A 144179-nucleotide genomic window follows, 5' to 3' on the forward strand; every position below is an offset into this window, starting at 1 on the left:
CTTTTGTTGCAATGGACCATTCACGCGTCCCACCGTTGATTGATTGACTTTCGTTCGGACCCGCAGAATTAACCCTAAAACCGCACTGTGGGGTCACCTGCGACCGCGACGAGGGGCTAATTGGAATTCTAGGACGCTTTCAAGCCTTCGGCGGTCACGTCTCTCTTTACCTTTTTGAGGTTTCGTCGGCATTTTACACACTAATTTAATCACACGTATAAAAATAATTATTTCCTTTGACTAATGACAAGCTGCGGCTTACTTGGCTAGGCTTCTAACTCGTTAACTAAGGATTTGCGGTACGAATCTACGTTTTATAGTTTGTCTACTGAACATATCGCTTTAATTAAATTGATAATTTAATCAGAAGATAATACTAATCATCGTATCACATTTTGGTTCAGTTAGTCTAATTATTCGATTCATCAAAATTAATTCAAATCCCAATTGTACGTCAAATCTATTTATAGTATACCAATTAAAGTACGAATTTAATGTGGAAATTATATATTTAAAACTTCCAAAAGTTGCATATTTATTTAAATATTATATTTTACGTTTCGAGTTAAAGCTTTCTGTTGAAATTTGGATAGGCATTTTGCAGCCAAATTTTAGCATTTTTAAATCGATAATCCACCCTCATCCCGTCTCCGACTCCCCTTTCATTCACCTTTGCCAAAAATGGTCGTAATTGTATGAAAAAGAAAACCGGGGGAGGGAGGGAGAGGTAGTGGGTGGAGAATTCGAAGGTGTCGGATCGGAAAATTCGAGCGTGCTCGGGAAAAACTTTTCGTCGAATGTTTTCAATAAATTATCTTTTGTGTCCCCCGGCGTCATTACGGCCGTTTCGGATTAAACGTGAGACTTTTAAGCAAATTGCTTTCGTCCTCGCGCCCGTTTGATACATAATTAATCCGCGACCCGGAACTTGGATGGCCCTGCACAATTACCGGAGAGACAACACCGGCGTCTGAGGGCCGCCACTCGCTACTCAAGAGGATAGGGAGAGTTAAAAGGGAGTGGGTCAGAATGGAAATGGATAGGAATAAAAAAAACAATAGGAAACCTTTGGAGAACGAGAGGGACAAGCAAAACTTGTAAAACTTGAGAACACACACAAGTGCTATCATCGGCGCATACTGAAAATGTACTTCACACTTTCTTGTCATCATTAAAAAAGGAAGCAAGCTTCGATCAAATCTGCGAGAGATTTATAAAAACCTTATACACACATTCCAAATAATTACATACACATTATATGTATCATTTAAACCTCACATTTTAGAATTCAGTCTTACAATTGGGATTTTCCCATATCTAAATTTTGAACAGTTTTTATATAGACATACAATATGCTAAATGAATTGATACTTAGTAACAAACTTCGAGTAGATTTATTGCTCAAAAACACTACGAAAAATCTATCTCAATCTGCCATCTACATTTTATGCCAAAACGCTTCCCGAAATTCTCATTTCTTGTTTCGGATTTCAACATCATTACACTTCATATTAAACACCAAAACCAACCTTTACATATGTACATAAATTGTCATATTTATATTATTTTTTTATTTTTATTTATGCCAGGATGGCCTAACAGGTAGCCCCAATGCGCCTTCTTGGCCAGAAACATTATACATTTGATACAAATATTTTTAGTACTATACAAAGTAAATATGTACATATGTACATACATATCAAGGAACACTCATAGAAACATCTATGGTCAAATTTGTAAATTTGCAACATTTTTAAAAAATTCAGCGAAATAAATACATATCAATTAACATCCACAGAGACATCTATGTATGATCAAATTTGTAAATTTGCAGCATTTTATACAATTCAGCAAAATTCTAGATTGCTGAAAACTCGAGATTTTGCGATAAAATGAGAAAGGTTGCCAATTTTTTTGAACCGTTACAATGAAAATGAGACAAATTACCAAACTCTGATAGGAAACAATCGACCTGAAGTCAAAATTTCATAGTCCGGCCAGCAGAAACCAATGGGATTTGAATCCATGACCACTTTATATAAAAAGCATTATATACTAACCACTAGTCTACAATCAGCATTGTATTTTATAATATACATTCTCCAATGGGCGACTCTCTTTCGGTCATCAAAAAGCTCACGTTGGAGAGCTTACTATGTCAATATGGCGGTGAAGGCTCATGGAGACTCGACTAACCTGAAGGACAATGTTACGTATAAATTAAGTGGGTTCATCCTAGTTCAGAAATCTCGTCGAAGATCGGCCAGCTGGTCTGAGCTGGCGGAAGAGGTGGTGTAATTTACGATCACGAGATACACTCTCGTCGAATATAGACTGTGGCGAGTGCTATTCTTTGCTGGAGACCACCTGCGAGGGTATTTACTCCAACAGCGTTACGTAAGGAAGATATATTCAGGCTACCACTGGATCTCAATGACTACTCTCGATTTCGAGACCTACATAGATCTCGAAACATCCGGGGAATATTTACTCAAAATTGAGGTTGACTGGCATATTCAAATACAAATCTTTATCTTTAAAAATATATTTATATAAATATAGGCTTTCAAAGCATTTAGGACTTCACGGTGTATATGTGAAGAAATAAAATGTCTTTAAATCCTTAACACTAAATATTTCATTCGAAGTACGCAACCCTTTTCCCTCTCATTTAACTGATACTTAATGGTGAAATGCGCATACTATTATTGATCAAACAGGGAAAGGGTCAAGGTACATATATCCTTAATAAAACCTCAGTATAATAAGACTCTGTAGCTCTAAAATATTCATGGATTAAGAGTGGAATCTGGTATGCATGTACGACTACGTGTGTGTGTGTGTGTGTGTGTGTGTGTGTGTGAATGAAAATAAACTATTAAATAAAAGATTGAAATCACTTAACTTCGACAAATTTCCACGAACCAATTAATAAAACAAACACGAAGTAAAATCGCTGATATCATCGACAATCTGTCCAAAAAACAAGGATGAGAGAGAGAGAGGGTGGGAAGGTTTGCTCAGCGTTGCTCGTATCGAACTTTCTCTGACTTTCGCCAACTTTCTTAACTATCGAATTAAAACTTTGTTGACGGGGAGGGTTTCGACTCGCAAGACACTGATGTACGGTGGTACAAAGAGATCCCGGGTGTGGGATAGATAAGGTGGGGCCAGATTCGGTAAATAAAGGCAATTTGTCGATAAATCGTTTAAATCTCGCCCTTAGCAATTCAGCCTCCGCTTTCGACACGTGTTTCCCGACGGTAAATTGAATCAAAACTTCCCTACGCTTTTACTGGGTCATCTCGTATCTCGACGCTAAACACTCCCAGTTATAATGGGAGCTCAAATAGCAGGTGATAAGTGACAGTGGGAGTAGGTAAATGTGGAGCAATCACTTTTTCGCTGATTATTCCGACTTCTCCTGAAAAAGAGGACTTCAGCACGGATCCAGTTGACATTTTGCTTAGTGCTGCGCAAAAATTTTCAAAATCATCCCTCGGGAGAGTGCCTCAATTATAATTTAGCAACGCGTAGGCGAAAATTTGTCTCGTTATTCCTAATTGCTTTCATATACCTTGACGCCATTCGATGTGTTCTCCATTTTCCTGAATTCAATTTATCAACATTCGCAGAAAACACTCATATTTATAACAATACTTTTTTTAATTTTTTGTCGTTTACTATAACCTTTAACTTTTTTAATTAAAAAAGAGCATTCTCTCCTCAAAATTGTATTAAGAGAATCATTTTAAGTATCTTGAACTATGATAGTATCATTTTAATTTTGCATTCTATGACCTATTGCTAAGAAATCGTGTACTAAATGTGCAGACACACGAAGCGGTATTACATAGAGTGATAAATAGTTTTGCACATGCAAAAGAAAAGCTAGCACGCTGAATCTATGCCATCACGATCCTTAGGATAACTCTTCCCCTGGAGTGTTTTTGGTGATATTTTATCCTTGTATTGACTTAGGTTTGACAATGATCGAAACAATAAGATCGTACCTATCATAGCTAGGCGTGTCGTGTCGTACTTTTGAGTGTATTCTTACCATGATTGTATAATGCAAATATGTATTTCTTTCAAAATGATTATACAAAGATACATTTTTAAAAATGTTAAATACGCATTGTCTCCAAAATCATGAATGCAACAAAAGTTATTGTGATTTTACAAACGCCCATCTTCACGCCCATTCGTACATTTTATCCTCAGGGGAATTTCTTTGCGTCTGTAATTAAAAAAGTTGATCCCTAAGGCTACACTACGAACCGCAGATTTTTAACAAAAAAAAAGCGAAAGATTTTCATGGGGGTGTCTAGCATTTTTTTCCATTGGGGTAGAGAACAGCCCCCTACGCGCACAGGTTTAAGTTTCAGTAACGAACAGACAAAGCCTGCTGGCACAAGATCTCTCCGCAAAATACGGATTAGAATTACCGGCTCTTTGGTATCGACCTCTCGCCCTTATTTAACGGATGCTGAGGGGATGGGATAAAAATGCTTTCGCATCACATATCACCACCCCGGCATCCCTCGACTGGGACCCTTAAGCCGTTCCCATACGTAACCTCCGGTAATTTTAGTGTCGCCGAAGATAAAATCACCTACCCACACGTAAAAAGTAGTCCAAGCCTATCTTCACAGCCATCTTATTCCATAGTTTAAATTGTGTGGGTGTTTTGAAATGGGTTGCGAAAACAAAAGAGACTAGCGTTAAAAAAGGCGATTTATGGGAATATTTTTCAATACGTCCACCACCACCTTTCATTTGGGTGGGAAGGGGTGGAATTTGCACCCCATTGGCGGTTTATGTATTTATGGTGCGTTTAGGTAGGGGTGGGCGTGATAAGAAAACAAAGAATGCGGGAAAATAATGGTAACGTGATTTATGTCGGATAACAGACTGGTTGTGTTGCTTTTCGTGTTGTTAACAGATTCTTTTACATACAAAATGTGGCGCGATAGTATAGTTCGTTGGAGGAAAACCAAGCGAAAATAATCTACAAAAGACACCCGGCGTATTATTCCGGGTACTGGCTCCTTTTAAGATGCATATTTTAAAGTACGATAAATATATAAATGTAAATGTAAAATTTGTACCATTTTTTTTTGTATTATTTTCATCATCATCATCATCTACAGCTAATCACTATCCATTGCTGGATGAAAGCCTTTCTAACACGTCTCTCTAATTCATCTCTGTTTTGCGCAACTCTCATCCATCTCACCCCACATATTTTCCTTATTTCATCTATCCATCTTCCTAGTGGCTTTCCTTTCATCCTTTTACATATCGGGTACTATTCTAGCACTTCTTGGTCCATCTTTGCTCGATTCTTCAAGCTACGTGTCCCACCCATTGCCATTTCAATCTATTCACTCTCTTCACTACTTATATTCACCACCTTTGTCATATTTCTCATCCACGTATTCCGTTTCTTATCTCTCTCCGTTCTATACTTCTTTGTGTAGCATTTTGGCATTCAATTTTCAAGTTCATCAATACGCTAACACTGGCAACGCACATTGATTAAAGATCTTCTTCTTCAGGCAATGGACTATAATATTTAATCGACAATTACTTAGCCTTCACTCGAGCTTAACGTAAAGTTTGAATGAATAATTTAATATGATAATTAATATTAAATGAATTAATAATTATTTTCCGATCGATAATAAGATGACTCATTTTGGTTATTCATATCTTATTTGCATGTAGCGAGGAGTTAAATTTTATCCAAATGTAATATATTTATATGCTTAAAAGTCATTAACTCATACTTCAACTATAAATTGAAATGTCAAATATGCAAAAGTTTCCATTTAAGAAAAATAAATTTATGTATATGATTGTCTTGACAACAAAACTAACGAATTCATATACATATACATACATACATATGCATACTAAAAAATCGATTTCTTCACATAATGGATATTTAAAAATAATACAACGTATAAATATATCATTATTTAAATCATTATGTATTTATAAATATACTCGTATATTTTATAAACATGTAGAGAAGACGTATCTTGGTTCGGTTATATCTGAATTTTTTAGCTACATAATATACATATATTTAATTTTATTCAAAAGTTTGTTTCGTCGAATATAAATTATGTATGTATTATAAAGTTCATAATTGAATTCAGAACGTGATGTATGTAGAAATGTTTAAAGTGCATACAAATTAACTTCAAATATATATTCATACACACTAATATGCAAATAATTAATTATTTTATTAGAAATTTCAGGGATAGTTAAAATTATATCAATTTAATTGTAAATGAACCGTCTATAAAGGTATTATATAATTCAAAAACTTTCGTACTTTCATTGCCGATCGCAGATTAATCACGCAATTCGTTACATTTAAAATATTTTGTTTTGTGCTCATTATAATTGAAGAAATTTATGTTGACGAGACATCAAATATGATATTAAACTAAAGTAGTATTAAAAATTTCCATAACATCCAGCCGAATAAGTCACCCCATCCCAGTGCGGCATTTGTCGTAGCGAAGATTTGCAGTTATGCGACAAAAAGTTGTGGGTTTACCCCTAGCAGGTTTACAAGACTCATATTTTACCCGTCAGTTTGGCCGACGTCGATTTTCCGACTGGGAAATTAATTACGAATAATAATAATCCGTTCTACAACATTTGCAAGAGTGTTCTGGTCGTAATTCTTATTCCATTTGTGTTATTTACTAGACGTTTTGATAAAGTCATTACTTCGAATTGGCACCATGCAGACAAAATATGACCGGGTATGACATAGGGGCACAAAGAAAGGGTATCGTTTTTACCTAAGGCTATGCACAGGGGGGGGTCGGTTGGTGTACGAGCTTTGCGAAAATTTCCAGCGACAACAAACATGTGGCGCGTAATGAATAAAAGGCCCGCAAGAGAGGGGTAGTGGGATGGGTAGACGGCTTGGAGCAAACAAAGGAAATGAGCGAAAAGGTTGACACGGTTTTTCAAAAATCTGCTTTTATTTTATGTAACACGTCGTCGGTGCAGACCCTTCGTTTATTTGCCGAACGCTATAGAAACGGGAAAAGCTTTGAAACTTTATTAGGGTTTTCTCCCGAGTTAAAAGAAAATCCCGGGTATCACATAAATCCGCAAGATGGTGCTGGGGTGAGAAAAACAGCGTCCTCTACTACCCTCTCTCGCACACACATACTCTTTGTTCTTTTATTCGATAAAGATATTCTATCCTTGGTGGAAATTGTCTAGATCGAACTTGTACGGCGCTGATGACAAATCAATTGCATTATCTGATCTCTTTTTATATTTCATGGCGTGTTTGTTTTTTCGCTCGTTCTACTCCCGTACATCAAATGTGTATATCGGAGATCATATCGAGGTAGTCTGGACCCGTAGTTTTTATAAAAGAAGATCCCTGTTAAGCGACCACACTTTATGCTACTTTAAATGCATTAAATTTACATACAATTTAAACTTCTTCTGTGAAAAATAACGCCCTTACACTAACAAAATCCAATGTATTAATTTGCAAATACTTTTTATCAAATTATATACAGTTTTTAGTCAATTTTGAAAAAACATCACTCTAATATATGTTCACATTTGGCATTTGACAAATGTTTTCATTTCGATCGTTATTAAATTAATATTTAGATATTGTTTGCAAATGAAGATGTGAATGTACAGCAACCAGTGACATAGCTCAATGCTGATATTCTATCCGATATTCTGTCCGAAGACACTTAGGTAAAATGTACATGCCGTCTCTTTCATCTCATCTCGACCAATAGCATTTCGTACATACAATTTTTTATTGTCTATACGAAATGACATAAGTCGAGAGGCAGTGAAAGGGATAGCATGCACAATTTACGTTTTCCAACAGCGGACCAACTATAGTGTATAATGCTATCAACTGAGAGGTCATGGATTCAAGCCCTGATCCGATGTTGCTGACCAGACTTTGGAGTTATGTTATGTAGATATATCCAGGTCGATCTTTTTCAATCAGAGTTTGCCAATTTATCTGATTTCATTATCGGAACGGCTCTTGCCAAATTGGCTACCTACCCTCATTTGTCACCATTATTTGAATTTAATTTTAAATTTATAATAATATTGTAAATTTATATATAGTGCGTATGTACAAAGTTGACCATATGAGTCGCCTTGGAACAATCCTATAATTATACCAAGGTAAAAATAAATATAAGATGTACCTCTTCAATTTACATATGTTTACCTATTAATATATATCATTGTAAACAAACTGGAATTAATTTAGCTTCATGTAAGATGTAGCGTAGCAACTGTGTCTACGAGCGGGCGCGTTGTGATTTTGAACCTAGCTTAAGTGCCCACTGGTGGGCGCACGACGATGAAGTCATTAGAAAATAACTAACAATTGTTCTAGTTTTTACCCCGCTATCCTTTCTTTCGATATAATTAAAAATAAAATTTATAAAATTCCAAGCAAAAATTTAGCTTTCACTCGTATAAGTTGATGATTTTTGCGAAACTATGTATGTATGTATGTACCATATGTATGTTCATATCAAACAGTTAATCTGAAGTTTATATATATTTTTATTTATAGTATTTATATATTTTTTTGAAATATGTCTGTCTGGTTTGAGTAATAATGTACTGCAAAATATATCAAAATTAAAGTGAAACGATCTTCCTTTGTGATCTTCGTTCTTCAGATTCAAATCCAGGCCACGAACGTCACAATATAAAGTTTAAAATTATGTATACTTTTTTTTTTTAATTTCCTTAAAAGCGAGCCTCACTCTCCAGAGCGAGGAGGCCGTTTCAGTACGAAGAAAAAAATCCGATACGATAAACGCAATGGGAACGGGAGAGTGGGTGGTTTATACAGGGGGAATGGAAAGTCGGAACCGAAGGAAGTTTCCGATATATAAGCTCGCAGAAAATGTATGTATTTATGCGATATTAAACGTGAATTATACTAGGGGTGCCCTGGAGCCGAAATAAAAATCGCCGAAAATAAATCCGCTTATTGAGGAGTATTCCGGCTCCGGACATTATTTTATATTTTGCCTCGTAAATATAGCCGACGGGGAAAAATATTGAAAAATTCCCCGACCGATCGCCGGAATGCGTATCGGGGCGACTTTAGACTCGCATTCATAATATAAAATGGATATTAGATAAAATGGCGAGAAATTTAAATGCATTCAGATGCACCCATCCAACCCTGCTTTCGACCCTACCCTACATACATTCGTATATACATACATATGTATGTATACATACATACGCTATTATAAAACGATCAATCAACATTGGACTCGTACAAGTTTAATTTGATCTGAATGTATGAAGGTAATGTATAAGGTGAAAATACAGTTTTTTTAGATAGCTTTACTCATGCAAATAATACTAGCAGGCCTAATCTTTACCGTCACGATTCTTCGCAAACCTCACCCCAAGGAGTATTTTCGGTGATATTTTATCTTTGTATTGACATAATTTTGACAGTGATCGGTAACGGTGATGTTTCACTTCGCTAATTATTCACTCAAAATTCCTAGATTCTTCCGATCGGTTTGAAACTTTTCCATTTTACGCGGTTTGGTCACCGATAGAAATTTAAATCGCTTAAATCGCTTTAAATATATGAAAGGTCAAAAATAATCGTAATAAAGACATGTAAAGCTGAAAAAAATTTGAATACGTTTGATGGCGAGTAGCCTTATATGTTTGACTTTCCGCCACCCACTCGTTTTGTCAGATTTTAATTGTTTAAACGCCTATAACCATATCTTATAAAATTTGCATTATAGGCTCTCATTATCTTTCATATGTATTTTTACTTCACTAATAGATTTTTTACTTTCATATAAGAGCGAAGACTAATCAATCATTACTAAGTTTGACCCACTAAATTCAAATATGACAATGATTTTTGTTGGTTTGCTCTCGTTTTAGAGATATGAGCGTTTAAAAATATGGGTGATTTTTAAGTGTTTAATTATTCAACAAATCACGTTTTTTACTTACCTGAGTGGGAGACTACTATAAATATTTACTAAGTTTGACCCACCGATTTCGAATATGAAAAATAATTTTCTTTTCTAATTGGTACGTTTCGATAAAACAAAAAATATTGACATGAAAACCAATTCAAAGGAGTTAAAGTGAAATATTACCGAAATTAGCTCATAATATTACGGAAAAAAAATATGTAAAAAAAACTTTTAAAATTCACTAGATAATTTATTATAAGTATGTATTTCAAAGTAATAAAATCACAATCAATAGAAAAAACATTTGAATATTGATTCCAATACTCGGCACAGCACAGCAATACTAGATTTTGAATTAAAGGCCGCAAAAGCCAAAAATCTCTAAAAATTACCCATTTTTTTAAACGCTCATATCTCTTAAACGAGAGAAAGACAACAAAAATCATTATCACATTAGAATTTAGTGGGTCAAACTTAGTTTAGATTGATAAGTCTTCGCTCCGATATATTTTTACATTATTTTTTTTGTTGCTCATTGTATTTAATCCATTAAGTTTTGTCTTTTTAGGAATGCAAAAAAATGTAGCAAACCTTATGTTTAAAATAGTTATCAACTATAAGTTTTCTTCGAAAAAGAGGTATTATTAATTATCGAGGATATTCATTTGCTATGTTTTTTTAAAACGATTAAATGAATAATGTTTTCTTCCATGACTATTTAAATACATATTATATATTACTAGTGGTTTTACTTGGCTTCGCTTGGTATTTGTAATATAAACCATTTGATTTTTTATTAAATTTAACGTCACAAATTCTACGAACCAAAACTTACATACATATATACATATGTACATACAAAGTCTCTTTCAAAATTATATATTAGATATAAAGTACCAGCTTTCAAAAAAAAAGTATCTTTTCTTGTACGGATTAAAGTTGACATTTGCGTACAAACAAAATAAAATTTGATTTGACCGTAGTTTCATGTTGCCTTAAAAGCTGTAACTTGATACTTTTATTTTGAGTCGAATCTAAAAATTCAAATATTCAACGTTGGCGTCTAGACATATGACCCTCACGTGTCACATTTAAGCCAACTTTTGCCTTATATTTCCAGTGTAAAACTTTTGAAAACGGTCGAATACCATTTAAAGGATGGTTCAATGTGGCTATATCGATGTGGATATTTTTCCTTCGTAAAAGCTAAAGGAAAGTGAAAAGGGGGGCTGACTTCGAACATCCCTTCGTGTAAGGGAATATTAAATGTGTTTGCAAGAGACGACGAGACAAACAAAATGCATAATAAGTTCAAACTTGCATTATCTTCGATCGCGATTTATTACTTGTAAATATTTTATGATTTATATTTATTGCTCTTGCATAATGCCGATCCAATATATATAATATCTACATATACGCCTAGGTGTATATGTATGTACATATATAAGTCCATATATTTTGCACGTTTCAGATTATATTATATTATATATTTGAAATTCACACTATAAAATAATATTTCGGCGTAATATACTTTATAATTTCGAACATTTCCATCCCCTCTCGCCGTTTAAGCATCGCTCAATAAGCATTGTATCGAAATCTATTATTTTGCTCCCTTTGAGAGTATCGTATCTTGTTTTCGCTACATTGCACAATTACACTTTTCACTTTGTTCTTCATCTCCCCCTCATTTCTTATCGTGAAAACCTGTCCTCCCCCGTCCCCCGGTTCTCTTTATTTTATGTATTTATTAAATGTCGCTCTTTTGCTTGCAAAGTTTGAGAGCAATTAAAAATTTTCTGACGACAAGCTTTAACGTGTCAATTAAAATATCTTAAACACCACTCTAGTCGAGGGAAATATACATATACCCAATTATAGTGAAACCTGTAAACTGTATCTGTTGTGCGCTTGGGTATTAGAACGGACTGCAATGTGTTCGTATAAAAAGTAAAGGGAGATTGCGAACCCATTGCAAAGACGGGATAATAAGGGTCGGAAGGGGAGAAGGTGGGGTCGGACTGTCTTGGAGACGCAAAAAGTAGCTGAAAATAAAAAAGAAATAGCTGAAGAAGCTAAAAGAGAACTTTATTTCAATGGTGAATCGAAAATAATATTGTAGCTCCATATAAAAGTCGATAATAATACCGCTCTACTACTTTACAATACTTTGACATATTTCAAACAATTATTTTTTCGGTTTCAGATTGTCTTCATCTCCAGCTGTACCGGGATTCAAAGGACCGTTACAAGAAAGGTCAAACCAAAGCTTCCCTGTCCCTTCAGCACTTTCTCGGATTTGAATCTGGCTTCACATTGGACAAGGAGTCAAACACGATAGCCATCATCTGCCAAGACGTGATAGTCGTCTTGGCTTTCGACACTAGAGAACGGCTCATCCAATGGCAGGTGAAGATATCGAACAATCTAGGAGAAGGACAACAGTTCCTAGTATTGATCTCATCGGCTCCTGCCAAAACCAAAGCGTCCACCGGTCCTGCGAAATTGCACATACAAGATCACAAATTCTGCTTAACTGCTGGAGTGCCCCCAAGGCTCATTGGAATCTGGGAAATCGTCTCATTGAGGTACTCATCACCCTCAATATTCTTTGATGATAATATCTAGAATAGTGGTGAAAATGGTGTGTCGTTTTCTTTTAGGAGATACGGTGTTGTGGAAGGACGTTTCTGTTTCGAGGGTGGGTCAAGATGTGGCAAGGGAGAAGGACTACACGTACTCATCACCGACCAAGGGGAGGAAATCACACACACGTTCACACTAGCATCTCAGGGAAAACTCTCGACGAAAAAGCGACCCTTGCTCAGGAAAATGTCCAGTGAGTATTGAATAAATCTGATTTACTTACAATTCTATCACATTAGAAACGACAGGATTTATCAAATGTATTTAAAATAAGCAAAAGAATTAACCAGCAGCATAGATCAATGGTTAGCGTGTAATGCTTTCAATTTTGTGGTCACGGGTTCAATCCATAACTGTCCTGCTGACCAAACCTTGGATATGTGACTCCAAGGTCGACCGTTTCCTATCAGAGTTTGTCAATTTATCAGATTTCATTAAAACGATTCCAAAAAATTGGCAACCCTGTCCTATTTCTCGCGAAATTCAAGTTTACAACATCTCGTAATCGGTTATGTACATAAAACAAATGCAAAAAAAAAATTCTTTAAATTGTTTATCGATGTTTTTATGTTGATCAGGAAAGCGCATTTGGGTTTCCCTGTTAGGCCTTCCTGGTAAACATATGTATGTAAAATAAAATTTTATTTTATTTTATTTATTACATCAATTAATCATGCACACTCGCCTAACAGATTGCTCCAAAGCGACGAGTGTGCTAAACAGATTAAGACTCAAAAAATTATATATTTATATATATATATATATATATATATATATATATATATATATATATATATATATATATATATATATATATATATATATATATTTAATACATAATTATTACATAAATCGAAACCATACATGACATCAATGGTCAGACATTGCAAACATCGTATACAATACGATCAATAACATTTTCATGTTACAATACGAATTTATATATATGCACAATAAACATCCACAGAGACATCTATGTAGAGAAACCAGGCGAAACCAGAGATATAACACAATAAATCAAGATTTCGTGAAAGAAATGGGGAGGGAAAGCCAATTTTGCAGGAATCGTTTCAATGAAAATCAGAAAAATTGGCAAACTCTAATAAGAAACGGCCGATCTGGTTACAAACCAAAGTCTGGTCAGCAGTAACCAGTGTGACTCGAACCAGTGTGATCTCAACCACACTGACATGCTAACCACTAGTCCATGCTGCTGGTTAAAATAAAAATAAAATAAATGTTTAAAAAATCATTCATACAGTGTCCTTTTTCTTAAAATGCTAATTATACATCATTAAATCCTCAGATGCGGACAGTCCCAAGAAGCAGATGACATTCAGACCCGAGACACGCCTATCCGACCTGACTTCAATGGACGGTGGGCAAATTTCAGATATGAACCGAAGTGCATACGGAGATGAAAACTGCTGTATGCACAACAGCGACGATGTGCCATGTGGTACCATATCCCCTTACTGGCCCTCTGTGGAGTCGCAAATATGTCACCACGGCGATATAGACAGCAATTATGGTTGCGGGGACACGGCGTCGGTCAGCGAGATGCAGGACGCGGTGCACCATGATGCATGGCCAGGAGGAGGAGGAGGAGTCGTCACCCTCGAACGCTGCATGAGCTGCATCAGCAAACTCGGTGCAATGTCAAGATCCTCCACCGTGACGGCTGCCATGACACCCTGCGCCGGATCCCACTTCCATCCAGCGTGGACGATGGAAAGTGTCAAGGAAAAGTCCACGGATAGAAACTCCCTCTCTTCTAGGAACAGCTCCGGTGGTAGTACCGAGTACTCCATCCCACGCTTCATCAATGTCAACTCCTCCTCGAACCAGGACAAACTTCCAACCCCTTCTTCGCCGCCCTTGAAGAAATTAGACGCGCCGCAGCCTCTGCCGCCTAGTTGCAATTGTCCCAACTGTCCTCCGGCTAGACCTCCTAAATTATTGCCCCTTGGAAACTCCAATGTTAATTCCCAGTGCTCCAACAAGGTCAAGAAACCGCCGATGCCTCTCCCCATAGAACCTGTCATTTGCGCGTGTCAGCATAAGCAAGCAGCTGAACAACTACAAAACCCAGGATCAAAAGTTGGTCCATATGAAAACTATGATGTCCCTAAACTGCACTTCCAAGAGGTAAGCTAATCGCTCACAATGTTGTGAGCATTTTGCAATAACTTAATAACTAACTTTTTGTATATTAATTTCAATAAGAAAATGATAAAATATGAACATTTCCAAAATGTTCTATTAAATATAAAAGAATCAAGTTGCTGGAACAAATATTTATAAAATTTTATATGATCAATGATTTTTTTATATATGTAGAGCAGTGATGTGCAGTTGTTCTTGTGCAATATTGCTGGACAACCGTCTCGTTCTCCGACGAAAGGTTCTCTTAGACTGTATTCGTTGAGGGGATGGTGGCCATGTTGAGGGCTTTAAGGGTCAAATTCTTTGACCTTTAAAGCGGGCTTTACTATTATCAATGATTAGAATGATGATTTTCTTCTAATATGATTATTTATTGGGTGCAAGTATATGTATTACCGTCTAGTCATGATAGTCAGCACAGCAGTGCAAGGGAAAGACTATTCTATTCATACTATAAAGCAGCAGACGTTGACACTTGTTTTGGCCGGGTTCAAACCAAAATCGGCTTACATATACATTACAAAGCACGACTAAACTGCGCAATATTTCTTGCGTCGTATCGGCGAGTCAATGTTGTCACAATATGAAATTTCTGAAAATATTCGTATACGTGTACACTCGTTAACGTTTACACCACGTACATATTACGGAAAATATAAACGTGTCCTTATAGAATTTACCAAAGAATACTTTTCGTACCGCTGTTTACGTGCAACTGCTGGTACGTAACATACATTTATCAAAAGCTGCTATTTTGTTTTTATAAAATCGTTTTCTAGTCTGTTAGTCATATTTTGATATTTTAAAAATTTATAATTGAAAAATACAATTTACGTTTCATTTAATAAAATACAATATACTAATTACAAACTGCAACCATTTCAGGAAAAGAAAGCCGGTAACAAAAACGAGCAATCTGGATTAGGAGATTACTACGATACTCCAAAGAAGATCAAGGAGTGTTTAGCACTGGAAAACATATTCCAATTGACCAAAAGCGTCCAGCCTGGTGTGATGACTTTGCAAAAACCCTGTGGATGCATCCTAAAACTAGGCAGAAGAGCCCCAGAACCCACGGTGGTCGACTGTGACGACGTGCGACCTCCAGACTGCCCTTGTCAACGAGTGACCAATTGGGCAAATAACCTCATATCCTTGCCCTACTGTCGTAAAGTCAACGCTGACGATAACACGATGAGAGCTAACAGCGAATTCAAACAGCAACCCAACAAAGAAGACTTGGCTCTGTACGCAACGGTGGACGTGACCAAGAAAACCAACAGACGAAATAACACGAGTGGTTCAACATGCGTTTGCGACGTGAAAATGAACGACAGCGAATCAGACACGTCTTCATCCAACTACGTCAACATTGATCCATCTGCATTGCTACCAGAAGACGGCAGCACAAGCAGTGATCCGATGCCAGTGAATAATTATGCCAACTTGGACTTTGCCCACTCTTTAGAATATTACGAAAACGCCAAGGACATGCTAAAGAGAGCAGGAATTACCCAAGACGAGTTGGAAGCCTTACGAAATAGCCTTAACTCAATGTCGCAAGCGTTGGCCAAACCCTTCTGCAACAAATGCGGCCATCACCAAGAAAACGCCCACAAACCAGACGCCGGAAGTAAAAACGATGATTACCTCCTGATGAAACCGGCAAAAGTTCAAAATGATTGTTCAACGAAATGTCATAAGAATGTATCTGGGTATACTCCCATGTCTCCAGCAGCTAATGTGGCGTTGACAGCTCTTAAAACGAGAGTTAATAGACTAATGGTAGAAAAGTCTGCTAGTAATCCCACTCTATACGGTCCTCCTGTAGATAGAAGTAGGAAGAGATCTGAATCCGAAATGCGGATTCCAGGATCTGCTATGATAATGATGCTCAATTCACCCAACAGTCCGTATACGAGGAAGCAGATCATGGATTCGACGGACAGTATAGAATTGCTCAAGAACAGAAAGAGATCGAGCTCTGCGGACTCGTCAAGATATTTAGAAGACTTGAAAGAGTTCGACAGCGTCAGCAGTAGAACGACTTCATCCTCGCTAGAAACGTTAAGGAATATATCGATTGACAACAGAAGATCCTCATCGCCTTGCATACATCAAGAAGTAGAACAGTACGAAGATAAAAAGTGTTGCGTTAAGATCCAATACGAGGTGAAATCAATGGACTTGGATGGTGACGTTACTCCAAACGGTATTCCAATTCTGAGGAAGAAAGGCAAGGAAATGGCCCACATTAGACGCTCGTCGAGTGTACCGTGCAAATCTGGACCTAATCGTGACTCGTCCAGTTCGAACGATTCTGGAGTTTCTACATGCTCTCTGAAACATCACGGTGCTGATTTTGCAGAATTCGAACTGCCATTGACCACTTCAATGTCGAGCAGAAGGCACAACCACGCCTTAGCTCAACGACAAGCTAAAGGATCACATCCCGATTGTTTGCACTCATCACTACCAAGGAAATCGAAATCATCTGACCCGTTAAGAGACTTGACATTCCAATTTCAGAAAATCATCATACCGGCTAAATCCTCTTCAGCAGAAGCTGAAGTTCCAGTATGTCCTCCTAAAGTTGTCAAAGGTAAACCAAAATACATATGTACATACATAGATTCTTCAAAATACTATCAATAAACATACGTGTATCTTGATATTTATATAATTCTAGGTGTAATAGATTCACACAGTTCAAGTAGTGGAGCATCAGACATGTCGGACTATATAGAAACACTGTCAATGTCATCTCACAGTTCCTCCGATACTCCGGAAACACTTAGGTAACTATTTCGTTTGTTATGAACAAGCTTTTTTATCAATTTGTAAACTAATGCACACGTTATAATTTATTTTTAGGATAAATAGGCAAGCGACGAATACATTGAGACCACGTTCTGGAAAGGAATATCATAGTATAGACCAAACGATGCTGACTGCGCATCCGACAGATGCACGCATAACTGGATGGATATAAATTGTGTGATATTAAGACATTGCTCAGGCGTTACATACACTTTGGCAATATTGATGAAAAATTGTATAGTATCTATATTCAAAAATAACGATGACGTTCTTATAATTAAATACGTACATATGTGTTCGTGCTTATTATATTACATTAAATTTTTTTAGAATCATTTGATGCATTGATTTATATGATATTGTTTTCAATCAATTTTTTTGTACATAAATTGTAACGTGTTGTGATTTTCGTAAGTCGAATGTTTGAAGTTAGGTTTTCGCCGAATATTTTTAGTCTCAACTTTAATGAGCTCTAGACTTTTTTCATACCGTTCAAATTTAATATGTATTAAATTTTCTAGTCAAAACAGCCATTCAATCGTGACGCTGTTTTAACGATGCAATATACAATACCAAAGACTTTTATTTTATATCTATAAGCTAATTATATTAATAAGCTTTATTGAAAAATAATACTTCTTATTTATAATATGTATTACATATATTAAATCAATCTATTGGAATTGATTTTATAAACTTTTACCGTATTAATAGACATATTATTTATTTATATATTCCACACAAAAGTTATTCCTTTTACAATGAGACTGAATCTATAACTAAACAAACTTTTAATTTCCCATTGAAATCTTGTTTGGTTTTACTGCAATTATAGCAAAAAATAATAACAGGGATAACGTAATATTTACGACAATGTCCGTTTCATTCATACTTTGGTTGCTCTATTGACGTTATTGTAAATTTACATAATTATTGTAAGAATGCAAAGTTTATAAATATACAAGCAATGTATTATAACTGACCGATTACTATTGGATATGTAATAAGCCATTTTGAATCCTATACATGTTGTAACTTAGGACTACTGTGCCGTAATTTAAGACTAACGAATCTAGACCGAGTTGCAATGGGGTATTTCTAGTCTGTAAGATTGTGCGACAGAGTAAATAAATTTGTATAAAGAGATGTTGTATTAATTAAATGTACATTACATATAAAAATATAAAAGAAATATCTAGAATACTTTTTTACATAAAAAAAATTATACGATTAACATCGACATATTTGTCATTGAGATTTTTCTAATTGAACTCGTAAAAATCAATTGTGCAAATCTTGATATATTTTTGCAAAGCGGTTGAGAAATAATTGAAAATTTATATGATTGTTATTTATCGCACTTAAACCGTGTCATGCATTAAGTAACAATTTTAAAAATATAAATTTGTGCATTTACAATCAATTATTTCTTGACCATCACACAATGAACCAGTGCCAGTCCAAGAATTTTTATAGCAGGGCAGTATGTAGTAACGATGGTTCTTTTTAAAACATAAACTTTTTGAAAAACCTACTTATACAATGTATTATACATAAAATGAAAGCACAAGATTAAAATAACTTCAACGAAAAAGTCAAATTTGTTGTAATACCAGTTCATTTTCAAAATAAACTTCCTACTATGTAGAGAAAGTATAATAGTATTTTTAGCTCTGGGTATATTAAAATCTAGGGCCGGCACTGAAATGTACTCATCAAGCAATAATGGATTTAAAACACATTTTCATAAACTTTTTACTACCAAAATCGTAAAAATTCCTTTATAAAATTGCATATAAAATCATATTTATCCACATTATACGTATACATTTCCTTCAAGGATAAACAAATAATTGTTATGAACTACTAATTTATATGATGAAAAATATTCCTATGTAACAAATAATCAAAACTGAAATTTACATTAAAAAAAAAAACTATTTTCCATGCTAAATACACATTCGGCTTTAAAACCCTAATAAAAAAAACATGTAAATAAACATAAGTTATTACAAATATCTTCATAACCTCAAACTGTATAAACTATCATAACTTCAAATCTGTATACTCAACATATCCAAGATGTAAACTATTAAATGCGACATAAAATCCATTTCCAAGTATTTATTATTGTTTATACATTTTATATGCATATTAGACACTTTGTCTAGAACATTCCCTTTCCGTATTTTCATACACTTTTTTCTGAAAAGTTTTTTATGGAAAATTATCTGTGTATATAAAAAAATGTATGTTGAAACGACTGATTTTCCTTTTAATTGTATTTTATAGTCAGAATTCCAAATGTGATCCATAGACATTCCTCAGCAAATACATTGATTTCAAACTGATATTGAATAATACATTCGTAATATATTTTTATACTGTCTATTAAATGAGAAAAAATTCGATCATCCTAGCAATCTAAATTAGTCCCATTTTTTATTACGAGTCATACTTTTATATTAGTGCATCGGATTTTACCACTCATTCATTCTATGTAAATATTCAAAACAGCTGAAGAGATATGTAAACGATTTCATTGTAAAACGTCAAATGTAACCGCACAGTAGTAACTTATACATACATATTATATATATAATATATATATATATATATATATTTGGTATTTATTATGATGATAGAGTATGATAGTATCCTTGTAACTTATTCTAATAAATTTCTTTGAAATCACTGCCTACTTATTTAGTTGAATAACCTAAAAAAAAACCAATGATCGACATACTTACAATATACATACATAGAAATAAAAAGCAATATATTTATAAAATAAATTTATTTGTCATATATAAATGTTTTACAAGTAATTAATATATAAAGGTGATGACTGGCTGTAATTTTAATATTAAAAAAAAATCATTAACAAATCGCTGATAATAATTAAAGTACTTTGGCAAATTATAACACTATTTAAAAAAAAAAAGCTAAAATTTTTCACATATTCCATACGAAATTTCGTTGCTTGCAAACGAAAGTTTTCAAAGATTGCACTAAATATTATAAAAATAATTTAATATAAAAAAAATACAAACACAAGAGAACAACTTTCAATAAAATGTAATAATATAATATTATGAATAAATTTTAATATCCACATAAAATTAAATAGTTTTTGTGTCACCCGAGAGATTAGCTAAATGATTAAATTTATAAAAAAAATCATAGGGGACACTCGAATAAATCAATACTCCAATTAGTAAATATAAGAACTCAATCAAAAAATACTGGGAATTTAAGAGAAGCAATAAAAATAAGATATGCATAAAATGTGCTGTTTTTTAATACTAAAACAAATGAGTTAACATAGTAAGTAATTATAATAGACCTACGCATTATATTCATTTGAACAAACGCAACAAAATGCAAATCAATATGCTAACAATCTTAAATCCGAACCAAATGTTATATAATGCTATTTTATATACATTTTTTTGGAATGCCAAAACTGAGAAGAACAAAAAACAAAACTCGTTAATATCTGCACTTTTATTAGCACCGCTATCAAATCAACGTTACAAAATACAGCAGACAAATCTACTCGTAATATTACAACATATGTATGTATGTATATGAATGAATACAATCATCACATTCACCGGAGGTATATCTGAGAATTACTAGCGGTCTGTATCATAATTTTAAGCGACGGAAGAAACGAGGCGACTGTCGAAAAGTCGGGACCGCTGGCCAACGATGTCAACGTAGATAACGAGTTTACATAATCGCCGGTCTGGACCATTTGCACGACACCGTGAAGCGTGTTTATGGCATTGCCCGATAACTGTAAACAATTTCAAAAATTAATTTCAACATTCATAGATCACGACTCATATATACATATAAAATCACTCACCCTATTCTCTCTCAATAGATCATAAAGCGTTTCTAGCTTTCTTTGAACATCGTCCAATTTGCGTTTCACTTGCTGCATAACAGAAATTTACAATTGCAATTACTCAATTCGGCAGTTTCGGTTAAAATAGTATCATTCAAATAATAATAAAAAAATATTTACAGGATTATTAGTAGACTGTGCACACTGGGCACGCAATGCATCAAACACGGTCTGCATGTGTATATGTTGTTCCGGAATGGGAGCTTTTTGTACAGGTGCCGGGATCGGTTTTACCACGTTCTCAACAGGAGGTGCCTAAAATTTACCATAGCAACGATAAATACAATCGAAATATATTCAAAATGTTACAAATATTACCTGTTGTTGTTGGTTGTTCATCATATTTTGCATCGGTGGTTGACTAGGTGGCATGCCGCCGTATCCTTGCTGTCCTCCATATCCTTGTTGAGGAGCAGGCTCTCCTTGGAATGGCGTTTGGTATGTAGGAGGACCTGTAAGTGGAACGTGCTGTGGTGCTACTCCGTACAATGGATGCGTTATGGGAGCAACGGGTACATAGTCTTGCTTAGGCTGAAAACAACACGAACATACATACAATCACATATACTCTAGAACGAAATCAGAACAAACAAACTCCATGAAACAAACATGGTTTAAAATAAAAGTCATGCTGTCGACATAAAAAGGAAATTAATATTGCATGAAAATACTATTACAGTGTAGTTTTAGAACCCAGTATCCACAGACGGAACACGTGTCAAATTCATTCATTAAAAACTTAAATTTTTCAATAACTACATATGTATATATTTACACAAATGAGATTCCTTGTGTGTAATTCAATGGTATTCGGAAAATTTTTCGAAAGCAATTCACCGAATGCTATTCTACTATGAACGTTTTCTTCGAAACGCAATTGTTCGAAAGACATATTTTCGAATCGCTGTTCTAATGCATATTGTTAGCCAAGTTTTTAAGCAGGTGGTAATATGGTGTAACAACGTAACTTAGAGATTGGGTAATTGGTGCTCTTCGACCACTAGTTAACTAGCGCTGATCACCTGATCTCGCATTCACGCCAAAAACGCCTCGACATACATATGTACAAGCTACATATATACAACAGCCAATAAGGTCTCGCGACCCATCAACCAATGATATCTCTGTTGAGAGTACACGCTGGGTATAAATGTGCTTCATTCAGAGCTGGCAGGCCGAAGGATCAAAAAAAATTTGCTACCTCTATTTGCTTCGTCTTTCACTCCGATCTCAGAAACCCCTCTACACGTCCACGATACAACAACGTTATTTTCGACGCGATATCAAGAGATTTTAAAACTTATTATCTTATAAAGGGATTTCCCGCTCATTGATGAATTAACTAAATTCAGTAAATTGAACAAATTATTTAACTTTTGCAACTATGTTGTATATTATAGCAACTATTCACACACATTTTTCAAAGACTATGAAACGTGATCAATTTTTGACTCAGTCGTGGTTCCCGCTCAGTCAAATTTTCGCATGATCACATATATTGATACTTCGTATATACGTATGTACATATGTACATTGATTGGTAGATAAATTATAAATGGAAAACCGCAAAACTTATTATTTTACACAAAAATTATACATACAAAAGTGCCATCTATCCATCAACGTAATAATTTACATTCGAAAAATGTGCTATTCTCGATTACTCGTATTCGACCAATTGATTTCGAATAATTTGACCGCATAGAATCACTCCGAATCAAAGATCGGCGTTAGATGGATGCTTTTCGCATAAAAAAAGGTTCACTATTGACAATTTCTAGAAAAAAATCATGCTTTTTTGCTTTCATGCTACACTAATAGAGCGGTCTATTTTTATTTGAAAATCATCCATCTAACGCCTATCTTTTCTCCCAATGTATGACATGAATGTTGACAAGTGTTGCTCTGTGTGGGCCCCGAGTTCAATAACAGAATGAAAACTAGTGAGTTCAGATACTAGATATAATAAAACAATTTAACATCAAACAAACACTTAAGAATTTAATGTATATAATACATAGTTTTAATTTCAAGTGTATCATGCAACGATATTTTTTTCATTAAAAAAAAATCATAAAACAACAAATAAGCATAAATTTTAATACACAGACGTACATATCTCTAAGCAGTATAGAGAAATGAAAACTTGGGAAGTTATGTATGGGTAAAACCTAAACAGCAAACGGGTATTATACCTCATCTTTTGTACGATCGTGAGCGTGAGCGATCATTTGTTTCCATTTACGAGTACCCGCATGCTCGGCAAACATCTCTTTCTAACACCGTACAACATTGATAAATACAAAGCGTGACTTATAGTAGCAATAAATAATAGGGCAGTAATAAATAAAATAATAGTATAAATCCTAGGCGACATAATAATTACAGAAAATCTATCCTAACTTACATAGCCGTGATAAAAATCCATTAGCGGCTTAAAACATATAGTTTTTCATATTATAATCAACAAGAATACACAATAAATACTTTATATAAGAAACATTTACCTGATTTTTCGAAGACGACAACGGCGGAGGATCGTTCCAACCGGACGGTGCCTGATTGATGGCAGCGTGTATGGCGTCAATCCCCGTCTCCGTTTCGCCATAGTACGGTGAATTATTCACACCGTTGGAGAGCATATCTGGAGGATTCATACTAGACGGATACGAATTGTTAGCTATTGGATTTAGCATCGACGGTGGATTGGAAGCGGCAGGCACTGACGGCATGGGAACATTTGGAGCCTGGTTGAAATTGCGAGCTGTATTGAAGGCAGTTTGAACCGGAGCAAATGCCGGTTGAGGAGGATTGTATGCAGGTTGAACAGGCGCAGCACCAGGCTGCATGAATCCCTGCCGTCCCCCGAATCCAGGTTGAGTATCAATTGGTCCCTGTTGATACCCACCAGGTCCCGATTGAACTGATGGATCGCGAAGGTATTTATTCCTACCGATCAATCCGCCTATGGACGAAAGAAATACATGTCATATTTTCCACGAGCCACTATCGTGTAATAAAAAATGAGAATTATACTGTGAGAGGAAGCACTAGACGGCCGGGGAGGTTGAGACATCGGAGGTTGCGACGGTGGAGGCTGAGACGGCGCAGGTTGAGTGAAACCATACGATTGAATAGGAGGAATCTGTTCAATTCCTGAAATTCAAACAAACCATTATATTATGTTGATAAACGCAAATGCTACTATTATAAGACTTATGTATATGTAGATATACTACCTGAATTGTAGAGTGTATTCTGATTCACAGCATTTGCTGTATAAGTGGGAGGTTGAGAAACTGCGCCCCAACTGTCCTGCTGTTGGGTAGCACTTTTATAACTGGACGTCCTGACTCTGCTTCCTGGAGTGTAATGATTCTGAGCTGCAGATCGTTGGGGTTGAACGTTGCTAGCTGAATACGGTTGAGCATAACCCAAAGCACATTGAAGTCGAAACACCAAGTCTTGATCTTGGAGACCTGACAAGCAAGTGAGAGCACCTTCTAGGAAACCTTGACTGGCAAGTTTCATTGCATAGCTCGATAGCAAATTTGACAAGTATCCAGTGGTCTAAATGTGCAAAATTATTACATAAAAAATACATAACAAATACAATATTCAAATTAATAAATGTAAATTACTTCGATAGGACGTCCCCGCTGCAAGGCAGCCAATCTGGAGACCAACACTAATTCGGCGACTCGTGTGAGAGTCTTGGCGTCGATTTTTTGAATGTCGATTTCTTTCTGCCAACGAGCTACCAACTTTTCTACGCTTGCACTGCACAAATAGCAAATAATTGCTTCGCGGATCAATAACGGATCATTTTCCATTTCTAACTTATCACCGAGCGTTTCTGCAACCAATCAATCGCCAAATTTACAACACGATTCATTTAATATTTCGATTAATTTAGAAGAAATCTATAATTACCACAAACAGAATACAACTGATCGGGCGAGCAGTGAGTCAAAGCAGCTGCTAAAGCTGCTTTCCAACCAGACGGAGAAACTCCCGTTGCAAATTCGGTCCAATTTCCACCGAGCAGAGCCGAAGATAGACTTGTAATTGCGCCGGTATTGTTTGTTAGATAACGCCATTGAGTTCGTTGAAGAAGATCAGCACCTCCTACAGCAAAAAGTAACATGAAAACAATCCAAAAAACAAAACACATACCACGTATTTCGATCCCTACCTGTACTGGCGATAACCAAAGCATCAGATGTTCTGCCAGCATCCATACACAGTTCTACGGCTATTTCCGTATTGCCACTCAACAACGCCTGACAAATGAGACCGTCGGGATCTAAAACAAATTCAACATTGTAGCAAAATTGATGCATCAATTGATTATTCACTAAACGAATGAATTCATTTTTACCATCCCCCATCGGAATATTGAACGTTTTTTTAGCCAATTTAGCGGGAAGTTCGCTGTCAATCTTATTGGCCTGGGCTATACTATCGAACGCTGCTGTCGCATCTACCCCCTAAAAAATGAAATGCATTTTAAATACAATTATTCGATTCCCGTTAACTTCCACCTCCGATTCAAACAACTACATACACAAAAGCGATGACACAATGAACGGAACATATACAGTCAGTAATAAAAGTGGTGTAAAGTCGTGCAGGAAACTGTGAAGTCTTACCGATATGTCTGTGCTAGTGTCTGTGGAAGGTTCTGCGTCAGTCTCGGACGATTCACTCTAAAAATTCAACCACACCACCATAGGAAACGATCGTAATTATAAAAAACGTATAAAGGATATTAGTAGTAGCGGAATGGATGACAAATGAATAGCATATTCAAAAACAAACATGTAATAAGTCAAAATTATTAGCATTAATAACACTGAGCAACATAAAAATTACTGAATCGGAGACTCGCCAATCTTAACTGTTTGGTTTGGCCAACTGAATTCGAACATGACAATGATTTTTGTTGGTTTCCTCACATTTGAGATATGTATAAGCGTTTAAAAAAAATTGCAAAAATTTTTTACTAGGCTTTTCTATGTTTCACTTCGCAAACAATTGAGCTAAAATTCCTACAGTCTTCCAATCGTTTTGAAACTTTGCCATTTTGCGCGGTTAGGTCAACGATGGAAATTTAAATCGATGGTGAAAAATAATCGTAATAAACACTTCTAAATTTTCGAAATTTTTGAAGACGGTCACATTTATTTACAGTAAAAAATGTATTAATAAAATTGTATTAATAAAATGTATTAATAAAATTGTGTATTTTTGACTTTTAAAATTCACTTGATAATTAATTATACGTATTTTAAAGCAATAAAAAATCATAATCAATATAAAAAACATCGGACAATAGACTCCAATACTCACTTTTGGCAGAGCAATACTAGTTTTAGAGTCAAGGACTGCAAAAGCAAAAATCTGTAAAAATTGCGCATTTTTTAAAAGCTTATATTATATCTCGTAAACGAAAAGAAGCCAACAAAAATCATTGTCATGTTCGAATTTAATGGATCAAACTTAGTAAATATTGATTCGCCTCTACTCCGGTAAGTGAAAAATGTGATTTCTGTTGCCCAGTGTAATCGATTATACGTACATATGAATACAACTGAATGCAGGGTAGATAAATTCACAATTTAAAACCTTTTAAGCACCAAAAACACTGCCCAAGTTATATTTTTTAACGATTACTCAACATAAAACATTTTATATACAGAAACAAATATGATACAATGTATAAACATTAACAAAACAAATTGAAACTAACCCTACTGAGGCCTGATAAACGATCTGTAATTTGTTCTACATTCGCATCGATATTATTAAGTTGATTTTTGCTCGTCAATTTTGCAAAGTGTGCATTCAACTTATTGTTCATATCATCCATTCTAAATCCTGGAAGTAATAAAAAAACAAATAAGCTTCAAACAATCATAATATGATTTAAAAAGGTTAAAACCCTATTCACCTAAAAGATTGAGCATTTCAGCTCTAGGATTCTGCTCGAAGCTTGCCTTCAAGAAATGCCAAACGTATCTATCGTGCTGATCGTCTGACTGATCGCCTTTACGATTGCAATATTCTGTGAGAATGGAAGCTGCACCTTCAGCACCGCCTGCTGCAATAACCTCTTGCAATGAACGAGCCTCTGTGACCAATTCTGGTTCAGTGATAACCTAATACATAACAGTAAAAATATGAAATATAAATTCATTCAACTCACATAAAAAATCGACGATATTTTACCTGACTAATAAAAACTTCTCTCTGAGGTGCTACACCATTTTGACCGGCAGCTGCAGATGCAAAATTTCCAAAAGTGACCAATTTACCTCCGAACTAGGTACAAATAAAAATCATTATATTTTTAATTGTAATAATACATATGTAAAAACATTATAAACATACTCCGAATGAAGCTCTGACAGGTCTCTTCGACCATTGAGGAGGTCTGGGTAAAATCTGAGGTGATGAATGTATCTCAGTTGTAGAAGGCACAGGTGCTTGATGCAAATTTTCCATTCCCGGGAATGAATCCATTATTTTATTACTAGTAGCTACCTGTAGAAACGATTAATTCGTTACATTTTGTCAATGTCATATGAAATATTTTATTAATTAAAATATAATATGTACTGGAGGTAGATGTGCTCCACCGTTTATCGAATATATTCCAACACGTCCATCGTTGCTACACGCTGCAACGAGATTAGGATTTTTAGGGCACCATTGAACGTCATAAATCCATTGACCCGTAGAGCAAAGTTCAGATAGGACTTCTCCGCCGCCAATGTTGTTATTAGGATTCCAACATAGAACTTTGCCATCTTTAGAAGCAGACAAAAGCAAATCTGGGTCTTGCTGACACCAAGACAAAGCTAAAACGCCTTTTTGATGTCTTTCCAATGACAATAAGGGAGATGTAGCCAATCTGAAATATTGAATAGTTTTATTAAATAAAAAATCGATTTGAAATTTTGAAATCAAATGAAAGTTTGATTGCGAGACCTTAAATCCCACAGTTGTACAACTGGATTTAAATCATCTTCCGATGCTAAGCACAGTTGAGTTGCAACAGTTGGATGCCAGACAGCTGCCTTCCATTTCGTTCTTGCTTGACCATCACTAAAATTATATTTTTAGTCATAATAAATACTTTTTGAACATAAATATGTACATAAGTAAATAAATACAAACCATAATTTGATAATTGGTTCATTTTTTCTAAGATCCCACACAATACATCTGGTAGAAAATGATGATGCTAAAATATGTTGGACCTGAAATATGAAGAACATATTTTAAAAATTAAATTATTTCTGAGTCTTTTTTATTCGAAAATATAATAGATTTACCTGTCTATTCCAAGCTAACGATTGAACATGTTCATTCGGTTGAGATTTATTACCCGGAGCCATGGGAGTGCTTGTATTATTCAAATCCCAAATGTATATTTCACTATCAGCCGCACCGGATGAAAACAGATTATTTTGGAAAGGATTTAAATCGAGTGCAGAAACAGATCCTACAAAGCAAAATAAAATAATTAAATTTCAATAATAGTATGCGTATAAACTTTAAAACGTTTCATTAGATTATTCGTATGAACCAGTATGTTTTGTATTGGAAGCAATCAACGCCTCTTTTTTCTTAAGTATATTATCCACGTTGTAAAACTTCAGCAAACCACCGTCACATCCTCCAACCAATATACCACCGGAAGACCAAACCAATTTCTGAAATCTGAACAAAACGATGAAATGTATTACAAATTTAAGTACTTGTTTAATAGTGAGGCTCGCGCTTCACGTACAAAAATCAATTATTAAGCTTTGCTGCGACTTCACCTTTAATACTGATTGATACAACTTACTTATGTTCACTGGCAACGGAAGCCTTCTGTTCCATCTCATACCCAGGATCACCCAAATTCAAAGAATAGAACTCTAGCGAAGCGCTAGAGCTGAACGATGAATCGACATGTTGAGCTGCCGAACCCGTCGCCAGCATAACAGGATGACAGTTCTGCGGTGACCACACCACATTTGCGGTGGTCTCCAACTCTTTAAACTTCATTTTGACCCACTGAAAAATAAATAAATAAAAATATTTCAACTCTCAAAATTTCTTTAAAAAATCAAATATGTATATTAATTACAATTTACATTTCAAAAGTTAATATTTGTTTGCCAACTATGTATGTATGTATATTCAAATACATAAAACAAAGTTCGACGTGATTTTGTCACGCTATAATATGTAGTGCATATCTAAGAGTTGAGCTAATCAAAAATTAATGAATTAATGAATGTGATAGTTTTACAAAATGAGACTTGAGTCACATATTGCGGTCTCTTTCTTTGCCGACTCAAAGATGGGTGGTGTAAATAGGACGATACGACATGCATATATGTTTAGTCGATCGAGTAGATATCTCAGAGTAAACTTACCAGTGACGACAACTATGTTTGGAAAAGAGTAAGCGGACACTCCAAGGAAGATATCCTCGGGGTGGTGATGACGTGGAATATGAATGGGACGAATGACGTAGAAGAGGCTGTAATTGAGTGGCAAAATCGACAACAGAGGCGACGGCCGCCGGCCAGAATGACAGCTCGACGTGGCCGCCGACGCGAGCTCGCGAACACAACACGTAACCATTCGGCATATTCACACACTGCATCACCACAGCGTTCGTGAATCTACCAAAAATTAATATCCATCATTTAATCTAATTCTTATTAAATATTCATAAGATATTATAGAAAATATACCGATACTTAAATCGTTGACCATGTGGAATTTGCGGCATATTTGGATTTTTAAATTAGTGATATTTTTTAGTGCTCAGGGAAATTAGCAAGCGTAGGCAAATAAGGACGATATATTTTGAGGGGCGGTGAACTAAAGCAAGAAAAATTACCACTTACACAAAAACCATGTGAAATGTATAAAAGGTTAATAAAAATGATTGCAATTGTAAATTGAAATTATACATAATTTGTCATTAATTCATTAATTATACAATTATTGTAAATTGAAATTATACATAATTTATCATTAATTCATTAATTATACAATTTTAAATTGAAATTATACATAATTTGTCATTATTTCAGTAATTATACAATTGTAAATTGAAATTATACATAATTTGTCATTATTTCAGTAATTATACAATTGTAAATTGAAATTATATTTTATTATACATCATTTGCAGTGGCGTGCGCTGAAATTCTCTCTATTTTTATCGTACAGTCTTACTTAATGTGCACGAACGGGATACAAGAGGAACAGTCTGTTCCTCTTGTATCCTGCTCGTGCACATTAAGTAAGGCTGTACGACAAAAAGAGAGAGAATTTCAGCGCACGTCACTGATCATTTGTCATTCGAGAACGAATCGGCAATCTTTAAATAATCTACGTAAGTGCATCCTAAGATTACTTTCGTTAAATCATTTGATATAAAATATCTGTTTATAATATATTTTTTTTGTTAAGGTGGCATTCTGAACTTTGTTTAATGCTGTATTTATAAGAAGCCAATTGTTAAAACATTCTACCAGTGGCGACTCGTGAGAATTCATAGAAGGGGGGCTGCAGAGATTAATCGGGATGTAATAGCTCGTTGACCATACCGGTGATCAAATGCAGACAAAAATAGCATGCATATGTACTATACTGGGAGGTCTGCAGCCCTACAGCCCTTATGGATGGCAAGAATAGCATGCATTTGTACTATATTGGGAGGGCTGTAGCCCCGAAGCCCATAGCCAGCCAGCAGCATAGCTCGGACGTTAAGCTTCTGCTTACCGTCAAGAAGGTGCCGGGTTCTATCCCTGAATGAAAATGAATTTTTCAGAGTATGCTGTTGGTCAGACCTGGATTTGTGACTCCAGGTTGATCGTTTCCTATCAGAGTTTGCCAATTTTCTCTGATTTCATTGTTGAAACGGTTCCCGGAAAAAAAATTGGCTAAAAATCCTTCCTACCTACTATGTCACCACTATTTGAAATTTGATGGATGTACAATAAAAATTTATGTACAATTCATAGATGTCTCGTTAATTTGCGAGTTTTTTCAGTGTCTCGCAATTCAACGACTTATAATAAAAAAAAATGCTGCATTTGTATTTGTAATTGGACAGGAAGGCGCATTGGGATTTACCTGTAAGGCCTTCCTGGTATATATGTAAAATAAAAATAATAATAATAATATGGACGAGCCGCCACTGCATTCTACTAAGCCAAGTCAATATTTGGCCTTGTGGCAGTGGCGTGCCGTGAAAATCGCTCTGTTTTTGCCGCAAAAGCTTTACTTACGTGTGCGACAAAAACAAAGAGATTTCCATGGTACGTCACTGCTTTTTGGAAAGAAACATTCCAAGGGAATACACGATAATAACGACATTTACATATGTATACAGTCTAAGAAAGATTCTGATGGTGCTAATTTTTTTTACTTATTACTACTTACATTAACGTACTACTTTAATCCAAGTAGTTTTCAACTACTGTTGCATAGCAAACAACTAAAATATTTTCCAAAAAGCAAAGTCACTCGCGGTATTATTGTAATTAGTAAAACGGTGAAGTTTTGTGTTTGGACCAAATTTTGCACAACATTGACTGTCAAATGTGTGCTGTCAGTTTTGCCGTATTTGTTTGTTATATTTTGAAATTAGGTTCGTAAATGTTATTTTTACTAATTTGACAATGGTGGAAGACACTTCTTACATCAACAATAAACCCAAGGTATTTATTTATCAAAATAATCTTTAAAATATAAGATTCGTAGTTTTAATGCTCAATTATTTTTCTTATTTATTTCTTATAGAGTAAGGCAACCAGACCGAGGGACATTCATTTATGGTCTGTACCAGATGTAATGAAATGGTTTCGAAGACATTGTACCGACTACTATGCTTACTCTGAACTATTTTCCAAAGTGTGTATTTCATTTTTGTTTAAATTCATTAACGTTATATACATTCATATTACAGTTTATTTTATATTTATAGCATGATATCACTGGCAGAGCGCTCGTCAGAATGAATGACAATACTCTAATGCGACTGGGCATAACTAATGCCGACCACAGAAACGCCATATGGCGAGAAATATTAAAGTTAAAATTAAAAACAGACATTATGGAAATTAGAGACTTGGAAAGACGGAATAATTTCAGTGCCTACGATTTGCAAACGGTTCCTGTGTAATACGATACCTATTCGAAAATTCGATAATATGTATATGGTGACTACAGAAATCTCCTCGTCTCGAGCATTTTGTGTAACGATCATTCTATGTATAACCAAGAGTGGCTGTTGCACAAAATGTATTCGATTTTCTAATGAGATTAACAACACTTGCCAAGTCGAGTACTTGCCAGATAACGGGAGATTCTGTTTATAAATTATGTAGTTTTATACGCATGCTGTACTGATAGTATCTTACAGTTGACTTTGTAATAAAAATATTTTACAATTAGTGTTTTTTTTTTTTTAATACTGAAGTATTTTATTTTTTACACACAATATTTTTTACCATTGAAGTCTATTTTGAAAAAACAACGATGACATTAACGAAACGCGCAAAGAAAACAATAAAATTCCACATTCACAATATGAAAATAAAGTTATTCTCGGCGTTTTCAAGGCAACATTGTGCCAAAATTTATACAAAAATTTTAACTATAAAATATTACATGACTATAAATATTCAATGAAGCGCCTCGTAATAGGCTATTTTAATAATACAAAACTAAAAATTCGTAAGATTATATTATATATTAAAGATTAGATTATATATTAAAAATCTTTCGAAAAACAGGTCACATTAATATAAACATGCAAAATTTTATTTTAATCCAATCTATTATTTTTTGTTTTCTTATCGATGTCCGTATGTTTATTTTCATTAATTTACTTTGGGAGGAAATCCAACAAGTGACAGCATTGACTGTGAGATGAAAATACCATTAACACTCCACTGCCTACAATTTATACCAATAAGTAAACACACATGAATATTTCCCACACATATTTAACACTTACATTATATACAACTTTTTAACAATATAAACAATATTAAAAATAGTAATTTTAGTAATAAATTGAGATTTTACACAAACTAATCCTAACTTTGACCAGATTTATAATCAACGTGTTAACGTTATCTTCATCTCATCTTTATAATCATCGTTATCGTTACCTGTTATCGTTAAACTTCATTGTCAATATTATTCGTTTGTACATATTGTGCCCAATACAGTTGCTTGAAATAAAATAAATATATAAAATAGTTAAATGTTGAAATTAAACTGGCTTTCGGGTCAATTTGGACAGGCCCGGACATTCTCGGGTTGCTATAGCTATGGTCCAACGAAATAATTGACTCTGGGAGACGCCACATTCAGATTAAATCAACCTCTTGGATATAACCTGTCAAATAATGCAGTCTCTAAAATAATGTCTATACGTGCACCATTACACTGAACTAAAATTCATTTTGCATTCCCACCTGACAAGTTGGATATAGTTTTTTTTTTACATTATAATAATAATTAAGTGTCTTCTTTATACAAAGTTTATAATACAATGTGTCGTAGTTTAAAGTGACTTTAAAATAGTGTAGTTTGATTTAATGAAACCGTTATTGAATTTCAAATGTGTTAATGAATGAGAGTTCTGTTATCTAGTACGCTGTTTGCGTTCATTTAAATTAAATTAATCAAATATGAAATTTGAAATATGATCATTTGAAATTTCGCCAATGGCAATTCCGTTTTGGCCACAAGCCACTATTATTTACACAGAGATTGAATCTGCAATTAATATAAATGAGATTATTTTCATATAATTTCGTCGTATTTTATTTTAATATAAAAAAAATACTTCTTTACTAAATGGGATTTCAAATACAAAAACACATTGAACAAACGGTTATCTTTCATTTTTATGACCTGATTTATCCCTATATACAATCCACATGAGATAAAGTTCAATTTCCCAAGTCAAATAAAAAATACCATGGAACTGTGCAATGTGTTTTGCAGCACATGCACGTTCCCAACTACAGTTAATAGCTTTCTTTGACAAACGTTTAACGGATTGCGCGTGCAAATTCTAAAGGAAAACTGCATGTCGTCTCATCGACAGAAATAACGCAACAGAAAATTAATATTTAGGCCATGGAAACGCAGTTGCATCACGCGGTTGAACGTTTAAACGGTGCAACTTTTGGGACAAAATTTTCAATATATATTTCGACGGAGCCGTTTCGGAAACGTAAACTGCAAATAGTGTGTGCAATTTTCAACATGCATCCTATGCAGTTGTGTTCGATCCGCGAAAGCGGACGTACTGAATTTTTATTTGGTTTCTTTTTTTTATAATATAGCTAAAGTTCAATAAATAAAATATCAGTGAATTTTTCTTTGTTACCTAAAAAAATATAGATATATCAAAAGCAATTAAATTAAATTAAAAGGATGCATAGATCACAAAATGGAAAGGTAAAATATAATATAAAATAAAATTGTTTATTGAAACCGCAGACATAACGTAATAAATTCGTATGCTTGTTGTTCTTATAACACATAAAATCCTATATAACCCCTATTTTATGTCAGTAGCTGTTCGGCTTTATGTACACCGGTTAATATATTGAATGGATAAAAGATTTAACATTTATGTATTGGTAATAAAATACATAACGAACTTCATAATAATACATCTAATGTGAAATTCGACGAGTCTCGATAAATAATAAAAATTACGATCAAGCTCTGAAAATTTTCATAACACACAACTATTAATCTAATGTGATTGTTCCGTTTTCATAATATAATTTAATAACTAATATAATATCATAACATATTGATCGTTCTTATAGCATATAAAAATCTTGCAATTGCACGTAAAGATTTGCACGTTTTGATCAATTCGGTTGTACGATGTTTCATAGTTAATCAAATCCAAGTTACTATTTGATTTAAAATATCTGGTCTTCTTATTGGCAAAGTAACCATAACATAACGAAAAAAATACATTGAGCCTTAAACTAATGTAACAAATTGAAATTGAAGTTGAAACCAACCCTTTGGACTTAAAATGAAGAACTATTTAGTCAATAATTGATTTGCAAAGTGTATTTATACAATAAATAAGTATGATTTTCAGCAATCAAAATATAATTCAATCAATTTAAAATTTGAAAATTATAGATATTTGAAATTTTGTTCAATAGAAATACAGGCATTCAAAGTTAAATTTTTTCTTCCTTTCGTTTGTGAGACTCAATACTTTATGGTATTTTCTATAAGTAATGTGACATTATCTATTCGTGGAAGTGACTGAGAAAATCGTCCATGCTAATTTTCCCTTGTATTCGGCAGCACGTGCAGGAAAAATCTGCGCCAGGAAAATCTTTTACGCCGAATGTCAATTTTTCCGACATTGGAAAATGTCTACACGTGCGGCGTCGTTTTGGCTATTAATACACGATTTTTTTTAAAATGCGACGATTAAAAATAAGAAAGAGAATAACAGGCAAACTGATCCGTTCGAATAATGAGCTTGTGAAACGAGCGGCGTGCGGTGAAATAGATAAATAAATCTCTAAAGCGAATTTGCCGCTCCATCGACCAGAAAACGTCGTAAAATTGAAACGATCGCATAATTTTGGCATTTATTAGTCTTTGGTAACAAACAATCATTGAGTCTATTATTTACACAATCACTATATTCGAATTTATAACCGGCGAAAGTGAAGAGCTTCGTACACACTTAGCAATTCCTATAGTTCATCGTCCGCCAGTTACATAAATCTTATTAGATCAATCGATAATGCATTACATGAGTGTTGCGTTATTGAATTCCCATCTCTGGTATTACACAATGGACACAAAGGGTCGATCGTCGCATATTCTGTATTACGATCGTATGCCAAAATCAAGAAATAAATTCGACCATGCTAAATAAACAATATATAAGAAGAGAGGGATAGGGCTCATCTTGAGATTTATTTGCAACGTGTATTTAATTTCAGTAGTAAATTGTGCAAGTTGCACGCGCTGCGTATTTGGCAGGCGATAGGCGCCCAATAGTTTAGCAATTTAACAATGTTTGGTAGACTGGGTCCAGCTCGTTGACCTCCATAGTCAGGATTGATTCATGACCAACCATTAGCTCTACACACTACAATAACTTAGTCCGTATAACACCAATCACACTCCCAATAATAACTGGGAAGCTATTTATAAAACTTAAGTCAAAGAAAAAATTACAGTTCAAATTCCAAGGAGTTATTTTGACATTCAGCAACATAAAAATATTGGTAGGTAGCACCAAATCAATATGCCTTTTGTCACTCTACATGTCCTTGTGAACTTGAAAATCCCACTGTAGAAGCATATTCCTAATATATTTCGGTTGCATGTATGTATGTACATACATACAACCGAGATTGCTTTTCGTTGTAGGTACAATCATATAACCATTTATATGTGACAATTAGAAAAATATTCAATTATAAAAAAACTAGTGTTGTACTCGTTTGCTACTGGGCTTCTTATCATTGATTTTAGAACCCATTATGGCCCAGAGATTCTCGATAGGGTTCAAGTCTGGACTGCTACATGGCCATTCCAATTACAAAATGACCTTCTTTGCAATAAATTCTTTCACCTAAAATTTACAGAATAAAATTTGCTTGATATTCTTAATTTTAGTTATTGATTATGATATGAGGCAGTGGAAAAAAAAACAATTTACGGATTTGGCACGATGGCACTATTATAGTATAGAGTCAAGATCTGCGAGCTCGAAATATAAAGAAAGGATAAGGAACCACCCCAACACTCTGGCCAGGGAGTTATAAGATAACAAGCCAATAAAAATACTCAATAGAGGTGATCTCTTGGACCTCTAACAGAGGGTGAATTGCCAATGGGCATTTCATCCACAAGCTAGGGAATAAGGAAGAAGAAATGCGCAGAATGTCCCGAGGAGGACAGATAGCTGAATGTAAATTGAAAAAAAATAAAAAAAATTGGAAAATTAAACTACACCTCGGTTAGAAATTAGCATAGAAATAATTTTATTCCTTCTGATTTTATTCTGAAAACACTATATAAATTAGAATTCCGACATTTTAAATTTATTTAAACAAATAAATATTTGAATGAAATCTGATCTCGTTTGTTTTTCATTATGTAATTTAATTTGTTTTCAAACATTATTTAAATTATTCAAACACTAAATACATTCAGATTACCAAATAATAAATTTAAACCGAAATAATACTACCTGATTAAAGAGGATGTATTAGTTCAGCCTAAAATCAATTAATTCGATGATAATAATTAATATTGATGGATTTAAAAAGAGTCATTCCTCATTTATAATGCATATCATCATTATTTCAAAATATAAATATGTATGTATGTATGTATGTGAGTCAAACTTTAAAAGCTCTCGATACAAAACGTGTAATTCGAATCGTGTGAAACTTAAATTCCAATTAAATTCTGACTAATGACATCTCTTTTTTCAGATGGACAGTATTTTTAAAACCGCAAATAAAAAAATAAACAAAAGCCGTTTCTTCGAGTTTATTTTTGAGAATCTTTTAAAATGCGCTGTTAGCATTTGTACTCATATTACAAATGGATACAAATGGAATATTTAAAAATATACTTTTTACAACACAACATGTAATAGAAATAAGCTCACATAACAAAACCTACGTACAAAGTTTCCGTGAAACTATACAGTCGACTAAGAAACAAATTATTCGTATTTATAAACGAATTGTATTTTCTCAAGATTTTCACGCCATTTTCACAGCCAAGTCGCCTCGCCGCCTTGCAAACAAATGACTTTAACTCGCATCGTTGAGATATTTGGCATCATTGTTTCGTCATTCTAGATTGTTCGATCTGGAATTTGCGACGACAGGATCTTGACAAATTCGTTGAAATATTATTTTTGAAAAAAGCGTGCGTCGATTTTAGGCTATTCGATTTCGCGCGCCAAAGAAACGTCAAACATTTGCACACGGCCGTAATACAAACAATGTCGACCATCAGAATTATTCAAACGTTTGTTTATTCATAAAAATCGTTAGAAAAAGTCGACTGCCTTAGTATTTTCATACACATTTCTAAAATAATCTTCACCGTAATATTATATAGCATTTTAGCGATCGTTATTCGCACGATAATATTCCAGTGTTGACGCATTGTTCAACGCCGTGCTAACAAAGACGTCAGTTTTAACGAACGTGCAATTTATAGAGGACGTTACCGTTCCGCTTTTAACAATGGCTATTTGAAGATGCTTAAAATATTTCATATTCTAATTTATCGCTCTAATATAAGCAACGATATTGTACCTGTTTTATTATATGGAAGTATGTACTTAATTGTGGATCGTTTATAACATAAACTTTTTTCGCCCGTAAGGTAAAATATGTTGTAGCTATTTCAAAAATTGATCGATTTTAAAATGATGTAATAAGTTCAATTTATTGTTTTTAAAACATAAAATTCATAAATATTTATGCATTAAACACTCGCTAAAACTCATTGATCATATGTATTTATGAACAGGTTGGCCACGAGAAGAACTGTATTTTTTTAAAAAGCAAAACAGTATTAATTTTTCAAAAAAAAAATTTAAGTAATGTAACATGTTTGTATGCTATTTTTTGTCAGATATGTGACGTCCGTCTTACCTGATGCAGTTTTAAATCCAGACCATCTTCTGTTCGCACCGTTCGTGGAGCGCCCGTGGTTCGAAATTTTTCAACTCATTTCATAATGGACTACTGTTCCATTGCTACTGAATACAACAGTGCCGTGCCGTGAAAATATCCCTGTTTTTGTTACACAGCCTTACTTGCGTAGGCGCGAGCAGGATACAAGGAGACTGGGTACCGTAATACCGAGTTCCCTTGTATCTTGCTCGCGCACATGTTAGTAAGACTGTGCGACAAAAACAGGGAGATTTTCATTGCACGGCACTGCAATTAAATATGGCGATCCATTAGGAGTTCAATGGCCATACCGCCACCACTCCACAACTCTCCCTTCCAGGAGTACCAACCCACCAAAAATGTATGTAAGAGAATGTCAGAAGCTTACAGCGTTATCTGTTTAATGTAAACCGCATCTATTGGTATGCACTTTCATAAATGTTGATTAAATTATCTATGTACGTAGTAACAATAGATGAAGTTTTGTGATCATGCGAAAATTCGAACTCGAGATTTTTTTTATTGCATGGTTCTATTTAACTTTTTAAAATCTAATAAATAATTTCGAAAGAGACTTTGTATGTAAGTATTTGGTTCGTAGAATCCATGACGTTATCAAAAAAATCAAAATTTCTATAACGACGATATCGACGATTCAGTTTTCGATTTCGATTCCTTTTTCAGTTCCAGATTTGGATTCCTTCAGTTCCGGATCCGGATTCCTATTTCAGTTCTGGATCCAAATTCCCTTTTTTAGTTCCGGATCCCGATTCCTTTTTCGGTCCGGATCCTATTTCCTTTTTCAGTTCCGGTTCCGGATTCCTGTTTCAGTTCCGGGTCCCAATACTTGTTTCAGTTCCGGATTCAGATTCCTGTTTCAGTTCCAATTCCGATTTCAGTTCTGATTCCCTTATACATATATAAAAAAAAACTACCCTTCGTTTCTGATTGGTCGTCGTTAATTTATTTTATAGATTCAAATAAATTTAAATAAAAAAACAAATAAATGTTTACTACCATATTAGATTATGTTTAAACCATGTTTAAGCGGTTTATATTAGAAATACCGAGCGAAGATCAATAAAAATAAAACAGTGTAATTTTTCTATAGCTATTATTGTTTTTCCTGAAAGTCCGTTATAACCATTATAAATCAGAATAAACATTTGTATATTTTATTTATACTTGAACTTTTAGTATGAAATTAATCTTTCAATGTTTATAAAATTAATAACTCAATGTTTGTTTTTTGCTCTCCTTTGAATTCATTCAAAGTTATCTTTTGGCACAGATTGAACCGCCTAGAAATTGTCAATTACGTAAATCTTTCTGTTCACATCTTTCTAATACATATGTCGACGTTGCTTCTCAATAGACTATAATAATTTACTTATTATATTAAGCAATTGCTTAGTAAAATTATCATATTCGTTATCAGTGAGCAAACATGTATAAGAGAAATTAAAATGTATGTATGTATGTCATCGCAGAATAATTTTCATAAATTGTAAGAACAATAGGCTCCGTATCACTTCACTGGTAATTACATTACCGATAATAATCGCTATAATTTTCGCATTCTTCAGACTCGCGATACAATCAAATGAAGGCGTTAGAATCTCGACATGGTTAAAGTAGACAATCTGCTCAAATTGTCGCAGACAATTGCGATCTTGACAATAGTGCGTGAGCGATGCTCGCCTACGTCTCTAATCAGCGATCATTAGGCACACCGTACGTCGGATTTTCCACGCTTTTCCGCCACGAAAGCAACGATTCTAAATATCTGACTCGCTATGTGGCACATGGGCTCTCTGGGCCAGGGCCAGCTATAAGAAAGGTTTGACATAGCTACAGCAGTCGCGCGGACATTATTTCGCCATGGTTGTTCAGCTGCTTGACACCAGGCAATTAGTAGCCGGTATTTATTGCCACGTTGCTTTTATTGTCTCCGTTTATCTCTCGGGTGTATCTCCTACTAGCATAACAAAAACAGTATTTAGTGAGACGATCGAAACACCCTCTAAATGTGTGTAGATTAACGCTATTGCGAAAATTGGGCTATTCGTGCCCACAAGCTATTTATATGATACAATTGCGTAAACAAATTATCATTTAAAATTATCGGAATGCTACAATTTATACTTGTATAGACAACATACTAAATTTCAAGTGTTGCTTTATTACTTTTGATGTACTAGTTTGCTCTCAAATGAATCGAAATCCTTTATTAAGGACATTCCAGTTGCAGGACTGACAATTTTTGGTCAAAAATCGACTTTCGGTAATACCGGTAGCACCGAAATATGATTATTTTAATTTTATGTTAGTTGAATTGTTTTGAATTTAGGAGAAAACATTGTTGAGGCTATTTTGTATGGATTAGTTGAGAAATCTGTCAACATCCTTTTTGACCTGCTATTCAAATAATCCGCTAAGTGTATGATAAATTTAAAATTATACTTTATCATTGAAAAATGCATTTATACCTGAGACTGCTTCCAAATACATATATACATTTGTACATATATTGAGTTATAACTTATTTAAATAACAATGAGAAGCCTAATCGCCTTCCGATTTTTTCGGAAACCTATTTTTTTCACTTTTTTGAAAACATGTACATATGTATGTATGTATATTATATTTAAAAACTTAAACCATCCCTTGCACACAAAAATTCTTCAAAGTATCCCTTGCATACAAAAATTTATTTACTTTATTTTGGACATTCGCTGATCAGCTCGCTGGACTCATTTATAAATTTATTTAATTAATTGAATAAAATAATAAACTAATTTGATTTCACTAGTTGTTTAAATTAATCGATTCTGGTATTAACAATAGTTCGAAAATTTTTCGATAGAGGCAGATGTTGGTATATTTGGAATCCGTGAAACTGAAAAATTCTTCTTATGCCTTCGTAAAGTAATCTAATAATATTTGAAAGAAATTATCGAATTAACTGATGTAAAATAAAAAGACATTTTGTAGAGATTTCACTATTTCTTGCAAAGAAGATCAATCAGAGAAAAATCAAAAATAGTTGTGCCAATTTTTGTGCAGAACTCTATCATCAACCACATCAGATAAAATCAGTCAATTCTAATAAATCTGAAAAAGCATCAAAACCTTGCCAGAAATGATAGCAATAAAAGCAACATTCTAAAAATCAAATTCTGTACACGTATCAATCCCATTATCTCTACTTATGATCTGAGCTATTCCATTAACAAAATTAATCCGTATCATATACAAACATATGTGTTTGCATGTTACAGTCCAAGTGTATAAACATACATCTCGTTCGTTCATTAACATACAAGTTAGCTCATACACGAACCAATCTGGCCATTTATACTGTACACAAATGAACAAAATAACTAATTCGTTCATGCACAAGCGAATTAGTTCTTTTACGCATAAGCTTAAGTACTCTCAATCTTTTGCTTCATCTTTCATTATCTTCTATATATGTGTACCCAAAATTGAATTGTTTAAAATCGGAGAATTGAGAGCTATAGCAACATCGAAATGTGGTTTACATAGGATTTCTTATTTCAAATACTTTTGGTTTTGATAGATAAAAATTTCATGCTATACCTGATGGGAATCCATTAAACTGCTATCAATTAAACTTAAACCAATAGCTCATGTATGAACAAACTAGTATGTTTATGAACCTTAGTGAACACTTGGACTGTACCATGTAAACATACATACATACAAACCAAGGGCGTGCCGTCATTTGACTAGAGGTACTAGTCTAGTCCCCTAAAATCTCTACATAAAATTAAAAAACATCAACAATTAAATTAAAATAAATTCAAATCGTTGTCCATATTGATATTGTTGACTCGGATTAGTAAGTTCAGAAACTGGAATCGGCCCTACTTGAAGTAGTCATGGTAGTGGATTTTTTTATGATATGGTCTGCCGCGTAGTTTGCTTGCACGGACTTGCCGTCTCAATTATATTCCCTTCGCAGTACTGCTAAAAGATCCGGCTCACGAAACGATTCCCTCAGAACAAATCAACGCGGAGTGTCCAGAAACAAGTAACGAGGCCTTGGAATGTTGCATTCTTGATAGTTTGTTCGACAAATTATTCAGAAGATTAAGTTTTGAGGACAAACAATATGTTATTTAGAAACGTAGGCTACTTGGGATATTTCAGTAAGCACAAAAAATGAAAAATTATACTCATCAATTCAATATAGATTGTTATAATTCAAAAATTAAATAATATATTTTTTTGTCCATACCTAGTTCACTGCTTTAAAAGTCACGGCACGCAACTGATACAAACACATATGTACATATATGTAAATGCATAATACAAAATGCAAATAGTAATGGCAAAGAGAGGACAAAACAGTAATCAAATCTCGCCAACAATTTTGATAATCTATAAAAACTGAATTGAATTATGAACTTCAACCAAGATTTGTACCTCACACCGTTCATTACTACCCGAACGACTACCAACTACGTAAGCTAAGCTTTGTGGCTTTGTTTGTTTACTCATGCCAAAAAACACTGTTTACTCAAGACTAATTAGAGTGTAGTACATAGGTGCTTTAAAATACCAATGATTAATGGCTAGCGGGCCATATGGCGATCAATCTTTTTACGAAAAGAATATGATGCCACACGCATCGATCGACCGTACATATAATCTAATTATAATCCACATAGACACACATTGCGGACAAACCCCAGTTCTGACAAAATTCAATTAACAGTGCCAATAATCCATTGTATACAAAAACGCGAAATTAAAATCCAATTTTGCCACTGGTTCAACGTCTGCAACAATCGACCTATTTATCCAGTGTTAATATGGTGCGCCAATGCCGAAAAATAAAACACTCCTATCCTATATGTAGATAAAACAGTTTAATTATATAGACTTCAGCGATATTGAAATAATACAGTGCTGTCTATTTTAATATAGTCACACAATGTGCGATAGATTGGCACTGAATTTATCATATGCGCAACTTACCAGTATGTATACACCATGGTCAAAAATAATGCTCCCACTATTTTCAATGAAATAATCACAATTTTCGTCATTTATGATATGATCGTTGATATCAGTTTCAAATTGTCATAATAAACAATCGCGGTTGCTCTTGGTCACTCATGGTCACTCAACTCGGGCAACCAGAAGGGATAAAATATAAATGGAAAAGGGGGTATAACTACAAAAGTTCTAAAAAAATAATAGTGTCTTTTATATAATTTCTTCTACAAAATAAATTATTACTAAAATACTTCTCAATATGGAGACTTCTAGGCCCGGTCATTGGCAATTCCGAAGATTTTCATTATTATGGGTATTACATATGTACATATAATTATTTATTGCTTTTTATTATAATTACTAATGGTGTATCCGATAACATATCATCGCATGGGTTTTGGAATATTAAGTTATTAAATAAAATAAATGTGCCGTCGGTCATGTGTTCGATCCCCACGCGGTCGATTTTTTTCAAATGCATTTTAAATATACTTAATTACTTATAAACAATATAAAACACCGATAGAAAATCTAATTAATTAAATATTTTTTTAATAGATGGCGGTAAATTCTCAGCCTAGAAGAAATATTAGTAGCGATCAGTATATATATAGAAGTTTTTTCCTTTTGTTATTATATCTTCGTATACGTTTTGGCAGTGGTTTAGCTGTGACGTATGTACATACATATGTATGTCGAATCGAAACGACTATTATAGTACGGCGAGCGTTATCTCAGACAGACACACAGACAGAATAGCGATATTATATATATGATGTATTTGTGCATAAATGGAAAAAACCTTCATATTATTTATACAGATTATTCTTATACTGCACATTAGTTAATGGGATACAATTTTCGAAAAAGTGGTATGAATTTTTGTACTCACTGTATACAAATACAATATACGTTCAGGGTTCAGTTTAGGTGCCGGCCCAAAGTGCGTCTAAAATTGATCTTATTTCTCGGAATCGTGGCGTGTGATGTCTCATTGGTATGAGCTTTTCCAGAGGTATTAAATTGAGCATTTTCTCTATGAGCTTTTATGTCAGTTTGAGCATACATGTCAGGTGGTCGAGGCCACCATGTCGAATGCGGCCATGTGCACTTGGCGTTTGAGCGTCGCCGGCGACGTACGCGGGAAAAGTCCCTCTGGAACCCTCCCGAGAGTTGAATCCTTCAGAGGAGGATGTTAAGAAGGGCCATCTTAAAAGTTGCTGGCTTTTTGCAGAAGAGGCGCAGCTGCAAGAGCTCGCAGAGACACCACCAGCAGCCGGCAAAATCTCACGATAAGGAGAACGACGTCGTTGATGTACTTCAGAATAGAGAAGACACGTGTAAAAACTTTGAGAAGCCGGTGAAAAGTAATGGAGGCAATGAGGAATATCCGTATGAAATTAAGGATTCGGAAGTCATGGGAAGGTGAGGCTTTAATTCTTTATTTATTTTGCTTAATCGAATATATTTCCATTGCTTTTTACTAATACTTTTTAGTATCCTCATCGTCATTTCGTTATGCAGCTATTAAAAATCAATAATATTACGTTTTTTCTGATGTTTTCCATTGTCAATGATTGCGAATATCATGAATTAACTAAATCCATATACATAATATGTATTCGTAGAAATTTATGATTTTATTTCCGAATGATGTTTTTATTGATATTTAGTAGTAGAACTTTAGCTTTTAAGCGACGACGATCAAATTTACGTATATGTTATTGTATGTAAATATATACGTAGAAGCTATTTATTAGAAATATGTAGCTGTCTATTAAAATAATACTATGAAAGTAAACAGAAGCTTTATATGACGGGCGCGTAGAGCTGTATTACTGCTTTCTCGCCAGTCAATTATTAAACTTCAATTTCAATATTCTCATACATGAAATTTAATGCGATTAAAATTTTCTATTTTTATTCGGGCTTCTCATTAATGAAAACAAAACAGATAGGTAAATTGTGGTGAAATTTTTAGTAAGCGTTTCTTTATTAAGTTGAACTATTATATTAAACATGCATTTTTAGATATTTTTATTTTTTCAATAGACTTTTATCACTTAAATGTTAATACTTTTTATATTTTTCCATTGAAAATCTCTATTTTTTAAATAATATTCTCAATTCAGAATTTAATATATGTAATATGTGATTATGCGTTTATATTTCATACGATGATAGATAACTATTTCATACCGTATTCACAATACATATTACCTACATACATACATACATATTTGGAATTGTCTACTAAATTAATTATTAACATCTAGTTACCTAAAGCTCTTTACAAATAAATTTGAATGAATGGGCTTTTATACTTCTTCTTTTGTATTTATTCTTGTTATATTTTTTCTTCTTTTAATATTATTTCCTTTAGTTTTAGATTCTGTTTTAATTTTATTGTATTTTATATATTTTTTGTTATTTTTATTGATATACTCATTATGTCCATCGGCTATGCCACCCCTCTCAAGTATTAAATAAAAAAAATATCTAATTATTATACATATGTATATAACTTATTTTAATTTAATATAACTTTATTTTAATTTATGAAATCGCATTTACATACAATGGAATGAGCACAGGCGACAGTCGAGCGTTTTGGGGTTTGACGCTAGCGACAATACTCTTGAGCGTACGATACGCCAAATACTCACCCCTCACCTTTAAAACATGCATTTAGATATTTGACGTACTCATTAAAAATTATAAGTATGCTAAATAGCTAATAACTTTTTTTATTATACTCTCAAGTTGTAAATGTATATAGGTGCGATATTTCGTAGTTTTCCCGGGGGTGCTGCAGCATCGTAGCTTCTATACACAAGCCGCCACTGTGTATAAGTGTACATTTACAGCAGATCATCGCAACTCGAGTGCCGCGACCCCTTTTAGTACCGCAGGCACCACTTTGATCTAACGTGTGCGAGCGAGATCGGGTGCGAGGGAGAAAACCGATGTTAGTTAACGTTTTGTCACATATGTATGTAGAGACTAGCTAGCTACTGCCGATAAAGTTCATATGTATGTACGTAGCTGACAAATTCTACGAGTCGTAAACAATGTGTACCGCGAATATCAAGAATTTAGTTTGTGTATCAATTCCTTTCCAAAACCACCGGTTGAAATATCAACGGGCACAATCTTAAAAAGTTGTCATAAAGTTCCCATAATTTTCCGACCACTAATTTGGTCTCATATTTTTTTGTTTCAAAATGTTTTGGTAATAATTCAATCAATTCGTGTAAAACCTCGCACAAATTCCAGTGCCCAAAATATTATAATATTTTGAAAAATCAAAATTAGCATTTGAATCATATGTAGTTGCCATTTTTCACTATAGCAGTAAATCACATTTACGATGATGGGCGTTCACTCGCAATGCCTTTCTGCATTTCCGATAAATGTAAAGTGCGATATCGCTAGTAGTGCTCTCTTTCATATCTACAGAGTGGTATAAAAACATAAATTTTATTTTATTGCAACGAAAATATTTTACAATTTCACATGCACATAATTATTGACGGTCATAACTTAAAAATAGAATGAGAAGCGTTAAACATCGATAATTACTTGGAACTTTGATGATTCGAATTTTGCGTAAAAATTCGTTGCAGAAGATCTGAGAAAATCGCTGTTTGTTTTTATAATCATATTTGAGTGGTTTGTTGAGTTTTTCGCCGTTTATTTGTTCTCGAATGTACAGAATCAGTATTTTGACACATGTGCACATGTACGTCAGTGGTTTGGCGCTTTCGTATATGTATATTATTTTACTTTTGAAAATCTGACGATAAAAAAAACACAATCAATGGGACCACCACACCCGTGTATTCTGTTGAAGCGTTGATGTATATTTATATATACATAGTGAGAGGAGTGCCAAAATTTTCATTCAGATGCAGACTGATGGGCTCGGCACTATTTGATGACCCTCAAAATTTAAGAGTGGGCGAAAGCAGTGTCATTTGCTCGAAATGATGAATGACTTTGACCATGACAAGATCAATGGGCATAGATTTGGCCAACTGTATTATAAAATTTTCAACAATTCTTCAATTAATACTAATGCTCTTAACATTTCAGATACTTGGTGGCTTCTAGAAATTTGGAGCCTGGGGATGTTATCATCATGGCTGAGCCGATAGTCGTCGGTCCGTACACTGGTTGTGATCTCATATGCTTAGGATGCTACCATCCCATAGTTGGCAATCCGTTCAAGTGAGTAAACAACAGTTATTTACTCGCTTTAATGTTTGCAGCTGTTTATTTATTTCCATTGAACGTTTTTCACAGATGTAAAGATTGCTCTTGGCCTTTGTGTGGCGATGAATGCATCGGGTTTCACCAACCTTTGGGACATTCAATTGAAGAGTGCTCCATTTTGAAGAAACATACTAAATTAGATTATACTGATTTAAACGAAGTCAAAGACCTCTATCAAACTATAGTTCCAATCAGGTAGTACGATTTAGACTTTATTACAACTTTAATTCGGAAATGAACTAATCACTGTAATTTTTTATTCATTTCAGATGTCTTTTACTAAAAACTAATGATCCTAAAAAGTGGAAGATGCTACACGAAATGGTGGCACATAATAGCATACGAAAGAAGAGGGTTGAACTGTGGAAGAGCAATCAATTGATGGTTGTAGACAAAATTAGGAAAATGTGGGGTATGACCCAATATGAAGAAGACGAAATTCATACCATATGTGGAATACTTGAGGTATGATGGATAAGAAATATAATATTTGGTTGTACAATACATATATTATATAGTAATAGTTTTATTTATTTATAAAGGTAAAAACCCATTTAAGCAAATTACATAATAAAAAAGTATAATGAAATCCTACAATATAAAATTAACAATAAAGAAAAATCAGAAAAGGTTAAGGAAATACAATATTCTGAATGGATCCTATGAACCGACCAAAAGTAACATTAAATATGTCAATGTCCGTCTGATCAGCTATGTAAATGGTTAAAAACCCCTATGACTGTGCATATAGGAGTATGTAAAAGAATGTTATTTTTAACTATAATTGGCGAAAACAGAACACGTTTGCGAATTCTAAAATAATTTTCTGGTGCATAGAACGTGAATTCGCTAAGAGTTGGTGGATTATAAATATTTTCCCGAAGAACAAGGAACATGTGTCGTAATAATTAAATACGACGACGAGATTCATGACTGACTAAGCCCGTCTTTCCCAAAATAAATTTGCTTGGATATAACCAAGGGTAGTATCCATACATTTTATAATGGAGAAACCGACAGAATTTTTTGTGAACTTTTTCTAATAAATTAATATACAACTTTTTGTTAGGTGATCAAATTATGCAGTTTAACTCCAAAATAGACCTGAGAAAAGAATTATAGAGGCAAATCATAGAATTGGAATTAGACAACAAATAAGATTTTCTGATTACAAATGCTAATGATTGGATAGATTTATTGACAACATTTAAAATATGGTTTTTAAATTTCAAATTGCTGTCAAAAAGTACACCAAGATCACGAATCATATACGATCGATTCAGAACAATCACGTCCATTGAATATTGGAAACTTGAGAAGTTTCGCGATCTAGTGAAAGTGATTGCTTTACATTTGCTTAAGGAAAATGACATACGATTGTTTACCCGGCTTCGCACGGCATTTGTAATAAAAACCGCTTAAACATGGCTAATCTAATAGTAAACATTCAATTTTTTTTTATTAAATGTATTTGAACCGAAAAAAAGTAATATTTAACGACAGTCAATCAGAAATGAATTACACACTCACAAAAAACGAATGGTTTTTTTTATAAATAATCCTGATCCGCAACTGAAAAAGGAATACGGATCCGGGACTGAAAAAAAATCGGGATCCGGAACTGAAACTGGAATCCGGATCTGGAGCTAAAAAATGAATCCGGATATTGAACTAAAATAGGGACCCGGAACTGGAACTGAAAAAGGAATCCGGAACTGGAACTGAAACAGGAATCCGGATCCGGAACTGAAAAAGGAATCCGGAACTGGAAATGAATAAGAATTCCGAACCGGAACTGAAAAAGTAATCCGGAAACGGAATCGAAATCGATATCTATATCGTCGTCATAAAAAATAATTTTGTTCGATAGCATTACGAATTCTACCACCCAAACTTTACATATATACTCACATTCAAAATCTCTTTCGAAATTATATATATATTAGTTAAACAGTGCTAGGGTATTTCAGATTAAATTTACATGTAATTTCAGGTGAATGCATTTGAAGTGGGTCAATTGGGTGCTAGTATTCGAGCTTTATATCCAAGAGCTTATCTCCTAGCTCACGACTGTACTCCAAATACAACACATACAGACGATTCACGCAGACGCATCACAATCAGAGCTGCTACTAAAATCATAAAAGGAGACGCCATCACACTCAGTTATGCGTACACTTTGCAGGTACATACATACATACATAGGATAGTTGTTTAGATTTACAATACCCAGTTTTTACGCTCACGTTCGAGCTTTTACCGTCGTGTTTGATTTGTAGAGTACCCATAAACGGAGGGAGCATTTAGTCGAGAGCAAGTTCTTCGAGTGCTGTTGCACTAGGTGTAAAGATCCAACGGAACTAGGCACCTTTGCTTGCGCCCTCAAGTGCCCCAAGTGTGGAATGGCGGCAAACCGGGACGTAGTACTACAGGCAATGCTCAATGGTGACTGTCCGAAGAAAATGGAAGTAAAAAGCAAACCTGGAGTTGTTTTACCCACTGATCCTTTGGATCCGAATGCACCATGGCGATGCGACACTTGCCCTTCGTACACCATCAGTGCTGCATCCGTCAAAACTGTAGTCCAAAGGTACAATTAATTTCAAAAATCTTTTACATATATATTACAAATACTTTCATTTAATTAATTCCATTCAGATTAAGCGACGAGCATGACAAGATAGATGTGAACGACGTCGAAGGATTTGAAGCGTTTCTCCATATGTACCGCAATATGCTTCATCCTAACCATTTCCTATGTTTGTCGGCCAAGTACGCCCTCAGTCAACTTTACGGTAAAGTGGACTCTCATCTCATACACAAGATGTCGCTGAGTCAACTTCAGAGGAAACGAGACATCTGTCGAGATATTCTTAAAGTGTTCGACGCTTTGGAGCCGGGCTATTCGAGACTCAGAGGTACGTCACCCAACTACTTAAATACTCAAGACATCTGTGTCTCATTAAATGGTTTAAATTCATCAAATTGTGCTATAGGTATTACTTTATACGAACTTCATGCGCCTTTGATGATCTTGACCACCAGGGATTATGAAAAGAACGAGCTTAGCAAGAACGAATTGCGCATCAGATTAAAAGAGGTATTTCAGCTCAATGCATGCTCAAGTTATTCAATGTGGATAAGTTGATTGAGGTATTTGAATTTTCAGGTAGTAAAATGTTTGGAAGAATCTGTAAAAATCCTTAACTATGAACCCAAAGAATCTTCAGAAGGAATTATGGCCACTGCAGCCATAGACGCACTCCTAAGAATCAAAGACTGGGAAAAGATTATTGGAAAGATTTAATTAAATTGTATTGAAGATATGATACATGATCTCAAAATTCATACGATCGAAGAAAGTAATGCTTTTTATGCATAATAAATGTACACAGTATTTTCAATATTAAAAGTGTTAATTCAGAGGAACTCTCACTGTACTATAATATAGGGACCTGATGAATATTGCTTAAATGTATTTATTAAATAAATTATCTATATTGTTCTTCTTTTTTAATACGATAACATGTAATACAAAAGTATACATATACAAAATCCAATATACTAAACAAGTTTCTAAATTTTTAAATTGGATTATGATTAACAGTATAATAATTAACCATCATATTTTCTCTACAAATGAATATATATATATATATATATATATATATATATATATATATATATATATATATATATATACATATATGGATACACATGTTTGTTCAAGTTTATATATACATACATACATATTATATTTAACAAATATACATTTCACACAATAAGATGTATAAAAGGTACACAACGTATGTTCTGCAAATAGATTGACCACAGATGAGCCGACCAGCCGAACAGTCTACGGGTATCGACAACCTTTTTACAATATATTGACACATCTTCTGATTTTGAAGCGCTATATATTGTATATAAATTATCTTCATAATACGCCTTACGTCTATAATAATAGTTCTTGATCTAGTGATCATTCTCTATTTTACATTTTTTTTGTGAGTACATACAATGTATCTCAGTGATTAGCATATAATGATATCAACCGAGAGGTCATAGGTTCAATTCCTGGCCCGGTGTTGCTGGCCAGATCTTGGATATATATTCAACTCCATGTCGATCGTTTCTTGCCAGATTTTGTCAATTTATCTGATTCCATTATTGAAACGTTTCCAAACAAATTGGCAACCTATCCTCAATTGTCACCATCATTTGAATATATTTTAAAATGTATAATAATAATGATATAAATTTATATATAGTACATATGTACAAATTTCGACATAGATGTCACCTTGGGACAAAACCTGTAATGGCACCATGGTAAATATAAATTTAAAGTATAGAAATAAATTAAAATAAAATATAGATTTATCTTGTTTGAATCTTAATGTACAGCATAACAGGAATAAAGGTCACAAACTTATTTACAATTCTAAAAATTCTCTAAAGTCGACGATCTAAAGCAGATTGTGTGTAGGCATCTGTGTTTATAACTGAAGGGTATGTTGTAATCCACCGAAACTCTTCACTAGTGTATTAGTATGGTTATTAGTGATTATGTCATAAAATCTACTGGTTAATTTGTTAATCATGTCTACGACTGTCGGAATTTTATTTCTGGCCTGTATTTTTCTATTTTTAGAGATTTGTTTTGGATTATTTGGAGATTGGAATGGTTGGTATTGGAGGAATTATTCCATGCGGGTGAATATTGGTGATATGAGCACGCGATATAATTTTACTTTATTTTATATTAATAATGAACTATTAATTTAAATACTAGCTATATCGTGGATATATCCATGTATCGCCTTAATTTGAACTACAAACAAAAATTTCCATAAAATCGGCTTCAATTTAATCCATAGACGTTCTTTTCATACGCCATACCTCTCACACATACATATACATATAATTCGTAATTATATTATACATACATATGTACATTATAAGGGGATAAAAAAGGTATTAACATTCAATATAGCTCCAAAATTTGAATGGGTGTTAATTATACGCACAATTATATCAGTGAATTTGGCTCAGCAGAACAGAAAAATATATATTATTACATTTCTCTGATTGTGTCATTACAGTTCACTCTATCACACTACAATATTGTGAACTATTTTGACACTTCTAGTAAGGATGTAAAGTAATTATACTTGATTTCATATTATACTAGTTTTTTTACCCGGCTTCGCTCGGTATTTGTAATATAAACCGCTTAAACATTTTATCAAATTTATTTGAATAGTTTTATTTTATTTAAATTTATTTGAATATTCATTTGTTTTTCTACGAACCAACAATAGGTACAAAGCCTTTTTCGAAATTATATATTTGATCAACGTATTCGAAAGTATTTATATTGTTCCTATAAAATACTTATAATAACTATATAATATGAGCCGTTATGTTTTAAAGCAGCGCGAGTCCACTTTTTTTCATTTCGATATATTTAATGTTTTGCGTTTTACAATATTTAAACATAATGTTAGCGTGTAATAAATTTATTTTGCTTTCCAGAGATTCTGGACCTATCAAATTTAAATTAATAATAATAATTAAATCAAACTGAAATAGTGTTTTTGAAGCTGAATAAAGACTGACGGCACATTCATTTATATTGTTTTTTTTCAAAATTGGACAATTTTCAAATTTAAAGGGTCATATAATGAAAGCTGAAATCTGATGCCATTTATCCTTATATGTATTACTATGCAAATATTAAAATATCATAAATAAAGTTGATGAGAAATTTCAAAAATGTTTACAATTCCCTACTCGTATAATATATCCGTTCTCTATGCAAATTTTAATGAAATAAATTCAATGTTTAAATATTACATAATAACATAAAAGTGCAATGTGTAAATTTTCATTTATTGCATTACTGTTAATTTATCTACACTACAAATACTGTAGATGTACTGTATTTATTGTAGCTGATTTAATATACAGTATAAACACATCATTGGAATGTAAGACACAATTTTTCATTTACATATGAATTTATAAAAGCAAATACATTGATTGTGACATGTGCTTTCTGTAATATACGTTTACATTGCTGATATATTACATCCAGAAATAAATTTTCAATTCAAACGACCAGCACATTCAAGCTAGGAAACGGTAGTACATGCCAGAAGTTCAAACGACCCATCGAAAAATAAACCGATTTATTTTAGTCAGTTCTAGAAATGTGTAGTTCTACCACAGATCAGTATCGGACTGAACACGTTGCCGGTAATTTCGAGAACAGATCATTGTTTCGCAGTAATCGCATATAAATTGTATAAAAGACGATACAGTTTTGAGATTTCGGTGGTGATAAATTCAATGCCCACGTGGAACAACGCCACGGCTCAGATTATATTTTTATTTTAAATAAAACGGTTCTTTGTGATTATTTAAAATGGACGGAAAGTGCATCGTGTGCGAAAAGAACACATCGTCGAAATGTTCCAGGTGTTACAGCGTGTATTATTGTTCAAAAGATCATCAGAAAGAGCATTGGAAAACGCATAAACACCACTGCAAACCAGTACAAGTAATGATGCATTTCTATACATTTACATACATATATATCAGGCAAGACACACTGACTGAAATTTATCACATTTAACGACGTAGAAATGGGTTACAAACTCACTTGATGACTTTCACTATAGAAAATATATTCAATTGTTAAAAAATTTTGTGTGCTTCGTATGACATACTTTAGTATAACGCATGACAGTTTATTTATTGTCACAGCGAAAATTTTCTCACGGAGATTTTTAAATACTTTTTTATACCGTTTCATATCAGGTAAAAGAAGACAAGACACTCGGCCGCCATTTAGTCGCCACGAAAGACATCAAAGAAGGTGAAATCATATTCACGGAAAAACCCCTCATCATTGGTCCAGCTCAGGTTAGCACTTCCATATATCGCTTTCACTTTTGCCTAAAATACCAGAAATCGATTGTAAAATCAAATTTCGCGGATTTACATATTTGACGCATAGTTATGGCATGTTGTGCAATTATTTGTTCACAGGTAACAGCTCCAGTATGTTTGGGATGTTACAAAGTCCTAACGGAAAAAATATCTCGTCCTTGCTCCAATTGCGGTTGGCCTGTTTGTGATGAAAATTGTGAGAAATCACCGAATCACAAGGCGGAATGTGACATGACAGTAGCTCGAGGTCAAAAGGTAATATTTTGAACGGTGATATGTGAAAAAAACTCAATTATTCTGTATATAGTTTAAATTCATATGTACCTACGTATATTATAAGAAAAATCATATTGATTCCAGGTCAATATCCAGACTTTCGGTTGCGCTCATCCAAATTATCAGAGCATCATCATAGTGCGTTGCCTACACTTGAAGAAATCTAATTCGACGATTTGGAATATCTTGATACAGCTAGAGTCGCATTACGAACAACGAAAAGATACTGAAAAGTGGAAGAGTGACTATTTGCAGGTAGCCCAATTTGTCAGAAAGTTCTACAAATTGGAAGACCAGTTCACCGAAGAGGAAATCATGAAAGTGTGCGGAATCGTACAGGTGAAATCGAACTGTTTTGCTTATGTGTGATTTCCATTCCCACAACAAGCACGTTTTGAATAATGTAAGAACTGGTGTGACTTTCAGGTTAATGGTCACGAGGTACCTTTCTCAGATCCACCGTTCGTAGCTGTCTATAATACGACCTCTATGCTTGAGCACAATTGCATGGCCAACAGTAGCAAAAGTTTCACCAGTAATGGCGAAGTAAGTATACAAATTAACATATTATTTAAATCAATAGTTAGTCAGCTGTTCTGTTGTATATTTTTCATACTTTTTATTATTTACATATACATATGACTTAAACTAGCATCGGTTATTGATTTAGTAATCAGTTAATCATCGGAAATTTATGTTACTAAAATGTCCATAAACTAGTCAAGTTTTAGACATCTAAAAGTTTTAACAAGTTAAGACAATCCCCTAGGAATTGCTATTAATCTAATGGTTTTAGTATTACCATTTATCACATAACTACAAATTCATAAAGAAAGCAGTAAATTCTACAATATTGTATTCATAATGTTGTAGAATTTAATAGGATAATTAAATTCAAATTTTTAGTGTGGTCTTTCCATTATAGGTCCTAATTGCAGCTGCTATGGATTTAAAAGCCGGTCAAAACGTGTCAATTTGTTACACAGACCCAACTTGGGGTACCATAAACCGTCGACATCACTTGCAAGAAACTAAATTCTTCAATTGCTACTGTGACAGATGTAAAGACGTAACTGAATTCGGAACTATGTTCAGCGCACTCAAATGCCAAAAACAGTTAAGACAAATCTATTTTTTACCATTTTAAATGTTAAGAATTGAATGATCTTAATATACCAATCTAATTATTTTTTTACAGAGATTGTACTGGATATTTACTGCCGAAAACTTTTCTATTTGAAGAAGACAAAAATACAAATGTTGATGGACAAGAAAAGTCGTATGATTGGTACTGTAATCAATGTGATAAAATAATGAGTGAAAAATCAGCTCATAAACTTATAGAACATATCGGAACTGATTTAGATGCAATGGAAAAGGGAGATATTGAATCTTGCAAAAAGTATTTGGGGTTTAATAATTTAACCTTAATTAAGTATGAATTTTAGATAATTTAATTAATTGTACGTGTTTTGTTTTATTTAAGATTTTTGGATCATTATGGAAAATATTTACACCCCTCTCACTACTACATGATAGATGTCTCGTTGGCTTTGGCTCATCTGATTGGCCAAGAAACTGATATTGGATTAGCGGGAGTTTCGGAAGAAAATCTTACTTTAAAGGCAAACATATGTAGAAAGATTGCTGAATTCCTAGAAAAACTTGTCCCAGGTAAATAAATAATGCAAACTACATATATGTACAATGTGGTATCGTATCAACATTTTCATGAATGTATTTGGTTTCAATGAAGCCGAAATAAGAGGAAGAGGAATGATTCTATTCGAATTACACGCAACCATTGCTGAAACTGGAAGGAGACGCGCTGAAAAAACAGGAGAAGGTCCTGCAATGCTCATAGACTATCTTTTAGTGAGTTTAATACACACATTCTGTAAATTAATTTTTATTATACATAATTATTATTAATATCAATTGTTCTCCATATTGATAGGATTCGAAAAAAATATTGGAAAAGTCACTTAAGCTACTTCAACATGAACCCAAAGAAATGCCCGAAGGAAAAATCGCTGTTCAAGGAGCCAAAAATTTGGAAGAAATGAAAAAGCTCTTGCAAAATCTATACATAGCAATTGACAGTCCTATGTGATCTATTAAAATATTTTTGTCACATAAAAACATGATTGTATGACACATCTTCTAATTAATTATAAGAAAAAAACAAATAAATAGAAACGTGAATTAGTTTTGGAGAGTGTCTCTTTAGCACTAATTGCTACAGTATGAAAAATCAGTGCGTCAAATCAATTGAACAGTGACAGTGAATCACTGTTTAAATAAAACTGGAACCAATATCAGAAGGTATCCAGAACCACATACTTGGTCAACACTCGAATCCTTAGTTAAAATTTCGCAGAAAAGTGCCATTCATTCACTGTATATACAACTGTATTTTCTTTCCTTCAAATAAGTACATATGTATGTATGTACATACTTTGTACTTCTGGAAACTTCAATAGGGAACTTTGGTAGTATGAATGTAAACCATTTTTTCGGGGAACAGTCAACAATCTCTATAGGTAGACCCACGATTGTTATCCAAACCACAAAAAGAAGGTTTAGCACGTCTGCCCATGGAAAGCATTAGTGGAGCAGAGTGAAAGTAAACAGTCGGGATTGTGGAATTAGTGAACAGTCCACCTGCCCACGTTATGTAAATGCCACAATGAGACCGCGACCGATGGCACACATACGAGACGCCCGATAGTCTGCCCTAGACCATCTAGGGACCTCTAGGCAGACAATTGAAAAACGAAAAACGCTTCGACTAGTGAAAATTTCACATCCATTAGACGGGCAACGAACTCACTACATACCTCGCGCAAGATCTGTTAATTATACAATCGAGTACAAAGATAAGCACGAGTAATATAATACTAATAATGAGAATGGGAATGGTTGATTTGATCTCGTCTCATAATATTTTACGATGTGACAGTGCAGAATCGAACATGAAAATACGTTTATTGTGCCGCATCATATTTGCAAAGCATCTGATTGTACATATTATACAATCATTATTCATCAAAGTACAGCAATCCCATTTCATTACGAATATCATACATATCAAGTACTTCTAAAACTGTTGTTTCTCTTTTGATAATTTATTATATGGTATATTTCTTACTGTACCATTTTTAATTCTAAATATGAATGCATATGTATGTACATATGGGCGAATGAACGCCGTTTTTAAATCAAAAATGACACTTTTTCGATGTATTTTGCCAGTGATGACGTATGAATGTGAAAATTGGACATTGAATTCCAAGATGTTATGGTCCGTACGCACCAAACCAACGACGATTTTGGGCCAACTTTTAAAACCAGTAGCGTACAAAATATCGAAATAAAAATTAAATAAAAAAATTGAAATTAAATATCAAAATTAAGATAACGAGCGAGATTGAGCTAAAATTAGATCATCGTTAATGTTTTGAATTACAACAATGTTTTGAATTACGACGATACGCATTACAACCAGAGAAATATTATAATTACGAGCGAAAAAAACCTTGTTATTGTTTCTTATAAGTCGTCACGATACACTACTGTGTTTCGCCGTCGATGAAATATTTAACAAAAAAAATGTCGGTGATTTGTCAAAGGGTTTTTTTTTCTTTCGTCGAAATAAAATTAATAATCACACATTATCCGATAAATTTTACCTCTGAGATGGATTTAATTATTTGATTTATTTCGACGAGTGAAACAATTGAAGACATTATCCGATAAAATTTACCTCTGAAATGATTTAATTAATTGATTTATTTCGACGAGAGAAACAATTGAAGACTAAAAAAATTTCGTTTGATAAACCGACAACGTGTCGGGTTGGGACCATCGCTCGGTCACCCATACTAACACATGATATATTCTCAGTAACTGCGCATTACGGGGAAGTAAAAATAATAATTCTTTGATTTTTTTTTCGATCTTAGTGCGTATCTACGTAAGTCAAAACATCTTCGACAAACAAAAGTCGAGGATTACCTGTATGTGATTGTTGATGATCTAATTTTAGGTCAATCTCGAAAATTTATTTAAATTGGGCATGTTCTGTTTTAACTTTCAATATTTTATTTTAAATTTAATATATTGATTATAATTTTATTTTGATATTTGAATTTAATTTTAATATAATAATAATATTTTTAATTTTGATATTTGATTTCAATTTTTAAATTTAATTTTTATTTCGATATTTTGTACGCTACTGGTTTTATCCTGCTGGTTAAAACGTTGGACCAAAATCGTCGTTGGTTTGGTCCGTACGCAGCATTACACAAAGTCCGATGCACTCAAAGAAGTATGGAACGCTGTATGCTTGGCATAACGAGGAAAGATAGAAAGCGGAATACGTGGTTGAGAATAATGACAAGGGTAGTGGTCAGTGGCGGCTAGTCAATATGACATGCAGGGCTGCAGCCCTCTCTTGTGCCAAAATACCATATTCATGCTATTTTGATGCCCATTTGGGCTGCGAGACTGTAGTACTCCCAGTGTAGTTATGTACATATGCGTGCTATTTTTACTTGCATTTGGTCACCGGTATAGTCAACGAGCAACATACTACAAATTGATCTCTACAGCCCCTCACTGTGAATTCCTACGTGCCGCCACTGGTAGTGGATATAGTGGATAAAGTGAAGATATTGAATGGGCAGGTTACGTAGCTAAAATAATGTATAATGGAATTGCTAGAGTTGCACCCGAGGGAATGTAAAAAGGTCGCAAGAAAGATGGGTTGAAGAAATTAGAAAAATTTATGGGTGAGATGGATGATAGTTGCGCAAGGCAGAAACGAATGGAAGCGTAAAAGAGAGGCTTTCATCCAACAGTGGACGGTGAATGACTGTAAATTATGATAATGATAAAATTTCTTGTTTGTATTCTCATAAGACTTTTTAACTCTTCTCCATGTATGTACAAACACATTAATATATGTTTGAACGTGAAGAAGAATATAATTTTATTTAAAATCTCCTATAGACTGCTTAATATCTAACGAACGATCTTTTCTACACTTTAACCAAGAGGTAAGCAACATATGCCACTAAGTGGCACTCGAGAAGTTTTCAGGTGTCACACTAAATTTAAATTTAACCCATTGTGTAAATCACATAAATCGTTTGAACCAAGATAATTCTGAAGTTTGCATCGTTTGTCAAACTATATTACATGAAAAGAGCTTGCTTGGAAAACAGAGATTAAAATTTTTGTAGCATACACTTTAAAGATACGTATGTATGTATTTTAATATTTTAGCTAAGTTTTCGATCACCACTCAGATCAATATGTGTTTTGATTACAATCAAATTATAGCACTCCAACTAACATAGTATATGTACATATATACCTATATATGTGGTTGTAGCATTGATACAAAAGTTTGATGTTGCAAAAAAGTCCATTTCAGTAAAAAAAAAAGAAAAAGCAAACCGATCGAAAGATCGGTGATAAAAAGTCCACGCGTCCAAAAAATGATTTACATTTCAAAACAATACATCCCGGAATAGAGCAGTTGAATTTAATCTGTGCAGATAAATCATAACGATCGAGAGTTGGCACAGCGTAGTCGATTGACCGATCGATCGATCGGTCGCGACAATCCGTCTGTGAATAAACCGGTAATTAAATAGACTAGTCTAGAACGAGATTGTCCACCGGTCTAGTTTACGAGCCAACCAGCTACCCAAGATATCCTCGTCCAAACTGGACGAGTAGGTGGAAGACACCGCGTCTCCTATCATAATCATAATTGCATATAATCACAGTAATCGCGCACCCTACGACCGCCTACCAATTATGACGGACAAATAAAGCCTCTAATAATCTTAATTTACGCACACCTGGCCACATTCAAGAGGCGTATGTCAATGTAAGTATAGTATACATTGTATATGGCAGTGTGAAGAAAAAGTTGCAGACTCCTCACATGGTAACGAAACGAGAATAAAGTGCACGTTTGACTCTTCATTGAGCGTATATCTTTGATGATAAGTAATGTGTCGAAAACCTTTTTTTTCAGTCGGACTAATTATATGTATTTTACAATGTCATTTTTTAACTTTACATACATTTGAAGTGAGTAAAGTGACATTAAATAGTAAGCGCGATCGTTTAAATGTAACGCTTGTTTTCCACATTAGCGCTATTAAATAATTGCATATACATGTACATATTATGGTTTTTTAATGGAAAATTATTTCGGTAATTAAAAGCGTTTATCTGAATGCTGTTCGTTTATTTTATTTCATAATTTTAGCAATGTAAATATACCTACGTAAATACTTGTAATTAAAAATTCATGCTAATAATGAAATATGTACAACCAAAATTAATCTAAAAAAGTATACTAGAAATATCTTTATTGCATCTCATTTTAAAATCGTTAAATGATCTATATCTTCTGTCATAAGATTTGATGTTTTAGTGGGCAAATGTAGGTAGACATTAAAATTTAATAAAATATATTTATTTATTTCTAATTAAAAACATCGATAAGATAAGTCTATCTAGATATTTAAGGATTATATAATACCTATCAAGAAATCGACATTTAATTTGACCTTCAGTACTAACATGAGTACAATATAGACTACCAGTAGTACCAAAATATGATATTCTCAATTTTATGTTAGTTGAATTGTTTTGAACTTAGAAGAAAACGCTGTATCGGCTAGTGTGTATGGATTTGTCGAAGAATGGATAAACATCCTTTTTGACCTGGTATTGTAGAAGGAAACTATTTTTTTAAATTAATAACCTAATTAATTAAAGTTATTGATTAAAATAATTAATTAAAGAAAATTAGTTAATTGATATTTTATTAGTAATTAATGAAATTGTATTATAGTACAAATTTCTTAAATAAATCGATACTAGTAAATACCAGTACTACCGGTTGCGAATATTTTTTCGGTAGTACAAATAGTGACAAATGTTGATATTTAATCCGTAGTTCTGGTCTACATATAAGCTCTTCATACAGTTTTCAATTTGATTATCCGATTAAATTTTCACATACATATTTCAAACAGATGAAGCGAATACTTATACTCAATATTAATTAATTCCAAATCATAAATTCTCCAAGATAAAATTAGAGGTTTTTTAAAATCATTAGCATAATTTGATTTAAAAACACCATGTATAAAATGAATCACTGGATTTACATATTGAGTAGGTGCATCCCAAAATGAATATTCACAAATAATGCAATTACAAACAAATTTAAAAAGTCATCGAAAAGTTCGGCCCTTTTAAAAATTGTCTATACGTAAAATGGTATATTTTGATTTTTTAATATTTAATAACACGATACGTTATGATTGTATGTAAATAAACAGCAATTAGATCGACCGGCGCGCGCTCTTCGGCCGGAATAAGTTAATTCTTCGAAGCGGTATTTTCTTATAAAGTGATCGATAAAATTTCGATTAAATTAATAATTGAAGGTAAAAGCTGTGGCGGTCAATTAATTGAGCGTTGGGTCCGCGAATCACCGGTTGTTAAGGGATGAGTTAGCAGATAACGGTATGTCTTGTGCGCGGAAGAGTCGCTCAAACAAAAGTAAACGTATGGTTGTCTCGCTCGCACAAACGCGGATATGCATTGCGAGGAAGCGAGACAGCGGTACTGGGCCGCGACCACTCGACTGACCTACTGAATGCACACACTTTTTCTTACGGTAACCGCGGGACCCAATTTCTTCGCCTAGTCACACATACGTCTACCATATTAACGTGGAACATGCATTTATATATATTTCGATTTCATTAAATTTGTCTGTGGTCACATTCAGTTGATTGCATCTACTACATTTCAGTTGATTACAATCTACATATGTATGTGCTACATTTCTACTACAATCAGAATCGTAATCCTATTTTAATTTTCCGCCACCGAAAAATTCATATAAGAATAGTTTTTCTTCCAGTAAGGATTCTAATTGGAATTTTCGTTTTCCTTTGAAAAAAGAAGCCGTTGAAACAATGAAATGTACAATTTAAATGATTTAGCCAGCAGCATAGCTCGGACGTTAAGCTTCTGCTTACCGTCAAGAAGGTGCCGGGTTCTATCCCTGAATGAAAATGAATTTTTCAGAGTATGCTGTTGGTCAGACCTGGATTTGTGACTCCAGGTTGATCGTTTCCTATCAGAGTTTGCCAATTTTCTCTGATTTCATTGTTGAAACGGTTCCCGGAAAAAAAAAATTGGCTAAAAATCCTTCCTACCTACTATGTCACCACTATTTGAAAAATTTGATTGATGTACAATAAAAATTTATGTACAATTCATAGATGTCTCGTTAATTTGCGAGTTTTTTCAGTGTCTCGCAATTCAACGACTTATAATAAAAATGCTGTATTTGTATTTGTAATTGGCCAGGAAGGCGCATTGGGATTTACCTGTAAGGCCTTCCTGGTATATATGTAAAATAAAAAATAAATAAATAAATAAAATATGGTATTCATAATGTACTTATCTATGTATAAGAAAGAAAGAAGTATAATATTATTGGGTATGTTAATATTTAGTAACTATCATTATCAGTCATTCACCATACACAGTTGGATAAAAGTATCTCCAAAACGCTTCCATCCGTCCAGCGAACACAATACTCTTTTTTTTATATTCCATCCACTCATCTTAGGGTCAGGCCGCACCATGCGATTTGCGAGCGACTTGGTTGAGGGCGACCAGACCAATGCATGCAGGTAGATGGGACATGCTACACCCGTCAACTTGTTTGTCGCACACATTTTCATACATTTTTTCGTGTCGCGCAACTAGTCGGCCGACAAAGCCCGCCCTTAGTATTTAGCATATGCTACTAGCAACTGGAAGGTCCCGGGTTTAAGACCTGGTTAGATTTTGATTGAAAATAATTAAAAATTATATGATTTGAAGTATTTCTGCGGTGCTGATGGTTAGAATTTGATATTTATAATCGTTTCCCATGATAGTTTGCCAATTAATCTGATTTAAATGTTGAAATGGTTCCTCACAAATTTCTATCTACCTTCTATTTGTCACCACGTATACATATGTGTATGTAAGTGTCGATTTTGAAGCAACTTGTTATGGCACTTTGGTTAAAATGAAGCAAATAAAAATAAATAAATCTCATTTATGACCTTGTTGCGCCCATTTACATTATATTTAATGCCATTTGAGCACTTATCTTGTCTATTCTTCTTATAAATTAAATATAATATACATATGTACATTAAAAAAAAAAATTACTTAACTAGTACAAAATAATATGATATGTTTAACTATCAAACGAAAGTTAGTATGAAATAGAACTACGATTAAATGTATTATGTTCTACAAAAAAAAAAAATGTAACTACGTATAGTTTTCTTTATATTTCTATTTGTTTACTGGTATAATTTGCTAACCGGTTGCTACGGTCATTATCACAAACCTTTTATCCTTTCAAAAATCAACTTATTTACGCGCACACGTAAGTGACAAAAAGAGAGATTCCACGGCACGCCACTGCTATGTATGTATGTCAACTACCCCTCAAACTTTTCACCCCCGTATTCATTTTCTTGTCTCTTCAGTTTCTTTTCACCCATGTATTCAGACTGTGTGTATCGTTTTCGCATCATCATTGGCAAAACACATTGATCGAATACTTTATTTTTTTCAAAGTACTTATACGCTTAAATACGTTCCTAATTTTATACGTCTCTTTATTTATTCTAAAAATTAGTAATAATAAATGGTAAATTAGCCCCATTTGCATAGGTTGTACACATATATAAATATTTTAGAGGATATTGTTTTCACTTTTTTTAATCATGACATGCCGAATTACACTGGTCGCACTATAGTGAAAGAAAGAAAGAGGGGTGTCGAGGTGCAACCGGTGCGATTGACGGAGAACCGCCCGCTCCCACCTGCTGTCGCCTGTCGTCTGTCGACAGACAGACACGCTTTCATACAGACACGAACCGCCGTACAAACACGTCGTTCTTCGTATACTTTCATAATTATAATAATAATAATAATAATAAATAAGTAAACGTTACTTTTTGCGCGCACTATATATTTTCACGCCGGTTTCGCGCTTCACCGCTCGTTGAAGTCGCCTGGATCGAATTTTCCCGGCAAGATTCGCCCGCTTTTCCGCAGTGCAATAAGAACCCACTCAAGTGAAGTGAAAATCAGTACGTTTTCCACGAGTGCAAAGTTCAATACTGTGGATGGAAGTTGATGAAGAGTTTTCTCGTTTGAATCGCAAGGATGGAAAAAAATCGTAGCGGTGCAAGTCTAGCTTTGAGCTTCGTATCAACGACAATACTATTGTGTACTGTAAGTTTCTCATATTGAATATTTAACATCGCTATACTGTTTACGTTTATTGTAATCAAAATGTGTCAATATAATGTACGAATTGGCACTTGATAAAAAGTATATTATGCTATAGAATAATTATGATGTGCATTATTTATAATATTTATTAACATAAATTCAATATGAATTTGTTTATAAGGATAGTTCAAAGTACATACATATGAATATACAATGTATAAATTTGTAAATTAAATGTGGTGCCAAATCAAAGTACATACATATGTACATATGAATGTTAAAATTGTATATTATAACATCTTGCATATGTACCTATATTTACATAAACTTAATGAAGTAAAAAATCGAATTTAATATCAGAACGTTCATTTTTTTTCTATTCAAATAATTTGAATATTTTCCATGTGAAATAATACGCATTTGTATTATATTTCTATATAATACATAATACGTATGAATACTTTTAAAATTTTGCATGCCATAAATAAATAAATGTACAAGTATTGTGTTATAACAATCAATATTTTTAAGAATTATTGAATAATCAAACATTTTTCTACAATCATTATACAAGACTTAAATATTTGTATGGATGTATATAAGATCCATTTATATTATATATTGGAACGCGTATGATTATATCTCACTTAATTCTTATTTATTAAGAGATTTGAAGATTATATACGTTCGAATAGCCTGGAAAAACGGTATATCAAAGCAACGTATTGTTGTATGGATTTAAAAACTGACTAGATTTGAGACTGTTTGATTTAAAGCACTATTGTAAACCATTTGAAACTATAAATAAACTCCATGGAAAAAACATACATACATAATATAGCTGATATCGCACCCGATGCTGTATGCATCGAAAGCGATCTGAGCAACAATGGAAAACGGTAAAATTCCGAATGAAAAAAACGGTATTATTTCGGCAAAATGAGCTTTTATTTCGTTCAGTTCGATGTGAATTTCTTCTTGTTCATCTACATTGTATTTTCGTATCGAATCAACCCACTTTTCCGTATGCGGAGTATAACAAATACAAACGAATACCATTATGTACATATGAGTATGTACAACCAAAGATCCAAACACATAAATTATGATCACACGGTAGCTAAGTAGCCTTTTCATTATCCCTGGAAAATAATTATTATACATAGAAAAATTTTCACATACTCCCATAAAACACAATGAAAGCCTACCTGAGTCATATTTATTGAGTAGCACTAAACAATGTTTGATCCGATCTCTACTTTATTACTCGATTTTCTTTTAATTAACTATAAATATTATTGTATATACTTACTGTATTTTTATTTCAAAATCAATAGAAATAACTGCATACTATGCACATATTTTTAATCCGTAACTAGATTTTTCCAGCTTTTCAAAATAAACATTAAAGAAAAAAGTTGAATTAGTAAATGCTGAATTTTATTACATATGTATTACATTACCGTCACCGTATAATTATTAATATTTGATATAAGACTTTCATTTTTATTCAAAACAGACGCATTAAATTACCTCGCGTAATACATAAATAAGCCTAAATATTGTTTTTTGAAATCGCTGAAATTGACATTATGATTCAATAAAATATAGAATCATCGTTTGATTCAATATGAAGCATATGCGCTAAATAAAATTGATTTGAACACACTTTAATCAATCCAATATAACAGAAAGTTGAAAATTAACACGATTGTTTTAAATATACATATTTAATTGCACATTTTTTAATCGATTGGTAAGATATTTTATGCATTCACAATGGCCGTCGATTAACACGAAAATCAAACGATTTAACGGCCGAATATTAACCCGGTGAAACGTTTAGAAAAGGGGCTAAGATCGTAAAATAAATAAAGTAAAATCTCTCCTTATTTATTTTATAGCATACATACGTACATACATAAGTATTTATGACATATCTGAGAGCATTAATACGAATTTACACGGTCGTAATTGGTAACGAGTTACGCGCCCATCGCGAGTGTATAACATAACTGCGGCCGGTTATTTATCATATTTACCTTTTTTTTTACGATCGATAATTGGCGGTCAGCTTGACCGAAAACGATACCACATCTTGAGGTGGTATCGCAACGACACCAATTTCACCATTTCTCCGGTGGTCGCGCGGAGGCGTGCTGCCGTGGCCTAAAAAAAAATATTGTCTCGCGAAATTCACCTCTAGACCAGTCCGAGGGCCTCGACACTGGTCTGGCTGGTCCCAGACAACTCCAACAGGCCCTCGACCACTTCGTATGCAGGTCAACCGTAAATGAGCCAGCCGAAATAATTAAGGTTTGGTTAAAGCTTGGCTAGGGGTAGCTGTAATCTATATATGTATATAAAAATGAATGTCTGTGTGTGTATGTGTGTCTCGAATAGGCCACTGAAGCGATTACGATGGAACTTTCAGGATTTGTTGTATGCATGTCCGGGAAGATTACTGTGAAAAAAAAACGGGAACAGAAACGGGAAAAACGGGAATGAGTGTCTTTCGCTATAATTTCAAATGTTTTCGCGTCGCGACTAGAATGTTCGCTGCCTGCGTTGTTCCGAAAAATGGGAACGGGAACGGGAACGAGAACGGGAAAGGGAACGGGAACGAGAACGGGAACGGGAACGGGAACGAGAACGGGAACGGGAATTGCATGCGTTATTGTGGCATTGCAACGCTCGCTAGTTTTATTACTAAAAGTTGCAGGAGTCAAAATTTCTATATTGCCAAAATGGAAGTAACACTTTCTGTTTTCTTAACGTGCTATGTTGAGCTATTTACGATCCATTTTCATAAGCTTGGCTGTGAATAAAAGTAAAGTGCTACTAAAAGATCCAAGACTAGGCAAACCAAATTATTTTTAAATCGTAAGAAGTTTTGCTTAAAGCCTCATATATGACATCCATATTTTCTTTGAACCACAACTCATATATTAATATAAGACGTTCAGAAAGGTTATGGTATTCCTGGTAAAATATGTATAGGTATATACAGAAAATGAGTCTCAAATTAACATGCGGTCATATTAACATTATTAGACTTACTATCTAATAATGTTAATAACTAACATTATTAGACTATCTTACCCGTATCGTAATTTAGAAAAAAAAAATTGTTTATAATTTACAGAAATTCTGAGTATATAACCGATAAAAAATCAAGACGAAGAAAAATTGACATTTTCCGCAATAGGAAAAATATAAATTTTTATTTGTTTTTGAAACTTAATTTAGTATATGTACATTTTATACATTTTTTTTTTATATTTACTGTTGCGTAGGGGTGGGGTGGAGGATCCAAGTAAAAGGCCAACAGTCGTTTCACAGCATTTATTGATGATTAAGGAGATACACGCAGTGTCACGGCTAAGTCCAGAATGACATGATATCACCTACGTACCGCCTTATAAAGGGTAGATCTCTCAGGACGCCTAATCTGTTTACCTGTTGTATAGTCACGTATTCGGATATGTGTTTCCACGACATTGGGTCTCGTAACTCAATCCGTGGCGTACGTAACATTACCATAGTGCCATTACAGATTTCCCCAAGGGACCAGTAGAGGTGACAAATAGAGGTTGGGTGGCTAATTTGGTGAGGAACCGTGTAAACAATGAAATCAGATAAATTGGCAAACTCTGATAGGAAATTATCGAGTCACATACATATATCCAGCAGGATATCTTGGTGGTTGCGTTAACGCTAACCACCGAGAGGTTCCCGGGTTCAAGCCTTGGGTTGACCTCGATTGAAGAGAATTTTTTCGGAGTATTTCTGCGGTGCGGCTGGTCAGAATTGGATATTTGTGACTCGAAGTCGATTGTTCCCTATAAAAGTTTGCCAATACATCTGATTTGATTATTGAAAAGGTTCTTCATCAAATTGGCAAATTTCACCTACTATTTGTCACCACATTTGAATATGATTTCAAATTTAAAATTTGCAATATATAATTTATATACATATACATATGTGTATATGTGCAAAATTAATACCATAATAGTCGCTTAGGGATAAAACCCGTAATGGCATCATGGTAAAATATAAGTTTTATATATAAAAAATAAATTTATATACAAGATCTGATCAGCAACACTGGGCCAGAGCTTGAACCCGTATTTTAGATATTTATAAGAAAATTCATAAGCTCTGAAGTTTTAAATCCAGACAACTTGTGAATGTCATTCAAAGTTTACATATGTAAAGGGGACGAGGAAACGAAATAAAATTATAAAATCGACTTGAAATAATACAAACAACTCTTTTTAACAAAATTAGTGATGATAATATGCAATCACAGTAGCGGTAGAATGCATTATTGAATTATTAATGACTATTTTAATTATACAAAAATTGTTAAAATTTATTTAAAGCTTGAGTATCTTAAAATATTTGTATAGGAATGTCAAGAAATCTTTATCGGATATGTTTCGAGTGTATAGATATACAGATCTATCAAGAGATAAATTTACAAACGTATTTCTTCAATTTAAACATATGCGCGTTAAGCAACTAACGCTTTTCCAACAAGCGCACATAATTCAAAATCTGTTACATCTCACCGTTAGAGTGATATTAAATTTCGCATTTTCGCTGTCACATGTCGCCATATTTCAATCAATGCAAGAGCTCAGAGAAAAGCCAATTTGGAGGCGGATATTCTTATGAAGAAGATTTCGTGTGTAACAAACCAGATTAGACCACCACTAGACTAATTACGCAATATCACCTGTCGTGTTTGGAAAGAAAGAAAGTGTTTGACCACTTTCTAACGATCAAGGGCAACGCTTTAGGGTCGTCCGGGTTCACTAGAACTGAACGAAAATCACCATAGTCCAAATGATATTTAAAAAAAATGTACCTGTCTTCGACACAGCTCGTCCAAGTACAATGTCATTATTGTTCGAAATAGAAAGTGTCATATTTTGGCAGTCATTCGAAAGTGACATTGCAAATAAGCCGATAAACAACTTGAGAAACTATTCCGAAACCATAATAACTAATAACTACTTATAAATTAAACTATAATTTCAAATCCAATCTATTGCTATAGTCTAGAAATTTCCACATACACACATACACACACATATATATATATATATATATATATATATATATATATATATATATATATATATATATATATATATATATATATATATATCCAGCAGCGTGGTCTAGTGGTGAATGTTGAATTATTTCGTACTTGATGTTACGAGCTCGATTCCCGCTAAATCTCGCTGTTGGCCAGACCTTAGTTTGTCGAAGTCGATCGTTTCTTATCGGAATTTTCCAATTTTTCTGATTTTCATTGAAACGATTCCTGTAAAATTGGCGTTTCCTTCCCAATTTTCTGTTGCCAACCTTTAGTTATTGTTATATCTTAGGTTTCGCCATATTGCTCACCATAAATGTCTCTGTGGTTGTTTATCGAATATAAAATTCGTATTGTTACATGAAAGTTATTCATCGTTATTTATCGTATTAATACGATGTTTGTAATATCGGACCATAGATGTCAGATATTGTTTAGATTTACATGTATCTATGTAATAATTAGGACCAGGAAGGCGCATTTGGGGTTTACCTGTTAAGCCTTCCTGGTATATTTGTATGTATATATGTATGTATATGTATATGAAATAGTATACATTGAAGTATCAAGTAAACTGAACTTGATAAATGCGACTAAATTTGTATAGGTCAAATTCTATAATTTGACACAACTTGATTGAAAGTAAAACATTTAGATTGGGCTTCTATTCATTCAAATACGGTTCGATTCGATACGAGTGCACTCAAACCGAATCCGTTAATTAGATTACTCAGACGTTACTCGTAACGTAGCAACATCCGAGTAACGTCCGTGTACACTCGTATCATATCAACCTAGTATAAAATATTTTTCTTAATTCTGATATTGAGCTCCAATGAGCTCGGAAACTCAGTGAACGCTATCCTATGTATGTACATTGAGCGACCACAAAGCTCTTGATACAACAAGCTCACCGAATTAACTGATAGGTTTTAGAAGCAATAAAAACTGCGTTGTAATATTTTAGGTTCACACAATGAAAAACAATCTATCGTCGTCCATCTCCGGTTGGATAATGGCCGCTGATGATACGTTCGTTCGGACTTCTTCAAAGCGGGCCCCGAGTGTTTAATGAAGGGAGCACAATGGGGCACACCATAAAAAGAAAGAGAACACACCTGACATTGTGTGTACACTTTACGGCCTGTCCCACATTCGGTCAGGTGTCCGTAGGTCCATTAGTCTCATGTCGATGGACCTTTGACTGTGCGATGCACACCTTTGTGTGTTCAGGGTGGGGCTAACGAGTACTGTAGTGGCCCATGAAAATTAAACTTTCAATACATTAAAGTCTTCGAAGATTGTTTATTCTTTAACCATTTACATAAATTTAATAATAATGACTGCCTCGTTCGACTAAAAAGCATATTATGATACTTATTTGATTTTAGACCTTAGCTTTCATGACATGTAACACACATTACATTTAATTTTGAACATTGGGTGTTGGCATATTAAGTTATTAAATGAAAAAAAATTAAAAGAAATGTGTGGGTTCTGTTTTCGATCCGCACGCAGTCAAATTTTTTTAATATATGTAATTTAACAGTTATATTTAATTGTTTAATATGAAAAAAAATGGTAAAAACTACCTACCTATGTACCTACATATTAACAATATAAAACATTTATTTAATTATTTAATTTATAATTAAATAAATTTTCAATAGACGGCGGTAAATGTTCAGAGACTTAGCGCCGTTTCTGTGTCTAGAGGAAACATTCGTAGCAAACAGTATATACATATAAACAGTATAAACTTCTATATATTCATATATATATATATATAGGAGTTTTTTCTTTTGTTATTTATATTCGTACGTTTTGTTGGCAGTGATTTAGCTGTGACGTACATATATATGTCGAATCGAAACGACTATTATAGTACGGCGAGCGTTATCTCAGATACACAGACAGACAGACAGACACACATAATAGTGATATTATATATATGCTTGGTTGAAACTTATAACCTAAAATAAAATTTCCCTTGTAGTAATACACAGTGGGATTTATCGACATATAAATCATTCGTAAGATCTCTTACTAGGATATATTATATTTATTTACCATAGGTACATATAAGCAACACGTCTTAAACAAAATACTCTTGTTTTAAATATAATTTTGACAAAAGATCAAAATCCCCCGAATGATTTTATTTTGACGTGAACAAAACCTCGTTGAGAGATACATAAGTTGCTAGTCTATGAAATACCACTACACCAGAAAAATTGGTAAAGATCTGCTGATTTGTATACGAGTATGTGCGTGTTACATGTGTATATTGATTCATTGAATGTTCCACTTCTACTGGTTGGAATATGTAGAGTAATAATATTATTATAAATTAATATATGTACACATACATATAACGATATCAAAACCTATTTTACATATATAAAATCACACTATTCTGAACGGATTTCGATCCTTTCATTTTACCCTATAGACCGAGCTATAAAGTGAAATTTGTAGTAACATTTCAATACTATATGTATGTATGTATGTATGTATGTCGAATAACTTTGAAGAAAAAAATATTGTCGAGTGTCAAATTTTTGTGGAAATGTATATAATACAAATTGATTGTACTTTAAATGTGTGTAAAGCACTCCGATGCGGTGCAAACGATCGAAAAGCGCCAGGCAGACTGAACCACAGATTAACGACACGTGTACCTCATGCGTGCGCACTGCTCGCACTTACACTAAGTGAAATCTACCCGAAGTCCCGACATACCTACCCTGTATACGTTCTGTGCTTCTGATACTTTAGATCCGAATTTTTCCTTATTAAATTATTAAAAACCCGCCAGAAAGATCCAACTCAATTTTAATAATTGCATCTGTGCACATCGAAAGGTTACTCGTCATCTGATGTGCAATTTTTCATTCGTGAAGTCGAGAATTGCGTTTAAAGCAGCCATCCAGTTAATCTGTGGTTCAATCTGGCGCTTTTCGATCGTTTGCACCAAACCCAAAGCACTCATACAGTACAAACGAAAGAACTTATGCAAATAAATATAAAAGATAGTTTGCTTTCATCACGACCGGTTATCCTAAAACTGCAACTTCACTTTCAATGAACATATTGATCCAAACATTAAATTTTGTATACATACAAAATCTAGACGAATTTCACCACCCTCGCTCATTAATGCGTCGCTTCTTTACTTCTAGTAGGCGTAGGTGACGTCACGCTCTCTAAAATATCGCAAGTGAAAGTAGTGGCACTGCAATCCTTTCCGAAAAGACATTTGACCTACTTCCAACTGTAAAAAATCCAATAAAAGACTTAGATTTGTTTAAAACCTCGATTATACGAATACGAATTAAAAAAAAATTCATTGCCTGTTTTTATATTACTCTGATGTAGCAGGAGAATCTTGAGGGGGCGATTTTAGAAATTAGAAAAATAGGCGAGCTGAACGTGAAATGACAGGCAAATGCGCCATGACCTTGTATGCATGAATGTCACGTAGTGAAAGTTGTGACGTGCGTGATGTCATGGCTCTGTGTGGCCGAAAAGATATGGCTGGACAGTGACCAATTATGGCCATTCAACCGTCAAATTTTCTATTAGTAGCATACTGCACAGCCAGCTCAATAGTACCAACTTGATGATTCTAGTCAGAACGAAGAAAAATTACAGTGTTTCAGCTGACTTATTATTATTGTGGCTATGTATTTTTACCACGATTTATCGATAACACTCAACTAATCGATGAATTTTAATGTAACGGAAAAGTCATTGTCAAATTTTCATAGTCATTGTTACATTTTAATTCTTATACTGTATCCGTTTGTATACATTTATTAACAGAAAATCTAAAAACACGTAATTCACTAGTGTTTTGCCCATTGACATTTAACGAATGGTTTTGGAAAGACAGATATATATATATATAATTCATTATTACCAAAAAGCCGTATCTATCTCTTAATAATAAAACTAATTTTATCATTTCAGATAGTCTCATTGTTCGCACAGAGAGCTTCCTGTTTCAACTATGACTACTCATCTGCGTGTACGCGACCCTATAGATCAGGAAGATCTAGCTCTCGAGTAGCACCATGTGATCTCAGCAAGCAATCTTACTGCAACTTGCCAGGATCTACTTACCCTTGGCATGCAGTCAGGCGCTTCGTCCACGAGAACCAAGGTCTCATGAGGAGGATGTATGGTGACCAGAGACACATATCTGTCCTAAAAGCCGAAATTGAAAACAACGACTTGGATTCTGAAACATATCAAGTCCCACTAAGAGATAGTACGTATGCCAGATACTCCAAAGATTGGGAAGTCCTGAATACAAAGTTCGTCTATTCAAAGAAACCGAATGGTCGTTCCAACGAACAGTATACTGTACCACATTTCCGACCTGTTCAAACGACACCGACTACCACAACGACGACGAGCAAAACCGAAGATGCTTCTAGTAAAACTGATCAGAAAGCAGAAGTTCAAAAGCCTTCCAAGAAAGAAGCTGAAGATATTAAGATGGCAGCTTATAAGACATCCTATTTCGAAGACGAGCTGAACGTGCAGGAACTCAGTAAAACGAATTTAGAAATGAACAAGATAGAACCAGAGATAGTCACGTTGGAAGCTGCCATAAAGCAAAGCATCGAAGCAAATAGTGCTTACCCTGCTTACGGATTGGTCAATAAAAGTGTAACCACTCGCCCTATTACCTCAAATATAACCATTGAAACCTCGTCAACAGCAGATTCCACGACTTCTGAATACGTGACCCAAGATGAAACGACGAGCACTCCCGATTTCGGAGAACAATCAACGGACACTGACGACGAAGATGGTGGATGGAAACCAGTCATGATGGATAAAATGTCTACATTACCATCGACAATGTTATTCTCGCAAAGCGTCAAAGAAGAACAGAACAAGAATGACAGGATAGACTTAAACACAGAAGAGAACTACAAAGCACAAGAACAAAGTTCTGTCAGCAGCAATACTGCTGCCACGACACATCTAGAAGGACAATTATTTCAAGATGTTGTGCAAGAAGAAGCAAAACCCATTGTCAAACTCAGAGGAGTGTAAGTATACGAATTTTAAACTATTCACATCCCTAAACTAAATATGTATATATCTAAAAATGTATATACATCAAAATTGCTCAGGTTGCATTAGAATTGGTTTAAATGAGGGGGTATCAGTTTAAATAAATCAACTCGTAAATACTGTTTTATTCAGAGATCAGGGTGTGACTGAAGCTACGCATGGTAGAAGCTAAATTTCTTTGCATTCGATTTAATTATGGTTTTAAGAGATTGCTACCATGTTTCGTTTTTATTTACCATTATTTTAAGAATCAATTTAGGAATGATGGAAAATTCGCTTTTTGCTTTAAACCTTATGCCTTTAACATAGTACCTAGTGGCGTAACTACTATGACGCTGGGTATGCGGTACATGCAAGCCCTTAGGCTCGGGAGGATCTTCAAATATTAATACATATTTATGTATATTAAAAATAAATAAAAAATACAGGTAAACCAATTCGCTCCAATTGAAAACAGATAGAAGTATGTATAAAAAAATTCTACTTGTTCTGCGAACTTAAAATATTAGCATGAATAAGTTCATAAAATGTCTTTAAAATATGTAATTGCAGAATTTTCAAATTTACATATAGGCAATTTAGAATTTGTAAGTTTATTTATGTCATTAAAAACATATGGGGGGGCCCTTTGGTAAATTTTTCATGCGGGACAAATTTTTCTAGTTACGCCACTGACAGTACCTTTGATAGTGAATCTCTGATGAATTAAAAAAAAGTATTTATAACTTATACAAAATAAAATTAACATTTTAGGAATGCTTGTCCGGTCAAAGAGGAAGTCGTAGCACCATTCTGGGCTAACAACACAAGAGGAGAAGTTCTGGCCCTGTTGAATCTTTATCCATTTGAACAATACGTCCATTGGGAAAAGTGCACACATGAACACAAGCAAATGTTCTGCCGAGAAGGATGCAGGTATGACAAATAAAACGTTTAATTAAAAATATATTCTGATCAATTTATTTATACTAAAAATTCATTCATGATAAATAACGATTTCAGATGCGAACAACAGTACCGACTGCATCGTCTGCTCGCCTACGATCCGAACAACGAATGCCGAGGCATATTCTCCGATTGGTTTCGGTTTCCGTCTTGCTGTGTCTGCAAATGCTACGACATGCCCCTCGAATTCAGAGTGACTTCGCGGAGTCCCAGAACCATAGAACCAGACATAGATGAAGCCATCAAAAAGGAAATGTATCAACAGGCCACATCTGACTGGTACACGATAAATTTAGACGATTGAAATCGATAAATTACATGAAATGTATATAGAGGACAATACAAAAAAACTATTACACTTAAAAATTCAACAACGTCATTGTTGCCATTTATTTATTACAAGGCTTTTTTTATTCATTAATAATGAAGTTGACATAAAGTGTATGTTGTAAATATTTTGTATAAATGTAATTTCAATATAATATAATATAAATATATAATCATTTTAAATTAGGCGACAATACTGTATGTATAAAGGCTAGTGATTGTAAATAGTAACACAACATATTTAATTACACTTTCGTGTCCGATCTGTATAAAGTAGTCGACTTTTAAGTATTTATTAATTATGTAAGTATAATTTATATGTTGTAACCAAAATAAAATGTTTTTTTTACTGTTATAAATCTCTCATTTTTGACTCATATTCTCCGATATAAACATTCAGTTCCTTTGATGGACCTTGTCAAATATTTACAATACTTTACACGGCGAAAGCGAACTCTGCGGCACACGTAGCTGTTTCCATTGACATCACACACAAGTGTAATACATATCAGCTTAAATATGGTTACCACCCAGATGATATTGGTCGTCTTGTGAAGGCATCTTAACCAATGAAAGAAAGTCGTACCACAAGTGTTCCCTCTCTTGTCAAAGTGTAATATTCTACAAATACATAATATCCGATAAGAGTACACCAATCGACACACGAACACTGTACGCCTATGATTCTCTCTCTGGAAAACGTATATTCTTTTGAAAGTGAGTGTCATTCGATAAACGTACATTATTCGGTAAATGTACAAAATCTGGCAGACGCCACTCCGTCGGTGAGAGCATAATATCTGGCACGTACATCTTATCTGGTCCCTAAAATCAGAAGTTCAATCAGAATCGTAAAAATTTGCAATCATCGACGGTAATTGGATTTGCTTCTACATATAGATAATGAAAAATTACTTTTTTTATTAAATAATTTTTATTTTTCTTTTAATATAAGTGTGCATAGTTGATTTTAATGCTTCATAATGAATACATAACTATTACATTTCATAAATATACTATACAAAAATTATGCATCAATATTTGGAAATAATAATAAAATAATTTTATAATAAAAAAACGTACATAGATCACGGAACAAGATTAAAAAAATCAGCGTAGCACAATATGTTTGTAAAAATATAAATTAATTTGAAACGTGAAGCAGCAGTTAATTTGTCATTAAATAGTCACACATCAAGAGACGATTATTGTCACAAACATATTCAGATTAGAGTATAGTATAGTACATATAATATAGTAAATCGTGCGTTGATTTTATTTCGAGAGAATTTTGTCTAAAATTTTACAATAGTAGCTTTACACTTTATATCTATATATGTATATATATATATTTATTCAATACTGCTATAATACAAATATAAAAATACAAACAATTTTATGATCACTATATATATATATATATATATATATATATATATATATATATATATATATATATATATATATATATATATATATATATATATATATATATATATATATATATATATGTATATATATAGAATAATTTAATGACTTTTGAACGGTCAAATGTAAGATCTACTCAGCATATATCAGAATACTGATATGTATGTCGAAAATACACGAAAAATTTCAATCGTATTGCCATTTAAAACATGATCGATAGCCTAATTGACATTAAAAAATTACTTTGGTCAACGACACCTCCTACCTCACAACTAAAAACAATTAAGAGGATTACATTTTTTTAAATATAAACTTAGCATTAAGGAGGATAAACTTTTATCAAAACATCATGAACACATATGCAATATGATACAACCACCGTATTGTGTAAGAAAATTGGGCATTACAACTAACTACAAGACAATCAGAATCCTAAGTCCATAAACACTTAGAATGTGACAAGAGTTGAAATTTGCTAAATATGTATACCTGAAACATTTATTTATTAATATAAAATTGAACTATCAATCTAAACGTGTACATGCGTAAAAACACTACGTATACTTACTACACACAGATCGAATATACCACCAATATTTATATAATGAAATGTAATTTAAAAGATATATCATAATTGGGATTTTACAATGGCGAAAAAAAAAACAATACAATGGAAGGATCAATTTTATAAGTCAAACGTCGAGAAAATACTACGTATTGAACAGGACTTGGCACATTATGTTGTGAATTAATCGGTTTAATGGTCAATGGAGTTGGGCCATTATAAAATGTATATTTCATTTAGCTAAATACGATATTCCAGACGATAAGTCTAAATAAATTTAAAATGCGATACAATGTTATATTGTTATAGTGAATCATGAATAAAGCTCACAATTTGAGAATACTTGCTTTCAGAAATCGATTAATTTCACAGCGTCAACCTTGTTAACATTATATATGTATTTTATATAAGTTAGAAAAAAATATATATTGTACAAGTACAATGTCATAAAATATATCATTTTCATTACATATGTTTATATATTTTATATATGTATATAATAGAAAGTAATTAAATTATAACATAATAAGATCATATAGGCAACAGCATAAAATTAATTAAAATAATAAAAACTTAACATGGTTTGTTTTAAATTGCAAAACACAAAATATTATTTATAAAGATTTCCACAAGCCCTTTATGAGACCGATGGAAGGAGATCTTCTATGCCGAAGCTTCTCTTTATCTTCACAAGAGGCACGAAAACCAGTCAAAAACTTCTCCTTGAAGTTAAATCTAGACGACGTTGGTCCAAGCAAAAATTGTTTCAGATCGTTGGTAAAACTTTTTCCCGTGTAGTTCGTGGGACTCTTCAGTGGCTCTTTGTCGTCTAAAAACGAAACTGATTTGACCGAGTGGACGGATCCCCTTCTGACTGTAACAGATCTGCTTCTCGATTCGTATGACGATTGAGTGGGAGTTAGACTGCTGCTTCTGCACACGCACCTGGAATAACTTCCTTTATTAGTGTCAGAAGCTGCACATAAAGAACAACAAGCCTGACAGTGGGCTCGGTTTCCGTAGTTTCTAGGAAGAGTTTTGGTTTTACGTTTCGAATCTTTTGGTCTTTCATATTCCTTGGAACCGACGTCGACAAGTTTTTCGTATATAGCATAATCATCCTTATCCATGTCGTAATTTCTCGTTTCAGTCTTTTGGTTTGATTTCTTTGCTTTGTGTCTGTAGTTGATGTTTATTTGTGCCAATTTGCTAAGTTGCTTTAAAAATTCGTAATCGATCTCGAAATATTTACCATCCGGTTCTGAATAATAGCCTTGACTTTTATTTGCGTCTGATATGTACGTTTGTTTCTCAGATTTTTTTCTAGAGCGTTTACGAATTTTTCTTTCGCCAGGGTCAGAATAATACATTATATCCGGATCAGAATAGTGCGTTTGCGGAGAAAGTAGGGGAGAAACGTTATATTCACAATTACGACAAAAGGTTACAGATTTTGGACGATGGTGAAGAGGAGATTGGGGATGGGGAGTAGGTGGTAAAGGTCAAGTTTGTTGGGACGGAACCCATAAAGTTTTTCCTTGTTCTTCATCCACTGCCGCCTTTATTTGCGTGCATATATATGCTATATTTACACCAGCTGGAGCTATTTCAGCTGAAAACAAAAAAAAAAGGTATTAACAAACTATAATAGTAACATAGAGAAACAAGACGAATTTTCATATTACCTGAAATATATTGTTTATATTCAGTTTCCAACTTAAGAGCATGTTCATACATTTCTTTAGCTGCTTTAGCAGAGACTTTCTCCATAGGATACCGAGTATCCCTAAATTCTTTGATTTGTTTCGTTGACTTAAATTTAATAAACAACACAATTGGATGAATTTGTTGTTTATGTAATTTTTCAATTGATGCTACGCTTATATCCAATACGCAATGAATTCCCTAAAAATAATCAAACATTAATTCAAAAAGCTATTAAAACAACATAGATAATTAACAACGGAAAAAATATTTACCTTATCGGAAATGTCTTTTATAGACTGAATCGATATACATTCGAAATAGTGTCCACGCTTTCTCGGTTCCAAGTATTTGCCTTGCGAGAGAGCACGTTCTATCGACGTAACCTGAATTAATTCAGGAGTTGCGCGAGAAAATTCTTGTGTGAAATCTGTGACCATTTTCTCAAGCACACACTCGCATAACGGACCCAAAACTACGACAGGCCTATGAGAAGGATCTGCAATATTCGAATTTTTTATTTTATTATAAATATAATATTACGTAAACACAAACAAACACCGATTTATCAAAAATATGTCTCACAATTTAAACGTTCTACTCTTTGATATGAACAGAGAGGCAATTCTTCGTTGAGCGTTCCTGAATCACTCCACCACCCTAAATTAGTATTCGAAAACGAAGCTAGTTCTTTAGGATCTCTCTGTTTTTTCCTTCTAAAAAATGATCGCCTAGCAGCAGTAGAACCACGTCGAGCTTGACTACTATCGCCCCCTTCCAAAGATCCGACAGAACGTCTCAGTAATTCTTTGACTCTACAATTGTAAATTATACAAATTAAAATCAACACCAAACAAAAATGAAATACATTTATAAATTTCGAGTACTCACTTGAATTTGCTAGGTATCGTTCCCCATTGTTGTTTAACACCTTTGTGATCCAAATTCCACGCTCTCCACAGCCCAGGAGCACCGTTAAACAAAGTATTATCGACGAATATTACTTCGTCCTTACGAAACCATAGCGAATGAGTGTCTACTGTTGTATCACCTCCACAAGACGCCAGATCGGCGTTTCTATCAAAACCAGTCCTTATATAAAAAGCATCTCCCGGTTTATCCTTTATTTCATGATACCGTTGCAAATCGTGCTTTGCCAATACACTAACCTATAACGATAAAGAAGAAATATTAATAGAAAACAATGCAACAGAATAAAATATATTAAATTAATGTCACGCTCTTACTTTATCTGCGGGACTAGCTAGCTCTAAAGCAGCTTGTTCAGCAGTTGCACGACGAAGATCAGTATTATTATATTCAAGAATTTGATCACCAGTTCTCAGGCCTGCATGATAAGCCGGTGAATCAATTTGAACGCTGTGTACAAAAATTCCAACAGCATTACCTCCAACTAAGCTGATCCCCAAGTCTGAACTTTTCCTCATTTCAATCAATAGAAAGCGAGGTTCCGACAAGTCTTTACTATTTTGAGTTTGACGATTACTACTCATGTCAGAAGAGGGGGCTTCCAATCTCAACGATTGTTGAGGACCGGGAGAATTCCGCGGTGTAGGTGAGCCAGAAACGGACACTTCGTCACCAGAGCCTTCTTCTGGTGATGAACTACCGGAATTTTCAAATTCGTTATATTTGTCTGGACTAAACTGAACTAACATGGTAATCGAGTTACCACATTGTCTTAAAACATTGGCGGCTAATTTATAAGTTGCGGACCTCATATTTATTCCACAAACTTCCAAAAGCTGATCTCCGACTTGAAGGCCGACTTGGCTAGCGAGCGAATGCTCATTAACGGTCGACACGAAAACTCCCCCACTATTTGGTGGACATGAAATTTGAATACCTAAAGGCTGTTGACTTTTGTCAATGTGGACTCTCCTCAGCTCACCAGGTAATGGTTTATTCGCCCAACCTACTCCGTAATAGTCTGGCATTGAATTTCGAGTGTTATTGTGAGGTAATTGTATTGTATGAGTACCTCTCCCAGGACTTAAAATTTCAACATGAAATGTCGGCATAGGTGAACCTCTTTCAGAACTACGTTCAATAGAGCCCGTGCTCACTTTTCCAACAGAATTCTTCGATGTTACACTCGGGTTTGAGGGTATCCGAAATCTTGGGTTTTCCTTCTTTCTAGGAAATGTCCCACCTTCATAACCATGATGATGATAGTGATCACTGCCAGCTCCTCTTCCACTTCTTATATTTGGTTGTATATCAGATGCATTGTGTGAGTGTGCTCCAAAGCCGCTGCATTCGTAGCTAACTCCAATGCTTTCGCCCGATTGGCTTTGGGTTATGGGTAAGGTTGGACTTCCCGGATGTGGGTAGCGAACTGGTGGCAGATGATGTGGATGCGGATTAACAAACGGAGGTACTATTCCAGCTCTGTACAACTGAGATTGTAAACGCGAATGTGAAGGTAATGTGCTAGTAATACCGATATTTAATCCACTGGTCAAACTTTCAGGTCCTAGGCTCTCACTATCTGATGAATACTTACTTACAGGTTTAGACTTTTTTCCTGTATAATAATCTATGGTGTCTTTTCCTGGGTGAATTTTTAATGGAAAGTCCAAAGAATTAGGATTTTTAGATAGAGATGGTAATGGTGGAACAAACTCTAAGGAGCTAGGACCTTTGTTAGAACCACCAATGAAATCCAGAGAATTAGGACTTTTGCTATCTCGCATTACAGATTGACAATCTAAAGAGTCGTCTGATGGATTTAAATTTCTACTTAATCTATTTGGTGTATTATCATGCTCAAAGTCGCTCATGTGTTTCTCTTTGAATTTTTCATAGCTCATCTGCACACTTATACTAGGAGGTGAAAAAGGGTCATGTACTGACAACGGGACAGTCTTGGGAAAGTGGGGTGTAGGATTAGCCGGAGATTCAATAGACTTATACACAGAATGTCTCGACGGAGTCGTAACATTGGTCAATGGAAGGTGACTAATTGGTATTGGATTAGAATTTCTATTCCACTGTGGCTCAGATTGTAAAAGTTTTGTTGGTGGACTGATCAAAATAGACAGTGGTGGTCTTTCCTTTTTGGATCGCGGTTGAACTATTGTGCCTGTTAGGTTTTGTTGAAATATCATATTGGATTTCACTTTAGGCCATGTACCCCTATTCTTTGAAGAATCGTAATTCTCCTGTAACGCATTGTCCTTGTTTCTACGCTTTGATCTTCTCAGCACTCCTCCACTTGAAGATTCTTTAGAGTCTAAAAACACAAAGGATTTTACAAAATAATCAAATTATTGTGTTTTTATTGTTCAATGAAACTTTACATACTTGATTTTCTATATCCATCTATGACTGAATCCAGCTCAGCGATAGCATCACTTTCAGGTACAGTACTTTGCTGTAAAATAAAAATAAAAGATTAATGACGTTTCAGATAAATCTGATAAAAATTATCACGTATATAAAAAATACACACTCTATTTTGCTTATCTTTTGATTTATTTCGACCAGTTACAGCTTCTATTTTTCCAACAATCATATTCCAAGTTCCTGAAAAATATAATTTATTGTAGTCAACGAGTTTTATTTAGTGACCGCAGTTAGCAACAGCTTTTGAACAAACCTTTTTCATGATTTCCTGAAGTGGAATGACTCTTCTCATGGGATTTTGGCTGATTATTGGTAGAAACTTTGTAGACATATCTCCGATCCATATCACCAATGTTTTCAAAACCATGCGTCTTTTGATCACTTGTCTGCATTAGATATCTACACCAAGGTTCCTCAGTCTGAGAGCAACTATTTACCATTTTGTTAGTGTGGGTAAAATATGGATTTTTATACAAAGTTTCTTTGATTGGAGATAATCTATGAAATATAATATCAATTTATTAATTAACTATACGAATCAAAACATTTGGGGAACTTTTAACTACATATATGTATATAGTATACCTATTTGATATATCACTATTGGTAGAACCACTATGTGAAATATGTTTCAAAGTGGTGATTGTTAACATATCGTAATGTCGATCATTTAAAATCATCATTGCTTCCACTGCACTTATTAAACCATCCATAGGTTTACTATTAATCTACAAATTCAAAAAATATTAAAATATTTTTCAAGGTCAGCAAAAAACTTATAAAAAAAATTAAAATTCTTACATTAAGTACCCTATCTCCTATTGCTAAATTTCCTTCTTTGGCTGCTAGACTTCCTGGTGCAATTTTGCTTATATATATACCTTGTTCAAGTAAAAGACCATGTTCGGCGTGTCCTGACTTATTGAGTTGCGTTGTATGTAAGCAACGTGAACGAATCCGACGTCGTCTAACTAACAACCTTACCCGGCCACCACTAGAACGAAGAGCGTCAATGAGATGTGCCGTGTTCCCGACTGATGTCACTCCTGGACCATCAACAATACAATCGGCAAGTCTAAAACACGTTAAAAATATATAAGCAACTATTAAATCACTTCAAAAGAATTACTTCAAATAAAACCAACATACTTTAATTTTCCATCAGCGACTGATCCTTTTTGTATAGACGCCACATATATTCCAACATCGTTAGGATAATGAGGATCTTCCCTTCCGCCAACCAGTTCAAACCCGATGTCGCCATCCGACGGTATGCCATTTAGATCAACTTCTAAAATTTCCGACTCCCATTCCTGAAAAAAATCCAAAATACTACAATTTTAATACTGCTTCATTCACTACCTGGAACTATAATTCTACTAAATGAATATAATACCTGAAGATCAGCATCTATAGCTGAGTCACGAGAATGATTATGCGTAATAGCCGAATGATGTACTCTGCAATTATTCGTGTCTTTTTCCAATTCAGTTTCTAATTTCTCTTTAAGTTCTTTTAATTCTTTTGATGCTTCATTCCGTTGCTTTTTAATATCGTCCGAATCTCGAAGAGCTTCAGCTAAATCACTAACAGCTCGATCTCGTTCCTGGACAATTCATGTAAATGGTTAAAAATTGTATTTTAATTCATTATTTGTATTTAAGAACACATTATTGAAAAATAAGTAAAACTAACTTTACGCAATCGGTCACACAGTGTACGAATGCTCTCTCTTTCCGATACGATTTTATCTCTTTCTGAGAAAGCCCAATCTCGTCTTCTCTTTGATACCTACGAAATAAAGGAATAGACCATTTTTATACAAATATCACTGTCGAGAATATTCAAAACGCATGAAAAGTAATCTGCCCCGATCTTTAAAATAAATAAATTCGCACCTCTGCCTCTTGGTGAGCTTCGTTCAATTCACCTTGAAGCTTATCAAGACTTTTTCTTAATCTATCAATCTCTTGATTAGCTGTTTCAAGATTATCTACTCTCTCTTTGTGTCTAGGATTCAACACCATCCCAACCAATCCTAAAAGTAGACATTCACATAATTATATTCAGGAAACTATGCATACAAATATAATTTATTTCGACATTTGCACGACTAAAAAATAAACATACCCTGGAATTTGTCAATAGATGTATCAGCACTAAGTTGACTTCCATTCGAATCATCTTTACCAGTATTTGAGTTACCATGTGCATGGTGGTGATAAACAGAATTATCCAACCTAGAAACAATAGAATAAGAACAATTAAGAACAAAGTTTTACAAAAAAATTCTAAAACTGCCAATTCAATCACCTTCGCATTAAACATTTATCCCACAAATTTTTATTTTCCATGTGCCACATTTCGCAGAATATATAATATCAGAATAGAAGTATAAAGCTACATTAATATTCTTTACTATATTGCTTCACGATTAGCACAAATACGAATGAACTAAGAAAAAGTGACACCTATAATAATATTTAAAACTGACTCACGTCTATGATAAGATAAGCAAAAAAGATAAATAGAATTACCAAGACAATATGATCTCGAATAAAAATATACCAGATCAAAACACTGATTACATGAACGAATATGATTATTTAGATTGACACATTAACAATATATACGAGCGTAATTATATATGTACCTTGTTTTTGATGTGTTTGGTTGATTTTGAGCAGCGTTCCTACTGAGATCTGAGCACTTTCGCAAAGCCTGATCTCGATCGAGAAGAGCTGAAGCGATTTCTCGACGCAAAGACTCCGCTTGCAAAGCTATTGCGTGTCGCTCTCGTTGAGCATTAGCCAATTCAGCTTCGGCAGCCTGTGCACGCTTTTCAGCACACTGAAGATCTTCAGACAACTTCTCCATTTCTTTATGTACCGTATCCCTAATGAGAAATAAAAGGAATATCAACAAAATGTCAACTTCACAATACAAAGGGTGTCTTTCCACTGGGCAATTTACAATCAAATGTATGTAGGTAAGTAAATAATACAACTAAATTAATAACAATCATTTAAATATATCATAATTAATAATAATAATACATAAAAACCAAACCTTTCACTCATTATTAATGTTATTTCCTGCATAGCAGCATTCCTTTCTTCGGTTAGTCTTTTCATATCTTTGGTAGCTTTGACTCGCACGCCCATTGCCTGATTCATTTCCCTCACAGCTTCTTCATGTTGAGAGCTTACTTTTCCTAAAGCATCTCGATAATCATTTCGTTCTCGTAGTGCCAAATCCCACTGTCTAATAGCGGCAGTGCATTGTTGTTTAAGACCATTGCGTTCACGAATCTATAAAGAAATACAATATATAAATATAAAATACATAAACCAAAAAAGCTCAATCGAAAAACGTGCACTCACAGCTGAATTTCTCTCTTGGGTGAGTTCATGATTTTGAGATTTAAATCTAGCATTCTCCTCTTGGCACACTTGGAGTTGATCTGCAGTAGCATTATGTGTTGATATGATTTCATCATATCTATAAAAAAAATCACACGTTGATTAATATTTCAATTAAATAATAAATACAAAAGAATAAAAAAAATGACAAATCTAACCTTTTCCTGAGACACTCGTATTCTTCTTTGAGAACATCATATTTTCGGAGAGTGTGCATAAGCGCTGTATCACCTGATTCCGTAGAATTATTAGTGACTACAATGCTAGAATCGTTTTCTCGTTGAAGTCGTTGAACTTCACGTTCTAACCTATATCAGATCAATAAAAAGACATAAGTATTACATAAAATTAAATATTTATCTTACAACAAATTATCACGTCAAATTGTACCTTTGCTTGTCATTTAATAACTCTCCGTACTTTCCGCGAATAGTATTTGCTTCTTGGGCTGAAACCTCTAATTGACTCATAGCTGCTCTATGTTGATTCCTGAAGTAATCAAGCTCCTGAAAATACATAGATAAATTAAATCATGTTAAATTATTGAATTAAATTACGAGTGTGCAGTCTAAAATTTAGCAGCAAAGAAAAATTTATCCATATAGGTATATAAAATAGAATTATATATTATAAATCTGAATAAAAAGAAAGTGCCGCATCTGTTTGACACAAAGTCATTAAAATCATATTGATTGCAGCGACCTGACAGTTTTTGAAAAACGGCAAAGTCACACACACACACACACACAACATTCCAAAAACAATTAAATCTACTGCATATATGGATAAAGCAAAACTGCTCAAAAATAAAAATTCAAATGAATTATATTATGTATGTAGCAAGCAAAATAAAACTGAAATCAACTACTGCATACAAACCTTCATAGCATGATCGCATCTACGGCTGGTTTCAGAGTGCTGGGAACGTACTGTATTAAGTTCGTGGATCGCTTTATCGTATTGCTGTTTGAATGTTTCATTACTCTGTTTCGATATGACGTACTGCGATGGAGGCAAAGAATCATAAGATGGATTCATCCCTTCGTAAGTCGGCTGTTTCACGACTTGATAACTCGTCTGTTTGTCATATCCAGAATTTTGCGCTAAACTCTCAAAATCAATCGAAAGCGGTATAGTCGGCAACGTGACTGTGACTTGTTCCGAAGTCGGAATAAAACTGCGCGAAATATTTCCTAAAAAATTAACACAATATAATGATGCTTTACAATACAAAAAACGAATCCAATTTCTATCAATAATTCACCACAACGATTATAACATAAGGAAATACTCATCAAGGTTAAAAACAACACTCGGTGGGAAACAATTTGTATGATTTTTTTTCAGAATATTTCAGTATCGATCGAAACAAAGTCCACGATGAGTGTAAATGTAGTGCCAAATTTTTTTTTTTCGATATACCCATAAAACGGCCGTAGAACGCTGCACAACACTGCACACCGTGAGTATTACAGTATTACACAAACGGAAATAAAACTACAGAAGCGTGAAAAAACGTCTAGAGCTCATCAGATAAATGTACCGAGTGCTCACTTTCTCTTGCAATCACCTTGGTTCGCACAAGTGGAGCAAACACAGCCAAGTTACACCAGAACGTATAAAACACACGGACAAGTATATAATAATTGCCTTTGTTACGGCGAAAACAAAAAAACCAATGAATTAATTAATTAATGTCATGCAACGTTTGCCAAAGCGTGCAGTTTACAAAGTCGATATGTGTGTATATCCAAACACACAAATAAACGTTTCGTACAAAATCATGTCTACACATGGTGAAGGGAGTGTTTGAGCAGGTGTGGACGTTGCCAAGCGGAGACGGATATCAATGACCAACGAAAAACTAATAGACTCCTATGAAGAATATTCGTCGGAAGACATTCTGAATATTCAAATGAATATTCACCGATGTTTCGATTCATTTATACATTATATTACAATCGTAAAAGATCGGTAACCATTTTAAAAAATGATTATATGTACTAGAATTTTTTATATAGATCGATCTGGTGATGTCATCTAATTTCCGGAGCAAAAGATTTTTCAACAAAGAAAAATTTCCATAAAATTAATTATAAAAAATGATTCAATTATTTTCCAATAATCCGAGTACTATGAATGGAAGTATACAAAGTACCATAGTACTGAAATACTCTACTGTATATGCAGATATACATACATATACATAGCCAGAAGTGTATTGCTCGGTGGTTGCGTTAATGCAGACCACCGAGAGGTCCCGAGTTCAAGCACCGACTTGACCTGGATTAAAAAGAATTTATTCTGAGTATTTCTGCAGTGCTGCTGGTCAGACTTGGATTTTTGTGACTCCAAATCGATCGTTTCTTATCAGAGTTTGTCAATATGTCTGATTTCCTTGTTGAAACAGTTCCGCATCAAATTGGCAACCAGCCCACAGTAGGTATTTGAATATAATTTCAAATTTATATATGTACAATCATAGGTGTCGCTACGGCGCGACCTGTAAAGGCAATACTAGACTAAGATTGAAGTTATTTTTAAATTGCTGACTATTATTACTAAAGGATGGAGCCTCATTGGGGCAATCTCAACATACAGTAAACAGTATTCAAAGCAAGAGAGCAAAGTTTTTTCTACGAAGATAACAATATGAAAACCTTTAATTGTAACATCCAGATATCTCCGGCAAGCTGAGTGTTTACCGATGTTGTTTAATGAGGTCCTCAAAAAATTCAATTTATCTACATATGTTTATTAGGGCTGTATAGTATTTTATTTATTTATTCATTTTTAAATTATTTTTACCGTATATTATATACATATATAAATTTATAATACTATAAATTTGAAACGAAATTAAAATAATAGTGACAAATAATGGTAGGTGGCCAATTTCGACCGCTTCAACTATGAAGTCAGATGAATTGGAAAATTCTGATAGGAAACGATCGACCTAGAAGTCAGATATATCCAAGGTCTGACCAGCAACACTGGATCAGGGATCGAACCCTTCAGTTGTTAGCATTCTACAATAACCATCGAGCTTTGTTGCTGGTTGGCTATAGCACAAGTTGCTTCAGAGGTAATAGACAAACGAGTAAAGATTCGAAATCCAGAACTCTTATTCGGAGTCAAAAACACAGCACTATTTAACCTTTTTAATGAAGATATTTAACAACAAATTTTTGAACACAAGGTTTTCGGAAATTTTCAGTAATCCACTGGATGAGGACATTGATTGACTCTTCAGAAAGGATTTAAAGTCAACCTAAAGGAATAATCAAATTTATCGCTAATGAAACTATACCTGAAACAGTTACTCTACTGTAAGCTAAGCTTCACTAGCAACAATGTAAGCTTCAAAATGCCATGCTTTGTCGAAAAAATAAATAGAAATTGCACACACCCTATTATTGAAATGGTGGATGTTTACTCACCGCTGCCTTCTCTGCTGTCCAACGAGGATGCGTCAGAAGCCATCGTCAATCACCTGAAATTACACGCAAACAAATAACATTTGTATAATACGGCTGAAATTAAATGCACTCGCGAGTGTTTGCACACACGGCATTGTGAAAAATTAATACGCACATCGCGGCAAAAAGAAAACGATTGCTGAAAAAGAACCTTCGTGTATTTTAACTGCTTCTTTATTGCGATTTTATTAACCGTCGACACGATGGAGCAAAAAAATAATAATCAATATTTATTATTTTTTTTAAATATGATAAATATCAGAATATTTAACTTAACAGTTTCATTATATTGATTGATATGTTGATTTTTATTTTAACCCTTACAAACATACATTTATAAATGTAAGTTTCAACTGCTTTTTTGTTTAATCTGTAAGATTAATGATTTGAAATACATATGTATATATTTCTAAAAAATTTAACAAACTTGATATTTGAATTCAATGCTAATAAAGGGATGTAACATTAGACATTAAAGTTAAACTTAAAAGATTTAAAATTAGATTATAAAAATAATCTCATGAAATTGTACAGTTTTTACAGAAATTAACACAAAATAATCAATATTATAAAATAATTATATGCCTCCAAACTGATAAAAGTTAAATTAATATGATCAATAGATTTATAACTCGGCTGATTCAAACTAAGCAAGACGTTACATTATAAAAAAAATGTTTCTCAGCTTTCAAATGGTTTCAATGAAAGTTCTACATGAATATAGATACGTATTCTAAATGAGATTCTCATTTGAAACAGTCTAAAGAGAAATTCAAATCAAATCAACTAAAGATAAATGATTACAAAATATCCTCGTTCTGAACATTTGCTCGTAAACGAATTACAAAATTAAATCAAAATGGGTACATATTATGTAAAATTTCCACACAGCATATGTAAATAATTAAATGTGAATGCACATCTAGATCATATAATACAACTTGGTGGATAACAGTGTCAATCGATCACGAACATGGAATAATTAAAATTGAGAGAAACGACAAGTGAAAAATGTAGTACGAACCGAAGCCTGGGAAGTGCCCCCATGAGCAATTTGGTCGATTCGGAGCCTAAGACGTCGATATGAACGCGTGAAAGTGAGACATTAAGCAACACCGCTTGCAATTAATTGCAAAAGTGTTTTATTCAAAGTGAAGGGGGGAATGAAAGGATTCCAGGTTATGGCGGTTTTCGGAGAGTTTAGGGGTGTTTTGGGGTGCGGGTGAGTGGCGAGTGGCGAGTGGCGACCAGCTGAAGGTGCGATGCGGCAGTGCTAACCTGGCGATGCAGTGGGTGTGATGCGTCGCTGCGGTGGCAGTGGTGGGGGCGAAGCGCGGGGGCGCAGCCCGACTGGCGGGGGGGGAGCGCCGGCGCCGGCGCGGGCGGGGTGTGGGTGAGGCGCGGGGTGCGGTTTGCGGTGTGCGGGTGTCCGGGCAGCGGCCCACACCCGCGACACTGCTCCTCTCCGCTCCTCTCCGCTCCACTCCACTCCACTCCACTCCACCTGACACACTCTCTCGACTCTGTCTCTCCTCTCTCCCAAACACCTAAACGCCTCGGATCACGGCCAGATCGCGTCGCCGCTAATCGCCGACTTTTCCTCGCAACAACGCCCAAATTCACTTTGCACAAATCTTCATCCGACCTATTTTCCTCGCATGTCGTATTTTATCAGTTGCCTCTTCCATTTTTGATGCTCAGTTGCAACATAAATACAGATTTTAAATAAATAGCACGATGTTGAATGCGTTTATATGGAATTTTAATTTTTCCACTAGAAAAAAGTACAAATACTGACAAACTTAATAAGCTCCAAAAACTCAATATCGACTACTGTTAGTAAGCGTGCAAAAGTGAAAAAAAATGTTTTAAATCCATCGATTTTTAATTATTTTTGTATTTATATGAAAATACAAAAAACCAAGTGTGTTTCCAAAAACCAACATTAAGGTACTCTTTAAGGTCTGTTCATACCTATCCAGCACGACCCGAATCCTGCAAGTGCATGAATGCGTAAATGCGCATGCGCGAATGGAGTATGAATACGTCCATATAATGTATCAAAGAATACTATCCGCACTTGCAGGACACCCGCAGGATACGGGTCGTGCTGGATAGGTATGAACAGACCTTTAATGTTTACTATACAAAAACTCACAAATGAAGGTCTGTTCATACCTATCCAGCACGACCCGTATCCTGCAAGTGCGGATAGTATTCTTTGGTACATTATATGAACGTATTCATACTCCATTCGCGCATGCGCATTTATGCATTCATGCGCGTCTATATAGAATGTACTAAAGAATACTGTCCGTACTTGCAGGATTCGGGTCGATGCCTGATCCGTATTTTGAAGATTCAAGCACCGTTAATTATTTTGTATGCATTGTTTAATTGTGTCTATATTAGACATAATGGTTTCAAATGTATGCAAGTTTTGAACGAGAAAAAAGCTACTTCTAATTGTTCTAATTTTCAACAGTCCTGAAATAATTGGGATTATTGAGAATTGTAACTAATATAAACGTCCAAAGGTAAACTACAGATAAACAAGTTACAACAGTAATTACATAAATAAATAGATAATGTCCTCAGGCCCATAATGACATTTCAAAATTTTACAATGCAAAAATCATTTCAATAGATTCTTGATCATAATTAGTTATTATAGTAATCAAATCTGTACACATTTTTATTTTTAATATATTTATTTTATTTAAATTTATCGGAATTATCATTCAAAATACATAATTGCAGCATTTATTTACAAATTAAGCTTCAATTTCTCCCAAGTATAGTTGTTTATCGCTAGATGCTGAGAGTATTATTGGTTCTGTAGGATGGAAGTCAACATCATTAACACTTCCTTTATGACCGGGTAATTTGTATACAATTCTTCTGGAAGTTGTGTCCCATATGTAAACGTACCTATCAGAAGAACCGGCAGACACCTAAAATAAAGAAAAAAATATTTTACATGTTCCAAAGAAAGATATATCAAAAATGAAAAATAAAAAACGTTACTTTTGAACCATCAGCTGACCACGCACATCTTAACAAATTTTTTTCAAAATTATGTTGATGTCCACTGAAAATCTTGACGCAACGCTCAACTGGGGCAAACGGTCTAATATCCCATATTCTTAAAGTATTATCCATTGAGTTTGATAAAACATATGATCCATCAGGGGAAAGAGATAAGCCTAAAATTCATAGAAACAAAGTTGTCACGTTTTCCTGAATATTTACACTCAGAATGAATAGATTAATTGACATTACCTGTTACAGTATCTGAATGCCCTCTCAATTTATAAATAATTTCATTCTTTCTTAGGTCCCAAACTTTAATGTCATTATCGATTCCTCCTGTGATTACTTGTTCAGATGTATCATTGAAAGTAACTGCAGTAACTTGGTAGTTGCTGTTCATTGTTGACACTACATTTCTTTTGCGTGTGTCCCAGATTTTAACAGTAGAATCATCAGAACCAGATACGAGCATTTGTGGACCACGTCTATTTCCTAAAAAAATATATGATATATATATATAGATGTGTATATATGTATGATATATATATAGATTTAAAAAATTAAAATGCAAACTTACCGTGGATTGAATTAACATATGCTGAATGACCTCTGAGTTTTTTTATCCTTTGGCTAGTTGGAACATCCCACAGTGCAAGTGTCATATCAGTTGAGCACGTAAATATATTTGAACCGTCACGAGAAAAGTGTAATTCCATAATCGCTCCTGTATGCCCAGTCATTACACTGACATTTTCACACTCACCAGTAACAGCCCACATAACTGTGATTTAAAAATTGTATACATTTACAAATGTATTATTATGCAAATATTTTATTTAAATATTAAACACATACAAATTTGTCTGTCGAATCCAGAAGAAGCTAAATATTGCCCATCGGGATGAAATTCAGTGGAAAACACTTCTCCCTGATGACCTTCTAGCAACATAATAGGAGAAAAGAGTGAAGACGTTCTGGGTATCTAAGAAAATAAGCGTGAAATGTTATCATTTACGTTTCATGTTTTATATTAAACTGTATGCCTAAGGGATAAAAAAAACTTATTAATATAAAACTCACCGTCGTGGTAACAACAGCTTTTTCTCGACTGCTAACACCGACAATATCAGTGCGAGACCTTTTGGCGGCCACCACCGCCATTTCGTCAGCACGTCGCTTATCAATCGCAGGCATTTTAAAAATCTAAAATCAAATAAATTCATTTAAAAGGAATCAAATAGGCGTGCAAAAACAATTGCTTTCTATCGTATAGTTAGTACGTACGAGAACGATGAAAAATGATTATAGGTTAGATTTTTCCACACCGCAATTACTCTCAATTTATTGATAAATTGAATAATACTGATAAATGTGAAGGGATATAAATACGTAATATACTCACTAGAAGAATTCCTTCGTGGTCAAATTAAGTCAAATAAACATAAGTCAAGCAGACGCCGATCTGACATATACAAGCCTAATAAATTTGGTCTAAACAACGACAAACAAACATTATTTTAAATGTCACAAATGAAAAACTCGAAAATGCAATTTAATGAGGTATGCAAGGGAAATATTAGTCATTTTAACGAGATATATTTGTTGGCCACTATTAAAATAAAACATTATATTATGTAACTAGCTGAACCCGGCATGCGTTGCAACGCCACAATAACGCATGCAATTCCCGTTCCCTATCCCGTTCCCGTTCTCGTTCCCGTTCCCGTTCCCACTTGTCGGAAAATGCAGGCAGCGAACACGATGGTCGCGACGCGAAAAAATTTTTAATTATAGCATTGCAATGACACCCATTCCCGTTTTTCCCGTTTCCATTCTCGTTTTTTCCCTTTTTTTTCACAGTAATCTTCCCGGACATGCATACAACAAATCCTGAAAGCTCCATCGTAATCGGTTCAGTGGTTTAGGAGCCTATTCGAGACACACACAGACATTCATTTTTATATATATAGATTGACGGCAAATGTATATATCGCTATTGGTTAATAGTAACATACATATATACATACATACGTAGGTATAAAACACAAAAAGTAGCTTTTCCAATTTCTCTTACATTTAATGTTTAATTTGTGGGTCTCGGGGGAACAGGGTAGTTCCTCCCCCACGAGTTAGGGCCGAATGGTCGAATGACAGCTCCACTGCCGTAACCATGGCGACCGGTGTTGCCACCCTCTTCTATGGGGTCGCCACATCACTCCCTCCCCAGCGACATTGCGTAGCCGTCGCGACAACTACGGGATGTAGCTGTCCAGATGGGCTGGCCACCGGACTCTCCTGCCAGTCCGTGTGGTTGCTTGTCGGCCAGTTTCTTGCTGTGGTTCTGCATTTTCTTGGGGGGCTCTCTCTGCTCTCTCTGGGGGCTCTCCGCTGCTTTCCATGTATGCCGGCTTTATGCGGTCTACCGATACGGTGACATTGGAATCCTTAATTCTCAGTGTGAAGAACTTCGGTCCCCTCTTCAACACCCTGTATGGACCATCGTATGGAGGCTGTAACGGACCCTTGGCAGCATCGTGTCTCAGGAACACCTGATCACTGGTGTGCAGGTCTTTGAAGATAAAGGTTGATCTTGTTCCATGGCGCCGCGGTGGACTGGGTCTCAACCTCGCCATTTGGGACCGCAATCTCTCTGCTAGTTCCGCTGTGTTGGGTCCTCCGTTTCGTTGTGGAGCCAGAAACTCTCCCGGTAGCCGTAGCGGTTGACCATATACCAGTTCTGCTGACGTGGCATTAAGGTCTTCCTTCCATGCCGATCGGATTCCCAGTAACACTGTCGGTAGGGCTTCCGTCCACCCTTCGTCTTGGTGGCACATGATCGCGGCTTTAAGCTGCCTGTGGAACCTCTCTACCATCCCATTTGCTGCAGGGTGGTATGCGGTTGTCCTTATGTGTGTCGATCCCGTCAACCTATTCAGTTCCTTGAATAGAGTGCTCTCGAATTGTCGTCCTTGATCGGTAGTTATTCGTAGGGGGCATCCGAATCTTGCAATCCAACCACTGACGAATTTCTTTGCAACCGTTTCTGCCGTGATATCTTCCATAGGGATAGCTTCTGGCCAGCGAGTAAACCTATCAACGCATGTCAATAAGTACTTGTAACCGGCGGACTGTGGTAAGGGACCAACTATGTCTATGTGAATGTGGTCAAATCGATTTTCCGGTGGCTGGAACTCTCCCACAGGTGCAATGACGTGCCTCGTTATTTTTGATTTCTGGCAAAATATGCACTCTTGGGCCCATCTTCTGCATTCCTTCTTCATACCCGTCCAGAAATATCGTTGGGTCACTAATTTAGCTGATGCTTTTACCCCTGGGTGCGCCAATTGATGGATTAGTTCGAACGCCTGTTTCCTAAATTTCGCTGGCAAGTACGGCCGTTGCGTTTCTGAAGATACATCACAATAGATGGTCGTCTCTTCGCCTGGAATAGGTATCTTGGCAAACTGCTTGTCGGGATCTCGTAGCAGTTGTGACAGTTCTGTGTCATCCTCCTGCGCTCGTGCTATTGCTTGAAAGTCCATCCCGGAAATTGCTTCTATTCTTGACAGTGCATCCGCTACCACGTTTTCTTCTCCCGATACATGTCGAACATCTGTTGTGAACTGGCCTACAAAGTCTATGTGCCTAAACTGTCTTGGCGAACATTTCTCTGGCTTCTGTTGGAACATGTATATAATAGGCTTGTGGTCAGTGAAAATAGTAAAAAATTTTCCTTCTACCATATGGCGGAAATGCCGGACTGCACTATATATTGCCAACAACTCCCGGTCGTAAGTGCTGTATCTCCTTTCTGTTCCTGACAATTTCCTTGTGAAGAATGCCAACGGCTCCCACCCTTCGGGCGTCTTCTGCTGTAGGACTGCTCCGAGTGCTACATCTGATGCGTCCGTCACCAATGCCAAGTCTGCCCCTGGTTTTGGGTGACTGAGGAGGGCTGCGTCTGATAAGCTATCCTTGCACTTTCCGAATGCTTCTTCCAACGCGTTGGTCCATGCAATCTTTGCCTTGTCTTTCTTTTTAGATCCTTTTAGCAACTCGTTGAGGGGCGCCTGCAATTTTGCAGCACCCGGAACAAAACGCCGATAGAAGTTTATCATCCCCAAAAACTGCCTTAATTGTTCGATTGTAGCTGGTCGGGGAAATCTTTTCACCGCAGCTACTTTGTCTGCTTGGGGTTTGGTTCCATTTTCTGACACCTCGTATCCTAGAAATCTTACAGTTTTTGCTCCGAAAACGCACTTTGCTGTGTTGACTAAAACGCCATATTCTTGAAACCGTGAAAAAAGTTTTCGTAAGTGGTTAATATGTTCTTCTTCGTTTTCTGACGCTACCAGCACGTCGTCAATATATACGTAGCAGAAATCCAATCCCCTTAGGACTTCGTCCATAAACCGCTGGAAGGTCTGTGCCGCGTTTCTGAGTCCGAAGGACATAAACGGGAATTCAAATAACCCAAACGGGGTGGAAATAGCTGTTTTTTTTATGTCTTCATTGTGTACAGGGATTTGGTGGTATGCGCGCACGAGATCAATTGTAGAAAATAACTTCTTGCCATATAAGGTACTGGCGAAATCTTCTATATGCGGTACTGGATACCTATCTGGTATAGTGCGGGCATTCAACGCTCTGTAGTCCCCGCATGGTCTCCATTCTCCGTCGTGCTTAGGTACTAGGTGTAATGCTGATGACCAACTACTGTCTGATGGTCGAGCGATTCCTTCGTTCAACATGGTCTTGAAAGTCTCTTTTGCGATCTGCAACTTCTCCGGTGCGAGGCGGCGCGGCTTGCAACTTGCTGGTGGTCCTTCAGTGGTTCTGATATAATGCACAGTATGATGTTTCATTGTTCTGTTTTTATTTCCTGTCGGCCGCGTTATCTCTGGAAACTCTGTTAGTAGATGGTGAAATGTTGATGTGCCACAAATTGCTTTCACCTGCTCTACTTTTGCTGTTCCTATTGCTCGGCCCCTCACAGAAACAGTTGTGAGATTATCCATCAGTTTCGCATTTTTCAAATCAATCAAAAGACAAAAATGTTTGATGAAATCAGCGCCAATAATAGGCCTTGATACGTCGGCTATTACAAATCTCCATTTGTATACCCGACGTAGTCCCAAGTCGACGTCTACCTCCTTCCAACCGTACGTTTTTATCGTAGATCCGTTCGCGGCGAATAGAAGGTATGATGTCGCTATTTTGCGACCCGGCAATATTGACTTCGGAAGGACACATAGGTCAGAACCGGTGTCGACTAGGAACCGTAGTTTACTGACCTTGTCTGTTACGTATAGGCGGCAAGAAGTGGGGCTGGGGCTGCTTTCCGCCATTAGCGCCTGCCCTGGAAGTTTTCCGCCTGGTTAAACCTGCGCGGTGGCGTGTTCCTGCGGCCTCGGGGACTCTGTTGTCGTGGTTGCCAGCGTCGGCTCCTCGCTGGGGAGTGTGATGGCCTTGATTCTTTCCGATTCGTCTCGTTCGTTTGTAGTAGCCGTCCCATCATCGTGGTCAGGTCATCTACCTTTTGATTTAATGTTTGGAACTCTCCCCGTGTCACATACTCATCATCGGTTTGCCGCCTCTTCTCTCTGCGGTCTGTCATCGCTGCCACGTGGGGGCTGCTGTCGTACCACCTGTCTGCCTTCCTGGCCAGCTTATCCAAATCGGTTTCGTCGCTCATTGCCAGTTGCAAGCTTAGTCCCTCTGGCAGCCTGCTCTCCCACGTGGTTCTCAGCAGATCCTCCGACATTTCCTGGGCCGCCAATATCCGGAGGTCTCTCAGGAACTGTGATGGCTTCCTGTCGCCAATTTCCTCGCGTTCGAGGAGTCTGCGATGTCTCTGTCGTTGGCCGACTCCTAACCTCTCCAAAATTTCCTTCTTCAGGAAGGTATATCGCTTGAGTTTCGGGGGGGCCACGTGGATGTCCCAAATCTCCGTCATCACCTCGCGAGGCAAACACGCGATTGTTCTGCAGTATCGCGTGTTTTCGCTAGTGATTCTGGCGGCTTCGAAGCTCGCCTCCATCTGTGCGAACCATATTTGGGGGTTCTCGGCCCAAAAGGGGGGGAAGGGGGGCACGGGCGCCCCCAAAAAGTCAAGATTTACCGTGCTTTGGTTGCGGTCGCTGTTCTCCGCGTTTTCCTCCATGTTGTTCTGCACATTGTTCTCCCCGCCTGCTTCGGCGGCGCCGTTGTCTGCTTCACCGTCGGACATCGTGTTTCCAAGATTGTCGGGAAGAATAGGGGGGATGGGGGTGCGCGCTGTCTATCACGTCGGGGTCACCACTGTGGGTCTCGGGGGAACAGGGTAGTTCCTCCCCCACGAGTTAGGGCCGAATGGTCGAATGACAGCTCCACTGCCGTAACCATGGCGACCGGTGTTGCCACCCTCTTCTATGGGGTCGCCACAAATTAATAAATAATTCTTGTTTAATGTCTTTAAGGCCATGTATGTCAGTTTAATTGTTACGGTATAATAGAAAAAAAGCTCAAAAAATATTTAGAATTCTTACGATTAAAAAAATTAAAACCCTTCTATCTTCTTCTTTTATTAAGTATGTACCTTTTGTGTCCTTTATGGTGTTTCTGTCCATTACTAACTGAAAGCAATCTATGAAATATAAAAGCCAACGATAATAGTATGTTATATTTTATAGCATGTATTCGTGGTAAACGGACTACTAGTCATATGTGAACCAGTCACAGGACAACCGGTCGCTCTAGATCGGTCACACGTGATCACCCGTCACACTAAAACTGGTCACACCCTAAAGCTGGTCACGATAAAACTGGTCACACATCAAAATTTTTCGTGACCAATTTTTGGGTGTAACCAGTTTTAGGGTGTGACCAGTTTTCTCGTGATCAGTTTTAGTGTGACGGGTGATCACGTGTGACCGATCTAGAGCGACCGGTTGTCCTGTGACCGGTTCACATTTGACTAGTAATCACCGAACCGTATTGGTAGCGGTTCGATTATTATTCCGCAAAACGCGATCTCGCGCACGTCACTAAAATCTCGATCATGGAACACCTGGCACCTAAAAATTCCATCAATCACGCGAAATATTGTACTATCGAGAACTCGAGTGCCAGATATACCGTATTCGCGATATTCGTGGTAATTTGCGTAATAATCTGTTTACCTTTGGCAGCAATGAATCCAATGGTGAGTGTCAACTGCGAGTGGCAGCAGTGAGTGCTTATATTATCATAGCTGTCATTCGTGTTTGGAGGTTAGTGCGAATGAGGAGTTTGACGTTAGCCGTGTTAAAGCCGCAGCTGGTGGCCAACACTTGGGGAACAAAACAAGTCCAACGACTTATCAGGCAGCAGGGTTTCCGAGTGGAGGCAACGCGTCGATTGATCATCACCCCGAATCTTGCCCACCGACTCTATCATCAGCACCAACACAAGTTCTTTTACCAGAGACTAGTTACGTCTATATGCAGGTGAAACGGCCGGGTTATTCAAACAACAATTTGTCGGCGGATCGCTCATGTATAGTATTATCGGCAGATTTTGTTCATTTTTATCCAAAGTTGGCTTTGGATAAAAAAAAATATATTTTTGAAGTGTAAAATTCTCTAGACAATTAATTTTAAGTATTTTAAAACAATAAAAAACTACAATCAATAGAAAAAACATCTGACTATTGATTCCAATACTCACTTTGACCTACTCTCATTAAAATATTCTACGAAAGGATATCTCAGTGGCAGCTCAACTGACTTTGCCGCGCCTCGAAGGACGTAAACAACTTTCTTCTCTAGTACGTAGATTTCTCCAGTTTCAATTCCCAATATTCTCTTGGTCACAGCATTCTGAAGGACTGTACGTATTTGAAATGGTTGTAGGACTGCACGTATTAAAATGTTATGTAGGGTACAGCATGCTGATACTATTATTTTACAGTTTTCAAGGTCAACCTGTATTTTGGTTTGCAATATCATTAATCGGTTTTTGCATTTTCTAAGATGCGTCTAGCTCGTGAAAGTCTATTTATAAATGCGTATTTCTACATTTTAACTTGAAGGCTTAATAAAGTAAATGCCGCATCCATATGCGCGTTCACTCCTTGCGATATGAGCCCTCATCCACTCAGGCCAACTGATTCAGTTTGTCCTTCTAGTGTATGGTAGGCTTAAAGTCTGACCGTACTAGGTGACAACTCTATAATGCTGTTTGCTTCTGTTTTTTTTTTGTTGTTTTTAAATAGAAATAAATGTGTTGAAACTTTTTCAGTGGGCCTGTCGTTGCACACATTTTGTCAAGAGAAAATGCAATTCAAAGGTGGAGGGATATGTTGGGTCCTACGCAAGTGTACAAAGCAGTATATTCTCACCCAAATTCGATACGAGGACAGTTTGGATTAACGGACACCAGAAATGCGGCACATGGTTCTGGTTCGTATCACTTTTTTCCTAGCCAGTTTTGAACCGCTTCATTAAATTATTTAGTGCTGTTTGGTTTGATTTGTAATGAACACAAACGAATTTTGAGATTTGAGATACATATGTATTCATATCTAATATTTCATTATAATTTTTCCAGATTCATTGGAGACAGTTTCTCAGGAAATTCCAATATTTTTTCCTGAATTTTCTGTTGAAGATTGGTATACAAAAGAAAAGTCCAATATTACTTGAACACAAAATTGGCACTGTGATAATAAATTAAGCAAGTTTTGTGGAAGTGGATGCCCTAGTCACTTTTTGATTATTTTCAAAGTAGAATGTTATGTATTTGCTAAATTGAAACATTAGTTATTTTACTATATTATTTTACCTTACTTCTGTGGATTTTATAGTAGTACATATATTACATATATTTAGAAGTTTGAAATTTATTTTATTTTTGGTTTTACAAAAATCTTTATCTGAATGTAAGACTACTTAATTTGTATATAATTTCACAAGTATCAGTTGTAAGGGGAAATTAATTTTAATTGATGATGATGGTACAGGATGGGATAAAAACCTTCGCACAATTAGTTTGTTTAACCCTTTGGCTGCTACGAGGTTTTTCAATGTCCAAGCGAAAAATGCTAACATTTGTAATTATTTTGAAAAAAAATACATATAATATTTTTTTTACATACTTACTTCGCCGAACGCGCGTAATTTTTGAAATACTTAACATGCATTTTTAAGAAGCAGCTGTGGACTCGCGCTCTCTCTTTCTGTCTTGCTTTTAAATGCGTGCGTACGAAAGAGATACCTACATACATATATACACTAAATAAGTTTTGACGATTGTTTTCCGACGCATTATTTTTTTCAATAATCTATTTTTAGACATCGATGTCTTTTTACAACATGCAATACATATGAAACAGGTAGCGGTCTTTTTCTCTTTCTTTCTTGGTTTTAATTGTTTACGTGTGAGCGAGACACACAAGGATGCGAAGTTTCAAATAATCAAATAATTTTTCAACATGTATCATAAACATTTTGTATGCATTTCAGTTGCATTTGATTGATTGCACGAATTCGTGACGTCTCGTGACCTATATAATTGAAAGCGGATTTCTATTGTTTTTTGTTACTATTCCATTTATTTTAACTCTGCAAAATGATAACGGACAGTGAAAGTGACGAAAGCGAAATAAGTAATAACTCCTTATATGACAACGAACCCGAAATTGACATTGATTATGAACCCGAAATTGACTCTGATGATGAACCCGAAATTGAAGAAGCATTTGCCGAAGTATTTTTGGATCAAGATTTATCCGATAATCCTCAACTACCACCATTTGTAGAAATCCCGGGCCCGAAATATCCACCACCAACTGATGCGTTGCCAATTTCGTACTTCAATTTATTTTTTACCGAAGAATTATGGCTGATTATTGTTATGGAAAGTAATCGATATGCCCAACAATATATCGATTCTAACACTTTGTCTTTTCATTCAAGAGTGAAAAAATGGCATCCGACAACAGTGGGAGAAATGAAAGCTTTTTTTGCTATAATCATGGAAATGGGTCTTACTGTAAGACCAAATATATTATCATACTGGTCCACAAATTCTAGATGCATTCCGTGGTTCGGAAAAATGATGGCAAGGGACAGATTTATACTTTTGCTAAAATTTTTACATTTTACGAATAATGAAAATTTTTATCCTTCAAATAATCAAGAATATGACCCATGTAGCAAATTTCAGCCTCTAGTCGATCATGCGAATACTTTATTTCAACATCATTACGTACCCCATCAATATATTTCTATCGATGAATCACTAGTTGGAACGAAAAATCATACACAACTTTTACAATACATGCCAAATAAAAAACACCATAAATGGGGTATCAAGTTTTGGATGCTCTCTGATTCTGTTTCAAATTATTGTATGGCATTATTCTGCTATAGGGGAGCAAAAAGTGCTGAAGATCGACAAGCCATAAAAAAATTGGGACTTGCGCATGTTGCAGTAAAAAAATTACTCAAAATGTGTGGTTGTATCCGAAAAAGCTACCATCTAATCACCGACAATTTTTTTACTAGCATTCCTCTGGCGCGATATCTTTTCAAATTCGGAACTTATATAACGGGAACATTAAGAAAGAATAGATTGGGGATCCCAGTCGAAGTTAAAAGATTAATGCCTGTGAAGACTGCTAAACATTACAGAAGTAATGAAATTTTAATAACGGGGTATCGTGATAAACCATCTCATAGAAAACCTGTATTATTATTGTCGACATATGAAAAGGCACAAAATACCACAATAACGAAATCCATCCACGGTCAAGTCCAGACTATAACGAAGCCATCTTCAATAATTACTTACAATAAATACATGGGTGGTGTAGACACATCAGACATGATGAATTGTGTATATATGGACGAGAGAAGGACAGTTAAATATTGGAAAAAAGTCGTTTTTAGCATCATTTCTAGAATGATTGTAAATTCATATATAATATATAAAAATAATAAAAATGAACCAATTCTGTCAAGATATCTATTCATATCTCAAATCATAGAGACCATTGAAAAAAATTGGATGATTGAAAAACAAAATTCATCTTATACACCTGAGATAAATAGTGGTGGAATTAGAAAACTACCTGAGCGCAAAGAAAAAGTTTGTGTTGTTTGCAGTAGAAAGAATGGTGGTCCCGTTAAAAGATCACGCACTATATGCATTATATGTCAAAAAGGACTTCATGGTAGTTGCTTATCAGAACATTTAAAATATTGCAAATGATTATTTTCACTAATTTTATTTTACTTATTACTAAATTTTGGGGCAATTTTGTAAGGCTGGTCGTTATTTACATTTTTGTGGGCTGGCCACCCCTTAAAGTCTTCCCCTACCCAACATCGACAGAGAACTCTGCCTCTATTCTGGATCGAACGTGAAGATGTACATGTCATACTTGTTTTTTAATTGTAATTTAATGTAATTTATTTAAAGTTTTTTATTATTGAGCAAGTAATAAAATAAAGTTTTTGGAATTTATAAACCTGTAGTCATTTTATTTTATATAATAATTAATTAAAATAAATATAAATGCGTGTATAAAAAAAATGTTTCGTGCCACTGATGCGCTGTCGGCTCACAGAAAGTATTGAAATACGACAATTAATGACGTCAACAACGATCGTCGTAGCAATCTTCGCCGATTTCAAAACAACGATTTATCGTTGTTGTAGCAGTCAAAGGGTTAATGTTTCTTAAATAATATTTGATATTGCATTAATGGACGTCTGAGTACATGCTAGGAAAGTGATAAGTAAGCTTCGGCGCGACCCTGCGCACCATTGTTCATTGTTCTTTTTTTTTATGCTCTCTAACTTTGTAGTTTTCCCTCTTTCTTGGAAAATAGCCCCAAAACTCCTATTTTATATTCCAAAAGCACGCTCCACCGCCAAAGACTGGTGATAAGCATATCACTATATTCTTAACCTTTAAAATACGCAAAAGCAGATATATATCGGCTTACACAGAATCGAAATAAAACAAAGAAATTATTAAAACATCTCAATTTTTAAATTACCGCCTCAGTACCTGAGTACTATTCATAGTAGCTGTGGACAGAGTATGGATGGGAGTTAGGGCGCGAACACACAGCGAGGGATGCGGTATCTTGTATGTGGGATATATTTTTTAGATAGTTTTAAACATACAAAAAAAACATGTTAGATGGCGGTCGTATACGCGGTATCGTGCGGTATATACATGGGATCGTCTATTCATTGGAGCGGTCTCCTTGAAATTCTATAGAATTGTTTATACTAACTTGACGGTGATATATAGCAATTCGACCATTGATGTATAATATAATAGATCCGCCCTCACGTGTTATACTTGTCTCCCTTTTGGGGCATGCAAAATACATGGCGCATGCACAGTGTCTCTTAGTAGGTAGGTAGGCACCGCTGCGTCGTAGGGAAAAAAACCCAACGTCCCCGTTAGTTAAACCCCCCGCACCCCTCAGTTAGTGAAGACAAGATCTCCGACCAAAATAACACGTCTGGGCCCATCTAGTGTATTATACATCAATGAATTCGACCCTTCGGCCGGCCAGAGCTTGACAGTGATCGATAACGGGGTATCCCATATTTGCACAAAAATATAGCAGAACTTGTCGAAATAATAAGATCATAGAAAATAAAAATTATTAATACAACTTATTGTAAATGAGCTGCAATTGATTAAATAAAAGTTGACCGCACCACTGAGATTCATCGTTAGTTAAGGGAGAAGTTATAGTTGTTAGTCTGGGTATAGTCATTGGCCACTTGAACTAAAAAAATATACAAGGGCGTACCCTTGAGGATATAAAAGGTTCTCGGCAATCTTATGTGATTTTTACAAACCTCTTTTATGTTTCACTTACGATTATTAATTTTAAAATCCAACGGCCAACAATTATACCATTTCATAATATATAATTTATGCTCCATAATATATAATTTTTACAACATTTTTATAATGTGGTTAATACTTGTGTATGGTTAGAATTTGCGTTGTTACGGTTATGGCACACGCGTTGACAGTTGATTATTGTGGGTTGGCGCGTATTCGAAACGTCAACGACGAAGAGCTGCTCAGATCCAGAATCATGTCGAGTCATGATCAGGAATCGGATCATAATTTGAATATTGCAGAAAAGGCATGTTGTCGTTTCCTGTTGACACAGGCTTCTTCCAGGATTCCTATTAAACGGACCGATATAGCTTCACATCTCCATGCTCTCGACAAAACCCTATCTTCTTCGGCAATCACGGAAATAATCAGACTTGCAGCCAAGCGCTTAAGAAAGGTAAGTTTATCAACTAAGTTCATAGTGTATTAATTTTTTCGTATGAATGAAATTATATATTGATTTTAGGTGTACAGATTGAAATTACATAAAATCAGTTCCAAAAGCAATACTCAGTACATATTGATATATGATGATACTTCAAATGCAGAACCGTTGCCGACAGTCATTGAAGAGAATAAAACCTTATTAATTGTGGCGTTAGCGCATATATTTATGAGTGGTGGCTCTGTGAAAGAAGGTAATAGACAATTTAAATTTGAATTTTTTTATTATAATTTTGACATATGCCAATGATGATTGGATACTACACTTGTCTGATTATAGCACAATCGCTATTTAATGAAGGCATTACTCATATTCCTTTCTCATTTTAGTTTAAGTCTGAGGCATGTTATTTAAATATAAAGCTCATTTCATTTATTTGTTGATGGTAGAATAATATGTAATTATTTTGGTTTTTAGACGATATGTGGCGGTTCTTAGAAAAGGCTGGTGTTATAAAAAGTGAAACTCACTACCAACGGAAAATTTTAACCCAAGAATTCACGAAAGAACTGTATTTAAATTATAATAAGGTACAACAGAGTGCATATTTTCTTAAATATTTAATTTAAAAAGATTTAATAAAATTTTATCATTTTATGAATTTTAGGTTAACGATTCCGGTATTACCAGATATATTTTTGAATGGGGTGAAAGAGCAACAGTTGAAATGCCAAAATTAGATTTATTAAAGAGTATTACCCAGGTAATTATTACCCAAAATGCATGTGTTTATGTATAACATTAACTGCTTCCAAACCTTTTTGATTTATTGAAAATGCAAACAAGGCTCTTTTTAATAGAGCTATCTTGCAAAGAATTTTGAACTTTTGATTTACGCCAAATATTGTTTAGATTTTTACTTTTTGGTTGATAAACATTTGAAGAAATTGAAATCGGTTGATGACAATCAACTGGCTTAACCTGAAGTATTATATATTACATAATCAATTGAAAAGTGTTATATTACTTGTTAAATAGCTTTTAATAATAGTATAGTAAAAGTATATTGCATGAAAATTTTTTGCCATTCTAGATATAATCATATAATTTTTCAATAGTTGAGTGTTGGCCAACCTTTATCAAATCGCATAATAAGTACTATGATTTCTATTGCCAAGATTCTAATTAGTTATTTTAAATCACTTCTAGGCCTTTGATCGACCCCAGGATTATTGGTTTGAACAGTTTAAGACCGCCCAAAATGAAGATTTGAAAAATTTTCCTTCACGAAATGAAAATGAAACAATGGATATCGGTGATGAATGATGACTATTATTTTTTTTAATTACATGTATATGAAATGTTAAAATTGAATTTTAAATACATTTATGTACATATTTGTTTATTACTATTATGTGTGTAGGTAGATGGATGTTTGTTTATTGTGTGAAAAGTGTTGTCTGTGAAAATTCACTTTTATTGAGAAATAAAATTATGATATTATATTTTTGTATATTTTTATTGGACAAACGAATAACAACTCAGAAAAAGGACAGGACATTTTTTTCCTTCATAAGGGCCCATCTATGGAACACTCAAATATTATCGACGGTCGGCTCTCCAAAAGTTTTATATTTTTGTCAAGCTGGTGATCGAAAACAGTCCATAATGCACAAATAAATATTAATGTGTTGTTTTCATCTTCTGGTATCACCGTTTCTATCTTTCGTTTTATTTTGCCGAATCTGGTACCCCCTCCCAACCTTCAATATACCCTCTCGAGACGTAATCTTAATAACTGATCAAAGTTGTGCTATTTTTTTTGTGTACATATCCTGATGGGGGATAACACGTAAACAATATTATTTAACATCTATAACGCAAAATACATCTAAAATAAAATCCATTTATGTATTGATGTTAATTTAAAATTAATTCAGTCTTTTAATCAAAACATTTAAAAATGTATAAAGAGTGACACACGCGTTGGTGACATTGTTCCAACGTGTCTTTAATTTAATCGCGGGAAACGGATTAATAGCTTTCGACGTGGGGTGTCTCGATGGAAGGAGAAGGGGGTTGAAAGGGTACGTACAGATGGGGTAATTTAAAAGTCCCCAGTTGCCAGTTTATCTACTTTTTTTATATATTTTCCCATGATGTCATTATGGGTTACCCCTGAGCGACACTTTTGGTACTAAACTTAAATTTATAATTTATAAATTTGAAATCATATTCAAATAGTGGTGACATTTTTAGAGGGTAGGTTTACCAATTTGACGAGAAACCATTTTAAGAGGGCTGGACACCAGCGCCTTGTCCATACAAAAGTATTAGACTTCTCCCTTCCTCAACTATGGCACTAGAGAAATTATTTTTTAATATGCTATGGATATCCACCATTGGGTTGCATCTATCGTTTTATTTTTTATAGGAGCTAGGAGCCGCCAAACATCTATAAAATCACCTCTTTTTTGCACCCACGAAAAGAGTCCAGCTTGCCTATTTAACGGTCGATTTAAAAAAAAATACGCGCATAGTTGCACAGAAAATATCTTTCTCATACCGATGATGATTTTTTTTTTTAAATTGGTCCAGTTTCGGAGGAGAAAATAGGAGAATACGAAACTTTGATTTTGTCAATTTAAAATACATTTTATCTGGTCGAAGCGCAACTGTCGCATTCACTCAATATGTATATCATCATTTACAGCCATTCGCCATCCACTGCTGGATGAAGGCCTCTCCAACACGCTTCCACTCGTCTCTGTTTTGCGCAACACTCATCCATCTCATTCCGCACATTTTCCTAATTTCGTTCACCCATCTTCCTTGCGGTCTTCGTTTTACTCTTTTGCCTTCTCTCGGGTACCATTCAAGCACTTCTTTTGTCCACCTTTCGTCCATCCTCCTAGCTACGTGACCCGCCCATTGCCATTTCAATCTCTTCACTCTATCCACTATGTCCACTACCCTTGTCATATTTCTCACCCACGTGTTCCGCTTTCTGTCTTTCCTCGTTATGCCAAGCATACAGCGTTCCATACTTCTTTGAGTGCATTGGATTTTATTTAGCATCTTGGCGTTCAGTGTCCAAGTTTCACATCCATACGTCATCACTGGCAAAACGCATTGATCAAAGATCCTTTTCTTCAGGCAGAGTGGCATTTTTGATTTAAAAACAGCATTCATCCGTCCAAATGCACTCCATCCTAATTTCATACGTCTCTTTATCTCTTCCAATATGTATATATTGATATACATATATTGTCGCATTCACTCAATATATACATTCACTCAATATATCGAAGAAAGGAACGGCAACAAAATTAAGGTTTCGGGTGTACAGCCCTCTTAATAATGAAAATAAATTGACAAACTCTGATAGGAAAAGATTGACTCGGAGTCTGATACAGAAATACTTACGAATAAATAATTTTTAAATCGAGGTCAACACAGGGCTCGAACCTGAGAACCTATAGGTGGTTAAGCAACGTAACCACCGAGCTTTGCTCATGGCTACTCGCGGCAAGTAAATTGAAATATGTTTCAGTTTTATTATACAGGCGAATTGCTTGAATCTATTGCTTTCGCTGGTTTTTAAAAAATGTTGAAAGTCGCTGTTACATTGTGAATATTTCAATCAGATTTTCAGACATTTTATCATATCCGTTGGCAGATGTTGTTGCGCTCTCGGTTCGTCCCCGTAAAAACAATTCCGGAAGCCATTTTTTATTTCCAATTCTCTCCGTGTTTTTCCAGCTGATGTTCGAGCGACATTAGTTTTATATTTTATTTCGTTTCATGAAATATCGTCATGTGTTTTTCTTCAATATTGAAAAATGTGTTGGAAAGGAAACGCTCCACAGCTAAGCGAGGATGCAATGGACCGCAAAAATGGACGAGTAAATGGAGCAAAAGCAATCTCGACTTCGCAACCCGAAGAAACGATTCGACCAGGACAAAACTCATCAAGCCATGACCTTATTTGTGTGATTGCCACTGCATTAAGTTTTATGGGCACGAGTGGTACATCGGAGTTTATTGAAGTGCATCCCCTGCACTCATTTAATCCAAAGTAGTGCCACGCAAAACAAACTCCAATATTCAATGAATAATTTACACGTACTTGCTTTGCCTCGAGTGGGAATCTCTAAAAGCACTACAGCTAATATTTGCGTAAGATATAAACGGAACAAAGAAAACCTTCCTACCATTTTCACCATTTCCACTTTTCCCAGCTATGTACATATATTTTCTGTCTACCTATATATCCGGCAGTTGCTTTGACGAGGCAGTGAAACGCGCTATCGTAAAATGAGGGGAGATTCATCTGGTTAACCCAACCCCCTCACTTTAACTATCCTCAAACCTGCCCAAAATTTATATTACATACAATGAACTTTATACACAAGTACACAATGAAACTCTTACCCAAAAATAACAGCGTTGAAAGCGTTGATATTTAACCTGAAAATTTTGTAAGAAAAATATTTAATCTGATATATAAGTTGCAAAAAATGTGAAATATTTGGGCATCGCATGCTGGAAGCTATTTTCTCAATAGCTCTAAGACTCTAAAGGCGTGGTATGAAAAACTGGGAGTGAAGAAATCTCATGCAGTAGAAGAGCTCCGGCAACTTTACGACTGTAAAGAAACCGCAACGAAATTACCAGAAAATAGAGAGTGGCCAATTTCAATTGCACGATTGTACTGGGATATACTGTCAAGGTTGTTTGTATTTATAACATTGGCGTTACTTCTTAATATAATATTTATATATATAAAAAAATCAGTATTACTTGGAGTTATTGTGAAAATAGAAGAAGCAGAAAAGGTTCAGCTAATTTATATTCCCTCACTGTAAACCCCTTGTGTATATTTTTTTACCGCTTATAATTATTATGTAGGTACGTACGTACATCAGTGGAGTACAATACACATATGTACATCAGTGGAGTGCCGTGACTTCCTGATGTATATATGTATATCTCCCTGTTTTTGTCGCACAGTCTTACTTGTGTGAGCGCGAGCACGATACAAGGGGACTATTGGTGACGTCATACCGATTCCCCTTGTATCCTGCTTGCACACACATAATTAAGGCTGTGCGACAAAAACAAGGAGAATTTCACGGCACTCCACTGATGTACATATGTGTATAACAATGTAATTTTTAAAATTTTTGTTAGAGATATATAACCTACGTTTATATATCTCTAACAAAAAAAACTCAAGTTCTCGTGTTCAAAACATTGCGAGCGTGCATACCAGTGACGGCTCAGCCAGCAGTATGGATCGGGGGTTGCGTTTATGTTTAGCACCAAGAGGTTACCGGGTTCGATCCCGTGCTAATCTTTAATACTGCTGGTCAGACTTGGATATTTGTGACTCCAAGTCGATCGTTTCTTATCAAAGTTTGCCAATTTATCTGATTTCATTGTTGAAACGGTTCCTCCATGAAATTGGCAACAATTATCCTACCCGCTATGTCACAAATGGGTCTACCTCACGGGCCCGAATATGAATCGCCCGAAAACGCAAATATCGGAAGGCAAAGATCGAAAATCGAAAGATCTTAAGTCGAAAGATAAAAAAAAGCGTGCATGGTAAACGGTACATACTCACGTACATACTCACGTACATACTCACTTAATTTGCGCGAGCAGGATACAACAGGAACAAGAGGAACAGGCTTTTCCTCCCGTATTCTGCGCTCGCACATTAATCTCCCAGTATAGTACAAATCGGTGGCCCTTACGGCAAAAGCAACTCTTGAGTTGATGAAGACTCGAAAAATGAACTCTTACCGAAGCATTAAGATTACGAGTGGAAGTAACATAGATAACACGCGTACTTGTCCCGTAAACCATCTACCCCCACTCCTAATCTTAATACTTTGCTACGAGTTCATTTTTTTCGAGTTTATTTTTCGAGTCTTCATCAACTCAAGAGTTTGTGCCGTAAAGTGGACTCAGTATAATGCTATTTTTATTCGTATTTGGTCACTGGTATGATCAATGAGCTACTATAACCAGATTCACCTCTGCAGCTTACACGCTGTGAATTCTCACGAGCCGCCACTGGGACATACTATACGAATCATAAATAATGAAACATTTATTAAGTCAAAACAAATTCATAAATAACTTTATTTTATTTTATTATTCTACGTTGAGGGGGAGGGGGGGGGGGGGCTGTAGGTGCCATTGTGCCTTCGATAATAAAACCGGCGACCGAACAAAACACATAAATTAACATGGAAATAACAAGCGAGATGTTGCTTTCGCACTAGAAGCCGATAACAAGACGGAAAACAAACACATAATAACAAAACAAAGCGCATCCGGTTCCGGTTCGCCATGTCGGAAAAGCGTACGCGATTTTCCGCGCGCCACGGCCCTCCTCTTTCTCTCCCTTCAGCCGTAAACTAGGTCTCTTTACGACCGGTTGCGAGAAGTCACCACTTAAAATTGTCCCCGAACCCTGTTCGCGATTCGCAATTCGATTTTACTGCGAAGGATATTCTTGAGTTCGATCGCGAAAATCCCGAAATGCCGAACGCGTGCGTAAAACGCGAAAACATTCTACGGTATAAAAATGTAATGCGATTCTGCTATAGTAAACATATTCCACGTACATACTTATGTATTGAAATACATTAAATGTTTTACGACACATTCGGTTTTATAATGATAGTTATTGCTAGATTATGATGTAAGCGATTTTTATTCCCTGATATTTCGTTGTATTGATTTATTATAAAGCGTGAACTCTCCTGCCGGGAGGCAACGAGGTTAGCTTTTCCGGAAAAACGTCGAGTTACGGTTACATGTGTACTTGAGTCGGATGTGCACAAATAAAATCTTGATTGATGACCGGTTCCGGAAAAGCTTCGTTCCGAGTCCCATTTTGCATGTTGCTATCTAAATGTGTATGCGTATACTTACTCAGAATCCCCTTGCCTTATTTCGATTTATAAATCTGAAATAATTAAACCATATAAGTAAGTTATATTATAAATTACACGTCAAATATCATAATTTTGTTTTTACTATCATCTAAATCTCTTAACTTCTCTAGATTTGTGCATATTGTAAGGTACATTAACTTTATTGAAGCTATTTTCGATTTATTTTCACCGGGACTTTTTGTATACTACATTGTATACCATATTATTTCGTTGAGCTTAGTCAGTGTTGTCATATAGTGTACGAGATCTTTGTTATATTATTTATATTATTATTTATTATTATATATTATTTATTTTTACATATATACCAGGAAGGCCTTACAGGTAAATCCCGATGCGCCTTCCTGGCCAATTACAAATTACAATTACAAAAACAATGCAGCATTTTTTATTACAAGTCGTTGAATTTCGAGACCCCGAAAAACTCGCAAATTAACGAGACATCTATGAATTGTACATAAATTTTATTGTACATTAATCATACTCAAATAGTGGTGACATAGTAGGTAAGAAGGATTTTTAGCCAATTTTTAAACGGGAACCGTTTCAACAATGAAATCAGAGAAAATTAGCAAACTCTGGAAGGAAACGATCGACCTGGAGTCACAAATATCCAAGTCTGAGCAGCAGCACTACAGATCTTTTTCAATCGAGGTCAGCTCATGGGATCGAACCCGATGCCTCTCGGTGTTAAGCAGAAGCATAACGACTGAACTATTACAGAGCATGCTGAATTAAAAAAAATCAGAAAAATACAAACAAAAAATATGTCCCTAAATGACCCACCCGCATTAAAGAATTCTACAGAAAATAAAATGTCAGGACATTTTTTATAGTGAAAATAAAAGTTTTATATGTTTGAGGGGAGTTTGAAATATTTCAATAAATTGATAACATAAAAATATGGTTTTTGAACAAAAACGAACTTACAAATTTGATTAGTTAATGAAATGTAACAATAGTCAAACGACTGAAAAATCGAAATGCTTGTGACAAAAACTGGAAAGCTTTTGATAAGGGTCTGGGTCACTGCAAGGAAAGTGGCTTGATGGAAAGTTGAAAGATAGAAAAAATTAAAATCGATTCGTCGACTCGTCATTAGTGTAGGTCGGAGTTTTATATCTCTTTCATCATAATGTAACCCTGGCACATGTAAAGATCTTTTAAATTTCTAACACCGACCTACGCCAACGACGATTCGTTGAATCGATTTAAATTTTTTCCATCTTTCGACTTTCCATTAAGGGCCTCAGCACACTGGCCGGACCGTCCGTTGCGGATATCCCGCTGCGTACGTCAGTACGTCCGTTTTCATACACATGAGCGATATCCGCCACACTAGCGGACTTGCGGACCGTCCGTTTAATGTGGCGGCTATTGCTCATTTGTATGAAAACAGACGAACTGGCGTACGCAACGGGAGATCCGCAACGGACGGTCCGGCCAGTGTGCTGAGGCCCTTAGTCACTTTCCTTGCAGTGACGGCCACCAACTTTTGCGAAATTGTTTTGTGCGGAATAATTACCGAACCATACAGCTCGATGGACCTCTTTGCATGTATGTAATTTAATTTGTATTTGTGTTTTGATTTTTGGTGGCATTATTTCCAGTGACGTGTAAATAGACATCAGTGATATATTTTTTATAGAAAATTAATTCTCCGTCTCCTTCAATATATTATGGAGGATGAACGAATGAGACGACTGGCATGTTAATGCACGTGTTTATTATATGACAGCTGAAGACAGAGTGAGTAGTAGCTCTCCGAACCCAGCCGAGTTGGTTCCCACTCGCAGGAAGGCAACCAAACTCGACCATGTCGTATAAGCGAGCCGCCACATCACTCCCCCCCCAGCATCAGCGATACCAAAATTACAAAGAAACAAATTTTACAAAAGAAAAAAATTATTGTTACACAAAGAGAAAAAAATTATTACGTGGGGAGAAAAAAAATTGTTAACGTGGGTCATCCGCTGTGTACATAGGTGTACCGCCCTGAATGGTCGGTAGATTCGAGGGCGGTGACGTCGCGAGCAGGACGGTGGGTGGTCCGATGGTCGCGCCGATGCGATGCGATGCTGCGGCGGCGCCGCTCTTCCGAGGCTGATGTCGGTTGGTGGGGCGGCGGGGGCGGCAGGGGCATCGATGTGGTTGATGATACTCCGAGCTGGACTGTGAGTCGTTGTGGCTCGTGGAGGTGTTGTAGCGCTACCGCCCGTCTCGGCGTGACGACGCTCGTGGGGACGGACGGGGCCTTGATGATGATGATGGTGCTGAGGTGGTGTATGTCTTGTGGTGCTGGATGACCGTTCTATGTGTAGTGGATCGCGCATGACTCCACATCCAGCTGTCAAGATCGTCGTCTCATTCGCTCCCCCATTTTTTAAAGCACCTGTCATCGACGTTGTGGCTGGACGTCGGTAGGTAGGTAGGTAGGTAGGTAGGTAGCCGTGTCTGCTCGTTTATTGTCACCCGCGGGCCGCGACGCGTGTTGATGGCGATGGGGGCGCGGCGGGTAGCTTCCCCGCCTGGCTCGGCGAGGCAGGGATGAGCGGCATGTTGAAATTGATCGAGGCTGCGTGGCTCGATGTCGGGGGTCACCAGTATGGAGGATGAACGAATGAGACGACTGGCATGTTAATGCACGTGTTTATTATATGACAGCTGAAGACAGAGTGAGTAGTAGCTCTCCGAACCCAGCCGAGTTGGTTCCCACTCGCAGGAAGGCAACCAAACTCGACCATGTCGTATAAGCGAGCCGCCACAATATTATGAACTTGAAAAACATTCGATAGCAACTCACAAGCTTATAATAAGTAACTGCATGGGTATTTAGAGCTTATATATATACGGTAGAATTTATTATTTTGCGTTTATAGTTGTATTAGTTCGAAATATTTTGACGATTGGTATTGGTATGGAATGGGTTGGCAGCACTGGCTGTCATCGCTGTCGTTTGACGTTAAACATTGTTATGGGGTTTTGTCTCTGTTTAAATGTAGACACGTTTGTGTCTATCTTCGGGAGTTTAAAGCTCTTAGTATCGATTGTTTAAAACTACTGTCACATATTATTTATTTACATTATCAAATAATTTTTATAGAATTTTTAAACAATATTTTTTTTAATACACTTGTATGTAGATATTTAAAAACCTTTTGAGGGTTCGTCCTATATGCTTCCTATTCACCGTAATAATGAAGAGTTATCGTCTGTGGATTTAATTACATGTTTAAATATTTAAAGTGGTCCTGAAATTGAAAGGGAGCATGCATTACCCTGTCGGGTAATTTGGCCTATTGTGATACTTCATCAACCAATTAACTAAAAGAATTGTGGCTTAGCCTCATATAATACTTGGCAATTACCGGTCAACATCACAGGATGTATAATACATCGAAGATTTTCATCAAATAGTCAAGTGAATATGATAATTTTATCATTTTAATAAACATTGAAAAAATGCTTTATACCTAATGGCCAAGGAATATATTTTGAGTAATAAAATAAAAAGAATGCGACATTTGAAAAAATATTTTGTTTGTCAACATCTTTAAGTTCTATTTCTTGTACATATTCCAAAATACGTATCTATTTAATATTTAATTTTGCCAACATATGAAGTATTCAGCTGGAGAAAGATTGTGAGGTTCTGAATTATAGATCTTAAGACAATTTACTTACAAATATGCAAGAGATATGAAATAAACAATTTAATTCTCAATTAAATCAAATAAGTAATGTTGGAAGATGTAAATTGACAAAGGGAAAATTACATAACAAATAAACACTACTGATACAATATCAAGACAGCAAAAATCAAATCCCGATAAATCTTTTTCTATAAGGTTTCTCATTTTAATTGTTAATGTCGGTATACATTAAAGTTTTACTATTCATCTTATTATAATATTTTTCCTTTTACTGTGGGACAGATTTGCCTTCGAAAAAATCCATTTCAAAAGTAAATTTATCTTGACTTGAATACTGTTGGTATGTGCATACGTTAAGTCACTCTATGGGATACAAGAATTAATATGAATGTTATTTATTTATAACATATGATACATTGATGTGAATTTATCTGAAATATTTAAAACAAAAGAACACTATGCAAATCGTACGAGAATTCACACTGAAGAACCATTAAAATATAATGTACATATCTCATAACGTTTATCCAAAAACATCGTTCGACGTTCCAGCACTTTTTTTTTGTGTTTTACGTTTTTTTTTAATTAAGATAAATTATGTTTAATATTTTATGCGCTCTGTTGCATAGGAAAAGCAGCTCTAATTTTTTTTAAATGATATTTATATATAATTTTCATTAATAAACAGCTTGACTAGAAGTGAGTTCCGGCGCCTTAGTATTCGTACATATGTGAGGTTCTTAAAATCATATTTTAAAACAGAATAGAACCGATATGAAGTTTATAATTAATAAATGCCCTTTAGCAAAGTATCTACATATGTACTTACATATATGAAATCAATGAATGAAACATTTTTAGTAGTATTTACTGGGAAAAATTATCAAATTTGAAACATTTGATGTATTTTCTTACTTTGTTAATAGGTGTAATGTCAGAAACAGAATTTTCAAAACTCAATACTATGATGTACATAATATGAACAATATACCTTTTATTTTAGGTGCAATTTAACATTAAAACGCTGTCCTTTTGCCCCCCACATTATTTTAAATTTTTGTAATAACTTAACTTTCATAAGCATTTTTTGACATCCACTTGTTTTTATTGTTTTAATATCGGCCATTTTCTGTCCGAATTTTCCAATTTTTAATTAGTTGATGCAGCTTTATACAAAATAAAATTTTAATAGATATGTTGTATGACATATATTATTTTTAGTTACAAGTTTAAAATTAGAATATATCTTGATACATACAGTATACATATGTATTTATAAGAGCTAATTAGCATAATTAGCCAAATTTATAATACTGAAGAAATACATAGGTACAAACATATGTGCAATACTTTTACATGATACATTACATTTTATATGATCATGATACGAGGGATTTATTATACGTCTTTACATCACAGTATGCCTCATACACAGTTAGCTACTAAGTACAAAAACACTCCGCCCATACACACTATGCACGTTCGCTATTTGCTCGCTTTGCACGTTCAAAAATCTTTCCTACATGCAGGCCTGATGAAAGGGGGGTACCAGTCGATGCTAATAACCATGGCCCCCGATTGTATTATTTAAAAATATAATATTCATTAAGAAAACAATAATACGATTTTTATTTACGAGTATTTGAGTAAGTTTGTAAAAAAAATCGGATGTGAACAACCTATGACTTTATCTACATATGTATTTGAGGAATATAATAAGGTGACAAAACAAAATTCGATAATTAAACATACATACACGTTCACACAAGCCGGTTATGAGAGCATTTTTGATACAAATTCAGCGCAAATTTAGGGAAAATTACACAAGACAATAGTTCTACTTCCGGATGTCGGATTATGTTCGAAATTTTTTATTACTTAAAATCACTATATTCACCATACACATTAAATATCAAGAAAATAAAAATAATTTAAAAGGTCAAAATAAAATAATGAAATATTGCCTTAAAAACATACTACTTCCGGTTTACAAATTTTGACCAAAACCTTATCAGCTCTAGGTTAGTACATATGTAAATAATATAAATATAAATTTTCAGATTGATTCGCTCAGGGGCGTGGAAAGAATAGTGGCCACAACATTTTTGACCTTTCTAAGAGGAAAAAATCCAACTTCTGGTTTATTAAATTTAGTGGTTCTTTTTTTATTTTCATCACATTAATACAAGAATAATACATGAATTCTTCCGTGAAGAGCACACATGTTTAAGGGGTCGAATAAAAATAGTGGAAGAAAAATCGAACAAGAGTAAACTGCCACTTCCGGGTAACGGATGCTTACAAAATTTTATAGATAACTTGGTATTAAGTTTAAATTTATAGATATTAAATTTCTGTTCTATAAACCAAAAGATTTCATGAAAAACCTCGATTTTCTAGAGTAAAAGTACTATGTACTTTTAATATAAAATTTATAATTTCTATTACATGTAAAAAAAAAATCAAAAAAGTCCGATTCGGTTAACGGCTTGGGAAATAATTGAATTCAAAAACTTAAAAAAAGAGGGGACCTAAAAGGGGAGGTACCATTTCCGGTCAAAATTTACGTCGTATCGATAAGAATTTCAGTAACCGATACTAAGTTTCAGTTCGATAGGATTAACGGTGTTCAAAAAATCCCCAAATTACACAAACACACACATGCATTTTTTCTAGATCACGAAAACGGGACCAGTGATCGATTCTGAGTTCGAATCAGGCAAAATCTCGAGTTCGAATTTTCGCATGATGACAAAACTTTATATGTTTTTACTACGTATGTACATACATATGTACATAGATAAAGTAAAAATAAAATAAAACGGAGCCGTTTACATGTTTTACGATGCTACACCAGGGCCCGGATTTTCTCTTGGTGGATCTGCCTACACGTACATGTAGCAATCAAATTTTCATTTTAGTCAAATGATGCTTTGACATAATCTACAGAACCATCACATCACCACTAGATAGTAATTCGATTCACTGAACGCTAAACTTGATTTTCGTTTTCGATTACCAGAGGGGATAGTTATAGGATTTAGCCCTTTGATCGGTCCATTTAATAACGTTCGGCGTTATGCCTCCCCTTTCCCTTCTGACCGCACCAGCTGAAGCGAAGTTACACAAAGTGAATCCAATTTCAATTCACTCGTTCGTACTGATGAAATGGAAAAAACTGCACAATGAGATCGTCGAAAGCGCGGTTAATTTGGCGCTAATTAGCGTCGACCCAGCGTGGAGGCGGGAAGGGGTTAACTTTTTTCCCCCTCTAAGCGAAATCTCAATCTTGAGAACGACGAGTCATTAATCACCGAGTGACTAACGAGAAGTCCTAACCTCACCCACCCTCTTTTTACCCACACCAGAACCGAACTGAAAACCTCAAACGAGTACACCCCGTATACATAATTAATCCTTTGTAAATTCGCCGTGAATGGTAAAAAATCGCATTAAAAATGGCGGATGTGAAAAAGGAATGTGACAGAATCGCGGTGGAGATTGAAATTTTTTAAGTAATTAAAAGTGCTTACAATTCGCTGTAAAACATTACATTTTTGTGTGCAGATTTTATATTATAAAATATTTTACATTTTTATTTAGATCAAAAGATTGTTCACATAACTCACATTAATATTACTCTTACCTTTGTATAATATTGTACAAATACTGATATCAAAGGTATCTTCATATATCTGTGTACCTTTTTGACTTGCCTTACTGTTCTAAAAAATCTGCTAGCCACTGTGCTCGACTACAAACTTCAGCTAAAAATGTATGTTTTGAGTTGAAATTATGTTAAATCTACGGGGTTAATAATTGTAATTAGTTATAAAAATTATTTTATCATGTATTACACGTCGAATAATATAAAATAAGTGCAAGAAATGAAAAAAAAAATAACGGCTGAATCAAAGCCGTCATTACAAGGCTAATATCATTCTCATATTGGCCATTGAGTGCGGCGCGAATTCCCCCTCTTCTTCGCATCTTTGAGGCACGTGTACAGAGGGCTTTCTGCGAAAATAATTATTTCTGTTGATATTGATCAATGTTTTGTTTTCGTAAATACATAAAATATGAAGACCCTGATTTCAGTATACATAGTATTTAGAAAAATAAAATAAAATATAAATGCTGGTCACTCCCTATTATGCATCACAGTGAGGAAAGTGTAAAGGTATGTAGATATACATATGTACATATGTATGTACAAATAGAGATACACGGCACGCTTTTTTTTTAGATAGTTTTGCACATGCAAAAAAATGCTACACGTACTTCGGTACGTCAAGTCTGTACCACACCGTTCCTCCATAAGCCTCACCCCCTGGAGTGCTTTCGGTGATATTTTATCCTTGTAATGACAGTGATGGATAGCGGTGTTTCTCATATTTGAAGAAATGTGGAAGAAACTTACATCTTACGAATTAATTATGACATGAAGATACGACTCTCACCGCTGGAGTTGACGTACGCGTTCCGTGCTGCACTTTCAAGTGTGTTCTTACCATTAATGTATAATTGTAAGTGAAGCACACAATTTTTTCATGTAAACGATCAAATTTTTGAGCCCTGAGCTAATTAATGCTCAATGCAAATGACGTATGATTAATTTAATAAAAATCGAGCTAATTTCTAAGATTTTTGAATTATGTCTTAATGGATAAACAATTAAAATCTGACAAAATGAGAGGGTGGCGGAAAGTTAAACATATAAGGTATACCGGTGTTTTAAGGATGTTCAAAATGTTTGCATTTTTAAACGTGTCTATTACGATTATTTTTCACTATCGAATTATCAGAATCGATTTAAATTTCCATCGTTGACAAAACTGCGCAAAATGGCAAAGTTTCAAAATAATCGGAAAGGAATAGATACTGAATTGTTAGCGAAGTGAAACATAGAAAATTCTAGTAAAAATAGTCTAGTTTTGAACTAAGAAAATATAAAAATCACTGGTTAGTGGTATGAAGGGAAGTGAAGCACCCATAAAACAGTTTTCCAAGATATATAAAACCAAATAAATACGAAGTAGCATTGTTTGGAGTCTCCACATTGTCGTTAAAGTATTTTTCTATACGCGATAAAAATGTTTGAGCATTCTTAGCGTATAAGATGTAGGTTAATGATGAAAAAAGCTCTCCTACCAGTATCAGTAATGATACTACAGAGCGATAAAATATGAATATAAGTCTAGGCATTCATGTTTGTACACAAACACAGCTGATTTTCGTTCCCCTCTTCCGGGAACGTTCTCCACCCGCTCTCCCCTCGTTCTCCAGACTATTTCAAGGGCTCCAGCTGCTACGAAAATAGACGTCTCATCCTCCCCAGACGACGGGCCGGGCTTCTATCCTCCCCAGCAAAGGGGAGGTGGAAGTTGGTGGATGGGGGTGGTTTCAGTGGGAGGAGGTGTGTCTCCCGGGAAACTACCCTAGTCCCATCGCCGACTCCCTCGACTCTCCCGAACGAGCTCACTGTTGCCAGGCAGTCTGAAACGAAGGTTAATATGGACTTTCCTGTTTTCTATACATCCGCCATAACATTATTCATATATCTATGTTATTACTAAAATTGACTAAGATTCAATTTAAAATTTAATTAATGATGGTAACCTGTACCTGCTTATTAACTGTACATTCAGAATAAAATGTTATAAAGATTGTTTTTGAGTTGAATTAAAGATATTCGGTTTTGAATTTAAATATTTCATGTCAAATGCATACATTGTACATATATCAACAACGTCCTCATTTACAGCCATTCACTATCCACTGCAACATAATTCCACTATGTTGAGCAACTCTTATCCATTTCATCCCACACATTTTTCTAATGTCGTCCACTCATCTCCTTTCTGGTCTTGCTTGAACCATTTTACATTCTGTCGGATACCGTTCGAACACTTCCCTCTTCCATTTTTCTAGCTATATGACCCGCATATTGCCATTTCAATCTTTTCACTGTATCAACTAACCTTGTCATACTTCTCACCCACGTATTCCATTTCCTATCTTTCCTCGTTATGCCGAGCATATTTCCTCGTCATGACTTTGCGTAGACTATTCATTACTTTGGCGTTCAATGTCCAAGACTCACATCCATACGTCATCACTAAACACCGGATAGACACAGTCCTTTTTCCAGTAAATGGGGTGGTTTAGCTCAATTTTCAAAGCTAGAGTTTAAAAAACAAAACGTTCCGCGAACCTTAAACAATGCAATGAACAATACGCAGCACCCTATGGGTCCGTTTTTTTTCAAGACGGCACCTTGGTTATCCGGCCCTTAGTCATCACTGGCAAAACAGAATATATATGTACATATTTTTATAACAAATCTGTAACAACGAAAATTAAATGCATTTGTTGCTTTTTTGTTTTTTGAAGAATAGTTATGAATTTAAGTTAATAACAAGTTATAATTTAACTAACAATTATTAAGTGGATAGGTAGAATCAAAAGTATGCCAAATATATTGCACTGCTAAGTGCCAAATAGTCACAGCGTAGTGCATTGGTAGAGCTATTGCATTCCAGTATAGAGGTCGTGGGTTCAAATCTAGGCAAATACGCCGCTGGCGAAATCTCGAGGTTATTTAACCACAGATCGACCGTCTCCTGTTAGAATTTTCCGATTTTTCTAGCATAATTGTTTTGATGAATCCAATAAATCGGTATCCTCCCTTCAGTCTCTAGCAAATTTGGGTTGGCATTTCGAATTTGTTGAATCTTATAAATGCTACCTACATAATGTATTTCTCGTAAATTTCCTGTGTATAAAACAATTGTTGATTTTCGATTTTATTGTTGATTTGATTTAAATCTTCGAAGTTATGGCTCTTAATTTTCTACGAAGTTCGGGCAAAAATACCACTTCGATTTATTATTTATTAACTCACATAATCGTATGATAATCGACGTACAAACACAACTCTCGTAACAAAGTTAACAGCAAAACGGAACGTTGGATTTACGTAACCGGCAAAGTTAGGCTATTGATCGGCGAAGGCTTTGCCGAATTTACATCATCTACTATGTGCGTTCCGTTACCAACGTAGACGTGTTGTTTTGCAAAGCTAAAACTTCCAATCGATTTGCAAGATCATCCTGTATATAAATATCTCGTGTACGAATACATATGTACTTATTATGAGTTTTGCGGGTTGAGGCTCGGCGAAATTACTCGACGTAGATGGGAGCTTTTGCAGCTGTTGACAAATTTTCACCTGGTGTTGTTGCTTCGTTAGCTTTTCCCCGGTGGACTGAAAAGTTCCGGGCGAGGCCTTTACTGCTGACTGGAGTGGGGTCATGGCCTGCGTTGTCTTCTGAAACGAGAACAAACTTGCGCGGCTGGGTTTTAAAATGGAAATGGTATTGGGTAAGAGGAGACGCGTTGTTTAATCAACGCTGTGGCGGATTTTCTTCCCGGTGAGTAATTATGTAACTCTAAATGAAAATTTTCGCGAGTATAGCTGAAAATCTCTTTAATGTTGTTTTGAATCAAATGTTGCTGTAAATAAATTTATTTAAATTAAAATATAGTAAATTGTGTCTTGAAAATTCAGAAAAATATCTTAAATCTACGAGCCATAAAGAAAATGCGTGAATTTTAATATGAAAAAAGTTGTTTAAGTATTCATTTTAACCTTGGGCTCTTCTTTAAATTGCACACACCCTCTCCATCCCTCTTCCGCTTCTCAGTAATGGAGCAATTGGGCAGGTGGTCGGTCGGTGTTGAGTTGGCAACCGAAATTAGCTCATGTCTCCCTCAGGGAAATAAAATATGAACTTTTCACTTAGAAGGGAGAAATAAGAGGGTGGCGTGATGATCCATTAAGTGCTGGGCATAAAAACAAACGACTCCCATCCACCTAATTGGCTGGAAGAGGAATGCAAAATAAAAATATTATATATATATACGTAAGAAGGAGTATGTTTATTATTTTAATTAAATTATTTCTTCCGAAAGTGACATACTCAATTTCAAATATAGTTTTATATTATTTTATTTTATTTTTACATACATATATACAAATATACCGGGAAGGCTTTACAAGTAAACCCCAAATGCGTCTTCCTGGTCCACATAATTATTACATAGATACATGTAAATCTAAATAATATCTGACATCTATGGTCAGATATTACAAACATCGTATTAATACTATAAATAACGATGAATAACTTTCATGTAATAATACGAATTTTATATTCGATAAATAACCTCAGAGACGTCTATGGTGAGCAATATGGCGAAACCTAAGATATAACAATAACTAAAGGTTCGCAACAGAAAATTGGAAAGGAAACGCCTATTTTACAGGAATCGTTTCAATGAAAATCACAAAAATTGGCAAATTCTGATAAGAAACGATCGGCCTTGACAAACCAAGGTCTGGCCAATAGCGAGACTTAGCGGGAATCGAACTCGTAACATCAAGTACGAGATAATTCAACATTCACCACTTCACCATGCTACTGGTTACTAGACCACGCTACTAATTATTTCATCATCTCATACTTTCTTTACAGATTTCCATGTCACATGTCTTGAGGAGCTGTTATGTGGTAGGATCTTACGACCTATGTATATACTTATGTATATACATAGGTCGTAACCTTTAACCTTAAGTTTGAACATCTGTTTCATTTTTAACTACTTATGATCAACTCTATCTACTTAACTTCTTATCTATTATAATTTATGCGAGTTTCTAACACGATTGCTATATAAGACGACACAGTTAATGACCTGTTGAAATACAAAGTATTACTTTTAATAATCTTTATTGCTATAGCTGCATTTTGTCCCACGATACGTGTAAACCCTAAAATATTATTATCTCTATTTATCTCTATGATAAATTGTGTTTCTACTCAAAAATGTCTCGATACTCTCAAAGGATACATAAATCAAATATTAAAACTGTCTTACACACGGATGTTGCTCTGTATCTTAATCACTTTGTTATTTACCAAAATTCTGTGATTGGTTAAAGCTTATCATTCTTTTGTGTATAAATGCTCATGTTAGATCTATTGAACCTCACTTGCGATTAAACTGCCTTACTAGTAACTTGTGATTACTACATACATACATAGTTACTTGCGATCGAACCGTCTCTTACTAATCACTGACTTACAATTGAACCGTCTATGTAACTAGTGACTCGCGATTAGACGACTTAACTAGTAACCACTAACTAGTAACGTGTAATACAAACTTATCTCGTGTATACTTACTACTATTAAAGAAGATCTTATAAAAAAACTGTGACTATAATATTTCTACACCATCTCCTACTTGTCCCCGTAACAGAGCATATCAAGTCGCTTCCGACACTTTCAGAAGGAAATTGAAAAATAAAAAAGGAAGGCTGTAATAATAACAACATGGAATAATATTTCGATATTCAAATTGTGTATGAAACCATTTAAACATACATACATATAAGATCGGAAAGCTGTGATAAGAGTTGACTAATTTAGACTAACATTGACACATGTACATAGAAATAATCGAATATTACAGAAATAATCGAATGTTCCGAAATTTAGATTAGGGATTCCAAAAATATCGACATTTGTTACTACCGGTACTACCGAAACGAATGAGCCACTATTGGTAGTATCGGTATTAATTTATTTGAAAAATTAGAGCAATAAAATGTAATTAATTATCAAATAAAATATTAATTGTAGGTTGATCATTAATTATTATAATCAATTACTTTATTCATTTATTCTACATCACGCGAATTGCCGATCGGCGGAGTGTCAAAAAAAAGTAAATAAATTTTTGCTTGCATTGAAAAATTTTTATGTGGAAGAGATGGTTTTAGCTTTAAAACACTATATATGTACATACATATATGTATATGTATTAAAAAAATTATCAAGTATAAAAAATATTGGTTTCCGAGAAAATCGAATGTTGACAAAGGGTCCCATTGTAAACAGTCAGTTATCACGATATTTTCGGCACACATCATCTTTGAATTTTTAAATTTATGATAAAATTAGTGGCTCTTTTGAATAGTAAGTCAAAAATGATATTATGTATTGAATTAATTTTTCGACTAATCCATACCAACGAGTCGATACAATGTTTAACTAAAATTAAAATTATCATACTTCGAGATTACCGATAGTCTATTTTGTAAATTTTGAGCAAATACCGGTAGAACCGGTTTTGGTAGTTACCAGTATTGGGATCCTCAAAACTATGTGACGAAATATTAAGTAGTGTTACGTAGGGGTGGGTGGAGGATCCAACTAAAAGGCCAAAGTCGTGTCACAGCATTTATTGGTGATTAAGGAGATACACGCACTGGCTGTGCTCCGTCCAGAATGTCTTGATACCGCCTAAGTACCGCCTTATAAGGGGCAGGTCTCTCAGGGCATCCGGTTACTTCCCTATTGTTTAGGCATGTACCCGGATATGTATTCCCACGACACCCAGTCCCACGGTATCGGTCACTTCTGCGAAGGGACCAAATAGCGGCCATTGTTTAGCCTACATGCACTTAGAGTCTAGATATAATCCTTGAAACCAATTATAACGGTCACACAGTCTCTGGGATGCTACTCGGCCTAATCCGATTGCAACTACTCGGCGGTGTACATAACAGTAGTTATATACATATGTACATGTATATAGATCCACCATTAATTTTCAAGAAGGCTTGTACAAGCCATGGATCGTGAAAACGTACATATTATATGAGCCGTTATGTTTAAAAGTGGCATTTCAAAATACTAGTGGCTTGTAATACGTTAATTCTGCTTTTCCGAGATTCTGGACATATCGAATTAAAATAAGTAATAAAAATTTGTGAATTAAGTCAAAAAGAAGTTTTTTTAGAATAGAAAATAGGACTTTTGCCACTTTCAAATATAAAGGCTCATGCATTGCTCAAATACAAATAATTTATATTTGGCAAAATTCGTCAATTTATATTAATACTAACTGAACCCGGAATGCGTTGCAATTCCCATTCTCGTTCCCGCTCCCGTTTTTGGGCGATTTTTTTTACAGAAATCATCGCGGGCATGCACACAATAACTCGTGTAAGTTTCATAGCAATCGGTATTGGGACGCATACGTGACAGACAGACAGACACAAACATTGATTTTTATATATACATATATAGATAGGTAAAATAATTAATTCTAACCCCATTTTATGCATCTTATTTGTACACTTTGTCGGGGTGAGATGTGAGTGGATTGATTAAAATAAAAGCCCTATTAAAGTGAATGCGAAATTTTGAATAATATCGTTCTATAGGCTCTTTGAGTGAAAATACGAAAAAGGGAAATCGTCTAAAATGGAATACGGTAGAATGAGCGAACAAGGAATTGGGGGCGGGTACTAAAGGGAAGGAAACGGAACAAGGACAAAGGACAATGTTACAATAATATAAAGAATTTCAATATTATGAAACAGGAATTGTATTCGTATTCCGCTTTTCGAAAACGTAATCAAGTTAGCATAACGCAAACGATTAAAAGCCTTTTGCGAACAAAGAGAAACACACCAATCGCGCCCCGTAAACGTAACGATCTTCAAACAACGCATAAAACAACCCGCACGAGCGGGTCTAGCACATTAAATATACACACATTCACTGGCGAATGTGTGAACGCCTAACGAATTTGATTAAAGCACCTTTTTAGAACTCATCCGAAGAGAAAATAAGGCATTATACGGATTGATGCTAGCGACATAGAATTTAATGCCATCAAATAGTTGGCATTTTATGTAATTGGTTGTACTTATTAGTGGTTCAAGGCAACTTTAAATTTTTTAGATAGTAGACATAGTTTTATATACATATGTATGTACTATACAGGCCCGGCGCGAGGGTATATGGCGCCCCTAGGCAGATTGGTTTCAGCGCGCCTCCCCCCCCTTAAATTTTTAAACAATAAATTTCATAAAAGTTCTTGAAATTTTATGTTGAAGAAAAATATATAAGAAAAAACTAAAAAAAATAATTAAAAATTTTATTCAATATCACGTTTGATGTATAAAAATGAATAAACTAAAATAAAATATGGATAACTACGAATAAATTCGGTAATAAAGACATTAATTTATATTGAAAAATGAATTGAAGAATTTTATAGAGTGACATTTCTTCTTACAGTGTTATACAGTGTTTCAGCGGTATTTTATATAAAATACAATTCCAAATTACAGTTTTTTGTTTTAAAAGTTTTATTCATGAGTCGTTGATATTTGACAGACATCTTCCTGCGTTCCTCTTAAATTATATTTTACAATCAGTATTTTTACTTCGAGTAGAAAAATTAAGTTGAATATGGAATATTAATAATTTTTCAATTTAATAATCAAAAAAAGAAAAATGGGGGCGCCTCGCACCGACCCTTGTCTATGGCGCCCTAGGCATGTGCCTAGTCTGCTGTTTGTTCAATTGTTTGTTTGAACAATGCACTAGCTATTAGGGTAAATATAAGTATTCTCAATCACATGTCCTGTAGGTATGTACATATGTGTGTATGCATGCTTACCCTTAACGGGAATTAACGTAACATTATAATGTGATTTCCATAGAATTTTCTTTTAAATACTTTTTTTACATTTTTGACATTTTTGACAGCTCAAAAGTTTTGACAGCTAAAAGTTTCATGTGACACTAGGTGAGTTTATTTGAAGATAGGTTTTGGCTGTTAGCATATAAACTAAAACCAATAGTTCGTGTAATTTTAATGGTTGAAAAGACATTGAAGAAACTTGGCTCCATCAGTGAAAAGTTATAGATTTTGTAGTTGATATAGAAAGTTATACAATTTCAACCTATCTTACAACTGTATACCTATTTACTGTAATTTGATATCACGACATTGCAAATATTTATGTACATTTTAAATCACTTGTTGATATATTTTTTAACGAGATGCAAGTATAACCTCGGCCAAAATCTCAATAGTCACTCTCGTCTCCAGTAATCTTCAAGGGGGTTAGTTTCATCCCTCTCTGAATTTCGAGGAGTAGTGCCTTGAATATACGATCAAATGTGACCCATTAATATTTCAGCCCGGTCTTTAAGTCCATTATCGTTCAAAGGACGCTCTTGCGCGCAAAATTTGCATCACAATGTCGTTGCGCAAACAATGTGCTCGTCGCTCGTCCTACCGCGTTAAGAACCACCTACCCCCTTTCCTTTTCCCCAGTTTCTTATTACGAAGCAAACGTGCCCCAGTTCGTTAGCGGCGTTAACGTCGTTCATTTTGCGCTTAACGTTGAAACTTTTCCTTTTAAAATATTGTCAGAACACTCCTATTTCACTTTTCAAAGCGCGGCGCGAGAGTTTCGGGGGAGGTGGGTGGAGGTTGCGGCCGCGCGAAGACTTTCGAAAAATACACAGTATATCTCTCAGTATTTGTAGATGCACTTTGTACTGAGTACTTAAGTGTAATATCTGACTATGCAAAGTACGTGCGATGGTTTAAACGAGACCCTAATGTGGTTAGCTAGTCGTCTTTGTGCCCAGATCAGAGTACGTTAAGTCATAATAGCGTCTACCGAAGACAATTTCTCAAACCTCTATATCTGTTTGAACTAGCGTGATTTATAATTGCACGAAACTCGGTGCAACTACATACATATATATATATATATATATATATATATATATATATATATATATATATATATATATATATATATATATATATATATATATATATATATATATATATATATATATATATATATATAGTTTATATAATAATTACACCAATATGCTAAAGGGAAATTATAGAATCATCTTGTATGTACATACTTACAATTCTGTCGTACCAATTTTGAACAAACCAAATATTCATTTTATAGAACTACAGACATATATACATGCAGATGTACATATACACAGCGGTGTGCTGATTTCTTCCAGTTCTCAAGAGCCGGTTGTTAAAAAAATAGGAGTACGTAAAACCATTTTTAAAAAATTTTCGGACTTGTCAACTCAAAATTGCAAGAAGCGATCTTTAAACTTTCTGAAACTTTGAAAAGAAAATCGCCCGCTGCGCTATTTACATTTTGACTTATAATAAAATAAAGTAAATAGTTATACAGTTTTTAGGGATAGCCAAAGTTTCGAAAATTTAATAAAATTATTTTATGTTAGTATTTATACTATTTATTAAATATGTAATATATTATTACATTAATAAAAATAAATAAATCATAAATAAAAAATGAGAAATCACACTTAACAAAGTTTCTATTAATTTTAAATCTTTCGAGGAAAAAATATTCCAGAACTTTTTTTTGTGGGGACGGAGGGTGTCATTTAGAAGTTCAGAAGCTCAGAACTGCTTGATAAAATATTGTCAGCACTGCATATATGTATGTATATGCATACTTGAGAATATGAAAATATTAAAAGTAAAATATGCTTTATACTGGTTTGACACGATACGAGTGCACTCCGACCGAGTCCGCTAAGCTGGTTAATCGGACGTTATTCTTACGTTAATCGGACGTTGCACGTCACGAGTAACATATTACGTAACATACAACTAATTCGGGTGACCGAATTAGTGGACTCGTATTATATCAATCCTCGTATTTATCATTTGGATACATACATACATTGTTCAACGCATATACTTTTATTTTGAAAGTGGCATAAATCCACTTTTCGTCGTTTCGAGAAATATTTTGCAAAACATTAAATATAATGTTTTACGTTTAGCAATATTTAACAATACTGGTGGACTGTAATATGTTTATTCTGCTTTCGCGAGATTATGGACATTAATTAAAGGAGTGATATCAATTCGTAAATTATGTCAAAATTTATTACTTCGATATTTATATACATACATCTGTGCATATGTACTGAACAATCATATACACAAATTTACATCACATAAAATTGAAGTTGTGTATTTATATAATAACAAATGTAAACGCAGCTTACTAATAAACACTGAAATCGCGTTTGAAAACGATTTCTCCCGTAAATTTCTTTAGAACAAAAGTTGGACTCGTTTCGGCGGAAAATATCATCGCAAAGTATCCATTACATTTCACGGGGTCGAGAGGAGAAATTTCGCCTTAAAAAAAAGAAGAAGAGAAATGGCCGATTGCGCAAACATTGCGCAACAATCTTTCGAGTCGCAGAACGAGCAGCGTTCCTTCAAAACAAAGATCTTCTCAAACTTTCAACATAAACACGAACGACCGATCGTAAAATCTGCATAACGTCTTCGAATTGTTTTTTGTTGTTTTTATCACCCCCTCCTCCCACTTCCGGCATTTTCCTCCCTTCGCATCGAGGAGATTTTTTTGCGTATGTGCCTCGGGAAAATTCTCGATTTGACCCGAATTTCATTCGAGGGCACGACCAGATAAAGCGATATATCAGCGGGCTTTCATGCGGGATTTTCCATGTAAGAATTTTCCGGTCTCATCATCCGGCCATAAATCCGGAAGATTTATACGCGGGCATGCTCGGCGCTAATTCCGCGCGATATCGCTTATTGCCTCAACATCGACGTTAGATATATCATTTTCGGGATGACAATTCCATCCCTATACACCGGAAGTACCCCATAAAAATCTACAAAACTTCTAAAGCGATAGATAATCATAATACACATCTCACAAACATCACAACGAAATATACTCCTCACATTTCATCAAAGTTCTAAATACGAATATATTAATCTACTGGTTGATGAGCTGACATTTGATTACAAATTACATAATTAATACCTACTAATATAAGTGTAATTTCACTTTAGGCTCACTTTGTAAATTAGATTTATGAATATGTTAAGAACTGTTAAGTGTATAGAGAAGTCTAATCGCGTGTGGATTAGATTTTCGAATCCTCCAGATTTTGTTTCCATTTTAACATTAAAAACCCTAATAATCCAATAATATAAAAAATAAGGATACAAATTAAGGGAATAGCTGGTAATAATGTATTTACAAACATACTATTGAAGATTAAACACACGATTAATATTTGATTTCATAGACATTATGTAATAAAGTCACACATTAAATACATTGATTTTTTATAATCTTTTTATTCATTTTAAATTACAATTCCACGTTGTCTCCTTCAAAGTATAACGTTACCTTGGAAAGCCACTCAGCGCTGGAAACCGTTTCTTTACCTATTCATAGCAATGCTAGAACTCAGATACTGAAACTTTTAGCTGGTCTGTTACGGCCTTTTCAATGTTCTCCAATGTCCCAAAATTGTGTCATTTGAGCTAAATTTTGAATATTGGGACAAGTAAAAAGTCTCAAGAACTCAATTCTGGTGAATACAGGGGCTGAGGAGGTACATTCAAGGATGCTTTTTCTTGCCGGAAACTCGTCAGAAATGTCATGATGCAGCACCAAGTGCTCTTGATTTTCGGTCTCACACGAATGACCCTTTTTCAAGAACTTTTCGGTAGGAATGCTGGTTTACCATTTGGTCTTGAGGGAAATTTTTTTATGTATATATACATAGATATAATCTCCTGTCAAAACAAAACAACAAATCAGCATGCTTTGATCTTGGATTTGCTCATTCTGTAAGGTTCATGTTCAATCGACTCTCCACCTTCCAAGAATGCTTTAAACTATCTGAAAATCTACATAGGTCCTTGAAAAATGTCTGTCTATTTTGGAAAAATCGTTTAAATAACAATACAGATGTATGTGATTAGTAAGGCGAATAAACTTTGACCATTGAATATTAAATTATATGCAAATAAATTTTGTAAGTTTTGGAAGTTTATATTTTATTATTAACCGTTTAAACATAAATGAAAATGATGTCACATGTTATATTTTAATCCATTGATACTTAATATATTGATAGAGTAAGAATGTTGGCAGCGGTGGGATCATAACAAGGCAATATGTTTATTGAGTATACATAGTAAGGTTTGTGTATTGATATAACTTGTGCGTAACAAAATAAACTTTGGCACGTTAACTCTGAGGTTAGGGAGTTGTGAATTCAGTTTTAGCAAAACTCGTATTACTTTGAGACGGAAAACTTGCTCCATAAACGTTTCGCAGCTCATTCTGGCTTCCTTTGTCGGGGTTTTCAGACGTACTGAACTTTTGATAACCAGAGTTTTCAGCTGTAAATCACGCACCCTAAATAAGTAACACTGTAGACGTGGTTGGGACAGCTTTCGATTTTGAGACACGTTCGGCTCGTATCGAAATTAGCGAAGCCCATGAAACTAGCTCGTCTCAGAGTGGAATCCCTTGTCGGTAGAGCCTTGCGAAACTTTGCATATTGGATTAGCAGAGGGACGGCCAAATCCCACCCCTAACGACCGAGTCAGGCCTCCTAAACTAAATGCATTTAGCTTAAAAGTAAAATTTGGACAAATTGCGGCCGAGGAAGGGTTCGCTCGTTGGTTTCCTCGATTTTTTTTTCATTATAAATACGTTATAGTAATTAGATTGAAATAAGCCTCCTTTTAAAATATATTGGTGCTAGTAAATATATTTTAAAATATATGTACATAATGTAGAAGACAAGTATAAACTTTCCTATAGAAGATGACTTTCTATGTAACAAGAAGGTGCTGGGAATCCTTCAATGGTGCTTACGGACTAAACCAACGACGATTTTGGGCCAACTTTTTAACCAGCAGTGGCGTACAAAATATCGAAATAAAAATTAAATTTTAAAATTGAAATTAAATATCAAAATCAAGCTAAAGAGCGAGATTGAGCTAAAATTAGATCATCGTTGATGTTTTTAACTACAACAATGTTTTGAATTACGACGATACGCATTTAAAACCAGAGAAATATTATAATTTCTCTGCTTACGAGCGAAAAAAAATATTGTTAAAGTCGTCACGAGATGTTACTGTATTTCCACGTGGATGATCGATAAAAAAAAAAAACAATTCATAAAAAAACGCGGTGTCGGATGTCGGTGATTTGTCATAGGGTTTTTTTTTCTTTCGTCGAAATAAAATTAATAATCACACATTATCCGATAAATTTTACCTCTGAAATGATTTAATTACTTGATTTATTTCGACGAGAGAAACAATCGAAGAATAAAAAAATCCGTTTGATGTGACCGACAACACCCCGGGTTAGCTTCCATCGTTGGATCACCCATACTAATACATGATATATTCTCAGTAACTGCGCATTACGGGGAAGTAAAAATAATAATTCTTTGATTTTTTTTCGATCTTAGTGCGTATCTTCGTAAGTCAAAACATCTTCGACAAACAAAAGTCGAGGATTACCTGTATGTGATTGTTGATGATCTAATTTTAGGTCAATCTCGAAAATTTATTTAAATTGTGCATGTTCTGTTTTAACTTTCAATATTTAATTTTAATTTTAATATAATGATTATAATTTTATTTTGATAATTTTAATTTAATTTTAATATAATAATAATAGTTTTAATTCTGATATTTAATTTCAATTTTTAAATTTAATTTTTATTTCGATATTTTGTACGCTACTGGTTTTAAAAGTTGGCCTTTGGGCCGTTCGTTGGCTTGGTGCGTACGCACCATAATACAACTTTAAACTGATTGTAACTCAGCTTTGAGATATGTACATCCGGATAGTATATTATGTACACCCGGATCCGCCTTACTCCGATTTGGTTATAGTGGAAATTTTGACGATTTTCTTCGGATTTTCCACGGCATACACTATTCACTTCAGAGAATATTACAAATAAACATCGACCACTTACATATATGTATATTTGAATTTTGTTAAATTCTGCGTCTCTCAATGAAAGTATAAATATGACCCACTGCAGTATTTCTCAACTTTATTAGTGCCATGCTCCACTTCAACACTTTAAAAATCTTCACGCCACCTTTTATATGTTTATAGTTATGCATAGTCATAACAATTTTTAAATAAGTATGTTATGTTACATGTACAATTTGGAAGAAAATAACATACAAGTAAGTGTGATGCTTGTAAACTGAAATAATGTGAATGCTGACGAACTTTTTTTCTTTTTTCAATACTTATTTTGCACAATGAAGCTAGGAATTATAATAATAATAGGTTTAGAAACTTTACACAATTGAATTGGGACACAAATAGTATTATATAAAAAGATTCAAACGAAAAAAAAAGCATGAACTCGAAAGTCCACAAACACACGAATTCATTATAAAACTCAACACACATTGTTTTGAAATTTGAGCTCGTGTTACCATATTTTTCTTGGAAAGTTAAGGTTGTAATATCAAAAAGGTTTTTTAAGGAAAAAAAATGTAACTAATAATAATAATTTGCACATTTCACCCGAAAATATACCACGTATTATTATTATGTATGTTCTATATTATTATTGTTCAATGGTCCTGGTTGAGAATCACTGATATAATGCTTAAAAAAAATTACAATCCGAAAAAACGAGTGGGGGGGGAGTAAAATATATAAGGCTAATGGCAAAGGGTCAGTTTTCGCTGACTCAAAAATTTTGAATTTTTAAACGTGTTGATTACGATTGTATTTCACTATCGAATTAGAGGACAATTGAAGTCTTTATCGAGATCCAAACTTTGTAAATGGAAAATTTAATAATGATTGGAAGAGTTTAGGAAGACATTAGTGGCTAGGTGAAACTAATAAAAACCTTTTAATAATCAGTCAATGCAATATTGACATTATTATTCAGGAAACATTAAAAAACTAACTAGCCATTCAGATATATTAGCCATCTTTCTGAAAAGATACGATATACTCTGAAAATATACAATCAATTAATTTAATTAATTTTAATATGAACGATTAAAAGTCTATTTATATAATCCAGCACTGCACGTCAATAACTCGACACTATGTATATGTACTTAACGGAAAAGACTACTTCTATTAATACTACATATACAGCACCACCCGTTTTCAGCACGTTCATACTTGTTTTGGACGAGACCGACGATATGGCGCAATAATAATAATTGCAATATTACTAATATGACGTTTCCGGAAATATTCATATGCGCATGATAACACTTTCGTTAGGACGGGTGCACTCGTCACTATGACGTCACATGCGTAAATATTTCCACAGTGCCCAAAGAAAACCGGTACTGCTTTATATGTTTTGGTGGCATGTACTGCTGTATAGTGTGAATATATTGTGTTGGTTACTGCTGTTACGGTACCTCACATACATATTACCGAATATAGAATGTACTAAATAATATTTTTCGTATTGTTGATTACGTGAAGTTACCGGCCTGTGCTGTACTAGTATAAATGAACCTTAAATGATTCATAAATTAATATTAATCAATAAAATTCATGAGATAATGTCGTTGCTCACTTTTACATTGACAAGAAATTACTCATTTACATTAGATATTTTACACAGAAGTATTTTTTTTAAGCTTATGATGACGTGCTATAAATCAGTTTGAAAATGATTTATATCATATAATTCGAAATGTTAACTACATATGTACTACTTACCGACAAATAAATGTAATAGCAGTTGCTAAGTTACCTATAAAATATGTCGGACGTTAAAAGTGTCGGTCGTCTGTTATTCGGATTAAAATCAGTGTTTTTAAATCATTTCTTGTGTGAATGTTTCACAGAATTTATGTTTTAATAGCCGACTTGATTGCTGATAAAAATTCGGTCCCTTTTTTAAATAAATTCAGTGGTAAAAATGAGCGTGAAAATTTTTTGACTAATTTTCATTTGTTTTTCTATACAAAATTTTTATTCGTTTGAAATTATATAAAAAAGTGCTCGTTTAAAAGTGAAGTGACGGTGAAAAGTGAATACAGTGAAAAAGTGAGTGTTGTATGATATGATTGCAACAATCAATCCGTCAAGATTTTCTCAAATCGTTATTGGGATATGCACAAGTCATAAAGGTAATGACAATAAATATTGCTTTGATGATTGTGAAAATATTAACAGATATAGCAAACAGTGAGTATTTTATATGTATGTATGTGTATGACACAAAGTCATGTGTCTGAAATGGCTGTAAATTTAAGTTGTTTTGTATCAATTTAAAATTATTATTAGTATGCTATGTTATGAAACATTTTATTTTGACATTTGACCATACAACTTCCTCTCAAATCACATTCGCATCTTTCGCGTCATGTGAAATAATCACTGCTGAAAATAATCACACGTGGAAGTTGTCCGATGTGCGTCTATTAAAAGTTAGATTCTTGACCTCAAAAAACAACTTCACGTAAATATGTTCATATTTATGAGTGTTAACTATCGAATTCCAAAATAATAATTTGCTCACATGTGCCACTTACTTACGTATACTATTTGCTCGTTGCATTGAACGCTTCGTACCGAATAACCGTCAAGTCATTTTGACAGCAGAATCACACATCAAACTATTACATGTATTACGGTATAATATTATAGTATACCATGGGTTCCATAATACCAATGCCACGAGAAAAGAAAAGCGTACAACATTAGGACGGTTTGTCGGATTTTATCAGCGAAGTTTTCAGCGGCTAATGGACGATCCGTGTCCACATATATGAGCACCGACAATATTTGCTTAACTGTCATTGGTGATTTATAGCCGTGGCCCCTGGACGTGAGGGGGTGTGAAAACGACCCCCCAACATAGACATAACCCCTCCGCTACCCTCCCCGCCGCTCAAAATGTAATTAAATGTATTTATCAAGTTATAAATCGGCCTGTCGTCGTATTTTTTTTTTTTTTGGACAAAGCCGGACCGGGGAATTTATCCAGTTTTTTTTCTCGCAGTGGAAAGGGGTGGTTTTCGGGGTATTATCACGCCTCTTTCGGTCCGAAAAGAAAAGCTAATTTATCCGAATCGCGTCGTCTGCGTTGACTGCGAAATAAACGAGCGCATTTGTTTAACTGATAAACGCGTGCAGACCGCTCGAGCTCGCTTTGTTTGCATGCAAATCGCGGACGGGAGGAAAAAGGCGCCAAAATGGAAGAGAAATGGCGCAAGGCGTCTCGTGAGTTTCTTTCCCCTTAAATTGAATCGCCCGAAAAGCTCACTAAACGCCCATCGGAGAGAACGTTCAATTTTGTTGCGACAAAGGATCCGAGCGAGTGTCGTTTCGTAGACAAAGTGACGTAACTCGCAGTAGTCGATACAAATCGCCTGCGAATAAAATAATTCCAAAAGCGTACACGATGCTCTTTGTGTAAGTCGGATACAGCCAAAATAACGGATTCAATCGGATATAATCGTTATTATAAGATTTGCATTTAATTTATCTCGTATTTCTTGAAAGCTATTGAAATTAACATATAATACATACGTATTTTATATTTTTATTTTATTTTATTTTACATATATGTATGTATATGTTACACCGAATCCGTAAAATTGTCTATTACACGCATTCGGCAAGAGAATTGCCGAATGCGTGAAAAATGCAAAGCATGGAGTCGGCAAATAGACAGCAGCGCTCCGGTGTTGTTTTTTAGAACTGGACAGCGTGGACAAGTGTCAAAGTGACAGCTGAATGAGGATGTTTAATTTAGTTTAATTTACATATTATTATGTATAATATGACTACATACATATGTTTCGATCATCTCATATGACTTATACATAAATTAATGCCATTTTTATACATTTTGATCAATATTTTAACAGTGAAACATATGTATGTAGTCATATTATACATAATAATATGTAAATTAAACTAAATTAAACATCCTTATTCAGCTGTCACTTTGACACTTGGTTATAATATAACACGCTGTCCAGTTCACGCATTCGGCAAAGAATTTACGGAATCCGTAAACTGGGCAACGTGCTTGCATTTTTCACGCATTCGGCAATTCTCTTGCCGAATGCTTGTAATATACAATTTCATGGATTCGGTGTAACATATATACCAGGTAGGCCTGACAGGGATACCCCAATGCGCCTTCTTAGACAATTAATTACAAACATTGCACCATTTGAATTACATAAATCTCTGTATTTAGCGAGAGGCCAAAGAACACGAAATTAACAATTAATTAATTAATAAATTAATCCATTGAGACATCTATGGATTTAGTCTTGTATATACATATTTAAATATTGCACATATGTAAATCAAATTCAGATATTTGTGACATGGCGGGTAGGATGATTTTTTTCCAATTTGATGGACGAACCGTTTCAACAATGAAATCAGATACATTGGCAAACTCTGATAAGAAACTATCGACTTGGAGTCACACATATCCAAGTCTGACCAGCAGTATTAAAGATTGGCGCGGGATCGAATCCGGAACCTCTCGGTGCTAAACATAAACTCAACCATCGAGCCTGCTCGCAAAGTTGTTTTTCGAATGGCTCCTATTCCGAGAGTCATTTGACTTCTCAATGAAATCGAAACTTGGAAACCCCTGACCCCGAAAAATTTCACCCGGAGGTTTATTATGAAAAATCCCTTTACCACAAATGCCACATAGCATTAATGTGTATCAATTCGTCCAATTTGATGGTTGCCCTTCATAGGTCGATTCGTTCGTAAATTATTTGAATTATTCAACTTTTATAACACTCACATGTACAAACATAGGTGAATACAGTTTAGGTGATATTCAATAGATTAGTCGGTGCTATGACCCAACATTTTCTAAGTATGAATAATTTTATTTTACAAATAAATAAATCAAAACACCATATAAACTATTTTGTTTTCGTGTCGCGCTCTAATTTTACGACAGTCACTCTAATCCTCACGATCATCTCTAGACCATGTTGACCAACCCGACGAAATTTATTCGCATTATTTACGCACGGAGAAACATGTTTATTGATGTTTTGAATTTTTATTAGCGTCACCCTGCCAACTTTCGCTAATACACACAAACACACACAAAATACGAGAGCGTCACGCATTTATTTCACCGTCGAATATAAACAAATCATTTGTCGATGAATCATTGCATTATGTTATTGTATGTAGTGTTGTAAAATTCTCGGTAAATAATCTTTTGGAGAATATTCTCCAAACCGAGAATTTTCGAGAATATTCATTTTTAGAGCATCTGGAGGGCTTTTATACTATTCCGTTGCAATTTCAAAAAAATGGATAAATCCATGTGAAAGGTAGAATGAGGGAAGACACGAATAAAATTAATTAACTAATGCAGAAACCCAATTAACATTTTGCATTTCATATGTACAGAGAGAGGCTAAGCAAATGTGACTTTTGAGGAGTTGGCGAAACACAACAGAAATGTTACGCCTATTATGTACAAGTTTGTGTTAAAAGATTTAACGATTTCGGAGAAAAACTCAAAGCTTTATTTATAGATCTGGAAGCAAAAAAAAAGCAACTGACATTTTAGTGTTAATGGTAGCTCGCATTATTTATTTACCAATTTTTATCGTTTCTGAACTTACGTTAATAAATTTACGATTTCATATTATGTATTGACTTTTAAACAATTAAATTAATAATTAAACAATCAATTTCAACAATAAGAATACCCAAAATCAAACGAAATATGTATAATTTATTGCTTACAGAGTTAATAAGAATTGCATTCCTGTGGGGATTTCGCGGAAACCGTTCATGGTGGTAGTGCGCGTATGTTAAAATGACGAAATGATACATTCAGTGTCGTCAGAATGAAAAAAGGTCATTCAAAATGCTCTCAGACATTCTAAAAAGTCCTATTACTCGTATTAGGTCCTGAAAATATCCTAGAATCATCTAAAAATCTAATAAACTATCTATAGATGTTTTATAACCAAGAAAAAAGAAAATTCTCGAAAATCCTCGGCGAATAATCCTTTGGAGAATATTCTCGTTCTCCGAGAATACTCTCTCGAGAATATTCTCGACTAACAACACTTAAATTGTATGTACATACTCGTACGCACACATAATGTAAATTAATGTACGCATTTGTGTATGTACATACATATGTAGTGTTTTATTCTTTCGGAGTTTTTATTCCCGAAACAAACTGACGCCACAGAAAGCGGCTAATTGAAACTAACGACGCCGTTTTATTATCTCGACTGGGAAAAGACAGTTTCAAAGTTGCGATCAATAGTGTCGAAGTACCGGGGCTAATAATTTTCTTCGCGAAGAACTCTTATGTGTTTAAGTGTGATTTATGTGACACATTACCCTCCAACATCCCCTCCGCCATCTCGCCCCCATCCCGCTCATGTGACCTGTATAAGGCTTTCATTTTCGCCATCGATATTTTACGACCTCGTGGCATTAGCGAGGCGCCAGTCTATAGCGTGTTCGATGGGGTCTTGGACGCCCCTGCGATATCGCATTACTTTCTATTCACCCCATATTTTTCAGATGTGACTTGTCCCTGCTTAGTTCAAAGATTAATACGAAATACTCACATACATACATACATACATACATATGTATGTGTTCAAGTGTGTCAATATACAATATATGTATGTACATATGTTCATATGTACTTTGATCAATATGTGTAAGTTTCTTGCACACTGTTAGAGTGAAGTTCCGAAACTTTGCAAGTTTGCTCTTTTAAAATAGTAGTATAAAACTGATGAGGTTGTATTATTGAAATTCTGTTTATTCCCATACACTATTATAAATGCTTTCTACAAATTATTTGAACGC

At 34.7% G+C, this 144179-nt stretch overlaps 11 protein-coding genes across 18 annotated transcripts; 7 read left to right on the forward strand and 4 right to left on the reverse strand.

The window, feature by feature from the left end:
- Positions 1-4508: 4508 nt before the first annotated feature.
- On the forward strand, positions 4509-17811 carry LOC143910792 (uncharacterized). Its single transcript, XM_077429388.1, has 14 exons — positions 4509-4632; positions 4716-4831; positions 6919-6993; positions 7042-7161; positions 7232-7403; positions 10573-10642; positions 11964-12106; positions 12208-12595; positions 12671-12846; positions 13960-14801; positions 15732-16646; positions 16749-17421; positions 17509-17617; positions 17694-17811. The coding sequence occupies exons 1-14, from the start codon at positions 4509-4511 to the stop codon at positions 17809-17811; spliced, it is 4041 nt and encodes a 1346-aa protein (XP_077285514.1).
- A 2995-nt stretch (positions 17812-20806) lies between these two features.
- Sec31 (COPII coat complex component secretory 31) lies at positions 20807-30195 on the reverse strand. 2 transcript variants are annotated; one of them, XM_077428987.1, is made up of 23 exons: positions 29991-30195; positions 29414-29625; positions 29150-29283; positions 28896-29065; positions 28738-28820; positions 28549-28665; positions 28177-28471; positions 27949-28101; positions 27787-27879; positions 27509-27716; positions 27308-27435; positions 25937-26045; positions 25751-25861; positions 25489-25683; positions 25197-25411; positions 24795-25125; positions 24592-24711; positions 24063-24520; positions 23751-23831; positions 21874-22086; positions 21676-21810; positions 21514-21585; positions 20807-21441 (listed from the first exon to the last, which is right to left on the reverse strand). In XM_077428987.1, the coding sequence occupies exons 2-23, from the start codon at positions 29614-29616 to the stop codon at positions 21253-21255; spliced, it is 3813 nt and encodes a 1270-aa protein (XP_077285113.1). In that variant the 5' UTR covers positions 29617-29625; positions 29991-30195; the 3' UTR covers positions 20807-21252. The 2 variants fall into 2 exon arrangements, with proteins under 2 accessions (XP_077285113.1, XP_077285114.1); XM_077428988.1 differs by lacking the exon at positions 23751-23831.
- Positions 30196-31775: 1580 nt separating this feature from the next.
- Positions 31776-33044, forward strand: ave (sterile alpha motif domain-containing protein aveugle). Its single transcript, XM_077428943.1, has 3 exons — positions 31776-32294; positions 32377-32487; positions 32561-33044. The coding sequence occupies exons 1-3, from the start codon at positions 32256-32258 to the stop codon at positions 32756-32758; spliced, it is 348 nt and encodes a 115-aa protein (XP_077285069.1). The 5' UTR covers positions 31776-32255; the 3' UTR covers positions 32759-33044.
- An 896-nt stretch (positions 33045-33940) lies between these two features.
- SmydA-4 (SET and MYND domain containing, arthropod-specific, member 4) lies at positions 33941-52189 on the forward strand. 5 transcript variants are annotated; one of them, XM_077428484.1, is made up of 11 exons: positions 33941-34068; positions 34999-35055; positions 45562-45752; positions 48423-48557; positions 48633-48797; positions 48872-49067; positions 50596-50787; positions 50882-51192; positions 51261-51520; positions 51599-51702; positions 51772-52168. In XM_077428484.1, exons 2-11 carry the CDS (start codon positions 35032-35034, stop codon positions 51907-51909), a joined length of 1716 nt encoding a protein of 571 aa, XP_077284610.1. In that variant the 5' UTR covers positions 33941-34068; positions 34999-35031; the 3' UTR covers positions 51910-52168. The 5 variants fall into 5 exon arrangements, with proteins under 5 accessions (XP_077284610.1, XP_077284608.1, XP_077284612.1 ...); XM_077428482.1 differs by having other exon boundaries at positions 33943-34068; positions 34941-35055; positions 51772-52189; XM_077428486.1 differs by having other exon boundaries at positions 33947-34011.
- Positions 52190-54751: 2562 nt separating this feature from the next.
- Positions 54752-58048, forward strand: SmydA-1 (SET and MYND domain containing, arthropod-specific, member 1). Its single transcript, XM_077428487.1, has 10 exons — positions 54752-55167; positions 55428-55532; positions 55659-55814; positions 55920-56174; positions 56262-56381; positions 56761-56951; positions 57034-57237; positions 57322-57509; positions 57592-57710; positions 57793-58048. Exons 1-10 carry the CDS (start codon positions 55033-55035, stop codon positions 57946-57948), a joined length of 1629 nt encoding a protein of 542 aa, XP_077284613.1. The 5' UTR covers positions 54752-55032; the 3' UTR covers positions 57949-58048.
- An 8058-nt stretch (positions 58049-66106) lies between these two features.
- On the forward strand, positions 66107-77641 carry spz4 (Spaetzle domain-containing protein 4). The gene is made up of 4 exons (XM_077429390.1): positions 66107-66191; positions 75274-76367; positions 77146-77307; positions 77395-77641. Exons 1-4 carry the CDS (start codon positions 66123-66125, stop codon positions 77639-77641), a joined length of 1572 nt encoding a protein of 523 aa, XP_077285516.1. The 5' UTR covers positions 66107-66122.
- Positions 77642-80271: 2630 nt separating this feature from the next.
- LOC143910595 (uncharacterized) lies at positions 80272-81157 on the reverse strand. The gene has a single exon (XM_077429129.1). It carries the CDS (start codon positions 81025-81027, stop codon positions 80272-80274), a length of 756 nt encoding a protein of 251 aa, XP_077285255.1. The 5' UTR covers positions 81028-81157.
- On the reverse strand, positions 80828-93220 carry LOC143910594 (disks large homolog 5-like). Its single transcript, XM_077429127.1, has 24 exons — positions 92910-93220; positions 91593-91645; positions 89032-89345; positions 88543-88658; positions 88311-88460; positions 88114-88231; positions 87800-88041; positions 87384-87626; positions 86861-86970; positions 86629-86768; positions 86426-86521; positions 86127-86336; positions 85880-86043; positions 85532-85805; positions 85316-85458; positions 84984-85228; positions 84837-84910; positions 84689-84758; positions 82609-84617; positions 82253-82530; positions 81947-82176; positions 81637-81860; positions 81343-81562; positions 80828-81269 (listed from the first exon to the last, which is right to left on the reverse strand). The coding sequence occupies exons 2-24, from the start codon at positions 91633-91635 to the stop codon at positions 81160-81162; spliced, it is 5823 nt and encodes a 1940-aa protein (XP_077285253.1). The 5' UTR covers positions 91636-91645; positions 92910-93220; the 3' UTR covers positions 80828-81159.
- A 1098-nt stretch (positions 93221-94318) lies between these two features.
- LOC143910870 (U5 small nuclear ribonucleoprotein 40 kDa protein) lies at positions 94319-96213 on the reverse strand. Of its 3 annotated transcripts, none has more exons than XM_077429476.1 (7): positions 96067-96213; positions 95745-95867; positions 95520-95646; positions 95242-95445; positions 94914-95156; positions 94659-94837; positions 94319-94585 (listed from the first exon to the last, which is right to left on the reverse strand). In XM_077429476.1, the coding sequence occupies exons 2-7, from the start codon at positions 95856-95858 to the stop codon at positions 94406-94408; spliced, it is 1047 nt and encodes a 348-aa protein (XP_077285602.1). In that variant the 5' UTR covers positions 95859-95867; positions 96067-96213; the 3' UTR covers positions 94319-94405. The 3 variants fall into 3 exon arrangements, with proteins under 3 accessions (XP_077285602.1, XP_077285600.1, XP_077285601.1); XM_077429474.1 differs by having other exon boundaries at positions 96063-96146; XM_077429475.1 differs by having other exon boundaries at positions 95949-96082.
- Positions 96214-101545: 5332 nt separating this feature from the next.
- LOC143910453 (nucleoside diphosphate kinase 6-like) lies at positions 101546-104319 on the forward strand. Its single transcript, XM_077428944.1, has 3 exons — positions 101546-102130; positions 102924-103084; positions 103233-104319. Exons 1-3 carry the CDS (start codon positions 101925-101927, stop codon positions 103325-103327), a joined length of 462 nt encoding a protein of 153 aa, XP_077285070.1. The 5' UTR covers positions 101546-101924; the 3' UTR covers positions 103328-104319.
- Positions 104320-107667: 3348 nt separating this feature from the next.
- LOC143910378 (non-structural maintenance of chromosomes element 3 homolog) lies at positions 107668-109453 on the forward strand. The gene is made up of 5 exons (XM_077428821.1): positions 107668-107958; positions 108028-108199; positions 108424-108536; positions 108614-108709; positions 109156-109453. Exons 1-5 carry the CDS (start codon positions 107674-107676, stop codon positions 109270-109272), a joined length of 783 nt encoding a protein of 260 aa, XP_077284947.1. The 5' UTR covers positions 107668-107673; the 3' UTR covers positions 109273-109453.
- The last annotated feature ends 34726 nt before the right edge of the window (positions 109454-144179 follow it).

The sequence above is a fragment of the Arctopsyche grandis genome, chromosome 4, assembly GCF_051622035.1.
Source record: "Arctopsyche grandis isolate Sample6627 chromosome 4, ASM5162203v2, whole genome shotgun sequence".
Taxonomy (NCBI): Eukaryota; Metazoa; Arthropoda; class Insecta; order Trichoptera; family Hydropsychidae; genus Arctopsyche; species Arctopsyche grandis.

Excerpts from the sequence above, each read along its gene's own strand:
- spz4 (XM_077429390.1), top strand. The coding sequence starts at position 66,123 with ATGGAAAAAAATCGTAGCGGTGCAAGTCTAGCTTTGAGCTTCGTATCA. Across the intron at positions 66,192-75,273 it reads CGACAATACTATTGTGTACT|ATAGTCTCATTGTTCGCACA; the intron begins GTAAGTTTCTCA and ends TTATCATTTCAG. Across the intron at positions 76,368-77,145 it reads ATTGTCAAACTCAGAGGAGT|GAATGCTTGTCCGGTCAAAG; the intron begins GTAAGTATACGA and ends TTAACATTTTAG.
- SmydA-4 (XM_077428481.1), top strand. The coding sequence starts at position 45,520 with ATGTTAAGAAGGGCCATCTTAAAAGTTGCTGGCTTTTTGCAGAAGAGG. Across the intron at positions 48,558-48,632 it reads ATAGTTGGCAATCCGTTCAA|ATGTAAAGATTGCTCTTGGC; the intron begins GTGAGTAAACAA and ends CGTTTTTCACAG. Across the intron at positions 50,788-50,881 it reads GTTATGCGTACACTTTGCAG|AGTACCCATAAACGGAGGGA; the intron begins GTACATACATAC and ends TTTGATTTGTAG.
- SmydA-1 (XM_077428487.1), top strand. The coding sequence starts at position 55,033 with ATGGACGGAAAGTGCATCGTGTGCGAAAAGAACACATCGTCGAAATGT. Across the intron at positions 55,168-55,427 it reads ACCACTGCAAACCAGTACAA|GTAAAAGAAGACAAGACACT; the intron begins GTAATGATGCAT and ends GTTTCATATCAG. Across the intron at positions 57,510-57,591 it reads CCTAGAAAAACTTGTCCCAG|CCGAAATAAGAGGAAGAGGA; the intron begins GTAAATAAATAA and ends GTTTCAATGAAG.
- LOC143910870 (XM_077429476.1), bottom strand. The coding sequence starts at position 95,858 with ATGCCTGCGATTGATAAGCGACGTGCTGACGAAATGGCGGTGGTGGCC. Across the intron at positions 95,157-95,241 it reads ATATGTTAATTCAATCCACG|GAAATAGACGTGGTCCACAA; the intron begins GTAAGTTTGCAT and ends ATATTTTTTTAG. Across the intron at positions 94,586-94,658 it reads GGTCAGCTGATGGTTCAAAA|GTGTCTGCCGGTTCTTCTGA; the intron begins GTAACGTTTTTT and ends TCTTTATTTTAG.
- ave (XM_077428943.1), top strand. The coding sequence starts at position 32,256 with ATGGTGGAAGACACTTCTTACATCAACAATAAACCCAAG. Across the intron at positions 32,295-32,376 it reads ACATCAACAATAAACCCAAG|AGTAAGGCAACCAGACCGAG; the intron begins GTATTTATTTAT and ends TATTTCTTATAG. Across the intron at positions 32,488-32,560 it reads ACTCTGAACTATTTTCCAAA|CATGATATCACTGGCAGAGC; the intron begins GTGTGTATTTCA and ends TTATATTTATAG.
- LOC143910453 (XM_077428944.1), top strand. The coding sequence starts at position 101,925 with ATGAGGAGTTTGACGTTAGCCGTGTTAAAGCCGCAGCTGGTGGCCAAC. Across the intron at positions 102,131-102,923 it reads CTAGTTACGTCTATATGCAG|TGGGCCTGTCGTTGCACACA; the intron begins GTGAAACGGCCG and ends AAACTTTTTCAG. Across the intron at positions 103,085-103,232 it reads AAATGCGGCACATGGTTCTG|ATTCATTGGAGACAGTTTCT; the intron begins GTTCGTATCACT and ends TAATTTTTCCAG.
- LOC143910595 (XM_077429129.1), bottom strand. The coding sequence starts at position 81,027 with ATGTATTATTCTGACCCTGGCGAAAGAAAAATTCGTAAACGCTCTAGA.
- LOC143910792 (XM_077429388.1), top strand. The coding sequence starts at position 4,509 with ATGCTTTCGCATCACATATCACCACCCCGGCATCCCTCGACTGGGACC. Across the intron at positions 6,994-7,041 it reads TGAGCGAAAAGGTTGACACG|ACCCTTCGTTTATTTGCCGA; the intron begins GTTTTTCAAAAA and ends TCGTCGGTGCAG. Across the intron at positions 16,647-16,748 it reads CCACTCTATACGGTCCTCCT|ATCATGGATTCGACGGACAG; the intron begins GTAGATAGAAGT and ends ACGAGGAAGCAG.
- Sec31 (XM_077428987.1), bottom strand. The coding sequence starts at position 29,616 with ATGAAGTTTAAAGAGTTGGAGACCACCGCAAATGTGGTGTGGTCACCG. Across the intron at positions 29,066-29,149 it reads TTCCAATACAAAACATACTG|GATCTGTTTCTGCACTCGAT; the intron begins GTTCATACGAAT and ends TTTGCTTTGTAG. Across the intron at positions 25,412-25,488 it reads TCAGTTGTATTCTGTTTGTG|AAACGCTCGGTGATAAGTTA; the intron begins GTAATTATAGAT and ends GATTGGTTGCAG.
- LOC143910594 (XM_077429127.1), bottom strand. The coding sequence starts at position 91,635 with ATGGCTTCTGACGCATCCTCGTTGGACAGCAGAGAAGGCAGCG. Across the intron at positions 88,461-88,542 it reads TTATTAAATGACAAGCAAAG|GTTAGAACGTGAAGTTCAAC; the intron begins GTACAATTTGAC and ends GATCTGATATAG. Across the intron at positions 85,459-85,531 it reads TAGGAGATAGGGTACTTAAT|ATTAATAGTAAACCTATGGA; the intron begins GTAAGAATTTTA and ends TTGAATTTGTAG.
- LOC143910378 (XM_077428821.1), top strand. The coding sequence starts at position 107,674 with ATGGCACACGCGTTGACAGTTGATTATTGTGGGTTGGCGCGTATTCGA. Across the intron at positions 108,200-108,423 it reads TGGTGGCTCTGTGAAAGAAG|ACGATATGTGGCGGTTCTTA; the intron begins GTAATAGACAAT and ends TTTGGTTTTTAG. Across the intron at positions 108,537-108,613 it reads TGTATTTAAATTATAATAAG|GTTAACGATTCCGGTATTAC; the intron begins GTACAACAGAGT and ends TATGAATTTTAG.